Source organism: Pipistrellus kuhlii, unplaced genomic scaffold, assembly GCF_014108245.1.
Source record: "Pipistrellus kuhlii isolate mPipKuh1 unplaced genomic scaffold, mPipKuh1.p scaffold_m20_p_18, whole genome shotgun sequence".
In the NCBI taxonomy this organism is placed as follows: Eukaryota; Metazoa; Chordata; class Mammalia; order Chiroptera; family Vespertilionidae; genus Pipistrellus; species Pipistrellus kuhlii.
This window is the reverse complement of record NW_023425493.1, coordinates 23,738,248-23,848,479: the sequence shown is the minus strand read 5'-3', so window position 1 is coordinate 23,848,479 and position 110,232 is coordinate 23,738,248. Positions and strand designations below refer to the sequence as shown.

Below are 110,232 nucleotides of genomic sequence, written 5' to 3'. Positions count from 1 at the left end.
TGAGGTTATAATAGTCAGGTTTGGACTTCAGAATTGCTCAACAGACACCTCATTCAAACATTCAATAATACTTAGTGAGTGTATACTATGTGCCAGTCATTGTTTAGGTACAAATTCAACCTTTCCTAACAGTGAAATTCTTATCTTTTGTCTCCTGTATTCTCTGTCTCAGTGATGGTGTCAATATCCACCCAGTTATCCAGATGCTCAATCAGGGTATCTTACAGGTTCTTCCTTAGTGGTATATCTAATATCTGACCACTACTCAAACCTCGACTCCACCATGTTGGCCCAACAACTATCATCTCTTGCCCAGACTCCCACAGTAGTCTTCTACAGGGCTCCCTGCTTTTACCTTGTCCCTTTCCATATACTCTTTTCATACAGCATCCAAATAAACTCTTAGAGGCATCATCTCACTAACTGGCTTGGAGTTTCTTAGCTACTTCTCTTAGCTGTATTTTATTTTTATTTACTTATTTTTAAAAATATGTTTTTATTGATTTTAGAGAGAGGAAAGGAGAGGGAGAAAGATACACTTACATCAATGATGAGAGAGAATCATCCATCGACTGCCTCCTCCATGCTCCCTATGGGGGATCAAGCCCGCAACCTAGGCATGTGCCCTGACTGGGAATTGAACCGTGATCCCCTGGTTCATGGGTCCACGCTCAAACACTAAGCCGGGCACTTAGCTGAATTTTAGATGCCAGACTCAATATGCCAACAGAACACTTAGCTTACAGCTAGGACCCCCATCTCTAGTATAATGCTAAAACAAATGTATGTTAAATTGATAATAATAAACACCCATTTGTTTGAGTGGCGGGTGGTTAATATTGGTGCTTTAGTAGATGCCGACCCACAAAGTCTTGAGGGGAGAAAGTAAGTCCAATTCAGACACCAGGACTCATAGTCCATTTACAACAGCCACTTAGGACAGCAGCCCCTCAAGAGAAGCAAAGGATGTAAATCTATCTTAAGATTTTGAGAAAACAGCCATGTAGGAAATCAATTAATAGGGCCTATTATAAGACTCTGTTTCTCTCTCTTCTTAACATTGATCAGTACTTGGCTTTCATTTGTTTATTGCCTGTCTCCCCCCTTTTTAAAATATAAGCTTAGCTGAAACCAGTTTGGCTCAGTGGTATAGTGTCAGTCTGCGGACTGAAGGGTCCCAGGTTCGATTCCCGTCAGGGGCATGTATGTTGGTTGCGGGCACATTCCCGGTGGGGATGTGCAGGAGGCAGCTGGTTGATGTTTCTCTTTCATCGACATTTCTAGCTCTCTATCTCTCTCCCTTCCTCTCTGTAAAAAATAAAAATAAAAATAAAATAAAATTAAGCTTAACCTGATTTACTTAAATTAAGTTGGTGAGTAGTGGCCTTTGTCTCTAGTGCTGAAAGAGCACGTGGCACACAGTAGGTGCTCAATCAGTATTTATCAATACAAAACGACTCAAGACACAAAATGAGCTTCACAAAACAGTGCTTTGTTTTTGAGGTTTTAGAAATCAACCCAAAGTCATTTCTTTTGCAGCTCACAGCTAATTTCTCCCTTTTATTTTGAGGGTAGGTGAGGATGGGGTGAAGTGCAGCTTTAGTCTGAGTTTACTGAAGACAGAAGCATCAAGATTAATGTGAGAATAGCATTCTAATAACATTATCCAGAGAATTAACATGGTTCCTGTTCCAGCTTTGCCAATTACCACTCACCGTTTCTTCATCTGTCATGAGGGGACAATTATAGGGCTTAATTGAGGGTTAAATGAGAAAATAAACACATGTTAAGGCCTTAGGGCAGAGCCTCTAACAGCTACTTGGTTACTACAGTATTTGTATTGGTGGTACACTACTAATCATAAATGACTACATCACAAATGCACCCAAAGCTAACCTTGAGCCTTGGTGACCCCTCATCTAACAACACATTGCTTCAGTGTGCTCCCCATAATTCACTTGAGAAACCCATTGTATCACAAGCTTTGGTTACCATTGTGGGGTCCCTAACTTTGGCCTACCATCAGCAGGAAGTAAACAAGATTTCAGGGCCGAAAACGAATGTATGATTAGCGTGAACTGAAAAGCACTCAAGCCTTGAAAATCTCGCCGTAAATCGCTGGAGGGCAGCAGGCAGGGACGACGTCTTTCTGAATTCTGCAGCCCCAGAGCACCTGGCAGAGGGCAGTGAACTTAGTAAGTGAATGACCAGCACACGCTGACCTCTGGGGGAGCGTTTCCAGGCCGCCCGTCGTTGATTATGGATGTGCAGAGCGCGCGTCAGCACAACCAGAAGCACAGGAGCGCGCACCCAGCGGCCCCGCGTGCACCGGGCTGCAGGGGACCCCGCTCGGAGCCGGAGCCGGAGCCGCGCTCGCCTCCGGAACTCAGCGCCGCACGCGCCCCCTGGCGGCGGGGGGACGCATTTGCGTCGGGAAAGGAAGCGCGCGAGGCGACGCGGGGCGACGCGCGGCGGAACTCTCCGGGCGGATGGAGAAGCGCGCGGACGCCGCGACCCGCCAGGGCGACATGCCCGGCTTCTTACGGAACCTCCAGGGCCGAGCGGAGGCGGCGCGGGCGGGGGCGCGTGTGCAGGAGCAGGAGCTGAGGCAGTGGGGCCTGACAGGTCAGTGGCCCCGGGGGGAACTTCCGCCCGCCCGACTGCTCGCCGGGACTCGCTTCTCCGCGGCCAGGACCCCGCGCCGCGGCCGATGCTGCCGGGCGCCGCGGGGGGACCGTCCTGTGGGCTGTTTTCCTGCGGACCCCAGGACCTTCCCTTCCCTTTCCTTCCCTGCCCCTCCCGCACCTGCGGCGGGGCGGGGCGGGGCGGACCGGAGCCTCCGGGGCCGGTGGCCATGCCCCGCCGGTGCCGGCCGCGGGGTCGCGGGCGCAGCTGGAGCGGGATCCGCGCTCCCGCGGGCCCAGGGGCGGGGAGCTCGGGGAGGCCTGGTCCTAAAGGGAAGAGCGTCCTCCGAAGAAGGCGGCGGCGGGCTTGCAGGTTCTGTGGCGGTGGGTTTGCAGGCCTGTGCTCGGGGTTTCAGTCGTTAGTTCCGTGAAACTATCAGGACTCGGCTCCCAGCTCCAGGTCTCTTGGTTCGCTGTGCATGCGCAGTTCCTGGAGAAGCACCCGCGGCAAAGTCCCTCCCCTTCCTTCCTCCCCCCCACCTGCTGTGTTTTAAAATGTGCTTTTATCAGCTCGTCACCGCACATAACTGTCCCGCTTTTCCTAGCCCTTCCTTCCCCAAAGTCAACGCAGAACACACGTTTCAGGCTCTGCACAGGGAGGGGCCGCCCCTTTACCTCTTGATGTAGGTGAGCGTATGGCTCCCCGGCTGGCCCCCACTGACACTGTAGGGTAGTCTCATTCCCTCTCCACCAGGCCTCCTGGTGACTCCACTTCCGAGGGTGGTATTGGAGAGGGTAGTTAGGATCTCCCAGGGGTAGAAGTCCAGGCATTTCTGGGTGGTTAGTTTTTTTCACCTCCAAGTCTTCAGAGTTGACTTACATTTGTTTGTTTACATATATTTAAATATATTTTATTGATTTTTTTTACAGAGAGGAAGGGAGAGGGATAGAGAGCTAGAAACATCGATGAGAGAGAAACACCCATCAGCCGCCTCCTGCACACCCCGCACAGGGGATGTGCCCGCAACCCAGGTACATGCCCTTGACCGGAATCGAACTTGGGACCCTTCCGTCTGCAGGCTGACGCTCTATCCACTGAACCAAACCGGTTTCAGGGTTACGTTTGTTTTTTGTTGTAGCATTCAGGATCATTAGCAGGAAGAATGTTGACAAGAAAATCGCCCATCTTCCCAGAAGCCATTTTGGTCTTTTACATTTTAGTCTTCTTTGATTAGTTGAATTTTCTAACCTACAAAGTGGAGATAATGCCTACTACATGGGGTTGTTATAAGTATTAAAGGAGGTGACGTACATAAAGTGTTTACTACTCTCCCTGGTATTTAGTAAGTGCTTAATAAAAGTAACTTATCCCCCCCCCCCCCCAAATGTTCTACAATTATTATATATGGCCTAGTTTCTTTTTAAAGATCGTGAGTGCAAACCAGAAAATTATAGTTTTGTTAATAGTAGTATGCCTGGGGTCTTCCCTTCTCCCAAGATGTAGCTGTTTTCTGAAATTGTGTATTCTTTCCCTAAGAGAGAGAATGGAGAGCACAAGCTCCATGTGGGTTGCAGCCTCATTTCCTAGAATGGACACTGGCCTGAGAGTCAGGCCCAAGTTGATGTTCTTATGTTGTGTGGATCCCATAATGGCTTTGAATATAATGATGACTAAATCTGCGGAAAAAGCAGTTTGGAAGTCAGCAAATGTTTACATATTTGTCACTTCCCAACAGAGGATGTGGCCAGTAATGTTGGGGTATAGGGATTTAGGCCATATGCTTCTGCTGAAGTCTTAGAATATAGCGTGCGTGTGTGTGTGTGTGTGTGTGTGTGCGCGCGCTCGGGCTGAAATATTTGCTGTTTGGACTCGCTGTGTTTTTTATTTCTAGGGATTAACCTACGCTCTTATCAACTGGAGGGAGTCAACTGGCTAGCCCAGCGCTTCCACTGTCAGAATGGCTGCATCCTGGGAGATGAGATGGGCCTGGGTAAGACCTGCCAGGTATGTCACTTAACTTCTGTTGAGGGTGAGGGTACTGGCTCCCCACGTGGTCTCCACGGACACTGTAGGGTGGTCTTACCTTCACTGAAATTCCTCCTTACAACTCATTACTATCTGCAGTGACTAGTATGCATTTTTATATTAGGTGGTGAAACGCCTGAGCCTTTATTTTGACGTTGGAGCTGACTTTTCTAATCGGGACAGTTTTGAACTGTGTCACTGTTATAGAAGACCAGAAAAAAATCCAAGCCATGCATAGAGAAAGGGAGTTACATTTTATTAAGGGCAAAAAGAAATGTGCCTTTCAAATTCTGGCCCCCTGCCCCCACATGGAGGAAACCTTTTCCATTTATACTTTTCCTGGCTCTTTTGTCTCCCAAATTTGGGCCTTCTGGGAAAGAAGGCCTGCGTGCTGGGAAGGGGCCATGAGACCGTACCTCAAGCCTGGCCCGGTGTCAGCACTGACAACTCTGTCTGGGGCATAGTCCACGGCCTCTCTGGAATGGGAGTAGCCTTATTGTCATTATTTTAGCAATTACAGAAGCCAAAATAGGGTTAAAATTTCAAACAGCAGTTTTTATGTAAGATGGATGCCTCATCACTACCCTTATTTTAGTTTCTGGGCAAGGTTTTTCTGTTGTAAAGCAAATATGCCTGTCTCAGGGATCAAATTGTTTCTGCCTTCCTTAGCAATACTCTAACGAATTAAGTGAGCTGGATCACTTCTGATATTAATTTCCCTTCCTCAGTGAGTAGAAGGCCGCTTGTCATTTTTCTAGCAGGTTAGAGAAGTGCAGAAGAAATACCCCATGTTTTCCAAAGCGCCTTGGACATGGAGTGGCAGGACACAGTCTAGAGGAAGTATCCTCAGCAAAAGCTAGACAAGAGTGGTTTTAATCCAATAGGTACCTTTTTATTGGATGATTTTTCTGAGCACAATCTGGATTGGAAAGTGATAGGTAATTAAAGAAGAAAATTCTATTATAAAATTAATGTAATTTCAGTTAAAAAAACAAACAAAAATAAAACCCTACCAAACCATAACCACAGAACTCTAATCATAACCTCAAATAGTAGTGTATGTTTTACAATGGTTGAAATTATAGTGGACTTATAATTTGTATTTTAGTAATCTAACACTGTCATTTCCATTTCTGTTCTTCCCAATGATTATTTTTATTGGCTACTTAATATTCCTTCAAGAGAATTGATCATAATTTACTTAAATGTCCTAAAGATGAGGAATGATGAGTTCCTTTTTTGTTGTGCTACTTAAATTAATCTCAGTGTGTTCATCTTTAGGTATTTGCTTTCTCAGAATTTTGGATTGTATCCTTAGCATAGATTTTTTTCAGAAACAGTTTAGCATTTGGGGATAGAGGCTTCTCAGACTTTTTGTTTTATAAAAGAGAGCTATTTTCTCTGTATATCACAGCAATCTTCGAAAGAAACTTTTCTAGTCAAAATTGTGTACAACCATATCCTTTAGTAGGCCTATTTGGCTTTACAAAAATTTTCATTTTATACCACTTCTTAAGCTTATGAGGCATTACTTATTTTTTATTTTTATTTTTTTAACACTAGAATGTCTATTCCAGGAGAGCTAGTAGTTTTATCTATTTTGTTCACTGTAGCCTAGCAAATAGAAGGCGCTCTATCAATACAGAGAGAGCAAGGTAGCTGCATTTCTAAGATCGTGAGTATATTAAAAGTATATATAGCAATGGATATATATATATATATATATATATATATATATATATGTATATAGCAATGGAGATATACTTCAAAATATATATATATATATATATAGCAATGGAGATATATATATATATATATATATAGCAAGCAATGGTGCCATATATATATGACAAGCAATGGTGTCAATATTTATTCAATTGAACCTCTAATGCAAAGAAATTTAAAAATTAGCACAATTTTTAAATTTCTTTGCATTAGAGGTTCAATTGAATAAATATTGACACCATCACTTGTTAACTGTTGATATAATTGAGCGCCATAGATTTCTTTGGCAATTATTTTGAAGCTTATATGATTTCACTCTAGGAATGGATGACTCTCCTAATGTGTACGTTATTTTTTGTAAACCACATGGTCGTTTCTCATATGGAAATGTGATCAAAACTGCCTTTTTTATTTTTTTTTCTTTTCTGTGTTTCAGACTATTGCTCTCTTCATTTACTTGGCAGGAAGATTAAATGATGAAGGACCATTTCTGATTCTTTGTCCCTTGTCTGTGTTGAGCAACTGGAAAGAAGAGATAGAAAGGTACAGAGCAGATGTAGAGAAAATTTTATTTTTTGCATTGACTAAGGTTTTTTCCCCCCTGAGTGATATGTGAAGTGTGATGAAACAACAAATTGCCCTAAACAGCGAGTGTATTTTTTCCCAGAAAACTCTAACCTGAGGTAATGTAGATAAAGACTGAGGATCTGATGGGAGGAGGGTCCCATGTTATTGTTACTATTTGGCCATTTGAAGGTCAGTCCTCATGTTTAGTACATTTTGCTGAACTAAAGGAGAAACCATCTTTTTTCATAGTGACAGATGGAGGGACCAATATGGAAAAAAATATTTTGCCTTTAGAGTTAGCACAAGCCCCTTTTTTCAGATGTTCATCAGACCCTCCCTCCTATTTACACAAGAACTTATCCATTACTCTGCATAGGATTGCAGAGTCCCAGGCCTCTTTCTGATCCTGAGGCCTGCACATCTGCAGTCCTTCCATGAAATGTACTTTTCCAGATAGGTGTGCCCTTTCCCACAGCTCTGTGTTTGTGTTCATCTACTTCTTTTCTTGAATTCAGATTTGCTCCAGGTCTTTCCTGTGTAACATATACAGGTGACAAAGAGGAGAGAGCCAACCTCCAGCCAGACCTAAAACAGAAGCCATGTTTTCATGTGTTGCTGACTACCTATGAGGTACCTACCCATTTGTTCCCCTACAGCAAGAACTCTTAACTTGGGACCCTAGAAGTTGTAAAACCCATTGGAATTATGTTCAGTGGTTTTTGAGAACACACGTTTTTCTGGGACAGCCTACTTCACTTAGGTCCTCAGTGCCGGGGTGTGACCAAAGAAGTGAGGGGAAGGCTTCCCAGGGAGGTGGCATTTGAGCTGCTTCTTTCTTTCTTTCTTTTTAAAAAATATATATTTTATTGATTTTTTGCAGAGAGGAAGGGAGAGGGATAAGAGAGTTAAAAACATTGATGAGAGAGAAACATCGATCAGCTGCCTCCTGCACACCCCCTACTGGGGATGTGCCTGCAACCAAGATACACGCCCTTGACTGGAATCGAACCTGGGACCCTTCAGTCTAGGCCGATGCTCCATCCACTGAGCCAAACCGGCCAGCACTTGAGCTGCTTCTTGATTGATGAATAGGAGGCAGACAGGCAGGCAAGGGAAAGGGTTTGTGGGCATAGGCATGGTCTCTGTTACTTGAGGATGGGAATGGAGGACACTTAGTTCCTGTCTCTTTTAAGACCTTGTTCTTCATGCTAAGACCAGGTCACTGTAAGCAGGACTTACTCATGCCTCCCTTTTGCATGTCTACGATAGTGCTGCTTAGAAATTATGTTCATGGCTCGTTTTATTTAGTGAATGAATAAGACTTAACTCTTATTAATCTCAGAGTTATACTAGTACCAACCTTTATAATGTATTTTCCTTAAATTTTCAGATTTCTTTGAAAGATGCTGCATTTCTAAGATCGTGAGTATGTTGCACTTCTTCAGAAATTGTGTTAAATGTATCATGATACTCTTGTCTTTTCTTCTTTCCTGTCTGTCTTTCATGAGTCTTATTTACAAACTAGAGGCCCAGTGCATGAATTTCTGTAGTGGCTGCTGGCTAGGGCCTTCTTCCCTTCCCCCAGCTGTCCCCATGTTCCCGGAAGGGGACAATTTGAGGGGACAATTTGCATACTATGCTTTTATTATATAGGATAGGAGGCATTGCAGGATTCCTACAGTCTAGCTCCCTAGATTGTACTAAGTCCTTGGGTTAGTTACTTAATCTCCATGTACCTCAGACTCTTCATGTGTAAAATGGGGGTGTCTGGCTCTTTCCTATCTTGGGAAAATTCCTTTTATTTAAGTACCTTATCTGGATATTGTCACATGTACACGGTAGGCTCTCAGATAAGAAGGCAATGTGAGTGTGTTTCTAATAGAATGGGATTAATATTCATCTTCCCAGCAATACTCACAGTTGTGTAGTAAGACTTTTAAATGTGAGATACGTGTTTGAGTTGCACAAAACTGAGAGCTTGGATTTTTCTCTCACAGCTTCCATTGGAGTGTTCTTGTTGTGGATGAAGCTCACAGGTTGAAAAATCAAAGCTCCTTGCTGCATAAGACACTTTCAGAGGTAAACTCACAGCATAGTTTTCATTTTTAATATAACTTCCTTATAAAAAACATTAGTTTAGGCTTGCGTAGAGCCTATTAAGTTGAAACGTGTTTTCAGTCACATTCCTGGAGAGCTGAATGAACATTCTGTGGGAGATAAGCAGGTACTTAATATGGCCTAACTTCTTCCTCTAGTCTTTTACAAAGGAGATGTTTTCAAAAATTTGGCTATCCAGTGAATAAGTTCCTACTCCAATAAAATACATTGTATTTTTTGAAATGTTTCAACTCTCTCTTTACAGGGGCAATTTCTTTAAAAAAGTTTATTATAATTTCTTGTGTCTGCAAAAGCAAATATATCTGATATATTGTACTCCCTTCCCCATATACCTGATAAAAAATTTAGCAGTTCACATAGAGTCACCAAGAGACTGATTTCATGTCTTCCTTATCTTAGTTATACTTCTGAGTATGACACCCTTGGTCTCATTTCCTTCTCTTGATCTCTGACATCATTTTGGCAAAGTAGATAAGAAATGTTATTACAGCCCGAGGTTTGCCATCTCTCTTGAGGATCCAGTGGAACAGCTTGTACATATGAAGCGCCTTCTCCTTAATCAAGTAAAGGCTTGTTCATTCATGAGACCACATGTGTGAATTTCTGTGACCATCATTGAGGTTTGGTCCCTGTCCTGTAATCAGTTAATAAATTTAGAGGTCATTTGAGGAGAAGTCTGGATTTTATACTTACTGGCTAAAAGTTACAGTTTTTAGCATTTTCATGCAGATGTGGCCACTATCCATTATTTGCTCAATCACAAGTTGCTGTCCTGTGGTGAGTCCCTTCCTGCTTTGCTGTCCTTTGCCGTCTTTTTAGGGGCTTGTAACAGTGTCTTTCTTCCACAAGAGGTTTACATGTGCTGGTGCCTAATCTTATAAGAGACTGTTTCATAAACCACCAAGTTAGTTTACTGATTCGCAAGGGGGGAGAAGAATAGCAGGTATAGTAAAAGAACACGAGGTTTGGAGTGGGGGAAAGTAAGTTCTGTGGCTGGCCTCAGAGCGATTAAGTAAGGAAATTGTTCTCTGTCATCATGCATTCTTTTTAGGTGAGGTTTAAGTTGCAGTTAACACATGGGTTGAAAAAATACATTTACTAGTCCTGATTGGGCTGAGAGGTGAGGAGGTTACTGCCTTTATTCTCCTTCCTAATATTGTTTTGAGCTTGTTTATAAAAAGTTGGAAACAACCTAAATGTGAAACATAATTGATTATATAATTTATGCTATATTCATATACTACATTTACAAAGTAAGGTTACCATGAAAAATTATGTAGAAGGATATTTAATAACATGGAAAATATTTGTAAAATATTTTACACAAAGAAGTTTACAAAATATTATACATAGGCCTAGCCAGTTGTGCAGTGGTTAGAGCATTGGCCCAGGGACTGAAGGGTGTCGGGTTTGATTCCAGTCAAAGGCAAGTACCTTGGTTTCAGGCTCAATCCTGGCCCTGGTCAAGGTGCATGCAGGAGGCAACCAATCTGTGTGTCTCTCCATGTTTCTCTCTCTCGGTCTCTCCCCCTTTCTTCCACTCTCTTAAAAAAAAAAAAAATCATGGAAAAATATACTTGGGTGAGAGGAATATATATATATATATATATATATATATATATATATATATATATATATATAATGTTGTATCTGGATTCCCCCCCCCCATTTAGAAATTTTGATGCCAAAACAGACATTAAATAAAAATGTTAACTTACGTGATAGTGTAAGTTGATTATAGTGACCAACAGCCTTGGTTTTGTGACCTCATATCTCTTAGGTCATCTCATTTTTTTGCCTAGTGAACACACATTACAAAAATCTGATCTGGTTATTGGAAACTTATTTTTGGCCAGGTCCCATACTTGAAATACTATGAAAACTTGGCCCTAAAAGTAGATCAGGCATGTGTGGGTAGACACTATTAGACATTCTAAAAAGAATATCTTGGAAGGAAGCCTGGGGAGGGTGGGGGGTGGAAGGTGACCAACCAAAGAACTTGTATGCACTTATGCATAACCCGTGAGCATAGACAGTGGGGTGGTAAAAGCTGGGAATGGGGGGAAAGGGGTGGGCTGGAGGGGGTCAATAGGGAAAAAGGGGGACATATGTAATACTTTCAACAATAATTATTTTTTGTAAATTGATTTCAGAGAAGAAGTGGGGGGTGGAGAGATAGAAACATCAATGATGAAAGACAATCATTGATTAACTGCCTTCTGCACACCCCCTTACTGGAATCGAGCCCATAACCCGGGCATGTGCCCTGACCTGAATTGAACTGACACCTCCTGGTTCATAAATCAATACTCAACCACTGAGCTACCTTGGCCTGGTGACAATAAAGATTTTAAAAAATAGCATTGTGCCCTAGCTCAGCGTTTTTCAACCGCTGTTCCGCGGCACACTAGTGTGCCGCGAGATGTTGCCTGGTGTGCCGTAGGTGCAGACAAGACAAGAATTTTATAATTTTTCACTATTTTGTTTACTTAATATTTCATAATAAAGTAATTATAAAATACTTTCTTTGTGTTTATTTGATTCCTATTCAAGAGAATTACTTTATATATAGTTAATATAGGCACAGAGTTAAATTTTTTAACATTTTCTAATGGTGGTGTGCCTCGTGATTTTTTTCATGAAACAAGTGTGCCTTTGCCCAAAAAAGGTTGAAAAACACTGCCCTAGCTGGTGTGCCTCAATGGATAGAGCATCGACCTGTGGACTGAAGGGTCCTGGGTTTGATTCCAGTCAAGGGCACATGCCCAGGTTGCAGACTCCATCCCCAGGGCCGTGCAGGAGGCAGCAGATCAATGAGTCTCTCTCATTATTGATGTTTCTACCTCTCATCCCCTCGTTCTTTCTCTCTGAAATAAATAAAAATATATTTAAAAAATAAATTAAAATAGTGTTATGTTTTCAGATTGGTAGAATTCATGACTAGGGTGCTGTTATAAGAATGTCCACAAGACAGCAGTATTGTAACTTTCCTGCAAGAAGAGAGCTTTCTAGGTCCATCAATAGTAATTTCTTCTCAGACCAGCAGAATTCCTTACCGGGGTGCTGTTCTTAGACTGTCCATAAGAGGGCACTATTGTAACTCCTCCCTTTCTAGGGTGCTATTTTCAGAAAAAAACACACACAAAAAAAGATTACCAAAAAAAGTAAAACATAATTCAAGTCAGTTTTAATTGATTGTGTTAATTCATCTATTACCTTTTCTTATGACAAAACAGTATCTTCTTATGACTTTCTCCCAAATCAAAATGTATGAAGACAAGATGAAAGTAACTCCTTGCCCCCCAAATATTATATTATACTATTCTACTCCTCTGTATTTATTAACATTTGGTATTTATTACTACTATATCCTTTGAGATATATATATATATATCAACCATATACTTACATAATAACCTATTTTAAAAATTAAAAATACACATGCATAGGATATGGCTATCCCATTTTGCTGTACTGTCTAATTTAAACAGTGTATGTTCTTGGTAATGTGAGGTCCAAGGGTGTTTTTTGCTTGACCATCAGGTCTATTGTTGCTGTTTTACCTAAACTTTTACTTCATTAGTCACTTATTCTTGGTGTTATCATCTTTGCTCAAAATGGACTTTTTTTTTTGCATTTTGGGCTGTATATGGCCCCGTGTCTAGAAATGTCCGGAAGTCTTGATGTGTTACATGTGATGTACTGTAAAGTTTCATAAAAGGACATTAGAGGAAAATTCGTGCACTTGGGGGTGCCCCTCAGCCCAGCCTGTGCCCTCTCAGAGTACAGGACTCCTCAGGATGTCCACCTGCCAGCTTAGGCCCACTCCCCGGGGGATTGGGCCTAAGCTGGCCGTCAGACATTTCTCTGGCAGCACAGGAGCCCTTGGGGGAGCAGGCCTAAGCCATTAATCGAACATCCTTAGTGCTGCAGTGGAGGCGGGAGAGGCTCCCGCCACTACCCCTGCACTGGCAACCATGAGCTGGCTTCTGGCGGAGCAGTGCTCCCCCTGTGGAAGCACACTAACCACCAGGGGGCAGCTCCTGCATTGAGCGTCTGCCCCCTGGTGGTTCAGTGCACGTCATAGCGACCAGTCATTCCAGGTAGTTCTGCAATTAAGGTCAATTTGCATGTTACCCTTTTATTATATAGGATTCTTTTAGCCTCAGCCGGTTTGGCTCAGTGGATAGAGTGTTGGCCTGTGGACTGACCGGTCCCAGGTTCGAGTCCCGTCAAGGGCACATGCCCGGGTTGTGGGCTTGATCCCATTGTGGGTTGTGCAGGAGGCAGCCAATCGATGATGCTCTCCCATCATTGATGTTTCTATCTCTCCCTCTCCCTTCCTCTATGAAATCAATAAAAATATATATAAAAAAAGGACATTCTTTTAGTATAGATGTTTGTGCTTATTGCAATGGGGCCTGCTGCTGTAACTTTGGGCTTCTCAGACTGAATGAATATATGCAGTGTACCTCTGATGCCTCAGTGGACTCCCCCACACAGGTGATAAGATAGCTTGAATCCCCACATACATGGAATAATAATGATAATCGCGAATACTCATGTAGTACTTCAGAGTTCACAAAGTGATTTTATTTACGTCCTTACAGTGGTATCTCCATCACAATCATTAACCCTTTTAATAGTTGAAACCGAAGAGGTGTTATTTCCTATGTCAAACAGATATTATGCAACTAGAACCTGAGCCTTCTGATTTCATGTCCCTGTGGCCATTCCATTAAATCCTATCTCTGTTTATATGGGTAAAGGTTGTGATGGCTAACTCTGCCTTGCTTGCCAATATTACAGATTTTTTACTTTATTTCTTTATGTATTTGAGTTCTCAGTAGTCTTCAATCTCCTGCTGACCGGTACTCCCATCCAGAACAGCCTCCAAGAGCTCTACTCCCTCCTCAGCTTTGTGGAGCCTGACCTCTTTTCCCAGGAGCAGGTGGAAGATTTTGTTCAGCGTTACCAGAATATTGAGAAAGAGTCTGAGTCAGGCAAGTGCCCTTCTGACAAATTGTTCCCTAGAGGTCTGGGCCCAGAAACTGACCTCGTGCAAATAGGTATAGATAGAAAAGAATCAATGACCAGAGGATGCATGCAGTGTAATGCCAATTTTGGCTAATTTTGAAGTTTACCACACTTAGGGGAAGAACAAGGGAGTTGACGTCAGAAGAAGTACGCAACAATAGCATCTAGCTATGTGACTTGGATAAGATGCTTAATTTTTCTGAGCTTCACTTCACTCTAAAAACGGGGAAATATTACTTAGTTGGTCTGTACATTTCTCAGATGTTGTGCTGATCAATGAGATTATCAGTAAGAATCAACTTCGTTGGGTATTCCTAGTTCTTGAGTTAAGAGCTAATATTGATTTCAGAAGGAATTGGAAAGAACCCAATGAAGGAAGAAACACTGAAAAATTACCATGTTGGCTTAAATGCAGAATTGGCATGAAAATAAGAAAAATAAATTGCTGTACGTTCTCTAGTAATTGTCTTCTATCCCACACTTCTTGTGTGTTTTTTTCTTACACAGCAAATGAACTACACAAACTCTTGCAGCCATTTCTGCTGAGACGAGTGAAATCTGAGGTAGCTACGGATCTTCCCAAGAAGACAGAAGTAGTGATATACCATGGCATGTCGGCACTGCAGAAGAAATACTACAAGGCCATTTTGATGAAAGACCTAGGTAATCAGAGGGCACTTATCTGCTTGGCCTTCACACAGGGAAATGCTTTATAATCACACTCACTTTGTACAGCAAGGCTATGGGCTGGAATTTTGTATTCTGAATATATTCAGGTCAGCTACGGTGAAACTGGCTGAGTATCTTCAGTATAACTCGGACTCGATTGGCTGTTGCAGTTGTGAAATTTCCTCCCCCACCTCTCCCACACTCAGTGTTCCTTATTGCAAACTGAGATTGGGAGAAGTAACACTTGTAAGTGTTCCAGTCATGCCTTTAACTTTCCCAACCTCTTAGATACATTTCAGAACGTTTTTGTCGAATCATGTTCACTGGGAGGAATTGGGAGTGAAAGGGAGAAATAGGAGAAATAGGAACAACCTCCCAGCTTGTATTTTTTTCATCCCTTGGCTCCAGAGCATTAGTTAAAGAAGGAAATTTAGAATTTACAAAAGGATAACAAATTCCTTCTGGTTCAATTCATAGTTACTTGTCCTTCTTAAAATAAAATGATGGTTAAGGAGACTTCCTATGGATGTGCTGTTAATTCTTAATGTGATTTGGGAGGTTAATATAGGTTTGAAAGATATATTATTAAAACGAGTAAGATTATTTATGAAAACATAGAAGGTTTCTTTTTTGTTGTTATTGTTGTTCAGTAATTCATCTCTATTTCTCTCTTTAAAAACTCCAGATGCATTTGAAAATGAGATGGCTAAGAAAGTTAAACTTCAGAATGTCTTATCCCAGCTTCGAAAGTGTGTGGATCACCCATATTTGTTTGATGGTAAGGCAGTGCTTTTTCTCTTCATGTTAACATTTCTGTGACCAACATGATAGCAGAATTTTTCAAAAGAATTGCCTGTATTTACTATCTATTTTTCCTCCATTTTATTAATATTTTTATGTTGATGTTATCTAACATATTGATCCTATACAAATTTCTTCAGTTGTCCTCTATGATATCCCTGATGGCTATTTTTTTTTTTTTTAAGTTCAAGATTCAGTCATAGATCTGCTTGCATTTGTCATGTCTCTATTCTCCTGTAATTTAGAAATATCTCACTTTTTTGTTGTTGCCATTTTTTGTCTTTCATGAAATTGGCAATAAAGGAATCAAGGCCATTTGTTTTCGGGGATATCTTATAATCTGGATTCATCCGATAATTTTTATAGAAGATGTCCCTTTGGCCGAAGCCGGTTTGGCTCAGTGGATAGAGCTTAGGCCTGCGGACTGAAAGGTCCCAGGTTCGATTCCGGTCAAGGGCATGTACCTTGGTTGCAGGCACATCCCCAGTAGGGAGTGTGCAGGAGGCAACTGATCGATGATTCTCTCTCATCGATGTTTCTAACTCTCTGTCCCTCTCTCTTCCTCTCTGTAAAAAAAAAAAATCAATAAAATATTAAAAAAAAAAAAAAAAAAAGATGTCCCTTTGTCTTGAACCCATCAGCCTTTCTCCACTGTTATTCCTAGTTTACCAGTGATCTCCATGTTGCCCAACCAATGATTGTCAGTTCACATTTTAATTAACGTCTCAAAACCTGTGACACCGTTGATCACATCTCTCGTGTTCTTCACATGAGTTTTGGGGCAGCACTTTCTCTTTCCCACCTCTGTCACGTCTACGCCGGCATAGTCTCCTTTGCTGCGTCCCTCTTCATTTTACGGATGTCCATCAGTTCCCTCTAAGTGCTGTTCATTATGTGCATTCTGATACGTAATGTTTTCATTTTCATTCAAACTGTTGTGGTTTTGTAATTCATCTAACTGGTAGTCTTTGGGACAGTTCTGGGGCTGTGGGGGCTCTAATAGGGATAGGAACAATGCGGAAGGTTTGCTGCAGTAATTTTAAGGGAGTCTTTGCCAAGTAGCACGATGAATTGTTTAAAAACGTCACAGCATCTTAATTAGGTGCACATCAGAACTTTATTTTCCAAGGAGAGGGGTGTGTTGGGAACATGTACATTTTGAAAGCAGCCCTCCAGGTTAACCTGACTGCTATCCCCAACTTCAGACTCACTAGAGTATACAACTAAGCCTATTTCTTAGTTTGTTTTCTAGAGTTAAAGCCTTAAGATATTAATGTTGGGTCTCTTTGGCCTTTAGCAACTCCCTGTGCCTCAGTATCCTAGCGTCAGTTTGTTCCTTGGATAAACATTTATTAGGCATATTGGGTGTGCCAGGCTCCGTGATAGATGGTAAGCAGCACCGAGATTATCATGCAAACAAACAATTACAAATTGCCTCAAAGAGAGACAAGATGTGGACCCATTATCAGTTGGAAGTAGCTGGGCCTCTTGCTGTAGCCTGGCCATGGGTTTCACCATTCACGGTGTCTGGCCTGGCTGAGGAGACACTATTGAGAGTGGATTCTCTCTTGTCCAGGTGTGGAACCAGAGCCTTTTGAGATTGGAGACCACCTGATTGAGGCCAGTGGGAAACTTCACCTGCTGGACAAGCTGCTGGCATACCTATATTCTAGGTAGGTGGTTGTGGTACAGAATTTAACAGGTGACCGAAAAATACACAGGAGTACCCGGAGATATAGGAAAACCCCGTTTATTTTCAGATGTTTCACATGTACTAGTACAGTGACTCAAGGGGTCAGTTCTCCAAATCCCGAGTAAGCCAATATGGAGGGAGCTTTCTCTTTATACCCTTTGGTTTCTTTGTCCCCCAAATATGGATCAGACTTCCGGATCTTTTCTCGGGCTTTGCAAAAAGCCCCTAATGTGTGTTGGGATGGGGGACATGAGACCACAGCTAAAGGCCTGGCCTGGGTTTGTGTATTGTTCATGGCTTATAGCTTCTGTAAAATGTGAGTATTTGGGTAAATAGGTGTTGCAAGACCAGATAATTAAGGAAGGGGCAGTGACTAGACTATAGGCTAACAGGAATGTACTGATTAACTAGGTAGAGTAAGGCTGTTGGTTCCTCCCCGCCCCCCCCCAAAAAAAAAATCTTATTTTCCTCATCATTTGGCTCATATTTTGTGCTATGAACTGGAGACTGTTAAAACCAGTATAACCAGGAATTTACCGATTTCTTGAGATTAATTTCAGTTTTGTAGTTTTCAAGACCCTGATTCAGGCTCCATCTATGCAGCTACACCTCCTACCCGATTCCTTCCCATCCCACCCCATCAGCTCCATAATCATCCTTTCCACGTAATGTCCTAAAATAGTACGTGGCCATGCACTGCCTTAATGCGTGTATATTAACCAAATCACTGAAGCTGTGCTGTTTAGTTCCACAGGGACAGTGATGACATCAAGCATTTCTTTTTAATTGCCTGCTGGTAGCTTGTATTGAATTGGCACATAGTAAGACTTAATAAGTGTTTGTTTTTGTTAAACCTGTGATGTTTTATTATTTAAAAAGTTTTTTTTTTTTTTTTTTTAAATAATTGATTTCAGAGAAGAAAGGAGAGAAAGAAAGAGATAGAAATATCAGTGATGAGAGAGAATCACTGATCGGCTGCTTCCTGCACACCCCGCACTGGGGGTTTGAGCTTGCAACTGGGGCATGTGCCCTGACTGGGAATTGAACTGTGACTCCCTGGTTCATATGTCGACACTCAACCACTGGGCCAAGCCAGCCGGGCCTGTGATATTTTGGTTTTAACTCAGGAAAAACTTGGGAGATTCTATATATCTTAGAGACATGAATTAGGCCTTGGGAGACCAGGTCATTTCTCGAGCCTCTAAAAATTCAGCTAAGTGTTCAGTAGCCTGATGTTCAGCCGGTACCCAAGGGACAGAGTAGTCTAGAGAAGTCCTAGCTTCCAAAGTATTTAAAAGTTCTTGGAACTATTTCCCCTAGTGGGCCTGAACCAACCTAAAACCTCAGATTTTACAAAAGCACCCACCATTAGGAATGTGCTAGTCAAATGAATGCATGTCTTATTATATTCTATTGGCTCTGATACATCTACTGTGTTATGTAGTAAGTGTGTTAGAGTTGGAGAGGATCCGCCGAAGCCGGTTTGGCTCAGTGGTAGAGCGTCGGCCTGCGGACTGAAGGGTCCCAGGTTCGATTCTGGTCAAGGGCATGTACATTGGTTGCAGGCACATCCCCGGTAGGGGGTGTGCAAGAGGCAGCTGGTTGATGTTTCTCTCTCATTGATGTTTCTAGCTCTTTATCTCTCTCTTCCTCTCTGTAAAAAATCAATAAAATATATTAAAAAAAAAAAAAAAAGAGTTGGAGAGGATCCATAAATATCTTCTCTCTAACCATTTTATTTCATAGGTTTGAAACCGACCCAGAGTGGTTGTGTGACTTGTCTAAGGTCAGCCAGTCAACAGTTGGTAGAGATGGGATTAGAATTGAGGTCCTCAGTTTCAGGTTTAATGCCTTTTCCTATTTGGGGCTAGAGTCCAGAAGGAATTCTTCATAATTCTTCCTGTTGTGCCCGTTGCAAGCTCAGGATAAACGAAAAGACTGACAGTGCCATCCTTCCTTGTGTCTGATAGCTGAAAATCACTGACATCATGGGGCTCTAGGCTTGACTTCATTCTTGGCCTAACCCATTTTGCCTCCTCCTCTCTTTACTCCTCTTTCTATGCATAAGTTTTCTCTGCATCTTATGGAATATCACCTGCCCCTTGCTTCTCTAATGCTTCATAGACTTCAGCCAGCATAGCTCTAGAAGAGAGGATAGTGACTTTACACCCTCAAGTAGATGTAGATGGCTGGCCACAAACTTCAGTGTCTTCAGGTTTTTTGGTGCATTTGCCTTTTGCATTTTACTCTTTCTAATGTCTTTATTTGCTGTTAAGCTAAAATTTTCTTCCCACTTGGTAAGTCGGTCTTAGAGAGAGGCACCTCGGTTATCCCAGGGCTTCATACACTCCCTGGCGCATTAGCACAGGCCCCCGGGGAGAGTCCCTCTCTGCTTCGAGAACTGCTATGAAGGATTCGGCTACATTTGGACCTGTGTCCTTACATAAGGCATTTAGCATTTCAGAGGAAATCCCTGTAAATGCGTAGGACATTTATACTAATGCTTCAGCATTTCATTTATTTATAAACTTGCATCCTTTGGTAAATTTCACTTGAAACTTTTCTTTTTCTTGCCAGGGGCCATCGAGTTTTAATTTTCTCCCAAATGACCCGGATGTTGGATATTCTCCAAGACTACATGGATTATAGAGGTGACATCCCGTGGCCACTACATTTCTCCAGCGTTTTTCAGACTTAACAGTCCAAATAGGGTCCTAACGAGTAATCTGGGGTGTGGGAATGTTACAGAGGAAAGCACAGAAGAACATTACTCAGACCAAAGGCAGATTAAAAGTAAAGAGAAAAGTGTGTGACGCAAGGATTGACATCAGGGTAGAGACATGTGGGCAGAAATAAACACATTCCCATCGGTGATGTGATTTAAAAATATGGTTCCTGGAGAAAATGTGTATTGCAGAAATGTTGAGAATTTTTGCAATGTATGATAAATAGTTTTAGTGAAAGGAGCTATCAGTGTCCTGCAACATTCAACTCAACAGTTGAGTTCAAGATCAATAGAAGAGATGAATACTGAAATTATAGAGATCCCACATATCAACCAAGAAAGAGGTAAATGAAATTAAAAAACACCATATATTTTTATTGATTTCAGAGAGGAGAGAGAAACATCAATGATGAAAGAGAATCATTGATTAGCTGCCTCTTGCACACATGTGCCCCAACTTGGAATCAAACTGTGACCTCCTGGTTCATAGGTCAACGCTCAACCACTGAGCCACACCAGCCAGGCAAGACAAAGAATCTTAAAAGTAGCAAGAGAAAAGCAGTTAATTACCTACAAGGCATCTTCTATAGCTAGTTACCTAGAAAACTGTCAACTGATTTTTTAACAAAAATTTTGCAGAAAGGAGTAGCAAGAAATATTCAGTGATGAAAAGCAAGGACCTACAACCAAGATTACTTTACCCAGCAAAGCGATTATTTAGAATCAAAGGCCATTAAAAGAGCTTCCCAGACAAGAAGAAGCTAAAGGAGTTCATCACCACCAAACTATCTGTATATACAAAAGCCTAACCAACCATTATGACCGAACAATCAGAACAACTGGAATGACCAGTTGCTATGATGTGCACTGACCACCAGGGGGCAAGACGCTCAACACAGGAGCTGCCCCATGATGGTCAGTGTGCTTCCTCAGGGGGAGCGCCACTCAGCCAGAAGCTGGACTCATGGCTGGTGAGCTCAGCTATGGAAGGAACCGGGAGAGCCTTTCCCAACTCTGAGACAGTGCTATTGAGCAGTTGTGGTGGCAGGTGCAGCGGGCCGGGATGAGTGTGAGCAGCATGGCTACCTGCCACTTGGCGCACTGCTACATCTCCTGAGGGGTCCCGGATTGCAAGAGGGCACAGGCCAGGCTGAGGGACCCCTCCCTCCCATGTGAATTCGTGCACCAGGCCTTTAGTTATTATATAATGTTACAGGGTCTTGGAAAAAAAAAAAGAAGTGGGAGTAAGGAGGAGGAGGAGAAAGGAATAAAAATATGAACAATAAAATGGCAACAGATACTTATCTGTCAGCAATTGAATCTAAAAAATGAACAAGTAGAACAGATACAGACTCAGACACAGAGATAGTTCTGACAATTGCAAAATGGGAGGGGGTGGGGAGATGGGTGAAAAAGGTGAAGGGATCAAGAAGTACAAATTGATTGTTACACAGTAGTCATGGAGATGTAAAGTACAGCATAGGGAAAATAGTCAACAGTATTCTAATAACTGTATGGTGTCATTGGATATAAGATTTATTTGGGATGATCACTTAGTAAATTATATAATGTCCAATCATTGGGGCGTACACCTTAAACTAATATAATGTATGTCAACTCTAAAAAAGAAGTATTTAAGAAAAAAAGGAAAAGAACTCATAGACAGTCTCAGAGCCACTTGATGCCCCCCAGGTACTGTAAACTGGTCCAGTGGACACTTGCAGGAAATGCCATTGGCACATTGGGGAATCCCCAGATTTGTAAACATGGCTTGAGCACATAGTTCCCCCTCTCCAACATGGGTCTGTAGTGAAGCCTGAATCTGGCAGGCTCACTCACCAGCTCCCAAGTGCTTGTCTTACTGCTTGCATAAGTGAGAGTTACGTCTTAGCATGGTCCGCAGTGTGCTTTAGGGTTGCTCAGGATAGTCAAGATTGAAAATTAAGTCCAGGAATCCAGCCGGGGATGTATTTAAAACTGCATGTATTTAAAACAACTAGAAGAGTACATTATGGAAAGTTCTTTGGTAAGACAATAAAATGGTTCCTACATTTTAAATTTTGCCTGTGGGATTTGCTTAAAATAGGGGTATGCTTGTATAGGGAAGGGGACAAAATTAGCGTTTGGTTTTGAGCTGACAATGCTTTATTCCTCATTGAGTATCTGAAAAGGATTAGTGTTTGTTTTCTTCCTGTATGTGAAGGCTACAGTTACGAGCGTGTGGATGGTTCCGTGAGAGGAGAGGAGCGATACCTGGCCATTAAGAACTTTGGACAGCAGCCCATTTTTGTATTTCTTCTGAGTACCAGGGCAGGTAAGTGACATTGGCATTGACAAAGGCAAATGAGGGATGATACAGGACTTTTACATCCCAGCACTTAGTATGTTTTTCCTTATTTCTCTGAAACTTGAGGTCAGTATTGAGTATAAAAAAAAAGGGGGGGACTTCTAGGTCGTTGCCATAAGTTTACCAAGGTCCTGGACCTCTGGCATGGGTTTCTATTGTCTCTAGCCTTTCTTACCTGTCATCTCATCAGAGAAGTAAGGCTGAAACCTGGGGTCAATAATTTTGTGGAAAGTTTTATTCATAATTAATAGAGGTAGCTCTCTTCCCCAGCCTTGAATTTGTGAAATGAAATAGGAGTCTGTCCATTACTTAGGTATCTACTTTTGCTGCTTTCCCCTGCTTCCCTCATTCTGTTACTTTCTTCAGTGGTTCAATTTTCCCAAGTCAGGCAATCTGAGCTCAGGGAGCAGTTTTATCCACCTCAAGTTTCTGGGGTTGGATATTGGGGTGAGCTTGAAGGAAGAAGCCCGATATTTTGCCAATTCAGTTTATCAGTCTGACCTCCGTAGCCCGTGTCTTTCTTTTCTAGTCTCTAGTCCGCATCCTGTTGATCATTCTCCTTCGTGCATTGTTTCCAGGTGGAGTTGGCATGAACCTAACGGCGGCAGATACCGTTATTTTTGTTGACAGTGATTTCAATCCTCAGAATGACCTGCAAGCAGCCTCCAGGGCTCACCGCATAGGCCAGAACAAGTAAGAGATTTAAGCAGCAGCATGTTTCCACTTCTCGGCCACTTGGCAGTTCTGGTTTGGGGAGGAAGGTGGTAATCCTGGTGATAGTCCCGGACTGGAGGCTGAGGGAATGCTAGGTGTTAGCCCAGTTTGCTGCTGACTGGGCAGGGCACAGTCTCACTCAAGACTTGCTTTGTTAAAAAGAGCAAAATCAAATTGTGAAAGGACTAGAAGGAACTTCCAGAAGTTAATTAACGCATCTTTCCTGAGTTAAGGTCAAACTCAGTTAAGAAATTTGTGGTGTAACGGAACTAAGCTGAAAAGATGGGTCTTACCCTTTGCCCTGAAGATAAGGTAGGTTCACCAGAGATTTTCTTCTGCCACAGATAAGGAATCCCAATTCTGACCACCTCGTCATCCCTTCCTTAACTCTTTTGGAAAGGTGTAGTGAGAACCTGTGTGAGGTCAGATCTCTCTGAACAGTGGCTCTGTCCACGGCTAACAATCTCCCTTTAGCTGTGCCCCAAACATGGCTTTTGGGTTTATTTCCTTTTAGGTGCATCAACCTTGTATGCTTGCGTTCATCTTTGCGGACTCCGATAGCACACTCCTCTCCTTTGCCTTCTGTACAGGTCTGTTAAGGTTATCCGGCTGATTGGCAGAGACACCGTGGAAGAAATAGTTTGCAGGAAAGCCGCCTCCAAGCTGCAGCTCACCAGCGCAGTCATGGAGGGAGGTCATTTTACCCTGGGAGCCCAGAAGCCTGCAGCTGATGCTGACCTCCAGGTATGGTATTTTGTTCTTCACTTCAGAATATGCCAGGATTTGTAGTCAGTGCTCTCTGTGGATGAGAATGGAAGGGAGAAGAACTAGCATTGCCCTGGCCAGTATGGCTCAGTGAGTGGGGCATTGTCCCATGGACCAGAAGGTTGCTGGTTCAATTCCTGGTCAGGACACATGTCTTGGTTGCAGGCTCAGTCCCCGGTAGGGGTATTTGGAGGGAGCCTATTGATGTTTCTCACATAGATGTTTTTCTTTCTCGCTCCCTCTCCATTGCCCTCTCTATATAAATAAACAAAAATATTAAAAAAGAGAGACTAGCATTAACCACCCACTCTCTTCAACTACACATTTGGTCTCTGGCCAAACACTTCCTCCTCTAGTACCTATTGCATGCAGGCTGCCATAGGAGCTAGAAATGAATATGTATAGAAAGGCAGCAGAATAAAGAATAACGATGTGCTTTGGGTCCATCTGACTTGGATTCAAATCCGAGCTTTGTCACTTGTTGACTCTGTGGCTCTGAGCAGATATCTTGCCCTCTTAGCTCTAACAGGGTTTCTGACTTCTCTGTGGCTGTTGAGAATTGCCTATGAAAAAGACTGGGTCAGAAGGGCAATGGTAATGTAAGAAATTACTATTACTCTTCAAAAAAAAAAAAAATTGGAGGCTCATAATTTGTTTTTAGTATGAGAATTGTCAAAATCAACATCTCTGGCAATCATTTATCATATTTTCTGTTTAGTCATCATCCAGTTATTAAACGGCTCTAATGGTTTCTTATTATGGGGAGAAAGGAAAAGGCCCTCCATCAGGGAAGGAATATACCTGGTGTCACTTGGCAAATCCCTGATATCCAGGGTTTGTTTTCACGGGAACTGACTGGACTTTGTTTTCTCCATTCAAGTTGGATGAGATACTCAAATTCGGTTTGGATAAACTGCTGTCCTCGGAGGGGAGCACCATCGATGAAATAGACCTGGAGTCTATCCTGGGAGAAACAAAAGATGGCGAGTGGGTCTCTGATGCCTTGCCTACCGCAGAAGAAGGAAGCAGAGAGCAAGAGGAAGGAAGTAAGTAGGGGGTGAGAGTAGCCCCAAGGGCACAGTCCCCCTAAGTTAGGACATGAGATGAGTCCCCATGGAAAGACAGGGGTTAAGGGACTCCCCAGTGTTTGTTAGCAGTAATAATCCCTGTCTTAGTCTCGGTTTTCCCTTTCTTTTCTTTTCTTTTTCTTTTCTTGTTTTTCTTTTCTTTTCTTGTTTTTCTTTTCTTTTCTTTTCTTTTCTTTTCTTTTCTTTTCTTTTCTTTTCTTTTCTTTTCTTTTCTTTCTCTCTCTTTGTTTGTTTGTTTCTTTCTTTTCTTTCTTTTTTAAAAAATATATTTTATTGATTTTTACAGAGAGGAAGAGAGAGGGATAGAAAGTTAGAAACATCGATGAGAGAGAAACATCGATCAGCTGCCTCTTGACTGGAATCGAACCTGGGACCTTTCAGTCCACAGGCGGACACTCTAACCACTGAGCTAAACCGGTTTCGGCGGTTTTCCCTTTCTTAACTGAAGAGGTTAATTATTCCATGATTGTGGTGAGGATCATGAAAATGCTTTCTGAGATCTGGAAAGACTACTGTAAATCTAAGGGATTATATTTATGATTCCTCGTTTTTCTCATCAGTTTGCCACTTGCTCTTTTTTTTTTTTTAAGTTTTTTTTTTTTTTTAAATATATTTTATTGATTTTGTACAGAGAGGAAGGGAGAGAGATAGAGAGTCAGAAACATCGATGAGAGATAGACATCGATCAGCTGCCTCTTGCACACCCCCTACCGGGGACATGCCCGCAACCAAGGTACATGCCCTTGACTGGAATCGAACCCGGGACATTTCAGTCTCCAAGCCGACGCTCTATCCATTGAGCAAAACCGGTCTCAGCTGCTCTTTTAATATTATAGAAAAGGGAGGAATATGTTCTTAGTTACTAATGTCAGGAGATTTATGCTGAGGAATAGTGTAGCATGAGTGAGTGATGAGTGATTCAAAACTCAACAGGATGGAGGTACTCACCGACCATGTAAAGATGACCAAAAGGGCTTTAGCCTGCGCTCTCCTTTGAAAAATAAATGTGTGAGATCTCCATTTGGATCCCACGCCCATCAGTGTCAGTGGGATGGGAAATGCAATACCTTCATCACAAGCTAGTCTTCGCCCCTCTAGAATTCAGGCTGTTCTTTTGTTCCCCCTGGTTATTGCTTTGAATAGAATTAATCTATTTTTCTATAAATATCTAACATTTCTCTTTTTATGTTTTCTGTTCTTAGAAAATCACATGTACTTATTTGAAGGGAAAGACTATTCTAAGGAGCCCAGCAAAGAAGACAGAAAATCATTTGAGCAACTGGTGAATCTTCAGAAAACCCTTTTGGAGAAAACTAGTCAAGAGGGCCGGTTACTCCGAAATAAAGGCAGTGTAAGAACTATCTACAATATAATAATAAAAGCGTAATATGCTAATTAGACAGACAGCCGGATGACCTTCTGGATGAAGCCAGGGCTGCGAGGGCTGAGCTCCTTGCACAAATTTCCTGCATCGGGCCTCTAGTTAATTTATATAAAGGAATAAGTTCTTCCAATTTTTCATTCTAAAAGGATAAAAAATTATGCTGGGTGTGATTATTTTTATTGATTTCAATATTTTTATTGATTTCAGAGAGAGGAAGGGAGAGGGAGAGAGAAACATCAATGATGAGAATCATCCATTGGCTGCCTCTTGCATGCCCCTACTGGGGATGGAGCCCACAACCCGGGCATGAGCCCTGGCTGGGAATTGAATCCTCACATCCTGGTTCACGAACCCTAACAACCACTGAGTAACACCGGCTGGGCCGGATGTGATTTATTAAGAAATAAATTGTAAGCATTTGTTGAAATGAAATATAATTACCTCGGCCAGGGTGTGGAGTGGTCTCCCCCTCGCCGCCTTCCTCCATCCTTCAAGCCTTCGGTCTTTCTTTTAGTTAAGATGAGTGGTAAGCCTGACTTGTCTCAAGTGAAGTTTGACAGGTCAAAATGAAGAAAACTAATACCGAAGAAAAAATTATTCTCTCCCCAAAGGAAACTATCCTGCAGAGGAAGAGTGTGTTCAAATATTGTAAAACAATCTTGTCTGAAGAAGAAATTTCAACATTGCCTGAGTGTCTTGGATTTGGGCTTGTTTTGTGTTGTAGAGACTTTAGGCATCTTCTGATGTCTTCTCACTCATACTCCCTGGCTAAGAGGTCAAGGGTAACCAATGTTCTCTTACCTACTTTTTTAAACTTCCCATTGGTGCATAAATTCCAGCTGGCAGGTGTGTTGATAATCTCACCATTGATGACCTTTGTGTGTGTAGGCCTTGCACCCCCTGTAGGATGAACCACTTGTAACCTTCTAGGATGGATGCTTCCGTTGCTCTCTAATCTTCACAAAGTGACATGCTTTTGCAGCTTCTTTCAGCTTATTTCTAATGCAGGAATAAAATATATACATAATCACTAAAAACAAGAAACATAAGTATAATTAACTGTACTGTAATATAAAAACTATGTAAAAAGTTGACATAAAAATCATTAGAAGAATTTATTTTGCCACTTAATGCAGGTGAAAGCAGCTTGTCCACTTAAGCCACCCCTGGGATCACTGTATGACAGCAATATACATACCCTGCTCTTGCTCATGACTCCATGTCGTTCAGAGAGGATCACAACCACACTATAGCTCTAATGTCCATATTATTTGGCACTTAATATGTACTCTGAATGCTAGCTATAATTAAGATAATCATGATGTTAAAATATTCTGTTTAAGAAAGAAATATAATACATTGTATGAAGTTTTTCATTTAAAAAATGGTTAAACATAAAATGGCATCCTGCAAGGTGTGCTTTCCATTTTTAAAAAGTGATTTTTCTGAAGTGCCTTCTCATTAATGAAATTAATCAAAATGACGTATAGCTTTACCAACCACGCCAGTCCTTTGGATGAGTTTCGAGCACAATGTCCTGGTCGCCATGCCGGTAAGATGTGTGATGGAAGTGTGAATTGAAGTGGCATGGAGATTCTGTGTTTTGGGAAATACTAAGCATGTTGCTGGCATACAGAGTGTGTTCTAGGGATGAATGAAACACATGAAGTAACAGGCAGCCCCCAAACTTCTTGGTTATAGATCTTGTTCTTCTGACAGGTTCTCATGCCAGGCCTTGTGGAGGGGTCTACTAAGAGGAAGCGGGTTCTAAGTCCAGAAGAGCTGGAGGAGAGAAGGAAGAAAAGACAAGAAGCAGCAGCCAAGAGAAAGAAGCTAATGGAAGAGAAGCAGAGGAGAAAGGAAGAGGAGGAACATAAGAAAAAGTATGTGGGCATTATTTGACTGCATTAATAATAAAGCTGAGGATCACAATTGATAAAAGAATCACTATTGTATACCGAGTCTACAGTTGAACATCATTTTTTTAAAAACAGCATTGATTGATTTGAGAGAGAGGAGAGAAAGAGATATCATTTGTTGTTCTACTTACACATTTACTGCTTGATTCTTGTATGTGCCCTGACTAGGGATTGAATCAGCAACTTTGGTGTATTGAGATGACGCTCTAATCAACGGAATAGAACATCGTTTTAATATTGCAGAAAACTTTAAAAAAATATATATTTTATTGATTTTTTTACAGAGAGGAAGGGAAAGGGATAGGAAGCTAGAAACATCAATGAGAGAGAAACATCGACCAGCTGCCTCTTGCACACCCCCCACTGGGGATGTGCCCGCAAACAATGTACATGCCCTTGACCGGAATCGAACCTGGGACCTTTCAGTCCGCAGACCGACGCTCTATCCATTGAGCCAAACAGGTTTCAGCAGCAGAAAAATTTTATAAAGCTGATAGTTCCTGTTGATAACAATATTATTATAACAACCTAAACATTTACTGAGGTAAAAATTCCCGAGTGCCTAGGCAGAGAAGATACATTCAGTTGAGGCAAGAAAATCTAAGGTTTTATTGTAGTTAACAAAAAGTAGTTTACTCACAGTCCCTTCTAGTCATGTTCTTAAGAACAGGGATATCTGGTGGCTGCTCATTACTGAAGTATAGACATGAAGCAGTCAAGCTAATTGGTAAGCCTACTTACTTATTTGCAGATTGGCAAAAGTGTAGGGTGAGTTTCTAATTGCGTTCACGTGGCACTCCATGTCTGAATAGCAGTACAAAATGTGGTCCACGGGAAATGGTGATTCGCCTGATTAAATTCCTTTTCTCTCTGGCCTGTTGAAGGATGGCCTGGTGGGAGTCCAATAATTACCAGTCCTTCTGCCTGCCTTCTGAGGAGAGTGAACCCGAGAGTCTAGAGGAGGAGGAAGATGAGAGCTCAACCCAACTGGATTATGAAGATTCAGACTCAACCTTCATCAAGTATGTTAGTGGCGATGTCACCCACCCCCAGGCCGGCGCGGAGGATGCTGTGATCGTGCACTGCGTAGGTAGGAGAAGTGGTATGGGCTCAGGGCGGCGGCCTTAGTCTTTATGGTGCTAAGAACTGGGGAGGATGAAGCAGAACCCTGACCTAGTGCAGTCGTGTGTGGTCAAAAAAAAGTGTGAATTTTAGCATCAGGAGACTTGGATTTGACTGTTGTCTTTCCTTTACCTGGTTGAGTAACCTAACCTCCCTAGGCCTCAACTTCCTTATCCATATAATGGGATGGTACTATCTACATTATTCTCTTCACAAGGTTTTTAGGAGATGGAAAGAGGCAATGTTCACAAGGCAAATGAATCCTTTGAGAAAAAGCAAAATTCCAAGCACGTTTCCCCCTCACAATCGTTGCACTTTTCATTTTTTACTTCCTCTGCCTGGAGCCCTCTTTCCCCAGTTAGCCACCTTCAAGCATTGTTCAAAGGTCTGTGTGTCAGAGAGATCTCCCCTGCTTGCCTCATACAGAATAGATCCCATCCTTACGCCTCCATTTCTCTATCCCCTTTCCTACCTTATTTTATTTGATGACACATATCACCATCTGACTTTACGTATTTTACTGTTTTGCACTAGAAAAAAAGCTTTATGGGGGCAGGGTTTGTTGTCCACTACTATAACCCTAGTGCTTAGAACAATGCCTGACACATAATACATGCTAACAAATATTTGTAATATGAATGAATGACTCTAAATACAAGGTACTAACCAACTCTCTGTTAACACCAGAATAAACCATTTAACCTTTCCTCTTCCTTACCTGTAAAAAAATGGGAGTCAAGTATATTTGTTAAGTACCAGTGCTACAACACTGTTTTGTTACATCAACTTTCCACCGTTCTTCCTCCATCATTTCCCAGGAATTACAGAAGTTCTACAGAGATTTTGCTCTTTCAGAACACTAATTTTTTCAATGCTTTCCTGTTATGATGGCCGGATATATTGGAGAAAATCTAAACATATTTGAGAAATCCAACCTATGGTATTCCTAGGAGTTTAGATTGATTTTTCAAAGGGAAGAAAAAAAAATTTCCTTCTACAAGTCTATTTGGTATAACTTTGTTGTTGTTGTTGTTTTTAATTGTGGACTGAACTTTGCCTCCTATAAGAAGAAAATTTCCTTTCTTCTGTCAGATGACTCTGGCCACTGGGGCAGAGGTGGTTTATTCACAGCTCTGGAAAACAGATCTACTGAGCCAAGAAAAATATATGAGCTGGCTGGAAAAATGAACGGTAAGGAGCAAGCAGAGAGAAGGGTTAGGGATGGAATAAGAGAGGACTCTTAGGGTAGCATCATGTGGATTTAAAAAGCAGTAGATAAGGAGTCAGAAGAGCTGGTTGGAGTCTGAATTCTGTCATCGATGAGCTAGTTGTAGTGTGACTTTGAGACAGTCCCTTCACCTCCCTCTGCCTTTTTTCTCTATTGTAATTTGTGAATTATGGACTATAATGAGGATAATGAATGTGCAACTGCTTTGGTAATGTTGATCCCTGCATGCATGTTAAAGTTTTGGATTTCACTGCTTACCCAACTCACCCCATCTTCATAAGGGAATCTCATGAAAATTTGAGAGCCTATGGGAGAGAAATCAGACACACCATTAAAGTGCTAACAAAAGCTGGGTGCCGAAGGGAAGAAGGCTGTAGCATAACGTTAGCACAAGTGGTGGTAAAGCTGTTTGGTGCCAACGAGATTTGGAAGTCTGAATAGCATAGAGAAGGGATAAGGGCATCTCTTTTTAAGTACTGTACACGTTCCCAATTTTTTTGTAAAAATTGAGCTTTTTTGGGGGCACTAAGCCATACCTTTATGACAGTGGTAAACATAAATATCAGGCAAAAATGGCTCAGCTTCCAAAAGGCCCTGCTGCTACTGAATGGAGAGCAGGAAGCTACTTTGAGGACTGAGCTCTTTAAAGACACAGAAGTTAGGGCACTTACAGAGAATGTCATCATTTCATCTCTGAATCCCCAGGGTTAGCACAGAATGCCTGGATAGTAGGGTGTTCAATAATGTCAATAGTAAACTTTTGTAAAATAAATATAAAGTAGAGAAAACGATTTTGAGGGGAAAAAGGAGTACCTAGCTGAGACAGTGACTGGGTCCAGGAGAGTGAGATAAGGCAAATTTGAAACCTGATTGAACTCAGTCTTTAGTGAACTTAATGTTCTTTCTGTTGCTCCTTTTTCTTGTATTGCAGACTTGAGTTTGGGAAGTGTCCTTTTATTTCCTATTGATGATAAAGAGTCAAGAAACAAAGGGCAAGATTTGGTAAGTAAAAAAAACCACATCTCCTATCAGAGCTAAAATATGGCTCCTATCACCTCCCCTTTGAAACACCTCCTGCTCCCACTGACCTCTGTCACTGTGTATTAGTTTGCTGGGGCTACCATAAAATACCACAGGCTGGGTGACTTCAAAAACTGAAGTTTACTTCCTCACAGTTCTGGAGGCCACAAGTCTAAGGTGAAGGTGCTGGCAAGGCTGGTTTCCTCTGCGGCCTCTCCTTGGCTTGCAGGTGGTTGGTTCCATGCCCTGTGAGGACATGGTCTTTCCTCTGTGCCCAAATTCCTCCTTCCTGTAAGGAGGTCAGTCAGAATGGGTTAGGCCCCACCCTGAAGGCCTTTTCAATCGGATTACCTTTTTGAAGGTCTTATCTCCAGATACAATCACATTTTGAAGTACTGTGGGTCAGGACTTCAACATATGAATTTGGGGGGACACAATTCAGCCCATAACCAGGTTGAACCTCACTTTCCGATGCACTCTGCCATCCCCCATGCTTCTGTTCATCTCAGCTTCTGGAGTATTGTTCTCACTTTCTTGTTCTCCCCTCTGATTTAGAGGACAGGCCCCTCCTAATTGCAGAGTTTAATCTGTATCATCAGTATTGCATGCAGTATGGCTTATAGGAAATGCTCAATAAACATTTACTGAATGAATAAGGAAACATGACTAAAAACTGACAGTTTCGTCATTTGTTACATGAAAAATTCTGTAAAAGACCTTGCTTTCTAGCCAACCATAAGCCAAGAAGAAGCAATCCACATTTCCTCTGCCTGCATTAAAATTCTTCTTTTGTATCTTAAGTGCCTCCCACTTGCCTGTCATTTGGAATTATTGTAAAATGTTTTATTTACCACTAACTTAGCTTTCTCCAGAGCCTGAATTCATATTCAAATTTTGGGCCAAACTGACTGAGCCCTGACTGGTGGGGCTCAGCTGGTAGGAGCCTTGTCCCATTCACTGAAAGGTCACGGGTTCAGTCCCCAGTTGGGGCACATGTGGGAGGAAACCAATTGATTCCCCCCCCCCCCCCGACATCAATGTTTCTCTCCCTAAAAATCAATGAACATGTCCTCGGTGAGGATTAAAGAATTGAAAAAAAAATTTCACTGACTTAAACAAGATATTTAGAAACTAGGCTGAGAGGACCTTTTCTTGAGATTAATGGCCCGTGTGCCTAACAATAAAGTGGTTCCTGCTTGTTTCTGCTTGTTCTAAAATGCTGAGAAATGAGAATGACACAATGGTTGTGCATAAAAGGCTCAGAAGCCAGTGACTAAAAAAAACTGTTTACAGTGAGTATAACCAAGACTGTGATGTGACTACTGGTGTACGTCCCAGCCACGGCCTTGACACCCTCTCCAGATCCACTCCTCTTTGATTAGGAGGGGAGATAGTTGGCATTTTGAACAGAGAAGAATGACAGCTTATCCTGGTGTTTGCAGAGCTTACCTGAGCATCAGCTAGTGGGCTGGAGTACAAGAACCTCAAAAGGCCTTTCTGCTCCAAAGACTGAAAAATTCCTTTTTTATCCTTGAGAGCATTTAGAAAGGCCAACATGTCTTGGACTCGGGATTTTTCCCCCCTAATTTTTATTTATTTTTCTTTTTTCTTTTTTAAAATATACATTTATTGATTTCAGAGAGGAAGGGAGAGGGAGAGATGAAACCATCAATGATGAGAATCACTGATTGGCTGCCTCCAGCATACCCCACACTGGGGATCGAGCACACAAACTGAGCATGTACCCTGACTGGGAATCGAACCATGACCTTCTGGTTCATAGGTCGATACTTAACCACTGAGCAACACCAGCTGGGCCATTACAAATTTTTTTTTCAAAATCAAAATGCCAAGCCTTGATTCCCCCCTAATTTTTAAATATTAATATATTTTTATTTATTTCGGAGAGGAAGGGAGAGGGAGAGACAGATAGAAACATCGATGATGAGAGAGAATCCTTGATTGGCTGCCTTCTGCATGCCCCCCACTGGGAATCGAGCCCACAACCCTGCCATGTGCCCTGACTGGGAATTGGACCGTGACCACCTGGTTCATAGGTTGATGCTTAACCATTGAGCCATGCTAGATGGGCGTCAGGTTTTAACATATCTTAAAAAGAGTAAGGAAAGCTTATATAAAGTTGCCACAAAATAAGATAAAACAATTATAATGGGTGTGAAATCATAGATTTTGTACATGGCTATTCAGGCAGAGCATTCAAAAGAGGTGGAGCTACCCCGAGTGATTCATAAAGGGGGACCACTCACACCCCCTCCAATGGCAGGTCACTTAGTTGGCTGTGTAGCCACCTCATGCCGATTCAGCTATTAATGATGGTTTCTCTTAGTTGGCCTTGATTGTGGCTCAGCACCGTGATCGCTCCAATGTCCTGTCTGGCATTAAGATGACAGCCCTAGAAGAGGGCCTGAAGAAGATTTTTTTAGCAGCAAAGAAAAAGAAAGGTAAGCTCCTCCATTTGTCCTTAGGAGTAGATGGGTTTTTGTAATTTGGTTTTTAAGGAGTGAGAAATGTCAAGAACCTGTTCAGTATGCATAGTAAAGGTAAGTCCCGATGTGAGAGGCGAGAGAAGTAACCACCTTGTCATCTTGTATTTATAAAGTCCTTTTTCTTTTCAAATTACTTCTGTATCCCTGTATCTGTGATCTGTGTATCATCTGCATCCACTGGGGGACTTGTACCATGATTTCACAGATGAGGAAGGAGGCACCAGAGATGAAGGAAACTGGTCACATGCAGTTGGGAAATGCCCTCTATCGAGTCCTCTCTTGGAGAGTCACAGTCCACATCAGCAGACAGTTCTCTGTCAAAAACCACAGTTTAGTGTTGTTTCCAAAACTTGTATGTCTCAGAGTTTGAACTTTTTGACTTATTAATGAATCTTTGCTTAATTTTAATTGCATCTCGAATATTGATCATATATTCTGTTCCCATTGTACCTACTTCTTTTCAGGGCCTACCTGTAGGCCAGTCCTTGTCTTCAACAGAATTATTTTTCCATATTACATCCCTCCCCAGAATATTCGTGAGGTTATAATTGTTTGCTTTGAGTGGGATGGTCCATTGGAAACTACAGAGTGACTAAGAGTAAAGATCATTTTCTGTGTGTGTGTGTGTGTGTGTGTGTGTGTATATATCCATCAATCCATTTAAAAATATATATTTTATTTATTTATTTTTTTACAGAGAGGAAGAGAGAGGGATAGAGAGTTAGAAACATCGATGAGAGAGAATTATCAATCAGCTGCCTCTTGCACACACCCTACTGGGGATGTGCCCGCAACCAAGGTACATGCCTTTGACCGGAATCAAACCCGGGACCTTTCAGTCCCCAGGCCGATGCTCTATCCATTGAGCCAAACCGGTTTTGGCATCATCAGTCCATTTTTAATGAAGGAAGACATCATAATCTATTCTTTCTTCTTTTCAACAGCAAGTGTCCATCTCCCACGCATTGGGCATGCTACGAAAGGTTTCAACTGGTATGGTACTGAGCGACTTATACGGAAACACTTGGCTTCAAAAGGCATCCCAACTTACATGTATCCTTTTGTTACTCTACTAGTGTCTCCTCCCACTTCAAAAGGGAAAATGGCTTACGTTTTCTGATATCACTATTTCACCCAGCATCAAAGCCTCCTCTGCCCCATTTTTCACTGTGCCCCTCTTTAATGAGAGAAAATCCAAGAAGCACTTTCTAACTTTTATCGAAGAAGACAAGTACATCCAAGCCTTTCTGGGTGCCAAGAGCTAAAAGATACATGAGAGGAGACCCAGGTGGGTGGCTGGAGGTGGTGTCTTGGCTGAGGTACTCTGCGGGCACCTTCCCATGGGGTCCAGCAGCCGAGTGGGCAGAGGCCTAGGGTGGGAGGGCCTGCCCTCCAGAGAGCCAGGCTCTCTGATAGTTCAGTGACTTCTCCTGAGGAGGTACCTGCCATCTCCAGAAAATCTCAAGGTCTGTGGGCTCTATAGAACCCACAAAGTCCTGGTGACCTGACAGTAGCATCCAGCGATGCCTGGTCATTATATACCACCAGTCTATCCAACAACCTTTAACATCCAAGATGGACCTGACTTCCAAGATTGAGTTGTCAACAGTGAGACACCAGTGGTTGTGGATTTTCATGGACAGTGGCGTGGCCTCTGCAAGATCCTGGGGCCAAGGTTAGAGAAGGTGGTGGCCAAGCAGCATGGAAAGGTGGTAATGGCCAAGATGGATATTGATGGCCCCACAGACCTCGCCATAGGGTATGAGGCGTTCGCTGTGTCCATCATGCTGGCCATCAAGAGTGGGGACGTGATGGACAAATTTGTGGGCATCAAGGGTGAGGAACAGCTGGAGGTCTTCCTGAAGAAGCTGATTGGCCCTTCTTACCCTTGCACACTGGGACCCTGTGGTCCTGGGAGGATCCCTGATAGAACTTAGTCCTGTGCAGGCCCCTCCTGTCGCCTCCCTTCTGTCTGGCCCCAGAAGGGTCTGTGCTTTTGCCCTCCATTCAACCATAGCCAGTACTGCGCTCTCCTGCAGAGTCTGTCTGTTTCACTGGGCAGAAGGGCGTGTCCACAACAACCAGATTCCTCCCCTCCCCTAGCCGAGTCTGGCTGTGTGCTCTGCCTGCTGCTAAAGGGCCTGTGTTCCTGACTCATCAGCCCCACTCCCTTTTGCCTCCCCTTTTGCTCCACATGCCCATCTTTAGATGTTTCATTGCGTGGGTCTCTCAGGCATATTTGTGCTTGAGCAGGGAATCTTTGGTTGAAATATGGGTGTTCAGGTTGTTGAAACTTCCATGGGAGAGACTAAGAGGTCTGTCATGCCACCATTCCTCTGATATAATCTAGTTTTGTTAAGACTAGTATTTTCTTCTAATGACCTCTTTGTTGTATAAGTTAGATTGTTTGAACTATTACAAGAAGTCCAAATGTAATAATCATATAGAAACTCTTATCTTTTTCTACTTAATGAAATTAATTCACTCAGTGTTGGTTTTCAAGGTATTTAAATTACTATAAAAACTTAGTAGAGAAGTCATGTTTTGTACCCTTGCATAATTTAAGCAGAATCAAAAACATTCTAGTACATCAGCAGTAGCAGTAACAAGTACTATCAACATCTGAAGGATTTACAATATGCTGAAAGGGAATTAAAGGTATTCTACTTCTGAAGTCATTATCTTAACAAGGACTAAACTAGACAACTAGTAGTTCTAGTAAAGTTGATTTTAAAGTGGTGAAATGTATCTTCCTTGACTATCCTTATCAGATATTACTTTCCCAGAAACAAGGCTGCTGTCCCTCACTCACAGTACTCATCTTCCTCCTCAGGACAGCTGCCGCCCTGAGAACCAGCCCCGGCTCAGCCCCAGCCTTCAGCAGCTAGCTAAGGGTTTTGCTCAGAACTACTGTAAAGAATATTTTGAAAGAAATTGGGATCTGAAAGGTGGGCTTCTGAGATACTCTGAATTCTAATTTTGTTCCGGATGTGTTGCTCTGATTGGTACCTGTAATACAGGGATGTGTAAGTTAGATGGGAAAGTCCTTTGGCAGCTTCTCAGGGCCCCAGTTGGCATAGCTATTTGAATAATAATAAAATTTCTATCTCTAATGTTTTCATTGCTTTCTTCCCCCAATTTGGATTTCTTCCCCTCTGTCAGACTGGATTAGAATATTTAATAGTCTAAGTGTTCTAATTACCACCAATTTAAGCTATATATTTAATATAATATCAACCAAAATACCAAAGGAATTGTTCAAATTGTCAGATTGATTGTAGGGTTTACCTGGGAAAAATAAACATATATAAATAGTAAATAACATATACTATACCTTCAATAATAAGAAGAAATGTTTGAAATGGAAAGTCTTGCCTGACAGATAAAATTACATTATATAGGTACACTGATTAAAACAGTTTAATACTTGTTCAGAAATGGGCAAAGGAAGGATACACCTAGATGGGGTTAAGACAACTATCTAATCATTGGAGGGGGAGGAGGAAGATAAAATAATTTGGTCTGGCTGTACCAAGACAGGGGTGAGTTAATTAAATATTTGACCACATATAGCAGGCTAATTTTCAAGTTGATAATTTTGTATAGGACAAGAATGATGTTATAAATTATCCAAATGGCTCTTGGCCAAAAAAAGGTTCCCCACTCCTGGTATATATAAAAGTTATTAAAGAACATCCTGAAAGTTTCCTTCAGAAGGAAAAGAAAACATTGTTTTCTTTTTCTCTTAATTTTTTTGTATCCTATGAGATAATGGATATTAGTTAAGCTTATATACATGATATGTTTATAATATGACTATATAAACTCACATTAGGGATTTATGTAAAATATAATTTTTAATGATGGGCATAATTAAGATTCTTTTAAAAAATATATATATTTTATTGATTTTCTACAGAGAGGAAGAGAGAGGGATAGAGTTAGAAACATTGATGAGAGAGAATCATCTACCAACTGCCTCTTGCACACACCCTTCCGGGGATGTGCCTGCAACCAAGGTACATGCACTTGACCGGAATCGAACCTGGGACCTTTCAGTCTGCAGGTCGATGCTCTATCTACTGAGCCAAACCAGTTTGGCAAGATTCTTTGTGACTTCCATTTCAGAATAATACAAGGGTGCTAAGAAATATTTATGATAAAAAACAGGCAGTGGTAAGGTTGAGACCACTGGGCTGGTAAGAAAGCTTTTAAATAGACATCATTTCAGATTTTGGTTGAAGGTGAGAAATGTGATGGGGATTTAATTAATTCCTTGACTCTCAATTTTTTTATGAAATGGAGATACTAATTATAATCTGAATCATAATCTAATTCAGGGCTGTTATTAAGTGTTAGCATATGTAAAGCTCTTCTGCCCTGCACATAGTAAATACTGAGGACTGTTAGCTATTATGATCATTATTAAAATGAGGATGCTATATGCCTCCTAAGGTTATAAATATTTAGCAAGATGTTATACAAAGTACCTAGTTAACAAATGTCCAGTAAATTTATTTTATTGAATTCTAATTTCACAAAATAAGAACTGAGCATGGAGGCATGGAACAGACTGACATACTTTGATGTGGGGTTGGGGGGGATGAGAAGAGATAATCCAAATAACTTATATGCATAGCCATGGACATGGGCAATAGGATGGTGAAGACCTGAGGGGGGTGGGTAGGGCTTGGGAGGAGCAGGGTAAAGGGAGAGAAAGTGGGAGACATCTGTAATACCATCAACAATAATAATAATAATAAAAATAATAAGACCCTTGCTAATTTTATTATAAAAAATAGCAAAGCAGAAATTAAACATTCTAAACAAATTTTTAGTTATTCTATTTATTTTACTTAGGACACTCCATGGACATTAACTAGGATACTTAAAAGTCATTTCAATTAGGTATCTTTTTAGTCCTTCATCAATTATTTCAAGTGTTCTAGTCTTAAATACATTTCTTTCTTCTACAAACTTCTGAAAGAGATGAACACCTCCACCTACACCAAAATAATGTGCTTTGCTGGCCAAAAGTACCCGCCCATTTTTACCTAACAATTGAAGGAATGTTTGGTGCAGAGTATCATAGTAATCCGGATTGTAAATCGTTTCTGAGGTGAGAATGAGGTCATATTTTTCAAAGTATTTTTCACTGGTTACGAGCTTACAAAACGTAGACCACTCCCCAGAAAAGAACCGGCACTGACCTAGTTTTTGTGCTGCTTTTGATTTCCTGCATCTTTTCACGTCCAGCTCGTTTCCATCATTTTCTTCATCTTCCAGAGAAGAGTTAGCTGCCACATTAGGTAAAGTTACTTCGTCGATCACCAAACTGTTATAATCTTGAAAATGAACTTCTTTGGCCCCTCCCTTGAGCGCCACTAAACCCAGCAACCCTGATCCACAGCCAAGATCCAACACTCGCCCCCCAGCAAATTTCACTTGGGCCTTCGTGAAATAAGCCAGGAGGTCAAAGGTACATTCCCAGATTTTTAAACCTCCTTCGTAAACACCGGTAATCAGATCAGAGTGAGACGAGAAGGTTTTTGAAACGATGTTTTCTCCAGGGAAGTTCTCTTTCAACAGGATGGTTTTCACTACCGATAGGTTAACGTGCTGGAGACCTGGTAATGTTTCTATGACTTTAGTTTCCAACACTTCCTTTAGATCTTCCGGCACAGCATGCTCTTTGGCGAGTCTCAGGCAAGGCTGATTTTCATGAGGCTCTAAGTTCCCTGAACTGGGAGCTGCATTGGGTGAGTTGCATGTGTCTTGGGAGGGAGCTGCGTGTCCCACTGACTTAGGTCCCCAGGAGTGACTCGGAGGGAAGACAGACTGTTCTGTAGAACATTTTGTGTCTCTGTGTTTACCTTTTTGACTTTCTGAGACTGAAGATTCTTTTGAGGAACTCGGGGTCAAAGTTCCATCTCCAGGGGGCGTTAGTTCATTTTCCAGATGGTCCTCTATAGTGAAATTAAATTGGAAGGCCATCCTCGGACAATCCTTCAGTTCAAAGGGAGACTCCTCAGCTTCTGGATAGAATTGATGACAAGAACGTGAACCTGTTTCAGTTACTCAAGTAGTTTTGTTTGGGTCACTTTCTCTTTAGTAGCTTATACAGTTACAGATATTTAGAGTTGTTTCCAAATCACTTTTTAGAGACTTTTGCTTTCTGTTTAACTCTGGAGGAAAAAAAAATTGTTAGTAAAAAGCAAAATGACATATTTCCTTAAAATATGATATTAAACAGTAATCATTCCAACCCCCTCCGCTAGCTGCTTTTTCTATACAAGTTTTGAGGGAGATAGAGATTTGGAAACACACAACCCGTCAGGGGTCAAAAAGCTGGATTAGAGAATGAAGAGTAAAAACAAATAATAGAACAGCAGCAGCAACAACTACAATAGCAAAAAAACAAAAGTCCCAAGTTTTCAGGAAGGAACTGACAAGCCTAGCTACTTGTTGTCTGTCACCTGTCATGAGCCTGTCCAAACGTATTTACCTACTAAACTAACAGAATCTCTTCACTCAGTCTGTTCCTGTTCCAAGTAACAAGAATTCAAGAGTTTATTTTGGTAAATGTGTAGCCCTGTAAGAACTTGCACGACTCTACTTTGGTGCAAGTTCATCCAGATGAGCTCACAACACTTTAGTGGATATCAGCAGCCCTAAGTGTATGGGAGTGGGGTGATTCTTGGAGTCATCAGTGAAGGTTAGTTTGGCGGCAGAACAAACACAAAATAAGGACTCTGAACGGTTTGGAGAGGCCTGTGGAAAATGGAAGCAACTTTCCCGAGGCCCTCACGGTACTAGATCTGCTTCAGATCGCACATTTCTGGCAGTGGGGGCTCTATTCCCATTCAACGAGACGTACAGAGTAGGGCCACACGGCGAAGTGGACAGGAACCGGATCCAACCCCAGCAGACCTGCAATCTCAAAGCCCCCTGGGATCGACGGTAGCAAATCTGGGGTCTTCCGGCTTTCATCTCCCCAAAGCGCCTCAATGTAACAAGAGAAATCTAGACCTTGGGACGCTCACAGCTCCGCAAGTTCCCAGCTCACCGCCGCGTGTAGAAACCTCGTGTCCCCGCAGATGCTCTGGGCTGAAAGCGCGCACCAGTGAGTCGAGTCCTCCGCGGGGGCCAGAGAAGCCCGGTTTTTCTCTGCCGCGCCGGGCCCCGGGCTCAACAAGGAACGCGGCCCGCCCCCTCTCTATGGTATTGTCGCTGTCGGAGCGCTCGCAAGGCCTGCCGGGACGGCGGCGTTTCCGGTCCCGGCGGTGGCGGGACAGTTTGGAAGCTGGTTGCTGCGGGGAAAAGCATGTCTCAGGAGCGCGCCGCCTCGGCGAGCGCCGTCCCCCTGGAGGAGTTAGGCAGCTGGCCCGAGGAGCTGTGCCGCCGGGAGCTGCCGACCGTCCTGCCTCGGCTCCTCATATCCTTCGCTGTCGCTTTGCCCCCAGAGGGGAGTGTGCGGCAGGTGTCGCGTCTTTCCCCTCAGCCGGGCCACGCCCGCCGCCGCCTGGCCGTGTGGCGTTCCCGCGACCAGGAATCTCTCGGTTCTTTGTTGTGAGCGAGGCGGAGACGCGAGGGGACGGAGGGCGAGCGGGGGCCGTGTGCCCGAGAGCCAGGGCAGGCCTGGCTTTGGGACTGCTCGGGCTCGCAGAGGTGTCCTCTGTCCCTCGGTGATGGAGGTGGGAGTGGCATTTTCGTCCATTGCTCTGTGCCGTGGAGGTTTTTTTTGTTTTGTTTTGTTTTTTCTTCCTGTGCTCGTCACGGCTCTTGGACAGGAGCGTGGGAGAGGCGAGGACTCGGACCTGAGCTGTAAGGGTCACCATCTCTTCAGTGGCTTATACAGTAACAGGTAGAGACCTGACGCTAAGCTGGGTGAGGCAGAAGTCGCTCTGAGCTATCCTAAGATGCGTGGTGGGTCTGAATAATACCTTCCCCAGTATTGTGAGAACTAGAGATGCTGAAGGGCTCCTCCCCTCCCCTCTCCCACCTCCTTTCCTGCGTTGCTGACCAGGAGGAGTTGCTTTTGTTATTGGCTCCATCTGTTGGGGTTGAGTGGTTTGACGCCTCAGTTGTCCAGGTGCTGACCGCCTTTGTGGTTGTAAATGTGCCTCGGGTATTAGCCTTTCATGTTATTTTGGTAATATATATTTTTTTCATGTTTTTGCGCTCGCCTTCAACATAAAACTACACGGAAGAGGAAAAATGACCTTTATTTGAGAGAGTCCCAACACTGCATAAATAACTTTTACAGTCAAAGCCAAATACCAGTGTTGCCATCCCATAGGCGTCATTCGTCTCTAGGCCAGTTGGTCGCAAACTCATTAGTCAACAGAGGACAAACAGCCGCTCTGAGCCACAGTTTGCCGACCATTGGCTAGGCACTAGCACACTCCCACTAGGTACCAAAGCCTGATGTTAGTCGTGAAGATAAGGAATCCCCATCCTCAAGGAGTTGGACTTGGAAAAAAAATAAAAATAAAAGGAATAGATACGAAACGAAATAGATATCCTTCTCAAAGACGTGTTCTGGGTCCTTAATATGTATCAGGCAGGCTGGCAGGCTTTGGAGTAACACATGAGGAACATGGTTCCTTTTCCCCTCGAACTTATAGGGGAACCTCAATAATTGAAAGTCAACATTCCCACCTGGTTTTGCATCTAACACAACATTTAGAAAGAGGAAAAATGTTCTTCCACTTTTCTTCATTGAAATACGGCAGGTCCTAGGATAACTAATTTCTTTCAAAGTCATTTCATTATAAAATAGGAAGTTTTGTTTAGATCAGTTGGCCTATGGAAAAAGTGGTTTTGTTATACATCGTGTTGCTTTAAATCACAGAATCTATTGATAAATTAAGTGAGGACTCACCTGTAAATGGTTTCACAAATCTTGAATCCTCACATCTAGTCAGCAAGTTCTTTTGCCTCTGACTTCAAGCTGTATCTTGAATGCATTCACTTATTTCCATCCCCAGTTGCTATCAGTTTATTCTAAACTTCCATCACCTCTCACCTGGACTGTTAATAGTTTCCTTATGTCCTCTTATAATCCATTCTCTAAAAATAGTTCTGGGTGAAAGACCTGTCATTTCCTTTTTAACCACACCCCCCCCCCTCACCAAACTTACCGTTAGGCCTCATGTAATCTAAGCCTTGCCTTTTCTTCCTGCCTAGCTCACTACGCCATGACGATCCCCCACCGCTAGGTCTGTATGCTTGCTACTCCCTCAGCCTCCTTTGTCCTCCAGCCTTTAGTGCAGCTCTTCATTTGGGTCTTGGCTCAAATTCCACCTCACTGGGCCTTTTCCAGAGGCCTCAACTTTAGGTGGTTCTCACAAACCCAATTTGCAACATTTTTATTACTTTGCCCTGTTTTCTAAAGAGTACTTTAGCATTAACAGAAATAGTCTTGTTTGTTTTGTTTATTTAAAAAAATGTTTATTGCTTTCAGAGAGGAAGGGAGAGGAAGATAGAAACATCAATGATGAGAGAGAATCATTGATCAACTGTCTTCTGCATATCCCCCAATGGAGATCAAGCCTGCAATCCGGGCACATGCCCTGACTGGCAATTGAACCAGTGACCTCTTGTTGCACAGGATGATGTGCAATCCACTGAGCCACACTGGCTGGGCTATAAGTATATGTTTTATAATTTGATTACTGTTAGGATAACTTACTGTGCCAATTTTTCTAAGCTCCTGTTATGTGCAGAAGAGTTTCAGTCTGGTAAGAAAGGTGTGAAAATAATATGAAAAGAAGATAGAAAGTGGTGAGTGACTTAAGACAGCTACAGATAAAGTACTGTAGAAATGCTGAGGAGAGAGAAATTGCTTTCCTGCCTGAGAAACCAGAAATCCATGGCTCATTGGAGCACTGTTGGTCAGCTGTCAAAGATATTTTACCTAATAGCTTGGAAAAAAAACTTTTTCCAAGTCCAGAATATCCCTGGAGTGATTTTGAAAATATTTTCATAATATATATATATTTTTTAATCTAAAGGCTTTAACTTTTTATTTATTTATCATCACCTGAGGACATTTCCTTCCCTCCCCCCCCCCCCGAAATTGATTTTTAGAGAGAGTGGAAGGGAGAGGGAGAGACAGAGAGAAACACCCATGTGAGAGACACATTGATTGGTTCCCTCCCACATAATACCCCCGACCAGGGCTGGGAGCCTGCAATTGAGGTATGTGTCCTTAACCCTTCAGTCCACAGGCCGTTGCTTTATCCCCTGAGCCAGTTTTAACTATTTAAAAGCAAAATTATGCCAGTAATTTGAGTCTAGTTTCAATCTCTTACTGATTATTGCTTAAACTTTAAGAATGATTCTTTTAAATTTGTTTTCAGTAGTGAACATCCTCATAGTATGGTTTTCCTTAATTATTTTACTCCGTGTATCAACATTCTGACAGTTGGATTGAGCATATTCGTAAGTCAGATTATCTTATGATTTATTTTGATGTTAAGATGTGAATCATATTTATCAATAGAGTATTGGATCCCCTTCAAATTGAATCTTCCTATTGTCCTGCTACAGTCTCTCTAACTTTCAATTAAAATGCCCAAATTTCTTCTAATTACAGGACTTACAGATTTAAATTCCATTTTTGATAGATAGCAAACATATCCTGTTTAATAATGTGTGTGTAAGCACAATGCAAACTTTAAATGTTAGTTAAGCCATGGTTAACCTCTATGAAACAACTTGCAGACTATTGCTTTCAGCCTCTTAACATGTGAAGTAGCTTTAAAAAATAGTTTCTAGGTTACAGAAAGCTGATGATTTAGGTGATGACACATTTGTCATTTGGAAAAAGTTGACTTTCTCATCTTTATCTGTCTTCATCACCCTTATTTGATGTGATTTACTTAGTTAGCCAGGAGAGGTGGTGAAGAGTAATGACTAGACAGTAGTTTACATTTATTTTGAGTTAGAATGGTTGTGGAATATTTGTTTATAATTTTGAATCTTTGTTAGGAAAAGAATTATTTTTTATACTGAGTATGAGATACATATTCATTGTAGAAAATATGAAGTTCACAGAAAAAAACAAGACACTCATGGATCTGAAATGGTTAAGACTTTAATAGAGAATATTCTCATCCCATTTCTGTACATTCCCGCCAGATTACCTATTGTTCTTTGTATGTTCATGTTTACATATATTAAATTTGGGATAATATTTTGAGACCTTTATGCTTAATTTTAAAACTAAACATTAAAATTTTTTTTTTTTTTTATTGATTTCAGAGAGGAAGGGAGAGAGAGAGACATCAATGATGAGAGAGAATCATGGATTGGCCGCCTCCTGCACGAGGCCACGGCCCGGGTATGTCCTCACTGGGAATTGAACTGTGGCCTCCTCAAGCACTGAGCCACACTGACCGGGCCAGTTCTGCAAACATTTTTAAAATGGATCTTTTAAGAATTATTTATAGATCCTATTCAGTGGGCCTCAGTTGCTGGACATATTTTCCCTTTTTTTGTTATTATTTCACTTAATAGTTTCTCTACACAGATTATGGCATTTGAAACTGTACAGTGCTTTCTGTTGGTTGTGCTTACATATTTTCCCATTTGGAAAGAGCAATGATCTTTGTTGGCTGACATGATTAATATTCCTACAAAATGTGTTACTATTTTGCTTTATAGAAATTCTGAAAACCATTGTACAGATGTTTTTACCTCATATGAACCACCTGACATTGGAACAGACTTTCTTTTCACAAGTGCTGCCAAAGGTACAGTGCTATTAATCAATGTGCAAGATACAAAACAAAGGCGTTAAAATCTAAACTCCGTTTTAGAGCATTCTTAATTGTGTCTTTTTAAAAAATATATCAAACATATTTGTCATACAGATAAAGTTTAAAGGTAGATCTCATGTGAGAATACGGTGGTGGGGAATGTCTGGCTTGAGGGCCACATAAGGCCTTCAAAATCATTTGGTTTGGCCCTGTCAGGGCATTATTAAATTTTATCTTACTGTATTAATTAATTAAATTAATTAAATTAAATATTTTGGCCAAATATAGCAGGCTAATTTTTAAGTTGATAATTTTGTATCACCTGAGAATGATGTTATAAATATCCAAATGGCCCTTGGCAGAAAAAAGCTTCCCCACCTTGTGTTAGAGTAGGCGATTAAAAACTATTTTCAGCCGAGACCGGTTTGGCTCAATGGATAGAGCGTCTGCTTGGGGACTGAAGGGTCCCGGGTTCAATTCCGGTCAAGGGCATGTACCTTGGTTGTGGGCATATCCCCAGTAGGGGGTGTGCAAGAGGCAGCTGATCAATGATTCTCTCTCATCGATGTTTCTAACTCTCTATCTCTCTCCCTTTCTCTCTGTACAAAATCAATAAAAAACAAAACAAAACAAAAAAACAAACCTATTTTCAGATAATAGGGATCCTTTACTAACTGAATTTAAATTATTTGCATTTAGTTTTAAATGCTTTTGTATTTTAATGCTACTAAATGAAAATTTGGGATATGTGATAAAGGTAGTGAGTCCCTTTGTTGTATCTTCTCTGTAGGGTTTATTAGTAATTATTAAATAGCACTATCTGAAGAAATGGACCCAAGGTTTAATAAAGAAGTCTTAGGGTTAAAAAAGGCTGGTATACTGGTAAAATCAAGTAACTAAGAGAATATATTATTACTTTTTGATATATAATACTTTTTCTCTGAAAAGACATCTTTTTTTTTTTTTTTTTTTTTTTTAATTGAGAGAATTGAAGGTAGTTTGGCACCAAAATGAAATATATTTACGATAACTTATTCTCTTATTAGAATGGAGTTCTGAGTTTAGCTTTGAGGCAGATAACCATCAGAATTCCTCTTACTCATATTCACTTGGTTATTCTGTATCTAAGAAGATTCTTAGGATTTGTTCTTGACCAGAAGGAAAGGTCAGTTGCTGTGTACGTGAAATCAGGATGAGCATCAACAGGCCTTTGGGAAGCAGTGGGAAACCATCCTCTTTAATTACCTGGTCTTGTTGCCGGTATGCTTATTCCTGCACTGTGTAGGTCATTTAAATAGTTTAGAAAGATCTTAGTATTAAGATTTTTGGGTGGTTAACTTTTCACAGACAAAATACTTAGTTCTGAGGTCACATACTATACCTCTAACCTGGGAACTATATTTTGAGTTGGTTGAAAAGGGAAATTGGTTAGAATACAAGTAATAAGAGATTCAGCACAAATTCATTACTTTGCCAGGAATTATCCTTATAAATGCGTGAATATATTATACAGTAGGTTAAGACCATCATCTTGTATTATGAAAAGAGTAGCACTTACATTTGTTACGTCACCAAAAAATGAACTATTAATTATATTTTTTAATTATTAGATTCAAACCACAGAATTGAAAAATAAGTCAATTTCTGTCTGAAGTCTTTTTTTAAGCGACTGTACAGTCCTCGGGTTACATTGGACTTGACGTATGTCCTTTCGTGGTTTTTATAAATAAATGCCCTATCCCGTTTATTTATAAAAAAAAAAGTTCCATCATTTCGATGTATGTACATATGTGCTTTATGTTTTTTATTATTTATCACAAGTAAAGGTCAGGAATTGTTATCTTTCTTTTACTTTTTTTTTTTTTTTTTTTTTTTACTGTTTCACTTCATTACTGCTGTGTGTGTGCTCCATGTGAGTGACGTAGGTGCTTATGTAGGTGGGTTCCGACTTAATGTCGAAAATCGCTTTACTTCGCGCCGTAGGAACAGAAATTCAACGAAACCCAAGGACCCACTGTGTATTATACAGTAGTTTTACAGTTGTCCATATGGAAAATAGTACAACAATAAATAATACGAGAATAAATGCTGTTTCACATACAATTGTAAACTTACTTTTGCCCCTCCATGTATGTATAACATATATTCTAAACTTAATTAGGTGCAATTGTTAAGCTAGAGAATATCCCAAAGGTGTTAACTGATATAAAAATAAATCATCTTATTTTTTTTTTAAAGATAGCTTTCCTTTTCTAGTGACTTCTGTTTATAGTAATAACATGCTTTGTTTTTACAGACGGTGAAATTATTTGATGATATGATGTATGAGTTAACCAATCAAGCCAGAGAACTAACAAGCCAAAACTTAGAAATCCAGTCCACTCTAAGGAATATTTTACAGGTACGTCAAATTTATTAGAAAAGGAGACAGAGCTCAAAGAGTGTGAGAATTTTTATACTGATATTAGTTAGCCTTGTGTTCTTTATGTGATGGCCCAGTACTGGAATTATGTTTATAGAATTAAAGATATGAATGCAGAAACATAAGTTCTGAAAATTTTCATGCTGAATAAACATCTACACTTGTAAAGAAAGACAAATAATTGAGATAGCATGCCTTACCTGTAATTTCAAAGCATATGGGTTAGGATTCCAACTTTTTTAGACAAATGGCTAGTTAAATGTTCCAGTATTTGTAATTCTGACAGACTGAAGTTCTATGAATGGAGCAGTGAACAAAATGGAGAGTCCATTTTGTTCACTACTCTACCCCTAGCATTTAGTCTGATAGTTTTTAGATACACAAAAAATATATTCTGAAATAAATGTTTTTCCTATTCCCAGACAATGGTGCAGCTTTTAGGAGCTCTTACAGGATGTGTTCAGCATGTCTGTGCCACACAGGAGTCCATCATTCTAGAAAATATTCAGAGCCTCCCCTCCTCAGTCCTACATGTAATCAAAAGTACCTTTGTACATTGTAAGGTGAGTAAATGGGTCCAGGTACACTTTCAGTGGTCTAGAATCATGGGCAAAAGGGCTGAGTACAGTAGTATTTATACATACAGTGGATGTTCACTAAACATTTGCTTAATGAGTGAATATGTGATTCAGTGAAAGGCATTAATGATGGTCTCTGATAGTATGAGTGAAAGGAAATTTGGCTTTTGAGCTTTTTCTGATTTGCCTTTTCTCTCATTTTTATTTATTTGACCAGAATAGTGAATCTGTCTATTCTGGGCGCTTACACCTCGTTTCAGACCTTCTCCAGGCTCTCTTCAAGGAGGCCTATTCTCTTCAGAAGCAGCTAATGGAACTGCTGGATATGGTCTGCATGGACCCTGGAGTTGATGAGAATGATGACATTTTGAATATGGTACTTGGTGAGTGAAGAGACTTATTACCCATATATGTTGTGTACTGGCTTGACACTGTATATCAGTTAAATTATTGAACCTACTGTTTTAATGATTTATAATATCTTACATGTAAAAAAATCCTACCAGATAAATTTTTAATCTTTTAAATTTTAGAATTTAAAATTGAGATTTGATGCCTTAACATTAGATTTATATAATCAGTTAATGTTCATAGGTAATTTCCCCACAGTGATTAACAAAAAAAAAGGTATATCTAAAATATTTCACTTATAACAGGGTACAACTTTATTCCATTAAATATTTTAGTTTTATTTAGGTCATAGGGTAGGTGTAAACTTCAAAAATTCATTTTCCCTAATTTCTAACAACCTTAAAAATGTGACACTTATCCTATATAATAAAAGGATATTGTGCAGCCGAAACCGGTTTGGCTCAGTGGATAGAGCATCGGCCTGCGGACTGAAGGGTCCCGGGTTCGAATCCAGTCAAGGGCATGTACCTTGGTTGCGGGCACATCCCCAGTAGGGAGTGTGCAGCAGGCAGCTGATTAGTGTTTCTCTCTCATCGATGTTCCTAATTATCTATCCCTCTCTCTTCCTCTCTGTAAAAAATCAATAAAATATTAAAAAAAAAAAAAAAAGATATTGTGCAAATTGACCCTAATGGCAGAACGACCAGAACAACCACTTGACCAGTTACTATGAGGCACACTGACCACCTCTTGGTTCTATTCCCTGGCCTGCAGGCTCCCATTGCCTGATGGCGAATGGGGAACTGGGAGTGGGTGGGGGGGATACAGGCAGTGCCAGGCCATCATCCCCCACCACCCACCCCGGTTCCCCATTTGCAATTGGGTGATGGAGCCTGGTGGTTCTGTCTACACATGGAGGGAGGATGACCCATGGCAGGGGCAGGGGCAGGGCTGGTGAGCGTGCGGGGGGGGGGGGGGGGGGGGGGGGGGGGTGGGGAGGCTGACCTCTCAGTCCCTTCAGCCCCGCCCCTGCCCCCAGCTGGCAGGCCCTAGTCATTTGATAGCGAATTGGGTGGGTGGTGGATGGAGTGGGGCTGGCTTCCAGCAGCCAGGGAGGACGGCCCTGATTGCAGGCCAGGTCTAGGGACCGTACTCGCTCATGAATTTCGTGCGCTGGGCCTCTTGTTTTCAATAACTATTTTGATACAATTTTTGCAAACTGCATTACCTATTTTAACAAATGTTAAATTGTTCAGTAGATAATTTTAAATATAGACGATACTCATGGCATTTGAATGTATTAAGAGTTCTGTTCTCTTTCTTTATAGTTATTCACTCATTGTTGGACATCTGCTCTGTTATTTCCAGTATGGACCATGCATTTCATGCAAATACTTGGAAATTTATAATTAAGTAAGCTATTTTCTTTTTACTTTTCGTAATTTTCCATATCTTAAATTTTAATTATTCATATCAGATTGCATTTGAAACAGTTCCTCTAAGTGTATAATGTTCACTGACCCTTCTGTGTGGTAATCCAGATAATCCTACATAAACTACTAGCTCCCAAACCAAATTGAACTTTACCCTGCTGCCTCTACAGTTAAAAAAATTCTCCCTAGTTAGCTTGTAATTCTGAAATAATGGACCATGGTCAGACTAATCCTTAACCACTTGCCTGATGCTGCTACTGTTTAACAGACTATTAAGTATCCTATTTTCAGGCTGAGATAAATTAGTAAATATAATTAGAGCTGAATATACATATAATCCCTTCATTATAGGCTTTTGAGTTGTTCAACTTGAATTCCATTTATAAAGTAATTTTAAGTAGAGCATTACAAAGGGTTACTAGGGAGAGTTCCCACAGTGTTCATCAGTTTCTTAGGTGCCGGATGAGATACAGTGAAGATGTAAAAATGGTTAAGAACCTCTACTTCACACACAGGCATAATACTTTGTATTAAAGGACAGTGTAGTACTTTCAGGTCTTAGGTGCTTTTGCACTACCAGGCATTAATTTACCAAGTAACAGCAGAGGTAAGAAGTGTTAGCTCAGATTCCTGCTACATTTTGCTTGAGTCTCTACTGAAGTAACTTACTCTTCCTGGACATTTGAGAAATTTGGTTAATTTCTCTGAACCTTAGTTTGCTTATCTACAATAGGACTAGTACCAGTGGCACTTTTTTGGTGGGTGTAGTAGAGTTGAGTTTATAAGGGTGAAATGGTTAGAATGGGTGCATAGCACATAGTGCTTGATGAATGAGGTGTATCATCATCACCACCATTATCAAATATCTTCCACTCTTAACCTCTTCCAATTCACTTTCTACCCAGAATTCAGACTGATCTCTTACCAATGTAATCAGATCACTCCCCATTTTACTAAGAGTAACCACCCAATCCTCTCTGTGTTCTGCCTTCTTCACCAGCCTGTCTCCGCTGCTCTTTCGTCCTCAAACGTACTGGACTCTCCTGTCCTGGCACCTTGTAATGGCTTCTTCCTGTGCTGGAATGCTCCTCCCTGTTCTCTGCACCTTGCTAACCCCTGCCTATTTTTCATTTCTCAGCTCAGGTGCTATGTCTTCATGGTAGCACTCTTTGATTTTCTCACCCTAAGAAGTTAGATTAGACCTCTCTAGTAGCACACTGGCCTTTTCCATCTTCACTGTGATCACAGCCATAGTTAATTATTAATGGTCTCCCTCGGGCTGGCCCACATGCTCTGTACAGACAGGGCAGAGGTTGTGTTTTCGTTCACCTCTGTATCCCCAGAGCCTAACAGAGTGACTGGCACAGAGTAAGACTTCAATTAATATTTTGCATGGAGAAATAAAAGAAATCTGTAGTAACATAAATTGACATAAGTGCTTAATAGGTAAAGTTGGCACATCTTAATTATGTCATGTCTCATAGGTGTGCACTGATTTTTTTTTTTACATATTTCTTCATTGTATTTTCATGGTCCTAAGTTACTCATGGTGACTGCTCTTTTTACTCATTTAGGCAGAGCCTAAAGCACCAGTCCGTTATAAAGAGTCAGCTGAGACACAAAGAAATCATCACCAGCTTGTGTGAAGACATTCTGTGCTCGTTCCAGTCTTGTTTACAGTTAGCAGAGCAGATGGCCCAGTCAAAGGCACAGGTACGCATGCTCCCACAGCACTTAGATGGTGGTTCTTACTTCCTTTGGCAGTTACTGAACCGAATTTGAACCTATGGATCACTTTACTTCCAAGGGTTTTAATTTGTTTCATTTGTGTTTGCTTATTTTTCAGTTTATTGGATAAAATTATAGCTCATAATCACTTTTCATCTAGAACATTGCATTAGACTCCTGTCTGCTCTCATTCTCTCTAGGTTTCACCTGTCCCTCCTCTTTACTTATTGATTGGTCATTCTCCTCACCATTCTTTCATTCTTTTGTACCCTGAAACAAAAGTCTAATTCTTTAGTCCTATAGACTAAAGCCCACACAACAGAATAGTCCAGTGGTCAGCAAACTGCGGCTCACTAGCCACATGTGGCTCGTGAGCCATGGTTTGCTGCTCTGTTGACTAATGAGTTTGCCGACCACTGGGATAGTCTATAGTGGAAGAGAAAAGAGAAGACCAAAGGGTGCTTAATCTGGTGGCTGTTTGTACTAAATTATACAAGTTCAGCTCATATCAACTGTCTGCAGGTGAAAATCAGGGAGTTTAAATTGTAAATTCTCCTAACATCCAAGCATATTTTAATGTTTCCTTATTTGTGAACATTTGGGATTAACTATCCCTACACTAGTCATGGGCTGAAATGGAGCTTTGCCATGGCCTGTAGAGTTTCTGCATTTTTTACTCTTAAATTCTAATCAACAGCAACCTCGCCTGTTCACTATTAATATTTATTCAAGAATCAAACTATTAAAGTTTTCCAGGTAATGTTTTAAAAAATGTCTAGCTAAAAACACTAGAGTTAATTTGTTGTGTGCTATTAATGGAGGGATTATTGATGTAACAGTTCCTGTATTTGTTTTCCAGGCTGCAATAGCAAATTGCCACAAACTAGGTGGCTTAAATAAAAACGACTTTTATTCTCTTTCAGTGCTAGAGGGTAAAAATCTGAAATGTGTCAGCAGAGCCTTGTTCTCTCAAAGACACGGGTAGAGAGAGAACACTCAAGCTTCTGGTGTGGCTGGCATTCTGTGTAACACTGATCTCTTCCTCCACCATCACATGGTGCTGTCTTCCTGTGTCTTCGCATCTTTATATAGGACCCAGTCAGCTGGATTAAGGGCACATCCTATATCTGTATTACCTCAACTAATTACATCTGCAGTGACTTATTTCCAAATAAAGTTATATTCTGTGTTAGGACTTCAGCATATCATTTTGGGGGACGTTCATTCCGTAATAGCCGCTAAAATTGACAAGATACTCATTTTCTAGTAAGTCTTGAATTCGTTTTCAAAATGAGAATATTGTGTTAGACTTTTTAGCATAGTCTTTTTTTTTTTCTTTTTTCTTTTGCTCCCCCTTACCTCTAGCATATAGTTTTTTATCCACCAATAATTTAGTTTTTCTATAAAGATAGAGAAATTTGTTAGGCTCTTTTTAAAAAATATATGTTTTTATTGATTTTAGAGAGAGGAAGGGAAAGGGATAAAGATATAGGAAATTGGTGAGAAAGAAACATCGATTGGCTGCCTCCTATAGGCCCCATAATGGGGATTGAACTGGCAACCCAGGCATGTGCCCTGACCAGGAATTGAACTGGTGACCTCTTGGTTCCTTGGGTCAGTGCTCAACCACTGAGCCACACCAGCCAGGCTATAAGCTTCTTTGATACAAATTTAATTTTTTCTGTAATTCCTATTTTAAAAAATACATATTTTTATTGATTTCAGAGAGGAAGGGAGAGGGAGAGAGAGAAACATTAGTGATGGCAGAGAACCGTTGATTGGTTGCCTCCTGTGTACCTTATACCAGAGATCGAGTCTGCAGCCCAGGCATGTGCCCTGACTGGGAACTGAACTATGACCTCCACGTTCATAGGCTGATGACTAACCATGGAGCCATGGTGGCTGAGCTGTAATTCCTGCTTTTGCTTATACATTGCTCATAGAAGTTTGTATTCCGAAAAGAAACAACCTGCAGCCCAGGTCTGTGCCCTTGATTGGGAATCGAACCAGAGACTCTTTGGTGGGCAGGTCAGTGCCCTAACCACTGGGAACACGGGTCAGGCTATCTTATTCTTTTTAATAACTCTGTGCTATTACAGTTTATATACATACCTTGACTATTTTACCATTCTCCAGTTGAGGCATATTTGGTTCATGTAAATTTTCACTAGGTAAAAAATGTTGCATTGCAAACCTTTGCTAAATTGTAAAAATAGGAATTATGTTTTCTTGAAAAATGTTTTTATTCTAAGTGTTTATAAAGGGATCTTTTCAGAAAAAACTGTCTCATTTATAAGTTAAGCCAGTTTCATATTCTGTTCTTATTTATATGCTTTCTTATTTCCTTTTTTGAAACAGGATACTACTGACAACAGGTTATTTCAGAAAACACTCAAATTGTGTCGTTTCCTTGCCAACTCTCTTCTACACTATACTAAGGTAAGACTTATTTTTTAAATAAATTTTAAGTTAGCATATTTTTATCATTCCTGTCAAGAGCAATCTTTGGAAGTTTATTTTGTCAAGAGTATAGTTTTTGGGTTTTTGTTTATTTAGTATTGTTAATTGTGAAATATTGCGCATCTGTGAAATTATTTAAGTGGCCACCATCATTGTTCTTTAATTATCTGAAAAATTACCCTCCTATATAATAAAGAGGTACTATGCAAATTGGCCTTCATGCCCTCACAAATGGCTGCCTACAACCAGGCTGGCAGGGGTTAGTGAGGGATAACCAAAAAACTGAAAAAGCAGGCTGTGTGGGGTGATCAGGCCAGCAGGGGCCCAGTTGGGGGCGACCAGGCTGGCAGGGCGGGGAGGGCAGTTAGGGGTCACCAGGCCAGTAGGGGAGGTGCAGTTGGTGACCAGTTGGGTTCAATTAGGATGGCAGGGGGGGCAGTGAGGGGCAACTAGGTCAGCGGGGAGGCAGTGGGGGTGACCAGGCTGGCGGGAGGAGGGAATTAGGGGCAAACAGGCTGGCAGAGGGGTCAGTTGGTGGCTACTAGGCCAGCAGGAGGGGCCAGTAAGGGGTTACCAGGATGGTAGGGAGGCAGTTGGGGATGACCTGGCTGGCAGCAGGGGGACAGTTAGGGGCAATCAGGCTGGCACACAGGCAATGAGGGACGATTAGGCTGGTGAGGGGATCAGTTAAGGGTGAGCAGGCAGGCAGGCAGATGAGTGATTAGGAGCCAGCAGTCCAGGATTGTGAGAGGAATGTCAGACTGAGGCTGGGCTGAGAGACCCCCCCTCCCCCGTGGATGAATTTCGTGCACCGGGCTTCTAGTTTAATATAAACAAAAAAATTATTTCTGTAGTCTCAAATCAATTTTCAGAAAATAATTCAGTTTGTCTTCAAATATGGTTTATATATTATTTCTACCATACTTCTAAATTAGGTTTTTAGAGTTTAAATGTTAATATCTTTAAAACTGTATAATAATTTTAAGAGGACCTGCATATTTGGGAGTTATCAGGAGAGCAGTGATAGTTGAAGATATGTGGATAGAATAGAGTAGTTGTTCAGGGAGATTATTTGTTGCGAGAGATGAGCAGGGAGTGCTTAAGGCAGCCAGTTAAAGAAATAGTAGTAGTAGATTAAAATAAAATAAACAGAGATTAGGGATACAACCTAGTGATTAGACATTTATGTAATTTATGAAGTGATCACCCTGATAAGTGTAGCCCCATCTGCTGCCATACTAGCTGTAGTTGGCTAGTATGCTATACTTTGTATCCCCAAGACTACTTTTGTAAGTGCCAGTAACCAGCCTCACGCCCATCTGACAATCATCAAAATGTTCTTGGTATCTGTGAGTTTTTTTCTATTTTATGTTTTTTAATTTTGTTTTTATTCCACATATAAGTGAATTCATATGGTATTTGTCTTTTTCTGACTCATTTTACTTAGCATAATACCCTCTAAGTCATCCATGTTGTCTACAAATGGCAAGATCTCATTCATTTTTGTGGCTGAGTAATAGTCCATTGTATATATGCACAATAATTTTTTATGCATTTGTCTATTGATGGATACTTAGACTGCTTCCATATTTTGGCTATTGTAAATAGTGCTTCAATGAACATGTCCTTTTGAATTCACGTATTGGGTTTCTTTGGATAAATATCCAGCCATAGAGTTCCTGGGTCATCTGGTAGTTCTATTTGTAATTTTTGGAGGGACTGCCATACTGTTTTCCATACAAGCTTCATCAGTTTATAATTCTAACAGTGCACAAGGTTTCCCTTTTCTACATGTTCTCTTCAACACTTGTTTATTGATTTATTGATGATAGCCATTTTAATTTGCATTTCCCTGGTGATTAGTGATGTTGAGCATTTTTTATATGTCTGTTGGTCATCTGTACTCTTGGGATTTGAAATGTCTGCCCATTTTTTATTGAATTGTTTTTTTTGGTGTTTATGTGAGTTTTTTATTTATATATTTTGGATATAAATCTCTTATTGGATGTGTTATTAGCAAATATCCTGTCCTATTCAGTAGGTTGTTTTTTGTTATGGTTTCTTTCACGGGGCAAAAATTTCTTAGTTTATATAATCCATTTCTTTATTTTTTTCATTTCCTTTGCCCAGGGAGACATACCCATAAAATATTGCCAAGAACGATATCAGAGAGTTTCATGCCTATGTTTGCTTATAGGAGTTTTATGATTTTAGGTCTTACATTTAAGTGTTCACTCCATTTTGAGTTTATTTTTGTGTAGCGTAAGAAAGTGTTCTAGTTTTAGTTATTTCCCCCCGGGTCTGTCCAGTTTTCCCAGTTCTCTTTTTTTTTCCTTTTAAAAAAAATATATTTTATTGATTTTTTACAGAGAGGAAGGGAGAGGGATAGAGAGTTAGAAACATCGATGAGAGAGGAACATCGACCAGCTGCCTCCTGCACACTCCCCACTGGGGATGTGCCCGCAACCAATGTACATGCCCTTGACCAGAATCAAACCTGGGACCTCTCAGTCCGCAGGCCGACGCTCTATCCACTGAGCCAAACCGGTTTCGGCCCAGTTCTCTTATTGAAGCGATTGTCTTTATCCCTTTGTATATTGTTTCCTCCTTTGTCATAGTTTAATTGAACATATATGCATCAATTTATTCCTGGGCTCTCTATTGAACTGTGTGTGTTTTTATGCCAGTATCTTGCTGTGTTGGTTACTGTAGCTTTGTAATGAAGTTGCATGATACCTCCAACTTTTTCTTTCTCAAGATTGCTTTGGCTATTCATGATATTACGTGGTTACATATAAATTTTGTGATTATTTGTTCTAGTTCTGTGAAAAACGCCATTAGTATTATGATAGAGATTGTGGTATGGATCTGGAAATTGCTTTGGGTTATATGGATATTTTATGAATGTTAATTTTTGCTATACATGAACACGGTATATGCTTCTGTTTATTTGCATCTTCTTCAGTTTCTTCCTTTAATGCCTTACATTTTGAGTACAGGTCTTTTAGCTCTTTGGTTAAATTGTTTCTAGGTATTTTTATTTATTTTATTTTATTTTATTTTTTGCATTTTAGTTCCTTTATTGATTAAGGTATTACATATGTGTCCTCATCCCTCCATTACCTTCCCAACCCCTTCTCCCCCTCATTCCCTTATCTCCCTGTTGTCTGTGTCCATTGGTTAGGCTTATATGCATTCATACAAGTCCTTTGGTTGATCTCTCCCCCTTACACCTACCCTCCCCTACCTTCCCTCTGAGGTTTGACAGTCTGATTGATGCTTCCTTGTCTCTGGATCTGTTTTTGTTCATCAGTTTATGTTGTTCATTATGTCCCATAGATGAGTGAGATCATGTGATATTTATCTTTCTCTGACTGACTTATTTCCCTTAGCAAAATGCTCTCCAGTTCCAACTAAGGGAAATAAGTTGCAAATGGCAGGGATTCCTTCTTTTTTATCACAGTGTAGTATTCCATTGTGTAGATGTACCACAGTTTTTAATCCACTTACTTGCTGATGGGCACTTAGGCTGTTGCCAAATCTTAGCTATGGTAAATTGTGCTGCTATGAACATAGGGGTGCATATATCTTTTCTGATTGGTGTTTCTAGCTTCTTGGGATATACAATATTCCTAGAAGTGGGATCACTGGGTCAAATGGGAGGTATTTTATTTTTTGTAATGCAACTATAAATAGGATGTTTTCTTAAATTACTCTTCCTGATAGTTTGTTTTTGGTATATAAAAATGCAACCAATTTCTGAATGTTAATTTTGTATCTGTTACTTTACTGAATTTATAAGTTTTAATATATTTTTTGGTGGAATTTTTAGTTTTCTATAGTATTCTGTCATCTGCAAATAATGCTAGTTTTACCTTTTCCTTTCCAATTTGAATGACTTGTGCCTTTTTTCTTGTCTAATTGCTGTGGCTGAGATTTCCAATACTATAGGTTTGGGCAAAAGTAGGTTTATAGTTGTTTGTATTGGTATGGAAAATCATACAATAATTAATAAATAATGCAAGAATAAACAATTTCACAAAGTTGCTCCATCCTATCTATATCATAAAAGGCCTGTGGTCATGGTGCCATAACGGCGTCACGACCACACCGGTCACCAGGAGGTGCATGGAGTGCGCCGTGCGCAGGGTTGTGTGCACGGTGAGGCGGCGTGTGCAGGTGGGAGGGGGCTTGACTCTGAGTCCTGCCTCCCTCCTGGAGGCATGCCGTGACTCCTCTGGTTCCCGTGGTGGGAGACCTACTGTGCTTGATTTTGTGTCACTAGTGTCTTGTATAAAAGTGGTGAAAGTGGAAATTCTTGAGTATGATGTTAACTGTGGATTTGTCATACGTGGTTTTTATTGTGTTGTGGTATATTCTCTCTCTGCTTTGTTGAGAGTGTTTATCATAAATAGATGATGGATTTTTTAAAAAAATATACTTTATTGATTTTTTACAGAGAGGAAGGGAGAGAGATAGAGAGCTAGAAACGTCGATGAGAGAGAAACATCGACCAGCTGCCTCTTGCACACCCCCTACTGGGGATGTGCCCGCAACTCGGGTACATGCTCTTGACCGGAATCGAACCTGGGACCTTTCAGTCCACAGACCGATGCTCTACCACTGAGCCAAACCGGTTTCGGCAGATGCTGGATTTTTGTCAAATGCTTTTTCTGCATTTATTGATATGATGTTTTTTATTCTTCATTTTGTTTATGTGGCATGTCACATTAATTGATTTGTAGATTTTGAACCAACCTTGTATCCTAGGAATAAAGTCCATTTGTATACTAGTAATCTTTTTGGTGCATCACTAAATTTGATTTGCTGATTTTTTGGTGAGAATTTTTGCATCTATGTTCTTTAGGGGTATTGGCCTTTTTTTTTTTTTTTTTTTTTTTTTTTTTAGTGTCTTTATCTGGTTTTGGTATCAGGGTAATGCTGGCCATGTAAAAATAAATTTGTGAACCTTCCTTCCTCTTCAGTTTTTTGGAATATTTTGAGAAGGATAAGTATTAATTCTATTTTGAATGCTTGGTAAAATTCACCTGTGAAGACATCTGGTCCACAGCTTTGTTTTTTGAGAGTATTTTTATTACTGATTTGATTTTGTTAGTTATTAGTCTGTTCAGATTTTCCATTTCTTCCCGGTTCAGTCTTTCTATGTATCTAGAAATTTATCCATTTCTTCCAGGTTGTTTAATTTGATGGCAAACTATATATTGGCACTCAAGCCCTACCAATCTCCTCATGGCTTCTTTATAGCCTTACTTGTAGGAGACTAGTTTAGCTAGTCTCTGGGTGGTTCTCAGTGATGACTATCTCTACTTTAGTTGTAATTTTGATGTGGTTGTGGGAGGGGTGAGCACAGCATTTACCTACTCCACCATCTTGACTAGAAGTCCTAGTTATGCCATTTTTTAATCCTTTTCCGTCAGGGGAAATTTTTAATTTTTAAAATTTAAGTATCAGCTGTTTTTCTATGTTCTATAACAGTAAGAAATAGTTTCTTAACTTCCTAAGAGCTAGCCTACCATAATATGTGGAGCATTCACAACTGTACCTAAAGCCCAGCCTTCTGGCTTTTAACAGAGTACTTGATCACATTACTGGATACCTCAGCTTCAGCTTTGTGTTCTGGGGACAGTGACACTAAGTAAACTGATGTACATAAAGTCTTTTGCAACATGTCTGCTGAGCACTTAGTCAGTGTTCTATGTGTGATAGTTGCTGTCATTTTGGTGATAGTCTTAACAGTAAAGAATTTTATTTTATTTGCTTTTTAAAATATATTTTTATTGATTTCAGAGAAAGAGAGAGGGAGAAATAGAAGCATTAGTGATGAGAATCATTGATCTCGGCTGCCTCCTATATGCCCTCTCCTGGGGATTGAGCCTACAACCCGGACATGTGCCCTTGATCAGAGTCAAATCCAGGACCCTTCAGTCCGCAGGCCAATGCTCTATCTACTGAGATAAACAGCTAGGGCACAGTAAAGAATTTTAGATGCTTAGCCTAATCCTCCTATATATTCTCATGCAAGAATTTATTTTAATGTGGCACATCCAGGATATTATCATTATTGTTTATTTTGCAAATTTATTTTATTTTTTAAGAATTTATCTTTGTTGTTGAAAAAATTACAGATGTTCCCCTTCCCCCACCCTCTCATTTACCCCTCCATCCTGTCTGCCTTTCCTTCGCGTCCCTCCACCTCCCCCTCCTCCCAGGCCTTCACCACACTATTGTCTGTGCAGGATATTATTCTATATTTTGCATGTCCTTGTGAGAGATGTGTATTAGAAAGGTACCTTGTATATAAAGAATGAATATAGTTGTTTTATTTTAGGAATTTCTACCTTTCCTCTCTGATTCTTGCTGTACATTGCACCAGCTTTATCTGCAGATACACAGGTAAGAAGAATGCCATGTAATTATTAAAATGTAACAATGACATTTGAACCAGGCAAAAATTAAGTATATATAATTTTAAAATGAAATATCAGTCATTTTTCTTAATGTTTAGTAAATTTTTATCTGCTTGCTTAAAATAATTGGAGATAACAGCTTTTAAAAAAATAGATTCCATGTGAGTTTTGCATATCTTTATATTCTTAACTAATACATTATATTAAGTGGTGAATCACTAGTGTGTTGATAAATACCAAAGGTAAAAAAAAGAGATTATTCATACACATCTGTGAATTACAGGAAGATATTACATTAGATAGGGGCTAAGTGACATTTGAAATTGACAGTTACCTCAGAAGAGCCCCTAATTTGACACTAAGATAATCTTTCAGCTCACTTATCCAGGTCCTCTCAGCTCTGCCTGATCCATCTGGTCTCCTAGAAACCTTTTTCATACCACTCCCTCTTCAAACTTCCTGTTTCCAGCACCTTCAACCTATTGCTCATTGTCAGCATCCTCAGTTTGTATGTCACTGAGAACAAGAAGCACTGTCTCCAATACAACCACTCTCCCTGCATTTAGCCCATAGATTTAGGCCTTGTTCCCGTGGATGAACAAGGGCTAGCCTCCCATTTGTGCATTGGATTCCATCCTCTCACAGGCTCAGGGACCTCACTCTAGCAATTATCCCCTTCCCCCCTCACATCATCGCCTTCCCTCCCTATTGTATCATTCCCATGAATGTACCAACGTGCTGTTATTTTTCCCACCTTAAGAGTAATACAAAACAAAGTCTCCCAACTATGTCCACCAAATTCCTTCCCACTTCTCCTCCTCGTAAAATGTTTACAACAAAACCAGAAAGCTTTGTCTACACCACTGTGTCTACGGTTGACCCTTACACAACAAAGGTTTGAACTGCACAGGTATACTTCCTTATATGTGGATTTTTTTCAATAAATGCTGTAAATGCAATTTCTCATGATTTTCTTAACATTTTCTTTTCTCTAGCTTACTTCATTATAAGAATATAGTATGTAATACATCTAACATACAAAATATGTGTTTAATTGTTCATATTTTTGGTAATGCTTCCAGTCAGCAGCAGGCTGTTAGTAAAGTTTCTGGGGAGTCAGAACTTATACACAGATTTGACATTGTGGGGAATTTGTGTCCCTAACCCACATGTGTCAAACACAAGGCCCTCGGGCCAAATCCGTCCCGCCAGGCCTTGCAATGTGGCCTGCTCCGCGCCGTCATCACTGCACTCCGCTGCGTTTCCATCACAATGACAGTTTATGACTGTTCAGTAAACCATTCGGCCCACGATTTAGGCTGGATTTTAGATTTTGGCCCCTTCTCTGATTGAGTTCGACACCCCTACCCTAACCCCTGCATTGTTGAAGGGTCAACTGTACTTCCTTTCTTAATCCTATTCCAGGGAGACCTTCTATTCTACCTCTTCACCAAAACAACTCCTGTCAAGGTCAGGTCACCTGTGACTCCTATGTTGCTGCATCTAGTGTCAGTATTAGGCCTCTCCTTATTAACCTGTCAGCAGTGCTTCACCCTTTCTTTTTAATATATATTTTATTGATTGTTTACAGAGAGGAAGAGAGAGGGATAGAGAGTTAGAAACATCGATGAGAGAGAATCATCAATCAGCTGCCTCTTGCACATCCCCTACTGGGGATGTGCCTGCAACCAAGATACATGCCCTTGACCGGAATCGAACCTTGCAGTCCGCAGGCCGACGCTCTATCCACTGAGACAAAACCAGTTTTGGCTATTTATATATGTCTTTCACCTTACTTATAATTTAATCCTCACAATTCCAGATCAGTGTCACAAGTGAAGAAACTGAGAGGCTCAGGGGGGTCAAATGAATGATCGAAAGCCACTGACAGATGGTGCTTTCTCCATCATATTACAGAGACGCTAATGTTTATCTTAAGCCCATCCTTTTATTTATTTTTTAATCCTCACTGAGGATATGCTCATTGATTTTAGACAGAGGAGAAGAGAGACAGAGACATTGATGAGAAAATCAATCATTTGCCTTCCATATGTGCCCTGAGTGGAAATCAAACTCATAACCTTTTGGTGTATGGGACAACGTTCCAACCAACATTCCACCCACCCGTCCAGGGTTTAACTGCACCCTTTTAAATGTTGTTATTTACCCTCTGCAAGGCAGGGTGTTCCCACATTTAAAGTGTGACATAATTAAAATAACGTGGCAAAAAATACTGAATACATATCTTCAGTAAAGCTCTTGCTCCTGAGAAACTGAGCATTAATTCATAGTATATTCAGCATTCTATCTATTTTATTTATTTAAAAAAATATATTTTATTGATTTTTTACAGAGTGGAAGGGAGAGGGATAGAGTTAGAAACATCGATGAGGGAGAAACTGCAACCAGCTGCCTCCTGCACACCCTGTACTGGGGATGTGCCTGCAACCAAGGTACATGCCCTTGACCAGAATCGAACCTGGGACCTTTCAGTCCACAAGCTGATGCTCTATCTACCAAGCCAAACCGCCTAGGGCACATTCTATCTATTTTAAAACAATGTTTAATAGAAGTGGTTATGCCAGAATTTATCAGAAAGTGTTTTTTTTTTACATTAATGTTTTTATTATTTAAATTCATATTTTTGCAGTATTTTTAAAAGATATCATTGTCAAAATAGGTATTAAAATGAATTAAAACAATCCAGAGATTTCACTAAGATTCTAAATTTCTTGTTAGAGCTTTGTTATTTAGTTCTGAGGTTCTTCATAATTATGGTGTCATTTCCGTAATCTGAATTTTGTTTAATAAAACATATGCTACTAATGTATTCTCACTGCTAGAACATCAGTTTGCAGTATTTACCTCTCCCTAAAATTAGAAGGTAGTTGTTCATAACATTGTTTTCCTCCCTTTCCAGCAAGTTTCCTCCCAGCCTGTATGCTTCCGGGATCTCTCAAGCCCAGCAGGAGGAAATAGCAGGCACTTTCCTAGTCACCCTGGATCCACTCATCACTCAGCTGCTCACCTTCCAGCCTTTCGTGCATGTGGTTTTGGACAGTAAATTAGGTAAAGCTTCAAAACAGAATCAATGTTAAAATGTCTCATTAATTACTAGAGGCCCCGCAGGTCTGGTCCCAAGTCTGTGATCAGGGCCATCACCACCCCGGTTCCCCGTTCACCATCCAGCGATGGGAGCCTGACGGCTGGGGGAGGGACCTAGAGGTCAGCCATTCCTGCCTGCTCGCCAGCCCCACCCCCGCTGCAGGTTGCCCTCTGTGTTTAGGGCGACTGGTGGGGCAGGGGCCTTGGCCTGGCACCACCCGCATCCCCTGCCACCCACTCCTGGTCCCCGTTCGCCATTGGCAATCGGAGCCTGCTGGCCGGGAACTCGACCAAGAGGTGGTCAGTGCACCTCATAGTGACTGGCCGAGCGGTCGTTCTGGTCATGCCATTAATGGTTGCTGGTCTTTTATTATAAAGGATAACATGTTAGCCGAAACCAGTTTGGCTCAGTGGTAGAGCGTCGGTCTGCGGACTGAAAGGTCCTGGGTTCGATTCCGGTCAAGGGCATGTACGTTGGTTGCGGGCGCATCCCCAGTGGGGGGTATGCAAGAGGCAGCTGGTCGATGTTTCTCTCTCATCGACGTTTCTAGCTCTCTATCTCTCTCCCTTCCTCTCTGTAAAAAATCAATAAAATATATTAAAAAAAAAAAAAAAAAGGATAACATGTTAGAGACAGCCTTCCCTTCCCTTATGCAATCATCTTTTTAAGTTGCAAACTTTTTATTTAAAATCTCTTATGTTTTTCTTCTTGGAACATATTTCTCATTGAAATAAATTATGTCTCTAATTTCTTTACATATCACATCTGGTTTCCGCCGAGAAGATGTAGAATACGTTTTTACCAATTTGTAACACCATGAATGTGTTTTTATTTCTTCTAAGAGCTGCCATGCGAACTACAGTTCCCGCAGTGTCTCCTGCTGGTTGTCGTCATGGATAAGCTGCCCACTCAGCCCCTGGACGTGCAGACCCTGTGGTGCACCGGGAGCCGGGCCTCGGGACCCGCGTCCAGGTAGCAAATGTGCTGTTTCTACCCGTCACGTTACCATGGTTTACAATGCCCTATCGCTTGGAAAGATCTTGAAATTACGTTTTTGTTGTGTCAGATATTCTAGTTAATAATTACTGTAGACCTCATATGTTGCTATTTTATAAAAATATACATATAAAACATATGAATCTATAGACACTAAAACTATTTTAATTTTGTTTAGTGTTTTAGAAGGTATTGCCTAACAGTGTTATAAACATTGAGTGTAATGGGTTAGATGTAATTAGTAACATGAAAATGAGCTCTGATGAAGAGAATGGTAGACACTGTACTTTACCGCTTGGGAATTTTCACTTGTATTCATACTCCTCCCTTGGATTATTGCTGTGCTTGGATTTTTCACTCTCTTTTAGCCCATTCAGTCTCCCTGAAGCCCCGCTCTGAGCTCCCTGTTCTCAAAACCAAAATTCTGTGCTCAAAACTAAAGCCAATTTGTCAGACTTCTTAGCTTTGGGTTGAAAGGTCATCCCATTCTGTTGCTAATTTCTGCTTTTGCTCCTCATCCTTTCACTTGTTTTCTGTCATGTTTACCTTGTACTTATGCTTTTTTTGTCTTTACCTGTTTATATCTTTTTGTATTTTTAATTTGTCCTCTACAAAGATTTCCTAAACCATTTCAATCATAAAATGCTCTCTCCCCATCAGAACTGTAATATTCTAGTTTATATATGCTATCTAGCTATTTAAAAATGAAGTTTCTTCATGAATTTTGTCTTTGAATAGTTTAGTTATGTGATAAACACTTGGTCAGTGATACAAAATGTCCATGCAAATTCTTATCCTTTAAGGACTTTCTCTAATAATGATTGTATTTTGTTTTTATTATACATGTCCACATATTGGAAATGTATACCTCTTGAGACATTTTGCTTTGCTAAAAAAAACCCATGATATGTTATATTATTATACTACTAATTATTAAATGTTAATAATGTTGGGTTCCATATTCTCAATTTCCCTGCAGGGTATCTCTACTCACAGCCATTTTCGGCAGTTTTGGGCAGTGTTCTGGTGAACTCTCTCTCCCTGTTCATTTACAGGGAGTGAAGGGGAAAGGGCAAGTGGAGGTTGCCGTCCCCTTGTATCAGCATGTCTGCGTTCATCTGTGCACATTTATCACTTCCTTCCACCCCTCCCTGTTTCCCGAACTGGTAAGTTTGTGACTGTTTGGCTAAGCTGAGGCTGCTCTTTTGCATTTTTTGTTTCACTGAAATTGTGGTTTATATACAGAAAAAAGTGGATGTTCTTTTAGACCGCCGTTTTCTCAGCTTACACATTTTATCCTTTAACTCAGCTGTGTCCTAGGAAATGTAACCCTAGAGCCCAACAGTATTCAGATGTAGTATTTTGCTAAGACATTTGAAGAAACATTTTGGGTGGGAAGGTATAGAAAGACTGCAAGGAGAGGAAAATAGGTGAATTTTATCTCCCGCAGTTTCATAAAGAAAAGAAGTGAAGGGTTGTATGCAGCATTAAGTCTCCTGTAGGTCTTTGTTATAATAAAGATTTTTTTTTAAGTGGAATTGGATTAGAAAAGGTGTTGAAATTCTTGGGAAAAGTTTTCAGAGCTTCTTTAAGCATCGTATCATTTACGATATTACACAGTGGGTAGTATCAGTCATATTAAATACTGTATTTGGATGGTTACAGCAGAAACGAAAGTTCAGGCTTCCACGTCACTATGTTGTCTTAACAATGTGCGCTCCTAGGAGAATGCTGGTGGGCCCCGTGATCGATTTCCACAATTAAAACCCGTGAGTCCCGGTGGCTCAGCACCGTGCTCCACGTGGCAGGTGCTGAGGACGGCAGGCAGCATGGGCTCCTTCAGGTTCCAGGAAGCAGAGCCTTTCCCCGGGCCTGTAGCCGGGTGCTGTGCGGTGTTTTGTTTCACGGCGAAGTGAATGTGAACTGTGTTTCTCCTCAGGATGCCGCTCTGCTGAGCGCAGTGCTCAGTGCCAACATGATCTCCTCCTTGTTAGCGATGGACGCCTGGTGCTTCCTCGCTCGGTACGTGTACTGCTTTGTTTTCGGTTGGTTTATCGTAGTGACCAACAGTGAATTATTTTAGATTTGTACGTTTATAGAAAAGTTCTGCTCAGTAACCCTTTGGTTTCCTGTCACAGCACTCAATTAGGGTTCCTCTCCTCTTTCTTGGTTAGGTGGCTTTGTATGTCGTGATATTCCTTGATCCTGGGGATACCTGGGTTTAGAATACTTAGTGCTGTGTGGAAGCTGGTCTCCTTGCTTTCCTGGGGAATTGTATAAATAATTGTATAAAGACTCCCCCCTCCATGTGCATTGCAGATACGGGACCGCTGAGCTCTGTGCGCACCATGTCTCCATAGTGGCTCACCTGGTGAGTAGAATTGCCCATGAGGCTCCTTTGGAGACATGCTCATCTACAGAGAGTGAATATCGAACGGAGGAATACATGGCAGCCAAATTATTTTGACAGTTTGTTGATACTATTGAGATAGACTAGAAACAGTGTAAAACTGGGGAAATTGTCTCATATTTTCAAAATTTTATCGAGTTCCATTAATTGTTCTGGGAAATAAAGACTAGGTTGAGAATTAATTTAAAATTGATGCAAAATAGAAAATCAGGAGAGAAGAGTTTAATGTTGATGATCAAGAGTGTTCTCCCTCCTTCTCTCTCTCTCTAATATGACTTAGGCAGGCTGACTCTTGAATTGTTGTATCTCTTTTAGTCAAGAGGGACTAAATGTGATAGTGATTAGTGACTTTGGGGAAAAGCAGTAATGCTTTGTGGATGGGTATAAAGAGAATGATTTAGTGATGATTTAATCTTTTCATATTGATCTTTTTTACCTTTAATTCTGAGATATTTGATGCATTCCATTTAAGATGGTCATGATCTATTCGTTTTGTTGTTGTTCTTTTGTCCCTGGCCTTAGTGTATTATGCAAGGAATTGATTTCCAGGAAATTGAGTTTATAAAATCTTTTAATTATAGTTCCATCTTACCAGAATTATACCCACTTCTGCACTGTAGTGCTTAGGTCTGAAAATATTCCATGAATTGTTTTTGAGTAGGAGGTTGTCATCAAAATGATAATTAGAAACCAAGGTTCCAAAGTGGTGTTTTAAATATAACGTCAAAATAGTTCTTTCATTATAAAAATAATATAGGTTCATGGAAAAAAAATTAAAATTACCTATAATCTTCTCGCAGAAAGAGTTACTGTTAACACTTGGCTTATAAAAGCGTGTAAAAGCTGTGATTTTAGGCCAGACGCCTGTCTTCCCCCAGATCAAGTCCTGCCCTGGAGAATGCTATCAGCTCACCAACCTGTCCGTGCTCCTGAGGCGTCTCCTCTTCTTCACGGCCCCGCCCCACCAGGCAAGAATGTCCTCGTTGTCCCCGTCTTGGAGCAACTGCCAGGGGTTGGGTTCAGACTCTTTAAAATGTTTCCTCCCCCCATTTGTACTATGTTTAAACGTTGGCATGATAACAGGATCTTTTTTTAATAGTCCTCACCCAAGGATATTTTTCCCCATTGATTTTTAGAGAGTGGAAGGGAGGGAAGAGGAGAGAGAGAAAAACATTGATGTAAGAAAGAGAGACACATGGATTTGTTGCTTTCCACATGTGCACCCTGACTGGGGCTGGTGATTGAACCTGCAATCCAAGTGTGCCCTTCACCAGGAATCAAACTCATTACCCTTTGGTGCATGGGCTGATGCTCTAACCACTTAGCAACACCAGCCAGGGCAACAAGAGCACAACTTTTTTTTTTTTTTTTTTTTTTTTAAATATATTTTATTGATTTTTTTGCAGAGAGGAAGGGAGAGGGATAGAGACCTAGAAACGTCAATGAGAGAGAAACATCGACCAGCTGCCTCTTGCACACCCCCTACTGGGGAAGTGCCCGCAACCAATGTACATGCCCTTGACTGGAATCGAACCTGGGACCTTTCATTCCGCAGACCGACGCTCTACCACTGAGCCAAACCGGTTTCGGCAAGAGCACAACTTTTAATGTATCATTGCTTATTGCTTTTAGACGAGTTCAGATTTTGATGTTGTTAAAGAAAAATCAGAGCTACACAGTAGTTAAAGTGGTAAACGCAGACTTTATTCAGGGACTATCTCGATAGGAGAGACCTCGGTGGGCAGCTGGCTCAGTTCTGAATTCTTCAGACAGGTGAGGACTCGGAGTCGGAGCAAGTGGACGTCAGGATTAGTGAGGTGAAACATTGGGATGGAGTGATTTTTGCTAAACTGACTTGACAAGATTCTTGCTGAACACAGACCAGGTGCTCAGATAGCGGGAGAGACTCTTCCTAAACTGACTGGGCAGGATTCCTGCTGACACGGATGATGCCGACCCAGCATAGGGGACACAGCCTAAGGTCGAAGGCTAGTCATCAGAAAGCTCCCTGACTACGTTTGTCAGGGCCTTTGCTGCAAGTTAGATCGTCATTCTAATTTTCTCTTCCTGAAACACCTGCCCTCTTGTTTCTTGTGCATTTAAGATTCTTGAAATGGTTCTATGTCTGCTGCCTCTGGAACTAATTTGAAGAGCTGGAATATTATTTATGCCCTTAGTGATATCTCTGTTTTTCTTCCGTAAATGAGTTTGACATGCAGGGGAAATCGAGAGAGGGATGGCCGCAGCTGTTTGAGGTTGTGAGGAAACAAGCCGTGATGGAGGAGGTGCTGCAGTTACTGGGCATGGCAGCCTTGGGCAGTCAGTCCTCAGACTGGCCACTGGGAGCCTCAGGAAGGTGGGGGGCGGGGCTTAGGGGAGAGATCAACTGAAGGACCTGTATGCATGCATATAAGCATAACCACTGGACACAGACACCAGGGGAGTGAGGACATGAGGTGGGGGGAAGGGATAATGGGGGAAAAAGGACACACATGTAATACCTTAGTCAACAAAGAAAGGGAAAAAAACAACAAAAAAACAGGTTCCCGGATGGAGTGGTGGCTTAGTAATCATGTTAAATTCCTACATGAATCTGACAGGGATGCATGCTTGGGAACCACTAGGTTAGCAAAGGGGTAACAGGCCTCTGTTTGAATCCTGGCTTAGTATGACCTTGGACAAGCCATCCTTTCTGAGCCTCACTTTCCCTGTCTACAAAGTGGTGGATAGGTATAACTATTTTTGAAAACATTTGTAAAACACTAGCACTTGAGGGTGCTCAGTAAATGCTGGGCGTTCTCTCTCACGGAGTATTTGGCCCGAGTCGCAGTCCTCCCTAGAGAGGCTGGCTGGGCCCTAGGAAGATCACCAGCCTTCCAGCCGCCTCCAGGCAGAAGCCCCTGAGGCCGGCGGTGAGCGCTCCAGAAGACTCGCTGTCCTTCCTCCCATCTCCAGCCTCGCTCTCTGCTCAGGTCCCTGTGAATTTTCCTGCCTTCACTCTCCCGACGGAGGCCGTGTCCTGGGTTCCTGTACATTGCTCTTCATGGAGGGAGGGAAAGGCCTCTTAATCCCAGTTTCTCACATAGAAAATAGGAATAAAAGTATTTGTTTCCAGGGTTGTTGTGAAATTTTAACTTTTAGAATAATACAACTCATAACAAATTAGCTCTAAGTGAGGTCTCGAAGCTTTGTTATAAATAAAGAAGATAAACTTTAATTTTAGACATCTTACATCTCAATTTTCTAATTTTCCCCAATAATTGAGGCTATCAGATAAATAGGTTATGGGTAAATGAGGGCTTTTAAAAAATTTTTTTTTTCCTTCAGTTATCTGCTATGATCAAGTGACTGTGCTAAAATTTACAATTAAAGGATAGTCCTAGCCAGTTGGGTTCAGTGAGTAGAGCATTGCCCATGGACTGAAAGGTCCCAGGTTTGATTCAGGTCAAGGCCACATACCTCGGTTGCAGGCTCTATGCCTGGCACCTTTTGGGCTCATTTGGGAGGCAACCAACCAATGTGTCTCTCACATGGATTTCTCTCTCTGTTTTTACCCCTCCCTTCCACTCTAAAACCAATGGAGAAAATACCCGTGGGTGAGGATTAGCAAGAAAAAAAAAAAGCTTAAAGGACAAATCTGAATTTGAATCCCTGTCCTTCGAGTCCTTGGGTGTGTTTGTTAGTCCTGAAGCTGAGATGCTGTCTCACCCTGACGGCAGCTGTGAGGTTTGAGTGAGCATTTGCCAAGTGTCAGTTCTGCCTGTTTAGCTCCTTTTCCTCAGACCGGTCACTCCTCCAGAGGAAGGAGGGAGGACACATATTTTTGGAGACTGTAATGTGGACCGGGCTTTATACCAGGCACTCAGACTGTTTGGGGTACAGATGAAAACAGAGATTCAGAAATTAAAGAACTCCCCCAAACACCCATAATAAATGCCAAGCCAGTTCCTGCGTTACCTCAAGTGGAGCAGAGCCGGTTCCCACTGGAAAACTGACTCTGTGACCTTTGCTTCTTTAAGTTCCGTTGCCGTGTTGGGAATATTACTTCTGACTTAAGTGTACAGGGTGATGCATTCTTAGGGAACTAGTAGGCTTGCTCTAGCCGGTTTGGCTCAGTGAGCAGGGCGTTCGCCTGCGGGCTGAAGGGTCCCAGGATTGGTTCTGGCCAAGGGCAATGCCTGGGTTTTAGGCTTGATCCCCAGTGCAGGGCATGCAGGAGGCAGCCGGTCAGTGGTTCTGTCATCATTGAAGTTTCTATCTTTCCCTCTCCCTGCCTCTCTGGGTAGGAGTCTTATAAAATAGTTGACCTGCCTACCAAGGAATTATATTTTTTAACGTTCTTAGTGCATTTTCATAATGTTCCTGATGGAAACAAATGCAACAACAAAAATAATAAGTGTTCATTTCAGTTAACCTTGAATCTGGTACCTTGTGATAACACTGTTTAATTAAAAACTTTTAAAATATATTAAATAATATATTAAGTTACTCATGTTTCTTTCATTAATTTATTTCAGGTGGAGTTTATCCAGAAATTTCCCCCCAAAGAAGCGGAAAATCTGCCTCTGTGGCAGCATATTTCTTTCCAAGCTTTCCCGGCTGAGCTGAGGAAGCAAACGGCTCATGAGGTGGTCAGCGTGGGCGTGGCCCAGAGCAGGGGGTGGCTCGGTGGCAGTCGCACTGTGGGGGAACTCGAGTGGCTGGCAAGTATTCAGTTTGATGGATGTTTTCAGTCGTGGTTGGTGAGCCGTTTTAGGAATGGGTGGGGTGTTAGAAGATGGACCAAGGCTGATTTTAATCTGTGATTCTAGATAGTGTACTACTTCTCACACATTAAAAAAAAAAAAAAAAAGAATAGTTTATTGATTTTTAGAGAGAGAGAAACTGATGTGAGAGAAAAATGTCCATCAGTTGCCTTCGTGCCTTCCCTGACTGGGGATTGAATCCGCAACCTTTCAGTGCCGGGATGGTGCTCCACCAGCTGAAACACACTGGCCAGGTCTAAATTGATGAATATTACAAATCAACTTGGCCATACTGACTGTTTGTATCAAACTTATTTATTAAGATAAAATGTTCTTTTTCTTTCCTTAGAAAATTTTCAACCTATAAGGAAAAAGGCTTACTTAAAAAAATGAAGCAAATGTTCCTATGTTAAGGAAAATTAGTTTTATTAAAATATATTACAGAAATAGCTAAAAAGATGAATTTGGGTTTTAGGAATATAATTCCACATGGATTTTTACGAAGAGTTATGGGTAACTCCTAACTTCTAGGCAATTGGCTTCAGCTCCGTTAGGCTGGCGTCTAAAACTGGGCCTTTTCCTGTCTCTCCATAGAACACTGCGCTCTCTGCTTTGCTAGCTGTGAATAATTCTGCAAGCGAAGCTCTGGATATTGGACAACAAACTACAGTTATGGAAGCCGGAAGTCAGCTTTGGGCTTTTCTAAACACTAATCTGGTAAGCAACGCAACTGTGATTTCCCTGAAGAAAAAAAAGATTGACAAAAGAGTACTGAAATTTCCCTGTGGAGTAAAAGGGATCTCGTTTCTTCAGGTGCCGAGTAGAGCTTGTGATTGCAGCTTATTTGTACAATTGAATTAGATTAGTGAAGCCAGAACCTAGTCAAGATGGTGACAGTCCAGCTAACAGTTTCAGGAGCGGTCGGATCCAATTTTTTTTTTTTTTTTAAGTTTCTTACCCTATTATTTCTCTTCTCTCTTGGGTTAGTTCAGCCTGCTTTGTGATTCTGGGTTCTTTAATATTATCTTTTGGACTTAAGGTAGAAGGAGCAAGTAGATGGATGACCCAGCAAAGACAGAGCCTAGTGACGAGCAGGCTGGAAATGTGTGTCCCCCATGTTATTACAGTTTGAAAATATGGACTTAAAAATCCAAATATGACATTTGCTTTGAGCCAATAACAGCTGACCTCTGCTGTTCCGCCTGTGAAAGCAGAAAGGTACAATTGCACTTGTGGGAAATAATAGACATGGTTTTGCAGGTGGTTTAGCATAAAGTTTGTCAGATTTCCTATCTGCAGTATTTTTGCTTAAGTACTTCCCCCAGTCCTCACAAATCATTCAATAAATATTCATAAAAGCACCTATTTTCTGAAATTAAATCTTTTATGTATGACCAAAAGCTTAAGTTCAGCAGGTTAACTTCTCTGCTGGTGACATAACTTATATCATGACAGAAACAATTATGGAGGGAGTGGAATTCTGGGACTCAGTATAGCCAAGTGCAAGGCAGACAGACGTGATATCTAGGTTTGCATCGTGACTGCTTTTTACTAGCCACACGGTGGTGAGCAGATGTGTGACCTGCCCTGTTCTTAGTAAGCTGAGGGGAGTACCTGCCTCAGAGATCTGCAAGGCATAAGTGAGGTAATAAACAAAGAACCTAGGTATAGAGTAAATGCTGATTAAAGGCTGCTATCCATGTGTTATTGAAAAAATTTTAAATTATTTTGTTTTTTATTTAAGGTAACAGGTCAACCTTATGTTCAGCAGACACTCAGCCTTTTGTTTCCACTGTTGGGATTTTTCATTCAAACTCTAGATCCTCAGCTGATCAGTCAGGTAAGAATAGTGAGCAAGTGGGTACTTTGTTGAGAAAGTTGTTGAAATGGGATGACTTAAAATAATTTTCTAGAAACTGTCCTTTTTCATGATTTCTTGCACAGTTTGCTTATTTACCTTGTTGTGGGGTTGCATGTAGCAGCCACAAATTACATATCCAGGGATGTCTCCTTTCTTCCTTCTGGTGGTGGATTGTTAGTATTCTGGGCTGTTAATCCAGTCTTTATCTGCTTCCTTATCTTCTTGATAGGGAAGAGTCAAAACTTTCCTGTTGCTGTTAACGGCCCAGAAAAGCCTCTGTGGTTGAGTCAGACTTGTGCGGGACTGGCATTCCTAGCACTTTGCAAGGCATCTGCGCAGCCCTGGGAGTGAGATCTAACCAGCATGGACGAAGGCTGCCCCTCAGTTTCTCTGAGGAAATAAGGTGGTTTTGAGGGAAGACACTGCTGAACTGGGGTCACTGTCAGGGGAGCCTGAGGTGTTGCTCAGTTATGTCCCATTTAGGAGGTTCTAGGCCAGTGAGGGGAGATAGGGGAAGGCCTTCTTGGTATATGAAGTGGTCTAGAGGCTCTGGAACGAGTCCAGACTGGCCAGGATGACCCCAAGTGAAGAGTTGGCTTGTTCTCAGTCACATAAGAAACAAACAGAAAGAAAAGCTTAGCAGTTAGGAAGTAAGACGCCCTGGTTACTCAGCAGGCGGGTGATGGAAGATACATCCTGTCGCAGTGGACTGTGGGAAGCTCTGGTGAGTGGCTGTATATATGAAAAATTTAAATATTTGCTAATTAGGTATATTACTTTTGTTAATCCTCACCTGAGGATGTTTTTCCATTTCTTTTCAGAGAGTGGGAGGAAGGAAGGGAGAGGGGGACAGGGGGAGAAACACTGACGTGAGACATTGACTGGGTGCCTCCCAATTTGGGGAGCGAACCCAGGTATGTGCCCTTGACCAGGAATGTTTCAGTGCGTGGGCAGATGTTCTAACCTCTGAGCCACATTAACCAGGGCTAATTAGGTATATTTTAAAATTCCTACATATGTAACATGTATTCCTAAATTAGAGAGAATGACTGTGGTAAAAATCATTCACCCCAGTTATGTGACTGTAACGTTGAATGTTTATGAAAAGTTAAATGCTGCTAATTTTAATATGATTGTGCCTATCTTTAAAAAATCCAAATAACTGCAGTTCTAAAATTTCAACATAAGTAATTGTTCATTTAGGCATTTTTGTTTTACAGAAGACTTTCTCTCATTGCTCCCTTAAATCAGGGGTTGGCAAATCTCCCGGCTGGATTCTGCCCTGCTTTCAGCACAAGAGCTAAGGATTTTTGCTTTCTTAAAGGTTTATAAAATAAAATGTGATGAAGTATGCAGCAGGGAACACCTGTTGCTGCAAAGCCTTCAAATACTGACCATCTGATCCTTTATAGAGTTTGCCAACCCCTACTAATAATAAAGAACGGAGACTTTAAAATACAGAATGACTTTTAAAGGTTCGAAGAAGAGCACCGGTATATACATTTTCAGGAGCCCCCCTTATTTTTTGTTACTTCAGCATTCTTCCTGCCAGCCACCTAATAGTTTTATTAGGTCCCACCTTCATGAAGTTTAGGGTTTGAGGAGTGTTTGGCTATTGTGGGTTTTGCTTTGTTTCCCCTCCCACACCCCTTCAAAATCATAGCAACTCAGGATGTTTCTGCAAAATGATGTTCTTTGCCTCTTCAGGTAGTAACTCTGCAGACCTCACTTCTGAAATTAGAGCCTCCAGACCATGTTCGCTTGGCAGTCCTTGACTTTGTGTCCTCTCTAGGAAAACTTTTCATATCTCCAGCTATCCAGGTAAAACTCTGAATTCTGTTCTTGTTATTACAAAAACGCTGCAGGATGAATGACTAAGGGATTTTTAGGATTTTGGTTTCTTCAATTCTGTGGATTGAAGACAATTTAAGTTGGGGGAAAAACGTATTTTATGAATAGAGTGACTACCAAAGTAGAACTCATTTTAAATTATTTTTTAGAAAAAATATGTTGACACACACACACACACACACACACACACACACACACACACAAGTGTAGTCTGATATTTTCTTTGTGGGCTTTAGCCCGCAAAGAAAACGAAGTGTATAATGAAGTTGGATAACTTATTGATGTTATTCTTTTGGTTTTATATCCATGAAAGGGAGTCTGTTTTTAAAGATAGTGTTTTGAATATGTTGCAAAGTACATGTAGTTGACATTGGGCGCTTGTTTACATCATACTGTGAGGCCTGGCAGGCCACTTCTGTTGAAGGAGACTGTCCGCAGTCTCGCCTTCCTTACTGCTGCCGTCATCCCAGCAGTTCCTGACAGCTGACTCTCCCTCCTCCACAGGAGACTGGAGCTCACTGATGAGCACCTGTTATGTAAATGGAACAAGACCATAATGGACATTACAGGTTGATTAAAATCTTTGCAACCAAAAAATTTACCTGGTTAGTTTCTAAAGGACTTTCTCATTTGTTCCAGGTAAACGATGCTGCTATCACATCAGGTTGTGTTTCAAGAGATAAGTGTAACTGTTGTCAGTTTGTTTTCAACTCTACGGGCAAAAGTAGCCAAATCTTTTTAGCATAAGAGTGTTTTCCAAAATGCGTCTGCATTTGGACCATAATGTGGCCAGAACCTATAGAACAGATGTTTTTATTAGCAGAAATTACCTTTTATATTTCTAGAAATATATCTATTTCCAGGAGTGAGGTTAAGGCCTGAAAAAATTTGGGGGCTTCATCAGCAAATGAGAGGCATTTAAAACCATTAGATAAGATTGATTCATATTTCATTTAAGAAAAAAAATTACTGAGTTCTTGTACATGTATCATGCACTGTTTCAATCACTGGGGATTCAATAATGAACCCAGCGAACCCCCCCACTGAGAGATTGCAGACCTGAAGTGGTGACATGTGCAGTGCCAGGATGGTGTGAGTGCTGTGTGTGTGTGTGTGTGGGGTTGGGGGGAAGAGTAGGAAGAGAACATGTGGATGTGGGGGCACAGCTCTAAGTGGGCGGTACAGTCAGTGGTGACACTAAGAAGCCGAAGGAGCAGGCCTTGCAGCTCTGGGACAAGCTGTCTTCTGAGCAGAGGAAAAGCAGGGAGCAGCTCTGACCTGGGAGTCTGGCTGGTCCACCGAGGATGCAGCAATGACTGAACAGAGGCAGGCGGGCTTGCAGGCCAAGGTCAGGACCCTGATTTATAGGAGCAAAATGGAAGACTCGAGCAAAGGAGTGACATGACCAGCATGTTTTAATATTACATTAGGCATATTGCATTCACTTTGCTAAGGCTTTTCTCTGCTTGGTTCTCTTTAGGACAATATTGTGCCCAATCTGTGTTCCGTTTTTGCTCTGCTGCTGGCCGACAGGAACTGGCTATTAGAACAACATGCCCTGGAGGCATTTACTAAGTTTGCAGCGGTAAGACCCACCATGGCCGTGACCTGCAGAGCATTTCAACGTTTCAGACACTCCAGAAACAGTGATGAGCTGTTTCTCTTAGTCGTAAAATTTTCTGCTGCAGAAGGTATTTCTAAAGATGAGGCATCGAGAAGTGTGATTCCTAAGGGCCTGTGGGTAGTAACAACCCAACAGGCATTCTAGCCAGGCCTGCTAATCCAGCAGTCTCCTCCACACTGTTTTTGGGTTGGATGAATCACCTCAAACTATCCTGGCGTCAGGTTTATGAGCAGACCTGTTAATTTGTTCTGTGGAGGTGATCTGGCGTGACGGTCTCCTCACTGGACACCTAGTACCTGCAGCATGGGGTTACCTAAGGCACGTGCAACAACTACGAGCTAACATCTCCGGAGTGTCCCAGCTTACTGCCATGCCCCCAAACAGGAACCGTCCCCACACGCCACAGTATTTTGGATTTAATTTAGAAAAATCAGTTTACAATGAATATTATAAAAATACTCAATGCGAATGTTCCTGAATATTTTCAGCTGAAAATTCTCACGAATAATGACTTTAAAGTTGGTCAGGGCTGACACTTAGAGCAAACATTTTAATAGCCACCGTGGCGTGCAGTGGGTTAAAATGCCTTTGAGTGAGGTGGCCCCTAAAACGCATGTATGTGTCTCTTCAACTTATCGGAATATATTAAAAATTGTCTTACCAATTTTTTAACAGGAAACAAGTAATGAAGAGATAGTCCCCCAGTGCCTTAGTTCTGAAGAAACTAAGAACAAAGTGGTATCCTTTCTGGAGAAGGTACTTTATTTCATTTTTTACACTGTTCTTTATGATGTTACTTTTTAAAAAGGCTATCTCCCTAGCTTCACTTTTGCACAGTGGTGACACATCACAGAAGTCAGACAGGTGGAGTCACTGCCTGTAGCACCACTGGTTCAGGTGTAACGGAGGCGGCTCCTCTGCACTGACAGCCTAGGACACGGGCTTTTTACAGTTTGACTCCATCCTACGGCTCCCACATCTGTGCATCCTTTGTCACTTTCATTGGGACAGTTAGGTGAAGCATAAAGAATAATAGTTAAACCCCAGGTCCCGAATTCCAGGAGCAGTCTGACTGCACTGGCTGCTTACCTGGTCTTTCATGATCTCTGGCAGACGGGATTTGCAGATGAGACGGGAGCTGCCAGAGTGGAGCGTGTGAAACAGGAAAAAGGGATTTTCTGGGGATCTTTGCCAACAGTCACGTTAGAAGCGGCAAAGTGGTCATCCTTACAGGTATGGACGATTGCATTACAATATGGGTCAAGCTTTTTTTGTACAAGAAATTCTCTTAGTATTTAAACTAGTATGGCTCTTGTTCTCATGTTCCATATAAAAGCAAATAGATATAGACATGTAAAATTCTGTTTTATGCTCTTTAAAAAATCCCCCCCCCCCCCCAAAAAAAAAAAAGATTATGAACACCTAAAAATAGGTAGGACTACAGAATAAGCTTTGGCCGGCACAACTGCTACCTGTAGTGGCCTAAGAGGAAAAGAAAACTTACCTTCCAGGATGTTTATCTACCCAATACCCTGCCTATTAGTAAATATCCCCTAGGGAGATTTTAAAATGTTTTTTTTTTTTTTTTTTAGTACTAACGGTATATTTGGAATTGCAATCCACAAGAACAATGTTCTTGTAAGTTTTAATAACTTTTCAAGACTCTTATGCCTGAAGTCTGTAACGTTAAATGTCCTGCCAGCAGTACAAGGGGGCCCTCAAGAATTCATGACCTTCCTTAGAGTGGTTAGAAAGGGGTCTTGGGCAGTGACCGTTTGAGAGAACTGGCTCCACAGCTCTTAGTTATAAACTGAGCATTAAACATAAAAGGAAGCCTAAATCCAAATGGGCTGTGTGGTCAGTGTGTCCAGAGCATACTCACTGGAGGGGAGGCGTCGGCACTGAGGGTTAGCTCCCTGCATCGCGGTGACAAACACGGCCCCATGTCTTTCCCGGGACGCTGGAGGTGCTGCCCCTGTGAGCCGATGGCTGGGATAAAATGTGCACATGCAGTGTTGACGGTTTCGAACTTGTTCTAATAAGCTCTGCTCTAGTCCGCACAAGGTTCCTGATAGTTTTTAGAACAGGAGGCCATCCCTACCACATCTGTCTCGTTTGCCAGCCGTGTGCTAAGAGAGCCCGCCTGGAGCCCCCCGAGGAGGAGGAGTGCCGGTCAGCACTGCAGGCCGCAGCTCGGGCCCTGGAGGCCCTTGGGCTGCTGCTCCGGAAGTCCGCGGCCCCTCACTGGCTTCCTGCAGAAATGCAGCTGCTCCAGGAGAAGATCGACGAGCTAAAGCGTCATGGGCTCCAGGATGAAACCTGAATGGACCGGACCATCGCTAGACAGAACTGGGTATGACTGTCATTCTACGATGTAGTTTGTAAATGAAGATATTTATGTAAATTATGTCTAGAAATTTCCTAACACATAAAACAACTTTTGTAAAGTTAAATCTAGTGAAAATAGTCTTTATTGGATGTTTAGAGAACAAGATTATAGGGGATATTTCTCATGAAGAACTTTGGTCCACGTAATACATGTGGGAATAACGGTAAACAAATAAATAGCTAAGGTTTCCTTGGGCAGCTTAGTCATTTACATCCTTCATCCTAAAATGTTTTCCAGGTGCATTTCATAATAGAGCTCACTCCTCTCACCGGTAAAGAAATGGCACGAAATTAAGCTAATCAGTTGGAAGGTCTTGTATTTATTTCCTTTACTTCCAAAGCGACCTGGCCTTAGAGGCTCAGGCTTCCCCCAGCTGAGGCCACACCAAGGTCTCGCTTCCTTGGCACAGACTGGAAAGCTCCTGGTGTGAGGAACAGGATGCTGTGGGGTTTTCTTGTCTGCAGAGCCTGCTTTTGAGGTATTTGATTTTTTTTTTTTTTAAGGAATCCTTTTCCCTAGAGTTTAACTCACAGCCATTGTCACCAGCTGCTGTCTCCCCAGCTCAGCTCCCCGGCATCTCCCCAGCCGTCAGACTCCGCCTGCAACACAAAGCCAAGGGCAGCGCTGGCACAGGTCTCCACATTGGAGAGGTCAGCAGTTTACATCCTGATGCAAATGAGCAAAGCAGCTTCCTAAGCACCATCTCGTCCAATGAAGCCCACCTGCTGACACCACCTTTACTCGTGATTTGCTCCCTTTTCCAAGGAAAAAGGTGACTATTTACAAGCGCCATGAACACTTAGCCACACTGCTGTGTTTTTCTGGGGAAGGAAACATGGTAATAAATAGCAAGTGGCTTTGACTGGGCACAGGTGTCCCTTCCCTTGGCAGGAAGACAGCTGGGTGTCTGCTACGAGGGGACAAGGCAGCTGGTACCACAAAGGAAATCCTTACCTCAGTCATTTCTGCTGCAGCAAATTTTGAGGAAAACTGCATCCCCGGTGAGACACCATCCATGTTGGGGATCCCCGTTTCTGTCCTCAGTTCAGGTAGAACAAGAATAGCACCCGAAGGCTTAATTTCGGGGATCATGTCAGCGAACCAGTCCAACTCAGGGTCCTGTGCCAGCTTCTTTTTCACTTGAATGGTGAACTCCTCTCCTAAACCGAGTTCTGATGGGACCTTAGGGTGCCTTTCTCGTGATGATACTTGCGGGGGCGGGGGCTGGTCCTGGACAGGACTGGTCTTGTGGGGTTGGCTTGGTGCCAAAGGCTGGGCCTCGTCCCCCGGGGTCCCGGCGATTCCGCCTCCTGGGCTCACCGCGCGGCTGAGGCCGCTGTGCGTAAGGCCACCCCGCGTCTCCTCCAGGGCGGTGAGCGGGGGCCGGGCCGGCCCCGGAGGCCACGCCGGGGTGTGGACAGTCCTGCTCTCGGGCTCTCCGGGCTCGCTCCAGTCGGGCCACTCCTCAGACACCTGGGGGCTCGGCAGGAAGCTCTCACTGTCTCCTGAGGTATGTCTCACGTCTGCAAGTCCATTCATGGGAAAGGCCCTAGGCTGAGAAAACCCATCACCTATGGGATAGGGACAAGAGTTATTCTCCTAAATGTTAGTTAAAAGCAAGAATATATTTAGGGAAATGTACAGATGTAAGTTTTTATATCCTTGCACACTAAACCAGAGGCAACAATTAGAGCTTCTCTTACTAAATACTCAAACATAAATGCTGCTGGCAGTTAGAAGTGTTAAGACAGCCGATGTTACCCTTGCGATGTCAGTTATGTACATCCTGAAACTGTGTGGCCAAGTAAGGTCAACATGCCTTCACTTGAACAGGCTGCCTATGTGCTCAGGGCACGGAGAAGCCTGTGTGTCTGTCAGCACTGCCCCAGCTTACTGAACCACGACCCCTTTCTCACGCTCCCTGTCCTCGCCCAGAACCATCGCTACACTGAGGCATCAAAGCAGACAGCGTCAGGCGACACCGAGCTGACTTCCCTTGTAATCAGTCTCACATGTTCCCAAAGTGCCTTTAATGTTCAGAATTTAAACTTATTAAGAAAACGTTCACCCAAGCGATGAAAAAGCTATATGAACTTACTGTTTCTACCTGTCTGGGGAAGAGGGGTGTAGGAATCCTGCTGTTTGTGCTTCTTGCTGCCCACGGGCCTGTCGTCAGGGAACACCCGAGAGGGCTTCTCGGAGACGGGGGAGGTCGGCCTGTGCTGGCTGCAGGCCACATGTGTGGGAGAATCTGAAGACAGACAAACTCCAGAAAGTAAAGGGACAGTAAACTGCGTCTTGCTCTAGCACACAGGTGAGCAACAGTTAAGGGAATGGGTATATTTAGCACAAATAAAAGCTAAAGTGCAGGGAGAAATGTACCCCTGGTATTGGAGCGGATTACCTGTCCTGGGGGTGAGGACAGGCTGAGTGTCCATCTGGTGGAGTTGGACTAGAGACAGAACCCTTAGGATGACACCTAGTTAGAAAAGTTAGTCTTTAAAACCAGAAAGTTCATACTTATAAGTTGGCATTGCTCACTCAAACACAATTTTGGCTACTTCTGTCTGAAAGTGCTGCCACCAGCCTGGGCTCAGCCACTTGCTGGTTTCATTCTCCTGGAGTCCTAATTGTTCTCAGCCTAAGGTGTCCTTCAGATTTCCTCCTTAACTCTCAGACTTCTCACCGAACGGTACAATGCAACTGAACAGAAGTCAGAGTGTTGCTATACGTGCAGGTCAGTGGGATTAGATCTGATGTGACTTCAGGAAAACCTATTTTAATAAAATCCACCTGCTCCTGCAGCTCTGGTGTCTTTTCAGCTAAGATGACAGGGTGATCCAAGTGGATGGTATATGACAGCGGTCGCCAATGGTGTCTGTGAGGTCTGAAAGGTTGGCGATCGCTGGTATATAAAGTCTAGAATTAGAAAACTCCAGGCAGCAAGTAACACTGAGGTCAGGAGTGAGGACTTATGCAAAGCTGCCACCAAAAACAACCCCTAAGCCTCATCTCAAAGCTGTCAGACCTTCCTCCATGCTGTCTGCCTCCCCCAGAGACATGGATAAGCCTTTCACAGCACTGACCTCCCCAGTCTGATGTGCACATCCCACAGCTGAGGAGGTGGCGGCATTCTACGTCCTCCAACTGACCAGAGCCCCCCTGACCCAGTCTCATCTGAGCCCCCAAAGGTTTAGGAAGCAGGAATTGTTTTTAAATTCTCTTGGCATCAAATTAAAGCTTAGTCTATCTGATGGCTCTTTTCTAATAATTTCCCCCTCATCTGCCAATTATCAGTGAGGACCGGATTAGAGCCAGTGTCACTGTCCTTCCTACTTGGGATTACATAAAGGAGCAGGACAGTGACCCTTTACAGCCTACAGAGACCAGGAATTACTGCCACCTGCCAGGCGACACCCAGTGGGAACATGCCAAAAAAGGTTTCTTGAAGTACCTAAGCACCAATAGCTTTTTACCTAATAGGCCACTTTACTATTTATGGAAACTGACAACATCTACTAAAATTTTAAATAACGTATATATTCTTGTGACTCAGTAAGTCTATTCCTGGGGCCTGATCCTACAGCAATAAAACTGAAATAAAGATGTGTTTCTAAGGATATCTAGTACAATACTGTGGATAGTGGTTAAAAAGCCAGAAATGGGTATAATAGCCATCAACAGGGAATTCACTGAGTGAATTACACTCAATGAAATATAAAGCAGCGTTCATAAAGACGAGCTCGAGTTTATGCTGACCTGGAGGCTGGTCCCTGATAAAATGCTACATGGAAAAAAAAAAACAAAAAACCAAGCCATACAATTATAGACAGTATTTTCTCACTTTAAAAAATTGAAGTGTAGCTGGTTTTTTGACTCGCTGGGTAGAGCATTGGCCTGTGGACTCAAGGGTCCCGGGTTCGCTTCCGGTCAAAGGCATGTGCCCAGGTTGCAGGCTCAATCCCAGTAGGGGGCGTGCAGGAGGCAGCCAATTGATGATTGTCTCATCATTGATGTTTCTATCTCTTCCCTCTCCCTTCCTCTCAAAGAAAAATATTTTAAAACAACAATAACAAAAAACTGTGTAGTCCTGACCCGTTTGGCTCAGTGGATAGAACAGCCTGTGGATTGAAAGGTCCTGGGTTCGATTTTGGTCAAGAGCATGTATCTTGGTTAAAGGCTGATCCCTAATTGCAGGAGGCAGCTGATAGGTGTTTCTCTCTCATGGATGTTTCTAACTCTTATCCTTCTCCCTTCTGCTCTATGAAATCAATAAAATACTTGTATATTTTAAAAAGTAAACTGTGTGCAAATACACATTTGTCTTTTTGTGGCTTTTGAGAAAGGGATGAGAGGGTTTCCACTAAGCTATTACGATCTGTTTCCTGTCCCCAGAGGAGCTGGGAAGGAAATGACCAACTTTTCACTTCTCCCTCTCATTGACTGAATACAACCACCTGCATCATTTCTACAATGTTAAAAATCTAATTACAATAATGAGACCTTTTAAATCACTCTTACCTTCTGGGGAAAGGTCAATAGCTTTTGTAAAACTCGGGGCAGTGCGTTTGAAGACCTTGGTTCTCTGTCCTCCCACAACCACCTCTGGTCCAAGCAGGGAGACCAGCACAGCCAGGCTGTGAAGCGTGATTGCCACAATGGAGCTGCTGGTATCACGCAGGCCCAGTAACACCTAGAGCAGACAGGGTGGTGAGTGTCAACAACCACGCTGCCTGCAAGCAGGAACGTCGTTTCTCAGACACGGGTTCTGAGGCAGCAGCTTGCACACTATCTGGTCAAGGACCAGCATTTCCCTCGCAGTCCAGCGCAGAGTGGATTTAAGAACTAAATAAGGTGATTCATGGCCACCTGTGGGTAGGTAAATGCTGAGCTCGCCTTCTCCCACAACCACTTACAGTTACAGTTACATTACAGAACCACCACCCTTGAGGACCACCTGACAACTAGCTGAACCAGGTCCTGTAATTATGGATGAGGCCAATCTGAGTCATTAACTGGCTAACACCTTTCACCTCCCGAGGCCCTGAAACTCCACCCAATGCAGCCCCATGGAACCCCTTCCAGCCGCTCCTCCACACAAGTGACCCGGCCAGTTCACACTGCAGACCCCTAAAACCTCTAGGCCCACAACCAAGCAATCCGGGGCTGGCCTCGGCACGCCCTGTACCTCTCGCTGTGCTACCCAAAGCCTTAGATGCAGGCTGCGACTGGCCTCAACTTGCACTGCAGCTCCCATCAGAAGCCCCAAGCCTGGCATAAGCTGCAACCAATGGCCACGAGCCCAGCACACGGGTCGTCTGCTCTCCGCTCCATCATGGTGCTCCCAGAGGCCCACGCCTGGCCCTAGGGGCAGTGGCCTGTTTGCAGCACAGCCTCTCATTGCACAAGCATCAGCCAATTGCAGGTCAGTTTGTAACTCCCACCAGGTGGCCCCAAGCCAGGCAGCACGCAGGCTGATCTTGGCCCACATGGTCAAGATGCTCCAGAAAAACACCTGGCGGCTTGGCTGACCAAGCACCACCCAAGCTCTCAACAACACACTGCGGACTCAGCTGGCACCAGAGCCTGCTCGTGTCCTGCTCCGTGGGGTCACCCCTGCTCCCTCCTCCCCAACACACGCACCAGCTTACCCCACATTACAGCAGGGGAACAGCAGCTCAAGAAGGGCCAGGGGCATTCGGTAAACAACGGTCTGACTTCAGGACAAGGGCTGGAGAGGAAGCTTTCTCAAGACAGAAGTCCTCGCCAGTCCTCATGGAGCCCTCCCCCAATTCAGCCTGTGGGCGCAGGCACCACGTCTGAGCCACCATCAACCTGGGGACTCCAGCCACCCAACTTAGGCATGGACCCAAACCGCTTTCTGCGGCTGCTTCTCATGAGAAATTGGCCTTGGCTTGTGCTGTGGCTTTTTTTTTTTTTTTTTAAATATATTTTTATTGATTTTGTACAGAGAGGAAGGGAGAGAGATAGAGAGATAGAAACATCATCGATCAGCTGCCTCTTGTACACCCCCTACTGGGGATATGCCCGCAACCAAGGTACATGCCCTTGACCGGAATCGAACCCGGGTCCCTTCAGTCCCCAAGCCGACGCTCTATCCATTGAGCCAAACCGGGCTTGGCTTTTTTTTTTTTTTTTTTTTTTTTTTTAATGTTTAATAAATCTATTGGGGTGACATTGTTTATAAAATTATATAGGTTTCGAGAGATGCAAATCAAAACGACAATGCAGTACCATCTCACACCTGTCAGAATGGCTATTATCAACAAATCAACAAACGACAAGTGTTGGCGAGGTTGTGGAGAAAAAGGAATCCTCATGCACTGCTGGTGGGAATGCAGACTGGTGCAGCTGCTGTGGAAAACAGTATGGTGTTTCCTCAAAAAACTGAAAATGGAACTCCCATTTGACCCAGTAATCCCACTCCTAGGAATATATCCTAAGAAACTAGAAACACCAATAAAAAATTATATATGCACCCCATGTTCATAGCAGCACAATTTACAATAGCTAGGATTTGGAAACAGCCTAGGTGCCCGTCAGCAGATGATTGGATCAAAAAACTATAGTACATCTACACAATGGAATACTATGCTGCCATAAAAAAGGAATTCTTATCATTTGCAGCAACCTGGATGGAATTGGAGAACATCATGCTGAGTGAAATAAGCCAGTCAATGAAAGAAAAACATCACATGATCTCACTTATTTATGGATAATAAGGAACATTATAAACTGATGAACAAAAAGATACAGAGACTGTAAAGCAACAAACAAACTGTCAAATTACAGTGGGGAGGGTAGGGAGATATGGGGGAGATAAGAGATCAACCAAAGGACTTATATGCATGCATATAAGCATGACCAATGGATGCAAAACTCTGGGGAGGGAGGGCATGTATGGGAGTGAGGGGGAAATTGGTAAGATATGTACACATATAATACCTTAATAAAAAAATTATATAGGTTTCAGGTGTACATCATTTGTATATTGCATTGTGTTCACCACCCCAAGTCAAGTCTCCTTCCATCACCATTTGTCCCTCCTTACCCTCTCTTCTACCTCTCTCATCTCCCTTTCCCTCTGTAATTAGCATAAAACCCCTCAAAGGTCCTGGGTAAGAAAAAATAAGATTAAAATTTCCATACTAATCAAAGTAATCCACAGAGTCAATGCAATCCTATCAAAATACTAAAGGCATTTCTCACAGAACTAGCATAAATATTCCTAAAACTTACATGGATTCAACAAAAGACCCAATGAGATAGAACAGAGCTGGAGGTATAACACTCTGATATCAAAGTATACTATAAGCCTATAGTAATCAACGCCGCCTGGCACAGGCTTAAGAACAGGCATATAGATCAATGGAACAAAACAGCCCAGAAATAAACCCAGGCCTATATGGTCATTTAATCTATGACAAATAAGACAAGACTATCCAATGAGGTAAGGACCATCTCTCAATAAATGGTATTGGGAAAACTGGGCAGACACACACACACACACACACACAAAATGAAACTACACCACCTCCTTACTCCACACACAAGAATAAACTCAAAATGGATTAATGACTTAAATGCAAGACCTGAAACCATAGAACCCCTAGCAGAAAACAGGCAGTTAACTCTGACAAGGCTCTCGGCAATATTTTTTTGGACATGTCTCCTTGGGCACAGGTAACAAAAGAAAAAATACATAAACTGAAAAGTTTTTGCACAGCAAAGGAAACCAAAAGACGGCAGACTGAGTTGAATAGTGTCACTCAAAAACTCTTGAACACCCATAACCTCACACAGGGTTAGAGCGCCCACACGGATTGCCCGGTGTCCTTATAAAAAGGCCCCGTGACAATGGAAGCAGAGGCTGGAGCGACACAGGCAACACCAAGAAAGGCCGAGGAGCCAGCAGAAGCTGGGAGAAGTGAGGGAGGACTCGAACCTGGAGCTTCAAGAAGCTCTGCCCACACGCGAGTTGGCACTTCTGCCTCCAGAGCCAGAGGAGTTCTCCTGTTGTAAGCCCCACCTTTCAATCACTTGTTCATCACCCAGGACACCCCCAACCCGGAGCCTTCAAGTGGGCAAATCCGAACGAGGCTCCTGGTGGCTGAGGAAGAGGCTGGAAAGCCCTCAATCTCAACGTCCACCCCACTCGGCGTGATTATTTTAGACCAGCCGTGCCCGGCCTGTGCTCACCGCGCATTCCACCAAGGACGCCGGCTCTTCTTCCCCAACGAATTAGCAAACAGTTTTTTTCCGTTTCAGACCAAACCGTTAGTTACCGACTGGCCTTTGCAAATGGGATCACCAGGTCGCTTTAATTACAACCTAATTGCCGCCTCAGCCTTCAGAGCTCTCCTCTTTCAGCCTCAGCCTCCCGATCAGCACCCGCGGTGCCACGCCTGCCCCGGCCCCCAGGCCGCCCCCTCCCCCCCTCCCAGGCGCCCGGCCCCCCGGCGCCCGCACCCCCAGCGCCCAGCGCCCCAGCTCCCTCACTCCCGGCGCCCGGCGCCCGGCCCCCCAGCTCCCGCACCTCCAGCTCCCGGCCCCCCAGCTCCCGCACCCCCGGCGCCCGACCCCCGGCGCCCGGCCCCCCGGCGCCCGGCCCCCCAGCTCCCGCACCCCCGGCGCCCGGCCCCCCAGCTCCCGCACCCCCGGCGCCCGGCCCCCCAGCTCCCGCACCCCCGGCGCCCGGCCCCCCAGCTCCCGCACCCCCGGCGCCCGGCCCCCCAGCTCCCGCACCCCCAGCGCCCAGGCCCCCAGCTCCCGCACCCCCGGCGCCCGGCCCCCCAGCGCCCGGCCCCCCAGCGCCCGGCCCCCCAGCTCCCGCACCCCCAGCTCCCGCACCCCCGGCGCCCGCACCCCCAGCGCCCGGCCCCCCCGCGCCCGGCCCCCCAGCTCCCGCACCCCCGGCGCCCGGCCCCCCAGCTCCCGCACCCCCAGGCGCCGGCGCGGTCTTACCTGCGGCAGGATGACCGTCCGCAGCTGCTCGGGCGTGAAGTGCTCCACGTAGGCCTCCAGGTGGGCCAGCAGCGCGGTGCGCACGTGCTCCTCATGCACCTGGAACAGCTGCAGCAGCACCGGCACCACCCGCGCGCGGAACAGGGCGGGCGACAGCAGGCGCGGGCTCTCTCCGGGCCCGTCTACCGGAGCAGAGGGCCGTGTCAGCGAGGGGTGCAGGCAGCACTCAGACCAGCCACGAACCGCACACACTCAGGCCTCCCCCAAACCACAGGGAAGCTTTTTGACCCAAAATTCCCCGAAGGCTGAATTATAAACACACTCCACCTGACAGTGTTTTAAACATACTGTGTCATCTGAATGTACTATGCATAAAGCTTTTATTTTAATAGGATCCAGAATCAATAACTCTATGCATGTATGCTTACTCAGTGAGGAGATGTATATGCTACATTAGATCGATATTGTTGTTGCAATCTTATCTGTAAAACCAGAAGGTGCTGAAACCACCAGACTTGGCGGAGAGCTGTTGTGGCTGTGGAAGCAGGAACCTTTAAGATATGTACAACAGCCCTGACCAGGGGGTCATGCACACACAGAATTTTAAAAGCTCCCAGCGGACTCAGGACACCCCACCTAAGATCTGAGTAATGGGATCGAAGGGCTTTGCCCACAGTTCATGGCCAAGGGAATAGCATCGAAGGAGAATGCGAGGGAATTCACTGTTTGCTTGGATTTAGACTAAGAAAATAAATTCTAAAAGCAGGATTCTTCCCAACTCAAAATTCTAGAGTCATATTAATGCTATGCTCTCTAACCTAGATAAAATGTTATCACCTACAGTGCTGATATAGAGCTACAAAGTTTCAGAGCAATAACCTGATTTCACATTCTGAACACACCCAGAGGTCCTAAGAAGTTAAGTGATCTCAGTGCTTCTCCATCTTTGCTCTGGGGAAGTCGTTGCAAATGCACAAGTCCCTGAAGACATGCTTTTCCTAGGTTAGTCCTGTGGGGCACGTGTGCACGTGTGTGCTATCCTGCTGACCACAGGAGTCTGACTCTGCAGGAAGACTCCATGCCTGTGCTGGGGGCTCTGGGACCAGGGCTGAGCCGGTTGTCAGGGGCCAATGCTGCTCCCCACCCCGAGAAGCCACACTAACCACACCATGCAGTGACCTCACTGCTCAAACACAGACTAACAATCCCCAAGCTCCTCAGTCACCAGTAATAGTTGGGGAAAAAGTCACCTTTTTTGGGGCCAAGCAGATGAGGAAGGAAGCTCTTCACAGCCACCGGCTCCGCGAACACCAGCTGATTGAGCAGCAGCGGCACCAGCCGAGAGGCGATGAGCTCCTCCGACAAGCCGCTGACTCTGTCCAGCAGGAACCTGCGGGCGAGGAGGAGCCTGGGCACCGGGCCACACTGCCCGCCGGCGCCCCCTCACCCTGCGCCGCCCCCTCACCCACCCGAGCTCTGAGCTGGCCGGCCAGGCGGCGGGAATGCAGGTGAGAGGCAAGCCGCTCATCGGCACTCAGGCCTCCAGGCCGAGCGAGGAACCGTCCCAGCAAACCGCCCTCACTGACAGCAGAAGTGCCCCCCCAGCCAGGGCTTTCCGCCATAGAAGGTGCTTCCCTGATGTGGAAGATGAGGATGTCAGAGAATCCAAACTTCCCAGTTAAAGCACAGGCTTCTGTTTCTAAACTAACTAGATTAAAACAGCACATGGAAAAGCCCGTAGTTAAGGACGACACAGATGCTGGATATCAACGTTAATATGACCCCATTATCCCATCAGCCTTCTCGGATAATCTCGCCTCCCACTTTACTAGGAAAGAGGCCACTATCCACAGACAGGTCCGCCCACATCCCTCCTCCCCCGTCCCGCCTTCCCAGGTACCAAAGGGTGAGGTTCTCTTACTGTGGCCACCCACCAGCCACTGCCCCACCGTCCCCTCCCCTCCCCTCCCCTCCCCTCCCAGCTTCAACTGCCCCTCCTCCAGTCCCCGCCCCTTCCCGCCTCAGAAACACCCACCTCAGCGGGCCTCCTGCTCCCTGCTCTCAACTTCGCAGGAGGCCTTACCCACTGCCTCCCCCGCCCGGCCTTCACTTCCATCCTCTGAGCCCGGCTCCTGAGGGAGCAGCTCCGGAGACAGCTGACCCCCTTCCGACGGCTTCCTCCCTGCGCCCACCGCTCCCGTCTCACTCCTTCCCGCCCAGCCCCTCAGGAGGCTGGGTCCCGGGGCTACAACTGGGACCCGCTGTCTTTTAAAAATATATTTATTTATTTATATGATTGATTTTTTACAGAGAGGAAGAGAGAGGGATAGAGTTAGAAACATCAGTGAGGAAGGATCATTGATCAGCTGCCTCCTGCACACCCCCCACTGGGGATGTGCCCGCAACCAAGGCGCATGCCCTTGACGGGAATCGAACCTGGGACCTTTCAGTCCGCAGGCTGACGCTCCATCCACTGAGCCAAACCGGTTTCAGCCCCACTGTCTTTCTCATGCCCCCACTTTCTCTGGGAGTGTCACAGCTCAGGCTGACGACCCCAACAGTCACCTCCGGCTCTTCCCCTCACGCCTTCCTCCTGCGCTCTGGAGCCCAGGACCGCGGCCGGCGCACCTCCCGCACTGAGGTCGGGGCCCAGGACCCTAGTTCACCGGGGCCATCACTAAGGCCTGCGTTTCCCCTTTTAGGTCTTTCTGACCTCAGTGTCTCTGTACTCGGGGCCGCACATTTACTGCCTCCACTTCCGGTCCAAGTCCAATCCCAGCCGAGCCTGTGCCCACCTCAGGGGGATGGGGCCGCTCCGCAGCCTGCGGTCCCTCGGGGACGGGCTCAGGGCTGAGGCCCACGCTCTCCTCATGCCACACATAAGGGAATTTGTCCCCCAGGAGGCCCAGCTGTCGCCACCAGGCACAAGACACCCTGCTGCTCTGCATCCGTGCCCGCCGCCCTCTGCCGCCCGTCTGCTCAGGCCCCTGAGCTCCATCGTGAGGACCGTCTCCCGATTCCGTCGCCGGAGCCTAACGCGGAGCACACGCCATCACTCCGTAACAGCCGACCGTGCGAGCCGCCCCTTTCACGGACGTGGCCCAAGTCACTGGATTTTAAGTGTTAACTTTCTGAACTTACTTAAAGAATTCAGTTTTTTCCTCTTCACTCTTCAAAGTTAAACTTTTCAAGAAATTCACAACTTCTAGAAAATCATTCCTAAATGCCAAGAAGAAAAAAACAGGACAACAGATTAGAGAAGGCACGTCAGCACCGAAGACAACCAGACGCCCTGCAGGAACACTCACCGAGGAGCACCTCCTCCCCACTTACAAGGCTCCTTACAACCACGCAGCTCCGAGACCAGTGCCCAGACAGGGGCTACAGGGAGAATCGGGGAGCGGGAGGGTGACCGTACCTGCCCCCAATCGGGGAGCAGGAGGGTGACCGTACCCGCCCCCCAATCGGGGAGCAGGAGGGTGACCGTACCCGCCCCCCAATCGGGGAGCAGGAGGGTGACCGTACCCGCCCCCCAATCGGGGAGCAGGAGGGTGACCGTACCCGCCCCCCAATCGGGGAGCAGGAGGGTGACCGTACCTGCCCCCAATCGGGGAGCAGGAGGGTGACCGTACCCGCTCCCAATCGGGGAGCAGGAGGGTGACCGTACCCGCCCCCCAATCGGGGAGCAGGAGGGTGACCGTACCCGCCCCCCAATCGGGGAGCAGGAGGGTGACCAGGAGGGTGACCTGTATATGCGCCCCCCAATCGGGGAGCAGGAGGGTGACCCGTACCCGCTCCCAATCGGGGAGCAGGAGGGTGACCGTACCCGCCCCCCAATCGGGGAGCAGGAGGGTGACCCGTACCCGCCCCCAATCGGGGAGCAGGAGGGTGACTGTACCCGCTCCCAATCGGGGAGCAGGAGGGTGACCGTACCCGCCCCCAATCGGGGAGCAGGAGGGTGACCAGGAGGGTGACCGTACCCGCCCCCAATCGGGGAGCAGGAGGGTGACCCGTACCCGCGCCCCTGCTGCTGTAGGGGATGTGGTCACATGAGCCAGTGGGAGGAATGGTTCTCTTAGGAAACAGTTGTTCCTGCTCAGGCCTCTGCCGAAGCGAACACCATTCCCAGGCGGCAGGGCTTTCTCTCCAGCCACAGGGACCCCTGCTGCTCCCGCTGTGGGACTGACAGGCTTTTCAGCTCTCTCTCCGCCTCGGCTTTTCTTGGGCTCCGACTGCAAACGAGGAGTTTTAGTTTCTAAACGGACACAGGTCGGCTTTGCTAACAAAAGTCATGAACGTGGAGTTGAACCTGAGCAGTTCATGGAATTAAAACATGAAGGACACGGAGCTCAAACCAACCTGAGGCTCAGAAGCCTCTGAAGCCGCGACTGCTCCCCGTGCCCCCCGCGGCCGTCTCACTGAACAGAAACGGGCTCTGCTGGACAGAATCAGCTCGTCTCCACCCAACAAGACATCTCACCACAAACCCACAGAGCACCCGGCGCAGGAGGAGCGGCCGGCTCGCTGACTTCTCAGCTACAACAGCCCAGGCCGCAGCCTCGCTTCCCCCAGCCCCTCACCGATGCTCCGAGGATTCAGCCAAACCGCCTCGGCCCCCCGGTCCCCAGAGCGGACGCGTTCTCACCTGAAGAAGTCGTGGGACAGCAGGGTGCAGAGCGCCGGCCGGCGCTGGGGCTCGGGGTGCAGCAGGGCGGAGTGCAGGGCCTGCTGGAAGCCGCGGAGAGCGTCCGCTGAAACGGAAATCCAGAGGAGAGTTAGTTTCCGGGGCTCCTCCCTCCTCTCAGGGCCGCTAGCTGGAGGCTGACGGGAGCAAAAACCAACCTGCAAAACCCAAACACACACAGCCGGGCTGATGGGAAACAGCTTCCAGCCCTAAGCCTTTAACACCCCCGGCAGGTGTAGGGAGTTGCCAGCCCCAGCCCAGGTGCCTCCCCTTCTCGGCCCTCCCTCCTGCCTCTGACTCAGCTGGGCCTCAGGAGGCACCGGGCAGGTGCGCAGCCTGGCCACCTGGGGGCTCAGCCACAGAAGCCTTCAGCGAAGGACTGCATTTTCAATTCTCCCAAGGAAGGTGCGTAACTGTCACCATTCCTGGCCAGTGGGGGCAGGATTCACACCCACAGGGGGGCCTGCCGGGGCGGGCGGACAGTTTAGGGCTGACGGGGATGGTGCCTGTAACTCCGGGCTGTGGCATCAGCCTGGCGGCAGAGGCCGGGCTGGGACGCAGGAAGCCTCGGCAGTGGGGGACCGGCCACTGAGGGCCCAGAGCAGGACCCTGAGGCTTGGAGTGGCTGCAGGACAGGCACGCGGCTGCCGAGCCGTGAGGACTCGGGAAAATGCTAGGTCAGTAGTCTGGGCTTCACCGGGCAACAAAGGGAACAGGCCACGACTAAGTTACAGCCAGATGGGAAAGCTCAAGAGGCCTCTGAGAGAATAAAGATGAAGCCTGGCTGAGAAACAGATCCTGAACCGTACGCTGCTCTCTGATTGTGCGGGAACAGCCTCTAACCCCTGCTCAGCTCTTCAGACAGCAGTGGTGTCTGTGAGGCCCGAAAGGCCGACTGCTGCCTCGGACCATCGCCACCGCCCCGGTTACTAAGGTAACAGCGTGACACTGACAGCTGGAGCTCAAGGTGCTTCCTACGGGAAGTGCTTTTAGCGAGAGAACTCGGGAAACCCGCTTCTCTCCTGCTGCTCAGCTCTGCCCACGGCCACGGCAGGCAGGTCCTCCCTGCCACGGCGGCCGCGGGGCTGGGCCCACACCGAGCAGCCGGGTGTCCCACGTGCTCTGTGGGCGCAGCCGTTTAAGCCCACTCACCCTGTCCGTTCAGGCCGGCGAGCAGCCTCTCCACCAGCTTCCCGAAGGCGTAGGCGTCCCGCGCGTGCCCCTGCGCCTCGGGCAGGGCGGTGAATCCCGGAGCCTAGCGGAGGGGGGGCCGATAAAACAGTGCTCGCCTGCTTTGCATGATCTACTCTCGGAGCTGACCGAGGCTGCCACACCCGAGTTCACAGGCTCTGATGGCTGCGGCTCTCAAAACAGGTTTGGCAGCAGCCCAGAGTGAACAAGACACTGTAATTCATTGCCATCAGCTCACACACGTACAAACGCACACATAATGGAAACAAGTTTCATGAAACTGCACTAAACATTACTACCTTCCTAAGATGCCCAATGATATAGTCTATCCCCACATGCTAGTTAGAACCCTTAAATTGATTTAAAACCCACCTATCATCAGAAGAACAGGATACAGATTTGATAACTGATCTTTTTCAAGGCTTAGGCCTCTACTTGTTTGCTTTTCTAGTTGGGTTTGCTTTTCCTGTGAAGCACGTGCAGACGTGTCTTGGGAATCAGTGTTTGTTCGCAGTGATCACACGAACAGGGCTAGAGAGCAACAGGTAAATACAGCTTTGCCAGCACACGGGGCAACCATCACTCTTGTCTGCATCTTGGATTCCTAAGTGATAGTCAGACAGCCGAGCGACCTTGTCCAAACTGAGGCCCCTCTTTTGTTTTTAAATTTTATTTTTTTATTACAGTTTATATTCAACATTATTTTGTATTACTTTCCATGTACAGCACAAAGGTTAGACAATCACATACTTGACAAAGCGATGCCGTTATTTCTAGTTTCCACCTGGCACATACGCAGCTATCACAATACCACTGGCTCTGTCCCTGTGCTGTATTTACGTCGCCGAGACTATCCTGTAACTGCCAATCTGTATTTCTTCTTCCCTTCACCATGTTCACCCGATTCCTCCCCTCTGGCAACCGTCAGCCTGTTTTCCGTGTCTACATGTCTGTTTCTATTTCTGTTTATTTTGTTCTTTGGGTTTCACATACAGTGAGGTCCCTCCATCTTTAAGTAATGCCACAGTGTCCATAGACCAAATGTGAGCCGAGTGTCGAGGAAAGGCTGCCTGCGGTGACGAGGTCTCAGAAGCCTCCGAGGCCACAGGAGTCTGACCTCTGAAGTTCAGCAAAGAAAGGGTGGGCGGCGAGGGGCTGTGAAGTGCCGCCCTCAGCTACACAAAGGGCACGTGTCCTCTTACCGTCTCTTCCGGAGGGATGCAGGCCGGGTCTCTCACTGACTGAATGCTCCGCAGAAACTAGACAGAAACAGAGCACGGAGGAATTCATGGGGTGTTTGTGAACCAATCTGACATCAAGCGACAAAAGCCTGGAGCAAGGGAAACAGCAGCCATGACACCGTCCAACTCCGCCCCCATCAAATACACAATCAACGTCCTCACTGAGGAGGGAAACCCCAGGGCTTCGTCCCATCGCTCCCCCTCAGCTGGTCTGACGACACCCCGCCCTCCCACAGACACACACACCGAACCTTCTCGCTCCTGCTCGGACATGCCAGTGAGAGGCCCCCTGGGAGACCCGTCTCCCTCCTCTCGCTCAGAGTCCGCTGTAAGGTTTCTGCCACGTGAGCTATAAAAGCTGAGGATCTTGCCCAGCTGGCGTGGCTCAGTGGTTGAGCATCGGCCTACGACCAGGAGGTCCCAGTTCCATTCCAGTCAAGGGCACAGGCCCGGGTTGTGTGCTTGACCCCCAGTGTGGGGCGTGCAGGAGGCAGCCAGTCAACGATTCTCTCTCATCATTGATGTTTCTCTCTCTCTATCCCTCTCCCTTCCTCTCTAAAATCAATAAAAATATAATTTAAAAAAAAGTTGAGGTCTTACCAAGAGAAAACCAAAATCACAGACCAGTACATTCCTTCACTGACATAGAGATTATTTTTCAAGAGTTCGCATCAGGGCACTAGGAATAGAAAGTGAATGCAACCAGCTTGCTGCCCCCTGCAGGTGCGCTCTCCTAGAACGTAAACTAGTTCCATGACACGTGCAGAGGGCCACGAAGCACAGGAGTGACTCACGGTGGGGAGGGACCCAGGAAGGGGTTCCCAGAAGACACTGCGGCTCCTCTCACATCCCCAGAGAGCCACGGCAAGGGGGTGCCCAGCAACAGCGGCACAGACAGCGGCGAAGGCGCCGGCACACCCGAGACCGCTCGGGGGACTCAGCGAGCGAGTGTGAGCGGCCATGGAGCCGAGGGCAGCTGGGCAGACGGCTCACTGCCTCACGTGGGGAAGCAAGTCAGACCCTGTCCCCGCGGGCACTGCACGCTGAGTTCGAACCAGACACGAGGTAATCCGGGAGGAAGTGATCAAGGGGCAAGAAAGATAGTCAGAGGAGTGTCCTTGTGGTGAAATGGCACCTGAAGGAGTGAGAGCCCACGGGGGTCGGACTGGGTGAGGCCCTGGGGGTGGAGGTGAGGGGGGAGGAGCAAGGCTTCATGGGGATGTTCCGACAGGTGGGTTTTCTTTTCTCAGAAAGAGTGAGTCTGACAACATGCAGCATGGTGAAAACAAGAAGAAAGACACCAAGGAGGTTTGGCAGCCTAGGAGGAACGCTGGAAAGATCTGTGTCAGAAAAATTATACGCCGTGTCACAGGCAGACACAAGACTGCGGGGGGGCTGGGCTGGGGGGCTGGGATGGGGGGCAGTTTGACGATGCACAGGCCCTGATTCCAGCTCCTAGGACATACTGTGTGACTGGGGACAACTTCGATGGTTGTGCCTCGAACAACAGGCTGTATCTAACATGTGCCAGCCTATCTGGGAGGAGCTATAAAGATAACTGTAGACACTGTCACACCTGGCACAGACAGACCCATACGGGCCAGTTCAACGTTCAACATGACGTGGAATCATTAATTCAGGAGCAGAAAGGAGGGACGTAAAACTGAAACCTGACTAAGCCATTATGCTCCTCAGCTACAAAACGAAGGGAGAAAGAGTAAGTGAGCCCCAGGGCCTGTAAGAATAAACGCCCACAATCCCGGGAGCACGAGCACTGACAAACCTCGGACGCCGCGCTGAAGGCGGGCCCTGCAGAGACCCATCGGAGGCCGCGCTGTCCCGCTTACCTCGGGGGTGGCCTGGGGCACTCGGCAGACGGTCTCCATGCCTCCCAGCTTCCAGTGCCCGTCTTCGCTCACAAACACCGAGGACAGGCAGACGTTGTTATGCGTGAGGTGGCCCTGGAAAAGAGGAACGGGGAGAAGACGGCCACTCCAGTTTGTGAAGGAATTTAAAGAAACTGAACACTAACCGCCAAAGAAGGCCCGGCCCGTCTTCCTCTGTGGCATCCTGAACGGAAGTCTGACTGTGGGCGCGCCAGCCGAAGGGCCTGCTAAGCACTGACGCCAGGGGAGGGGGACGCCCGGGAAGGGCTTCCGTCACCTCCCGCCCAGCCCGCCGCTCAGACACCGCACCCCGTCCCCACAGGCGGCAGGAGGTGCACGGCCCTGAACATGAACCCTGTCTTCACATCCTGTGGCTGTGCCTCCGACGCCTTTAACATCACGGATCTTGGCTCCTAAGATTCCGGTTTCAATCTCTAAATTCTCTCTCGCCCACATTCTATCAGGAGCCCAGACCCATGTCACCTAAGTCCTATCCCAGGAAGCATGGAAAGTCTCTGCCCGGAGAGGAGGACACGAGATGCTGTGGATGACCAGAAACACCACAGAGCACAGCAGAGCCGAAGCCAACACCACACAAACGGGGAGACAAACATGAGAGGGAGGAAGAACATGAGCGGAGATGAAGTAAAGGTTTCTCTTCCAAACCAGGAATCATTCCAGCACACAAGTACATTTTAAATATGTTACCCTGGAGAGCAAATATGTACCTATTTTTATAGTAAATGCTCCAAGGTGTATATGTATGTTTTATTTTATTATTATTTTTAAAAAATATTTTTATTGGTATCAGAGAGGAAGGGACAGGGATAGAAACATCAACGATGAGAGAGAATCATTGATTGGCTGCCTCTTGCATGCTCCACTCTGGGGATCAAGCCTGCAACCTGGGCATGTGCCCTGACCAGGAATGGAACTGTGACCTCCTGGTTCATAGGTTGATGCTCAACCATTGAGCCACACTGGCCAGGCACAAGGTACATATGCTTTGAAGGAAGATTTAGAACAGTGTGAATGGTGTTTCCATTGAGAAAAAACGAAGGACCATCATAGAGATTCGCTTTACCCGCATTAAATTCCGATTAAAGCTGAGCACCGAGGATGAAACAGGACATTCCATGTAAGGAGGGCGGGGGCTGACTTCACCTTACGCTCACTACACAGGCAAGCCTTCCACCACGTGCACACACTCCTGTCAGAGGGCACATCCCTCCACAGCGAAGCAGAGGAATTCCCCTATGGGAACCTCAGACACACTTTTAAGAGAGGATAAACCCAAAGTGATATTTGGAGACTCAGTCTCCCATTAGTAGAAAAATTTTTTAAATACAAACATTAAGATGAGTTAAATGCAAGTGTTTCTAACCTGTGACTGGTGTTTTTAAACTTGGGGGCTGGTCCTACCAAGATTAAAACTCCATCTACTAAGCAACAGTCACTCCCACCCGTCTAGACACAGTGGCCCAGGAGGGGCGCTGCCACAGTCTGACTGGTACAACCTACTCGAATGGGAAGAGATGTAAAGCTTGGCCTCTTTCTAAGAAATTGTCTTTTTAATTCTTTATTGTTTAAAGTATTACATAAGTCTCCTTTTCCCCCACTGCACTCCCTTTGGCCACCTCCATCCCCCGCACATGCCCTCACCCCCCTACTGTCTGTGCCCACTGGTTATGCTCATAGGCGTGCACACAAGTCCTTTGGTTGATCTCTTACCTCCTCACCCTTGCCTTCCCTCATCGGTTGAACAGTCTGTTTGACGCTTCTATGACTCTGGTTCTATTTTTGTTCATCTGTTTATGTTGTTCATTATATTCCACAAATGAGTGAGATTATGTGATATTTATCTTTCTCTGACTGGCTTATTTCACTTAGCATAATGTTCTCCATGTCCATCCATGCTGCTGCAAATGGTAAGAATTCCTCCTTTTTTTTTTTTTTTTTTACAGCAGCATAGTATTCCATTGTGTAGATGTACCAGTTTTCTAATCCACTCATCTGCTGATGGGCACTTAGGCCGTTTCCAAATCTTAGTTATTGTCAATTGTGCTGCTATGAACGTCGAAGTACATATATCCTTTCTGACTGGTGTTTCTGTTTTCTTGGGATATATTCTTAGAAGTGGGATTATTGGGTCAAATGAAAGTTCCATTTTTAGTTTTTTGAGGAAACTCCATACTGTTCTCCACAGTGGCTGCATCAGTCTGCCTTACCAGCAGTACAAGAGGGTTCCTTTTTCTCCCCATCCTCTCCAGCATCTGTCGTTGATGATAGCCATTCTGACAGGTGTGAGATGGTACCTCACTGTTGTTTTGATTTGCATTTCTTGGATAATAAGTGACTTTGAGCATGTTTTCTTGGCTTTCTGTATGTCCTCTTTCAAAAAGTATCTATTTAGGTCCTCTGGGCATTTTTTGATTGGATTGTTTATCTTCCTTTTGCTAAGTTCCCTGTACAATTTATATAAGGGTTTGGAGATTAAACCCTTATTGGAGATAACATTGGCTGATATGTTCTTCTATGCAGTGGGCTTTATTGTTTTGTTGATGGTTTCTTTGGCTGTGCAGCTTTTTATTTTGATGTAGTCCATTTATTTATTTTCTCTTTAGTTTCCATTGCCCTAGAAGCTGTACTGGTAAAAATATTGCTACACAAATGTCTGCTATTTTGCTGCCTTAGCTTTTCTAGGATTTTTATGGTTTCCTGTCTTAAGTTTAAGTCTTTTATCCATTTTGAGTTTATTTTTGAGTATGGTGTAAGTTGGTGGTCTAGTTTTATTTTTTTTGCATGTACTGTCCAATTTTCCCAACAATATTTATTGAAGAGGCTGTCTTGGCTCTCCATTTTTAAATATTAATTGAACATAATGGCTTGGGTTGATTTCTGGGTTCTCTGTTCTCTTCCATTGGTCTATATGTCTGTTCTTGTGTCAGTACCAGGCAGTTTTAAGAACAGGGGTTTTGTGATACAGCGTGAAATCTGGTATTGTGATCCCTCCAACTTTGTTCTTCTTTCTCAAGATTGTTGCAGTTATTCAGGGCATTTTTTTATTCCAGGTGAAATTTTGGCGTTTGTTTTATGTCTCTGAAATATGCCATTGGTATTTTAATGGGGGTTGCACTGAATCTATAGATTGCTTTGGGTATGTTGTTGATTCTATCAATCCATGAACACAGTATATTCTTCCATTTGTTTATGTCTTTCACTATCTCTTTTTTTCAGCATCCTATAATTTTCTGAGTATGCTTGGTTAAATTTATTCCTAGGTATCTTACCTTTTGGTTTTGCAATGGTAAACGGGATTGTTTTTTTAGTTTCTCTTTCTGTGAGTTCATTCTTCTCACAGAAAGTTCATCAAGCTTTTTTATCCTTTCAAAGAACTAGCTCTTGGTTCCACTGATCTTTTGTTCTCAATGTTGTTTATTTCCACTCCAATCTTTATTATTTCCTTCCTTCTGCTTACTCTGGGCTTTTCTTGTTGCTCTCTTTCTAATTCTTTAAGTCGCAGGGTTAGATAATTTATTACCATTTTTCCTTGTTTTTTGAGGTAGGCCTGCAGAACTATGAACTTACCTCTCAGGATTGTTTTCACTGTGTCCCATTGATTTTGGATTATTGTGTTTTCATTGTAATTTGTTTTCAGGATGTTTTTAATTTGTTCTTTGATCTCTTTGGTAACCTAATCGTTGTTTAATAGCATGCTATTTTTAGCCTCCAAGTGTTTGAGAAATTATCATTTCTTTTCTGAACTGAAAATGGAACAAAACTGCTGAAAATGAAGAGGAACTTTGGTTCACAGGCCTGATGTGATACTTTTGTTCTGATTTATTAACAAATAACAGCTGCAGCTATATTTACCTAAGTCTGTAGATAAAGACTTAACTGGGGGAGACTAGTAAACTGGAATAGTCTGTCACTGACGGCCCAATTCCATGCGATAGGACCTAGGACTTGTACGTGCAGCATAAGTTACCGTTCACCCCCCACTGCTGTTCAGGCCACTCACTCGGTCGTGAAGGAAGATGAGAGCCAGCAGGATGTCGTAGATCCCGGCACAGACCTCAGCGGAGGACAGCGTTTCCAAGGCCGCTTCCAGAGGCTGCACGCGCTCAGTGACCAGATGAATGCCATCTGTCTCCACCGTGCAAGATAAGAACCTGAGCAAGCAGGGGTGCCGCAGCGTCTTCAGGTGCTTTAACAGAACAAACAGAGGAGCCGGCGTTAACAACTCAAACCCACGTTCATTCCGGGCACAGGAAAGTTAGGAGACGCAAACTTGCATTCGAGCTCCCTTCCAGCTCCCTCCCTTCCCCAGATACCCCCATATGCCGAATAAGGCAAAGGAGAATCTCGGACTTGCTGTGACTTTATCGACTTGACCAATATTTAATAACATGTCAGGGAGGTCTAGTGCCACTGTGCTGTGTGAGCCCGACAGCCTAACCTCCAGAGAACTACTGCTCGGAACTGGAAAGTGCCCACAGCAACCCCCTGCGAACTCTGAGAAGCCCAGGACAGGTGCAGACTAGGGGGAGTCAAACTCGGGGGAGAAGACCCACAGGGATGAGTTGCCTTCACTTTTGCCTCAAAAAAAAAATTCTTCATTTTGCTTTTTCGTCTCAGGCTCTAATTATTTTCTGTTGGTTTTATGCACCTTCTTTTATTCTTCTCGGGCTCAGGGCAGAACAGTAAGCCAGAGGAATGCTATTCGGTTCAGTGCTGGCCTACAAACACAGTCATAAAATGTTCACCTGGTTAATAAGTGAAAAAATAAATTTTTTTTTTTGAACCCTGCATGCGCACCAAAATTCTAGATCCAAAGTGGCTCCTTGTTTCTTTACTGAAGGAAGAAAGGCTCACTGCCTGATCCTGAGGAAGAACACTGTTTGGGGCAACCCTGGCACAATTATGCGTAAATTCTACACACAGATTCATGGAAGAGGCTCATCGTTAACAGCCAAACAGGAAATTTCTTAATCTTAGTGTTTGCTCCGGAGAACAGAGGGAGCACAAGGTGTCCTTGCTGACTGTGACTCGGACAGGCTCCTAATGGGCACCAACTGGAGAGAGAAGCAGCGCTGATCCGGGGGAGAAAGGTGCCTGGGACTGAGTGATGGTGCCTTGGAAGTCCGCTGTCCCAGTGCTGGCCTATGAGAGGGTTCTGCATGAGGAAGGCCCTCCCTGCCCAGCGGGAGCAGGACCAGTGACTGGGCAGGGTGCATCCTTACCCAGGCTGAGTGTGACATCCAGCCCCTGACTAGAAACCAGGCCCATGTTTCAGGAGTAAGCTGTGGCTCAGGTATACAGAGAATTAACTCAAGCCTTTAGGCTTAACTTTTTATTATCCTTCTGCCTCGGACTTACTACTTCACTTGGAGAATTGCACAGAGCAGTAGTTCTTAACTTGCAGGTTTTAGGCAGGGAGAAAGCCATCATTTCATCCTGTTAAAGAAGTATAACACTATAATCTCTAGAGAGCATAAAATTCCAGGGAGAAATAGTCTTCCTTCTAAGCTGCAAATCCGAGACAGGATGGACGAGCACTGTCTTTAAGAGGCCCACTGCGCTGCGTGCCCCAGGAAAAGAGGAAGTAGCGCAGTTCCTGAAGTGTTACTCCCAGGCCCGGCCCTGCACCGCTGAGGGCGGTCCACACTGAGCGCCCGGGCTGAGCCCGGCGAACTCCGCACCTCACACCAGCGGCGTGAGGCCCCCTCCCGCCCGGCTCTCGACCGAGTGCCGTCTGATATGGAAGCCGCCACCCTGGGCCCTCTGGAGCTCTCGACTACTGCTGAGGTCCCGGCCATGTCGTACAAGCTGGGGACACCCCCACGAGGTAAGGACCGCTATGCTTTTAAAGGACCCACCTCCCGTGGCCTTTATTCACTTTATATTTTTCATAGAAAAAGTGCTGACTCAGTGGTTGAGCATCAACTCAAAAACCAAGAGACTGCTTGGTTCGATTCCTGGTTAGGGCATATGCCCGGGTGGCAGGCTTGATCCCCAGTGGGGGCAGTGTAAGAGGCAGCCAATTGATGACTTTCTCATCAATGTTTTTATCTATCCCTCTCCCTTCCTCTCTCTTAAAAAAGAAAAGAAAAGGCCCTGACCTGTTTGGCTCAGTGGATGGAGCATCGGCCTGCGGACTGGGTGGGATCCCAGGTTCGATTCCAGTCAAGGGCATGAACTTTGGTTGCGGGCACATGCCCAGTAGGGGGTGTGCAGGAGGCAGCTGATCGATGTTTCTAACTGTCTATCCCTCTCCCTTCCTCTCTGTAAAAAATCAATAAAATATTTTTTAAAAATCCTAACTACTCAAGAGACCACGCTGCGTACCTTGGCGGCCTGGTTGACTTTGTCTTCGTTCTCTCTCTTGTACACAAACACCGACGCCACTTTGCCATCCTGCAGCTCGGCGGGGAACACGGCCAGCCCTGAGTGCAGGGTGGCCGGGGGCCCCCTCAGCGCACAGCTCCTCAGAGCGCTGCTCTCCGCGCCCATCCCGGGCGGGCCACGCGCAGCCCCTCCACAGCCGCGGACCTGAAAGGAAGCAGAGGACGCGGTCAGACTTCAGGTCTCTGCGGCACGGGCCCAGGATCCAGGTGCAGCCTTGCCAACCTGCCAGTTTCTACAATAATCTAGGCACCAGACAGGGAAAGGTGAACGCCCGGCAAGGCCTGGCGATGCTTCAGGGAACGGCTGACAGCTCTAAAGAGTGCGCTCGAACGGAACAGTGTGTTCCGCCCGCCAACCCCCGGCACGCACACCCGCCGTTCGGTGGCTGATGCGCAATCACACTCCGACTGGGGTCACTCACGTCCCTGACCCTCTCACACCCCGCCTCACAGGGGAAGGGGTGCCAAACAGGAGCAGTACTAAACCGTCTTCATATCTAAAAAACCTTCCAATTATAAAGGAAAACAACGCAAGCTGGAGACTATTTAAATATATTTTATTGATTTTTTTACAGAGAGGAAGGGAGAGAGATAGAGAGCTAGAAACATCGATGAGAGAGAATCGACCAGCTGCCTCCTGCACACCCCCTACTGGGGATGTGCCTGTAACCAATGCCCTTGACCGGAATCGAACCCGGAACCTTTCAGTCCGCAGACCAATGCTCTACCACTGAGCCAAACCGGTTTCGGCTGGAGACTATTTCTAACCATGAGGAAAACATGTTAACAAACGAGGAGCACATTTAAACCAAGGCAAACCCCAGGGGAGAAATGGGGCAGGAAACAGACAGGGCGCAGAATACAAATGACAAGAGGAAGAAGGGCAGCCGCTCTGCTCCTCAGTGCGCGCTGAGTAAGAAGGGGAAAGTGCAAACTGTAATCGCACAAGCTGACTCCACACACACACACACACACACACACACACACACACGATTCTAGAAAATGCAAACTACTCTTCAACACAAAACAGACCCGTGGTTCCTGGTGTGGGGGCCCAGTCAGAGGGACTGGGGGGGGGGGTGTCAGGATGGCAAAGGAGTATAAGGAAACTTTGGGGGGAATGGATACATTCATTATCTTGATTTAATGAACATGCTGATGGTGACTACGAATACCAAGACCTGTAAAATCGTACCCTTTAAATATGCTCAGTTTATTATATGTCAATTATACTTCAGCAAAGGGGACTTCAAAAGACGTTTATGCTGCCTGCCTCTCTCTGTACATAGGTGCATATGAAAAACATGACATGTGACAGGCTCTGCCCGGGTGTCAGATCACCGTGGACCGGGCTTTACCGCAGACACAGCTCACGCGGTCATAGCAGGTGCCGCCCAGCAGTCGGCAGAGCTGCCAGGTTGTGTCCAGGAGGCAAGAGCCAGGATATTTATGGGGAAATGTCCCTGTTTTTCAATGTTGGCTCAAAAAATTTTTTTAAAGTCTATATAGGCCAAACAACATGTCTGAAAAATAAGTGGCAGACTTCAGTTCTGGCTTTACCATAATTAAAAAAATAAAGAGTTCTTACTAATTCTGGCAAACAGATAGCATGGCCAAACACTCTCTATAGACCTTTAAGATTTTAGTTTAAAATCTGCCTCCTTTGGATAAATATAAGCCGAATAATCATTACCTACAGCCCCTCTACTTGATGAGGTTCCACACGCCTCCTGTTATCGGAGACACGCTGCTCCAGACACACGTCTGAGACACACGTGCACCACTGCACAAGGAACACATGGACAAGGGCCAACGCTAGCCAAAAGGGAAGTCTTTCCAAGTCCAAGGACGCTGCTGGAGGTAAAAGGGAAGCGAGGCCGTGGCCTCGCTTGGTGTATTTGTCCCAAACACCAAAAGGCTACAGGTTCAGTTCCCAGTCTGGGCACACATGGAAGGCAACCAATCAATGTTTCTCTCTCATACCAATATTCATCCCTCTCTAAAATCAGATAAAAAAAAAACCAAAAAAAACCACGTATCGGGTGAGAATTTAAAAAACAAAGGAAAAAAAAAAAAAAGATGGATATCAGTTTTGTAACAAACCCACTGAGTTCCTGCCCTCCTAGCAATCACCCTTCTTAAGAACAGGAGAGTTAAAAACATAAAATAGTATTAAAAAGGCCAAGTGTCTTAAGTACAAGCAACATTCCCCTTGCTATGGGGATGAGAAATGTGTATGCAGGACCATGGAGAAAAGCAACTATGTTAATTCTCTTATTCCAGAGAAGGTACAGTGCCTGCCAGGCCAGTGACAAATCTCCCGCCCCTGCTGAGTAGGGAGGGTCAAGGGTAATACTTGGCTCTTGCTCTCCTCTTCCTGGACACAGTTCATGGGTCAGGTGCCTACTGAGCACCGAAGGGCCGTCTCTACACATCAGCTATCTCATTAGCCACACCCGTGGCCTGGCTGTCTCCCCAGGACTCTGAATGAACAGAAGGCATTTTTGTCCTTCAGCAGGTAAAAGGGGTGCCACGAGGGAGAGTCGGCTACGGCCAGCCAAAGCCAGGTGGAGGCAGTCACTTGGCAGGCACAGAGGAAGCCAGTGGGCATCAGGAGGGAGCTTAGTGGCACTTACTGGGCATGTTACTACCCCCACGTTCTACACCCATTCCCTCCCTGCCTCATGCAGGAGCCTCAGGGACACGCAGGGCGCTGAGCCGTCTGTGCTCTTTGAAACCAATTGCTGTTTCATAAGCAGAACTCTGCTCCTCTCTAACACATCCCGTCTGGTCTGCAAAACCAGTCCAACTAGAGCAATGAGCTGGAGAAGTGTTCCTCTGAAGTGTCTCCTTGAAGCTGGCCTCACTCCTTTACCCACCAAGGCGCTCTGAAAAATCAACAAGAAAACGAAAACCTGCCTCATGCTGTTTGCTTAGTTTTAATAGGAAGCCCCAAAGCAGATAAAGAGGGCCACCAGGATTCAGGGCCCTGCTCTGGCGGAATAATTACTGAGTCATTTCCAAACAGATGCTTCCTGGTGGCAATCCTGGGCCTTGCAACATCTATTCACCCCTGACTTGGTATCATGAATTCTCCGGAGATAATTCACAGCGCAGGTCATGACCACTCGGGCAAGAGGTTAACCCAGTGATGGTTCTTAGCGGTGAACATTCTGAGTCTCAGCCCTAAGAAACACCCTTAAACACGAAAAGGGAATGACATCCTTTCCGTGTTTGAAACACACGATTCATGCGGACAGAAGGGTTCTGCCCTATGTCCAGGCAAACGTTACTAGGGGGAAATAAAATGTGCTATTGGCTGCAATTTGAGAATGTCTTAAACTCAGAAATTCTTAGCTTCACACAACTGTATCCCAAGACACACCAAAAACTGTTGATATAAGCAGCGCTTTAAAAACTGTAATTCATCATTCGGTGCATATGGACTCACGGCAAGGTAAGACAAAATTACATGGTTAGCACTTGGATTTCTAAAACGTTCTTTCTTGTTTGGAGGCGTGAAGGGGAAAATACAAAATCTTTTAGCTTCAACACATGTCGCAAAGAGGGAGAGGAGGTCACCCTAACACTACGTATTCTGCAGACACTACCATCTCTTCAGTGAAACATGCCGGACGGAGTTCCATCGCACAGGCTGCCTCGGACTTGTGTGTGCATCATAGTCTTGTCCTTAGAAACGTGTCCACCTACCGCCCTCCAAGTTCCTGGGCCACCTGTGGATCCCACAGCTCTGGTCTGGGCCCCCGGCAACTCCCTCAAGCCGAGAGGCCCGCGTCCTCGGGGAACAGCTCTGGCCCTGCTCTTCCCACAGCGAGCCAGGGCGTGCAGGTGCCAGGTCCTAAGCCCGCGAGGCCGAAGGTAGCGAACGGCCTGCACTGTGAGCTCTGAGGCCGCCTGTACGGGCTGACATGTTACCGGTGATAAGGGCACTCGGGGTCCTGTGCTTTGGTCTGTTTCAGGTGCGTGTCCCCATTTGGAGCTCGGGGTGCCCACGATACAGACGCAGCCTGGAAGGACAAGGGTCTGACTTCAGCCAAGAGAGGAGACGCGACGTGGGGCTGCTCCCAGGTGCTAAGAGCAGTGGTGCCAGGGATTCGGGGCGACTCTGAAGGTTCACGTGGTTTCCTACAAATGTGTCACCATTTTATTCTACATACAAAGCACGACGCACAGACGGGCACCACCTGGTCCTCTGGGGCCGGGCCCCCGGGGCGGAGCGACCCAGGGTTCCCCGGCGCTAGCGCGGGGCCGCGGGGCCGGGGGTGCAGCCGCAGCCGCTCGGGCCGGGCGGGCGGGCGCCGGGCTGTCCCTCACCTGCCCCCCGAGGCCCGGCAACGCGCTTCCTCCCCGCGTCCGGCCGCCGGCGCCGCCCCGGGCAGGGACCCCGCCAGCCCCGCGGAGAGGCCGCCCCGCGGGCCGCAGGGGGCTGCACGGAGGCGGCTGGCTGGGCTCAACCGGCAGCGGCGCCGCGCCCAGCTCGCCCCCAGGCGCGGACCCGCGAGCCGGGCGCGCGCCCACCGCCCACTGCGCTCCCCGCCCCGCCCCGCGCCGGGCCGCACGGACAGGGACGCGGCGCCCTGTTACCTGCCGGAGCGCAGCGGGAGGCGGCCGAGGGTCTTGGCTCCGGTCCCCGCTTCGCCCCCGGTTGACACAAGCCACCCGCGCCTCCCCCGTGAGGCTCCGGCCACTACACCCACGGTCTTCGGGGGTCTGGTCGCTCCGCCACCATAGAGACGGATCCGGAAGCCGGACAGAACGTCAGCCGGCGGCCCTCCGACGCCACCACCGAGGCGCACGGACCCGGAACCGAGCTAGAGCGGCCGGCCGGGTGACGCTCAGGCCGGCGCCATCTTGAGTGTGGGCGCCGTGCCCGCCGAGCGACTCCCTCACGGCTCCCAGCAGCCTGTGGGGCTGTGAACAGGGCTTCTCCATTAGTTATTGAGTTAAACACGCAAGTTCGTCTTGATTGTAACGTCCAGGCTTTTTGATCCTGAGTTTTTCACTTGATTTCCGCCCGAATCAAAAATGGCCGCCAAGCGCGTCTAACAAATACCAAAGGGGCGGAACGGAGTGACGTCTAGCAATCGGAGCGACGTTACGAGCGCCGCAGCTCTGATTGGCTGAGCCGCGTGGCGAGTGGTGCATTGGAAAGGTGGCTGAGCTCCGGACAGGGAGGTCCGAAGTTACACTTAATTCAGTAAGGAGTCAAGTTGGTCCTATAGGACCTATAATTAATATTAATGGTTCCTACTTAATAGGCTGTTGTGAGAATAAAGTGAGTATATGTAATAGTTTTAAAACTACATGACTCGGTGTAAACACCATCTATTTTCCCTGTTGTCATCTGCGTGGTTGTGGTCATCATCACTCCTACGCAAGGCGTCTACAACTTCACAGCATTCCGTCATCTAAAACGTTTAGGCTCTTTCTAGTCCATAACAGTAGGTGCAACTTTTAGATCAAGGAGCCCACAACTTCTTCAAGTGAAAGCAACTATCAGACCACATGTCCCTTATTCAGAGAAATGGGTTAAATACTTATAAGGAGGCAGACACAGATAGCATTTAATTTGTCCTAATAGTTTGATGAAG

General features: G+C 44.2%; 4 protein-coding genes and 1 pseudogene across 26 annotated transcripts; 3 read left to right on the top strand and 2 right to left on the bottom strand.

The window, feature by feature from the left end:
• The first annotated feature begins 2,430 nt into the window (after positions 1–2,430).
• CHD1L (chromodomain helicase DNA binding protein 1 like) lies at positions 2,431–37,192 on the top strand. 8 transcript variants are annotated; one of them, XM_036442877.2, is made up of 23 exons: positions 2,433–2,625; positions 4,517–4,629; positions 6,812–6,918; positions 7,458–7,572; positions 8,333–8,364; positions 8,940–9,021; positions 13,901–14,063; positions 14,605–14,760; positions 15,452–15,544; positions 17,144–17,240; positions 19,838–19,911; positions 22,189–22,299; positions 22,911–23,025; positions 23,637–23,790; positions 24,692–24,857; positions 26,102–26,250; positions 28,003–28,166; positions 29,087–29,292; positions 30,417–30,515; positions 31,484–31,554; positions 33,920–34,034; positions 35,024–35,132; positions 36,851–37,192. In XM_036442877.2, exons 1-23 carry the CDS (start codon positions 2,490–2,492, stop codon positions 36,927–36,929), a joined length of 2,706 nt encoding a protein of 901 aa, XP_036298770.1. In that variant the 5' UTR covers positions 2,433–2,489; the 3' UTR covers positions 36,930–37,192. The 8 variants fall into 8 exon arrangements, with proteins under 8 accessions (XP_045439204.1, XP_036298772.1, XP_036298770.1 ...); XM_036442879.2 differs by lacking the exon at positions 30,417–30,515 and having other exon boundaries at positions 2,432–2,625; XM_045583248.1 differs by lacking the exons at positions 30,417–30,515; positions 31,484–31,554; positions 35,024–35,132; positions 36,851–37,192 and having other exon boundaries at positions 2,431–2,625; positions 33,920–34,023.
• On the top strand, positions 35,420–36,844 carry LOC123652570 (annotated as a pseudogene).
• Positions 37,193–38,910: 1,718 nt separating the features above from the next.
• Positions 38,911–41,274, bottom strand: LOC118721692 (histidine protein methyltransferase 1 homolog). Of its 5 annotated transcripts, none has more exons than XM_045583247.1 (2): positions 41,146–41,274; positions 38,911–40,264 (listed from the first exon to the last, which is right to left on the bottom strand). In XM_045583247.1, exon 2 carries the CDS (start codon positions 40,071–40,073, stop codon positions 38,955–38,957), a length of 1,119 nt encoding a protein of 372 aa, XP_045439203.1. In that variant the 5' UTR covers positions 40,074–40,264; positions 41,146–41,274; the 3' UTR covers positions 38,911–38,954. The 5 variants fall into 5 exon arrangements, with proteins under 5 accessions (XP_045439203.1, XP_036298778.1, XP_036298780.1 ...); XM_036442885.2 differs by having other exon boundaries at positions 38,911–40,262; positions 41,109–41,245; XM_036442887.2 differs by having other exon boundaries at positions 41,123–41,238.
• A 108-nt stretch (positions 41,275–41,382) lies between these two features.
• On the top strand, positions 41,383–80,719 carry CUNH1orf112 (chromosome unknown C1orf112 homolog). 5 transcript variants are annotated; one of them, XM_036442869.2, is made up of 24 exons: positions 41,383–41,514; positions 44,486–44,525; positions 45,750–45,838; positions 48,141–48,245; positions 48,689–48,829; positions 49,062–49,227; positions 50,524–50,608; positions 52,203–52,341; positions 54,715–54,795; positions 61,166–61,230; positions 64,165–64,313; positions 65,193–65,322; positions 66,326–66,512; positions 67,286–67,368; positions 67,666–67,717; positions 68,635–68,724; positions 72,274–72,459; positions 73,096–73,218; positions 74,246–74,341; positions 76,070–76,183; positions 77,694–77,798; positions 78,513–78,593; positions 78,951–79,070; positions 79,960–80,719. In XM_036442869.2, exons 1-24 carry the CDS (start codon positions 41,404–41,406, stop codon positions 80,158–80,160), a joined length of 2,739 nt encoding a protein of 912 aa, XP_036298762.1. In that variant the 5' UTR covers positions 41,383–41,403; the 3' UTR covers positions 80,161–80,719. The 5 variants fall into 5 exon arrangements, 4 of the variants coding, with proteins under 4 accessions (XP_036298762.1, XP_036298766.1, XP_045439191.1 ...); XM_045583235.1 differs by lacking the exons at positions 41,383–41,514; positions 45,750–45,838; XM_036442873.2 differs by lacking the exons at positions 77,694–77,798; positions 78,513–78,593; positions 78,951–79,070; positions 79,960–80,719 and adding an exon at positions 76,853–77,027.
• SCYL3 (SCY1 like pseudokinase 3) lies at positions 80,291–109,354 on the bottom strand. 8 transcript variants are annotated; one of them, XM_045583240.1, is made up of 15 exons: positions 109,226–109,354; positions 104,562–104,765; positions 102,235–102,420; positions 98,175–98,288; positions 96,289–96,345; positions 95,048–95,150; positions 93,857–93,962; positions 92,353–92,430; positions 90,462–90,601; positions 89,212–89,393; positions 84,748–84,919; positions 82,325–82,477; positions 81,181–81,797; positions 80,758–80,825; positions 80,291–80,647 (listed from the first exon to the last, which is right to left on the bottom strand). In XM_045583240.1, the coding sequence occupies exons 2-14, from the start codon at positions 104,724–104,726 to the stop codon at positions 80,766–80,768; spliced, it is 2,133 nt and encodes a 710-aa protein (XP_045439196.1). In that variant the 5' UTR covers positions 104,727–104,765; positions 109,226–109,354; the 3' UTR covers positions 80,291–80,647; positions 80,758–80,765. The 8 variants fall into 8 exon arrangements, with proteins under 8 accessions (XP_045439196.1, XP_045439193.1, XP_036298783.1 ...); XM_045583237.1 differs by lacking the exon at positions 80,291–80,647 and having other exon boundaries at positions 80,741–81,103; positions 81,135–81,797; XM_036442890.2 differs by lacking the exon at positions 80,291–80,647 and having other exon boundaries at positions 80,741–80,825.
• Between the last annotated feature and the right edge of the window lie 878 nt (positions 109,355–110,232).

Excerpts from the sequence above, each read along its gene's own strand:
- CHD1L (XM_036442877.2), top strand. The coding sequence starts at position 2,490 with ATGGAGAAGCGCGCGGACGCCGCGACCCGCCAGGGCGACATGCCCGGC. Across the intron at positions 14,761-15,451 it reads CATTTTGATGAAAGACCTAG|ATGCATTTGAAAATGAGATG; the intron begins GTAATCAGAGGG and ends TAAAAACTCCAG. Across the intron at positions 22,300-22,910 it reads TCTTCTGAGTACCAGGGCAG|GTGGAGTTGGCATGAACCTA; the intron begins GTAAGTGACATT and ends CATTGTTTCCAG.
- LOC118721692 (XM_045583247.1), bottom strand. The coding sequence starts at position 40,073 with ATGGCCTTCCAATTTAATTTCACTATAGAGGACCATCTGGAAAATGAA.
- CUNH1orf112 (XM_036442869.2), top strand. The coding sequence starts at position 41,404 with ATGTCTCAGGAGCGCGCCGCCTCGGCGAGCGCCGTCCCCCTGGAGGAG. Across the intron at positions 41,515-44,485 it reads CCGTCCTGCCTCGGCTCCTC|TCCGTGTATCAACATTCTGA; the intron begins ATATCCTTCGCT and ends TAATTATTTTAC. Across the intron at positions 44,526-45,749 it reads CAGTTGGATTGAGCATATTC|AAATTCTGAAAACCATTGTA; the intron begins GTAAGTCAGATT and ends TTTGCTTTATAG.
- SCYL3 (XM_045583237.1), bottom strand. The coding sequence starts at position 104,726 with ATGGGCGCGGAGAGCAGCGCTCTGAGGAGCTGTGCGCTGAGGGGGCCC. Across the intron at positions 90,602-92,352 it reads GAAAAAACTGAATTCTTTAA|GTTCCTGCTGGACAGAGTCA; the intron begins GTAAGTTCAGAA and ends CCTCGCCCGCAG. Across the intron at positions 81,104-81,134 it reads TGCCTTGTCCCCTCGTAGCA|GACACCTGTGCCCAGTCAAA; the intron begins GACACCCAGCTG and ends GCCAAGGGAAGG.